This window comes from Rousettus aegyptiacus, unplaced genomic scaffold (genome assembly GCF_014176215.1).
Source record: "Rousettus aegyptiacus isolate mRouAeg1 unplaced genomic scaffold, mRouAeg1.p scaffold_m13_p_2, whole genome shotgun sequence".
Taxonomy (NCBI): Eukaryota; Metazoa; Chordata; class Mammalia; order Chiroptera; family Pteropodidae; genus Rousettus; species Rousettus aegyptiacus.
Window position 1 is genome coordinate 23457167 of NW_023416295.1, and position 144179 is coordinate 23601345.

At 45.3% G+C, this 144179-nt stretch overlaps 1 protein-coding gene across 4 annotated transcripts; it reads right to left on the reverse strand.

The window, feature by feature from the left end:
• Positions 1-2943: 2943 nt before the first annotated feature.
• On the reverse strand, positions 2944-117029 carry NRP2 (neuropilin 2). 4 transcript variants are annotated; one of them, XM_016135087.2, is made up of 17 exons: positions 116091-117028; positions 101767-101944; positions 83275-83456; positions 77345-77575; positions 76143-76298; positions 74261-74430; positions 72217-72372; positions 59448-59592; positions 56586-56935; positions 54536-54680; positions 50161-50277; positions 47049-47189; positions 36399-36661; positions 34488-34584; positions 33280-33315; positions 8347-8397; positions 2944-6229 (listed from the first exon to the last, which is right to left on the reverse strand). In XM_016135087.2, exons 1-17 carry the CDS (start codon positions 116161-116163, stop codon positions 5925-5927), a joined length of 2796 nt encoding a protein of 931 aa, XP_015990573.2. In that variant the 5' UTR covers positions 116164-117028; the 3' UTR covers positions 2944-5924. The 4 variants fall into 4 exon arrangements, with proteins under 4 accessions (XP_015990573.2, XP_015990574.2, XP_015990576.2 ...); XM_016135088.2 differs by having other exon boundaries at positions 33295-33315; positions 116091-117027; XM_016135090.2 differs by lacking the exons at positions 2944-6229; positions 8347-8397 and adding an exon at positions 20681-24222 and having other exon boundaries at positions 33295-33315; positions 116091-117029.
• Between the last annotated feature and the right edge of the window lie 27150 nt (positions 117030-144179).

The following is a 144179-nucleotide window of genomic DNA, read 5'->3' on the forward strand; positions in this document are numbered from 1 at the left end:
CTGTGCTCCAAACCTCAGCAACCTGGCCCTACGGATGGATTCCGAGAGGCCTGGTGGAGGAGGCTGGGGAGGCTGTGGCCTGCACTTGCAAGCCACCGTACCAGTTTCCAGCGGAGGTTGCTTGAATCAGGGTCGAGGAAGGTCCAGGCCCCACCATAGCTGCTGAGGCCCGCTGGTTTGGCGAGGGACACCACAAGAACAGAGCATCCCAAAGCTCCACACCCCAAGTCCCTGGCCCAGGGCTTTACTTCTCTGCTGGTGAAGGGCTTTGCTGGCTGCCTCTGTGTGCCCAGAAGGCGTGGCTGGCCCTCAGGTCGGGGCTTTGCTCCCTGCTTGGGCCTGGGCAGGCTGGATGATCCTGTGTGGAGAGAAGAGCCCTGTAAACTGGGTGCCACCGGGCAGAGGGAGGGGTGGGGAAAGCATCAGACCACTTCAGCCAGGTGGACACAAGCCATCAGCGAAGGGTCTCTTTCTCTTATGGCACCTGAACAGCACTCTTGGACACACCACACGGTTGCCCCATGAGGTTTTCTGGTAGAGGAAGCAGGTGTCATTCTCTGGGTGGGCTCAGGGCTCCCTGGGTGGTCTCTCGCATGTTCTCCTGCCAGGAGCTCTCAGGGTCACCGAGAAAATGAAGGAATGAGGAGAACCAGCCTTGGCGAGAGGAGAGCAAGCTTCGGGGCGTGGGGATTCTGAGAGGTGGTAACTCAGGGGCAAGCGAGCCTCTACCTCATTCCTCAGGCTCCTTAGGACCTTTCGCATTTTGGTGGGAAGGGGCGTTAAGCTGTCACAAAGCCCAGGGGTGGAGGGAAGGATGCTCCGAGGACCCATACAGGTAGCATTTTCTGTTCTGATCGGCACCCCCTCATCTCACACCCTTTCCTCGGGGGAAATACTTTCCCCAGGAGTTTTGTTTAGCTCGGCCTGGGATTAGCGCCTGAAGCCTGTGAGAACTGGACCAGAGACATCTTTCCATTTTTTCTGCAGGCTTCCCCTCCGTGTTCCATCACCACCACCAACGCTGCAGGGGCAAAGGAGCCTCGGCATCCAGCTGGGTCCTGTTCCCCTCAAGGATGGGCCTGTTCCAACTTCATTTCACTGCCTCCCCTGAGGATTGTATAAACATTTCCAGAAAGATACAGATAAGAAAAAAAAAAAATCTTATGTAAACACTAGATGGCGAGAAACCAGGAGATATTATTAGTTTATTAGAGCTTTAAAAATACCCAAACGCTCAACTAAAGGAAAGTAGAAATTTGCTTTTCATTTCATCCTCTATTATTGTTATTAGGGTCAGTACTGTGGTAGAAAGCGAGCATCTCAGGAGACACATGATATTATAAAGATCACAGCGGGGCAGAGAGGGAAGTTGCAGAAATTTGACTGTGACCTTACAGGCCAGTGAGGAATGGGGATGGGGAGTGGGGGAGCTGTATTTTCAATAAACTAAGGAAGGCCAAAGAGTGAGGCAGCTTAGACAGCACCTCCTCACTGTGTCTTAAAGGATCTTACCTGGCTCCCCGGCCTCTCGATACCCCTCCCTGCCGCTGATCATGCTTTCACTGCACTGCTTTGCAAACTCTTTACCACAGCGGCATCTCTGTACGTTGTTCCTTCAATGTGGGAAGCTTTTCCCAGGCATTTTGCTTAGCTGACTCCTCCTTACCTCTTCAGGTTTTAGCTTAAATATCACCTCCTCGGAGATGCCTTTTCCGATTAACTGTTTGGAGGGAGCGACCCTAATAATTCCTCCTTTTTTAAGTTTCAAAGAGATATATCGTATTATATCAGATTCATTAGATTTCATTACGTGTCATATAAAATAAATACATTTTATTTAATGTAATTAACCTAAAGCCTGTAACATCGGGAATAAATAGCTGACTTGCAAATATGAACTCAAGTAACACAAATATTACACTTTTAATATCTAGTAATTCTCCATCGGAGCTACTTTTATTGCATTTACCATAACCAGACTTTACTTTATGTGTTTGGCTAATTGCTTTCCGTTCCCTTCAATGGATTGTGAGCTCCAAGAGCTTACGAAATCAGGAAGTGCTCAAACACACTTCTTGAATGAATGATTTAACCAAATTTCCTTCCCAGGGTGAACAGAGCCCCAGGATGAAGGCAAATTTGGATCTGGTCCACAACTTCAATTCTCTCATTTGCATGTGAGGGGGAAGTTCACAATAAACCTGCTCCTTCCTCCTCCTCCTCCCCTGGGAACTTGTACTATCTAGGAATGTCAACATCTTTTAGCTTTTCCTGGCCAAAGTCTATTTATTTTGAATCCCATCATTCACAGGTGAAAAGATATCTGATTACCTTGTGAGGCCACCCTACCTCTCTTTTCTCCCAAACCAGAGGTTCTTACAGCAAAGTGCATCAGAACCCGTCTGGGGGCTTGTTAAAGCACAGATGCCCAGGCCTTCCTCCCAGACTTTTTGAGTCAGTAGATGTGGGGTGGAGCCCAAGGATATGCACCTCTGCCAAGGTCCCAAGTGATGCTAATGCTGCTGGTCCAGGGACCACACTTTGAGAAGCAGTGTCCTAGACCTTTAAATCACCAAGAGATATCGACAAGCAACTGTTTGAACAAGAAGGAAACAGGAAAGAGTCAAAGTTGCAGGGGACTGGCAATATCTATGGGGGAGGTATGTTTGTAGGGATCACAGTCTCAGAAGTCTACCAGGAAAGTTTTTGAGTTAAAATAGATCATCACCTGGCTAGGCGGCTAATATGAAAAGCCAGCCAGCCAATCAACCTACTAACTCTATATGAAAGTATTGAGAAACATTGTCTCAAGAGAATGACCAACCATCCTGGTTTGGCCAATATTGACACTGGACTTTCATGAAAATCTTGGGCAAACTGGAATGATTTGGTCACCCTAACCCCAAGTCTCTTTGTCTCCAATAAAAAAAATATGCAGCAAAATATCTCTGGTATAATGTTTATTTAAATAGTAATCTTAAAAAGGCTTTATACAAATCATATAAACACAGTTTGACATTGTTGTTTATTTTTTACATTGAAGAATCACAGTAAAAGCTCTCAAGTTCCCGTGATCTGGCTCAGCCAGAGAATGGTTGAATACCTTTAACTGCAAACCCTGGAGAAGTTAACCTTCTGTGTGATCGTTTAACTCTTTCCCTTGTTTTCTCACCATTCATGCTGGTTCCCTGTCAACTCCTCATCCTCACTTAAGAGAGAAAGCAACCCTGTGGCCCTGTTGACTGCCTAGTCTGGGAGAGCGTGGAGGTAATGTGTCATTCAGTACAAGGCAAAAAAGGAGATCAATACTGTGAGTTGGGTTTCCCAAAGGGAATGAATCAAGGAGACGAGTCAGCCAGCCAACTTGGAGATAGAGACAACAGATGCACCAGGGTGTCCCCTGGCCGAGTTCTCATCAGGCCCCACGGTCTTTCTGTCTTACAACGACCAGCCTCCAGCGTTGGTGAGGTATATCTACATGTAGCCCTGGGTAGCCTGCTTTCGTTCAGCATTCAGGGTCCCCTTAGGGCTTCAAATCAGCCCATGGTGAATATGGATATAGAGGGATGCAGGTTGAGTTGTACATAACTTAGAAGTGAATGGCAGGCCGGAGACAGGGCTCGTCTTTGGGGAACTGTAAAGCGGCCCACAGGACCCTCAGAGTAGGCTTTTGAACTTCTCCCGTCTCGCAGGTTACTTCTGGAAATCCCTAGGACTTGCTAGCTTCCTGAACACTGAGCTACATATGAAGGCGAAGAGGAGGGTGGGCTAATTAAAAACTTGCTTCTGCTGTATGCCCAGCTCAGGGGGTGCCTAAAGCTAAGCCCTTGGGCTTGACAGCTTAACTTTTCACCTCTAACTATCACTGTGCCAACGAGTGCCCAGATCCGCAGTTACACTCGGGCCCTAGGTCAAAGTCAAAGTCACAACAACACCACTGAGTCCCACATGGCCATTCACATACACAGTAGATACAGAGAACTCAAAGGCGGCAAAGACACATACACACATATGAATAAATAGCTGTCAGTATGAACTCTCCCTCTCTGCATACAAAACACTGTGACATTACCATTTGAACGAACTAGCATGTCCATAAGTTAACATTTAAAGGAAACTGCCAGTCCCATTCACCCTTCCCCTTTTCACCTGGGTATGAGACAAATGAAATTATGGATGACCGTAGCAGCAAAAATGGTCTGACAGTTTACCACTGATATGTAAAAGGCTGGGCATACTGGTTGGATTTCAAAGGTATATCCAGCACACTGGCAATCCTTAGGCGTCACTACAAAAGCAGATTTGGATCTCGATGCGGACAATCTTATCCTTTACTTAGTCTCATTCTCTTCCTGATGCCTCCGCTTCTAGAGCAGTTGAGAGTCATCTAGGGCTATGACTACACTTGGGGTGGCAGGGCTCATTCCATTAGTGGGATCGGCGGTGAGGTGAGGGAACAGGGAGTGGAGCCAGCGGGGCGAGGGGAGGAGGGATGCCTTAACTTGTATGAGATTCACTGATTTCTACATAGAGGGAAGATACAATTTTTCTTCATTTTTTCAAGGCACTTAATAAAAAACACATAGATTGGTGTGTGTGTGTGTGTGTGTGTGTGTGTGTGTGTGTAAGAACACAGGTCTCTCGGGGGTTGAGGAGTGCTGTTAGCATTTTGGTCCACAGTCCTTGCAGACTTCTGCTTAGACTTGCACGCATCCTGGCTCTGACTCTCCTGGAAGGCTGAGGTGGTGGCTGTAACCCCAAGGAGAAATCAATGTTTACCAGCCTATCGGAGAGATTAATTCATCCAAATGTTTCTGTACTGTCTGCTCAGCCTTGGTCATCACCCGATCACAGAGGTTGGACTTCTTTTTCCCTCTCTACTGTTCTCCTTTCCACCCAACGGTCACCAGTTACATCTTGTTGACAGAAAATAATACACTAGTAGCCTTTATTCCCCTACCCTATCTCTGAGAATATCAAACAATGCTATTTCCTGGGGCTTAGAGACCTGGCAAATTTGTGTGTGTGCATATGTGTGTACGTGTGCATGCATGTGTGTATGTATATGTTTTAGAAGAACAGGAGGAGGGAAAAGAAAAAGCAAAACCACCACCAGAGGCTCCGGGATGTAGCCTCACAGCCACAAGTTCTGGTCTGAATGGCTCCTCTTCACAAAGCATGTTAAGGCTTGTCCGCTTCTAACATGGAGGTGCTTCTATGGATTTTGACGTGTGAAGTTTCCTTTCTGGTTTGTTTTAAATCGCATATAAGAAATAGCTGTTCATGCTGACCCTAAAATGGCAATTTTCCCCTGGATAAAAAAAGTTAAAGGCAACAACATCCTACTTAAATGCTAGGACTGGAAATGGCAGCTTGTAGGGTTGGCTGGCGGAATCTATACCACAGCAAATCCCGTAAGTCATGAGAGGATCAGACGATAGGATAAGCTGGACGGCTTTTTTTTTTTTTTTTAAAGTTTTTTCCTAAAGATGGAAAGTCTGAAAAGATCGTTAGCTTTTCAAGTGATTAGAAAGAAAAGGAGGAGAATAATGATCACCACTCTGCTTCTGTATCAGAAAAGTCATTCTCTTCTGCCTCTTTGAGTTGCTCACAGACCAAAGAAACAAAATATAATAATAACAAACTCACAAACAAAATAGAACTGTGACCCCAAAGAGATGAGCTCCCATCTTTGTCCCACCAATGATGCAGTCACTGCAGCGCTAGGTGGGTAGTAACCCCCTGCTTGACTGTGTTTCCCCTCCTCCCCCGACTCGCCTGTATGTCCTGTCCACACCTTCGGTATTCTGGATCGGTTTGATCGAGATTATGGCATTCAGTTTCCAAAGGAAAAAAAAAAATTGTAATCTTCGCTAGCCCCTCTTGCTGGAATGAAATGTCAGATGTGATTCGGGTGCAATCCGTCATGCCTCTGAGCAGCACTTCTGGTGGTTCATCTTGACCTTGTGCTTGAGGCCGTCGTAGAGCTCGAAGTTGTAGTTCTCCAGCGTTGTGCAGCTGCGGGAGCTCAGGCCCGAGTAGGAGCAGGTGCAGTAGAGCAGGAGCCCGGCACACGTGGCCCCTAGGAGGACGCCCAGCGAGCTCATGGCGATGATGGTGATGAGGATGGGATCCAACGTGTAGAGCCAGCTCTTTTCTTTGTCAGCCGAAGGGGCTCCAGACCCTGAGGTCGGGGAAGAAGAGTTGCTCCAGTCCACCTCGTACTCATCTGCGACACAAAGCACAGGAGAGACTGCAGGCATTGCTTCTTTCGTGGTGAAGTAACCGAGCCTCCCCAGCCCAGTTCAGAGGTTCTGCATACATAGCACAGGGACAAGGAGTAGGACGCCAGAACTTATGTCACCTGGCTTCGAAGCCCAGCCCCGTCGCATCCTAGCTGTGTGATTTTGTGGATACTAATAAAGTCTACCTCACTGGGTTGTTAGGAGGCTTCAATGAACTGACATCTGTAAAGTGCGTGGTGTCCAGCACATGGTAAACACTGTCTAAGTAATTCAGACTATCGCAGAACCTTCAGGGTGCCTTTGGAGCACCAGCAATGTCCCCGTGCTCTGGGCACCCTTCTTTCTTTGCCACTTCATTCCTCATTTCCAACTGCTTCAAATTAAATTAAAGGACAGGCTGAGAATATTTTCATGGAAGAGTTTCTCGAGTTAGCATTCCTGGCCATCCAAGCAGCAGATTTTTTTTTTTTTTTGAGCCATCAGCCCTTACTCGACATATATTTATCCTACTCATGAGTTGAATTATGTCCCCAACATACATTTGTATGTTGGAGTCCTAACCCCCAGGACCTCAGAATGTGGCCATATTTGGAGATAGAATCTCTACAGAAGTAATCAAATTAAGATGAGGTCATTAGGGTGGGCCCTAATTCAATGTTCTTATAAAAAAGGGAAATTTGGAGACAGACACAGATGGGGGAATGCCAGGTGGACATGGAGATGACTGTCTACAAGCCAAGGAGAAAGGCTTGTGACAGATTTTTGCCTCACTGCCCTCAGAAGGAGCCAGTCCCGTTGACATCCTGATCTTGGATTTCCAATCTCCAGAATGGTGAGAAAATTCATTTCTGCTGCTTAAGCCACCCAGGTTATGGTACTTCGTTAGGCAGCCCTAGAAAATTAATGTATTTCTATAGTGTGGCCAAGGCATGACCACAACCATGGCTCATTTTGTGGGATTTCCTAATAATTCCATGAAGAAAGCAGGATGATAATATAATTTTTTTAAATAGATGAGGACATCGAGGTTTTACAATATTAAGTGACTAGGTACTCACTGAAGGTCCCAGAACTAGCAAGCAGTTACACCAGGACTAGGAATCGGGCTTCCCGGAACCCTCATCCCTTGCTCTCTCTGGCCCTGCACAGTACTTCTGCTGCTTGATCCTTGGCAGCCTCTCTGAGGAGGCCGGCTGCGCAGCTTTGCCCATAAAAGGAGTGTGAGACTAGGTTTTGCAGGGAGCGTCTGCATTCAGTTAACAAGGTGCTGTTTGGGTTAGTCACTCTGTTTCTATAACTACACTTGAAGTGTTTGATTAAGGTCAGGTTAAAAGCAGCTGCTCTATAAACTGTTCTTAAATGCCTTCATCTTGGTCTAAAGCTATTCGTGGAGGGGGAACTTTGGTGATCTCTCCTGGAGATCAACTCTGGCACATAGAGAAGAAGCCCAGGGAGACCTGTGTTGCTCTGAGTCCAGGGAAGAAATCACATCTACATGTTTTCTCAGCAGTCCTCCAGTCAGGACTATTTCTTTAGCTTCTTGAAGTATGTGCATTTGGAGTGGGGAAATCGAGCTTGGAATAAATATGAAAATATGAGATGGGCAGTGTGAAAAAGAAACCTAAAACTTTCAGCAAGCCCCAACTTGGAGTCTTGGGTAGTCCGAGAAGGATTCCCATAAGCTAGAGAACCGGAAACCACAGGGGCCTGGGAGAGTTTTCACGTTTATACCCACCACTCAGTCCCTTTTCCAGAAGGAGGGCAATGGGTTCAAGAAGTGATTTGTATGTATAGAGGAGCCTGGCTTTCACTTCTAAAGGGCTTATCCAGATTTGAAGTCCATCAATGTTGAAAGTTCCCTAAAGTAGGGGACCTGTTTCAGATTAGGCAGAGGGAACTCAGTAAACTTTCTAAATCTCTAAATTTGACCTTGACAGAACAACTGATGGTTTCTTCTTTCCTCTCTGGACTCTTTTCACTTATATTTCTGGCCGATGGTTCTAAATTCTGACCCTCTAATACCATGGGCATTATTTTCGTTGATGTCTTTATAACCAAACTTGAATTTCATGATTATCCGCTAAATCATAACAATACTCACCATCAATTTCATCTTCATAGCCCTCTCTCTCGTGTATTTCTGGGATGTCCACTGTAATGAAAAAGAAAACAAACAAATCAAGTTATAATGAGTTCTATCACCACGGCTAAAAGGCAGAGAGATGCGACCTTCCTGTGAGTGACCCCCCAGTGTGGTGGACAGCTAAAGCATTGCATTTGCTTCTAGATCACTTAATAGGCATATTACGGGAGTCTTTCTCCTTCAAATGATTTGTCTCTACTTCCAACAAAAACCAGAAGAACAGAAACAATAAGCAAGGTCTTTAGTGCCAAGTAAATTCTCATTCGTGTTTTATAGTGACTGCTGTTCATTACCAGTACAGGTCTGAGCCTCATCTGAGGCGATTTCAGCGACGCTGTATGCCCAGCATCAGCTGCCATTACTGTGATGTTCATGTCGTATAACATGCTGCCCCTCCTCATATGCATGCATCTAAGTGGACACAAAATGTAAGAGTCTTTCTCCTCTGGAGTTCAAATAAATGTACGGTAATTTAAGGAAGTCTTGTTTCATCATTATATGTTTTAATGTAGACGTAGAACTGGAAAGAATGTTATAATGCCTATTTGCCTTCACAAATCTCTCTCATCTTTCCTTCCCCATCTATTTTTCCTATTGGCTTTCTTCACAGTTTAGAATAGATCAAACATGAGCATCCAACCTGACTAGCCCAGGCTTGCCTAGAGCTAAGTTAATTTACTCTGAATTTTCTCCAGTATTATCACTGTTTATCTTTTTCTTTTTTTATGAGTTTTTTTTTGGGGGGAAGGGGTAATACAGGTATCTCTATTCAATATGCTGTCCATCTTATAGAAATAAGAACCAATGAGAATTACCTGTCTAAAATAGTAAAACATTTAAAAAGAGAGCCAAATATTTAGTGAAGAGCAGGGTCTTATCATTTCTTCAAATCTCACAAGTTAATTATGCCTGTCCCAGCTGTCAGCAGAATGGCACCAACTGAATGTATGTGGCCTTTAAAGAGCTTTATTCAACTCAAAGTCAGGTGGACAACCATGATGTTAGCAGTATAAATTGCTATCCAAAAATCAAGGATTAAAACAAAACCAAGATCTCAAACGGCTATAGTATCAAACAAGAAGGAAAACAAAACAAAACAAAACAAAACAAAAAACTTCAGAACAGCCTGAACTTCTTCCTCATCAGTCCAGCATCTCAGGGAAGATCTACTTGACCATGACCTGAACTGAGGGTTGAGCCATCATGGCCATACATGAAATTTAGTCTTTTCCTGGAGGTATTATTTATAATCGTGTTAGAAGTCTTCCTCATTCCTGGCCAAAGGGCTAAGGCACTTTCTAATTCTCTTGGTTGCTAGGAAGGGATGCACAAAACAACATGCTGAGACCCTATTTGAAAGGACCAATGCCACGTGGCACTGATCTTCCACAAATCCAGCCTGCTCCCAGCATGTTTATAACATAGCAACTGGCAATTGCAGGCCACGCCAGTTTTCCCACCTCAATGCCCATCCCCTGCATTATTCTTCGGGCCCCTACGATGCAGGCTGTTTTCTTGGAATGAAGACGTGAATGTGAATCAGCAAGAGACAGGTGGTGTCTGTCGTAGGGATCAAATCAAGCCTGTGATGGAGCTTCTTTTTTTTTTTTTTTAACCTTATGAAAAAAACTAGCATGGAAGAAAGCCATCGCATTTCCAACAATTAATTGTTTTGATGGGATGCTCATATGTCTCAACACCTTCATGGTTAAAAGATGCAGAACACTGGATAAGAATATCTGAATCAGCTTAGGACGAACACTGTTGGGCTCCTGCCAGTGACTTTTGGGCCAAATCCTGTTCTTACTTTTAGGGATTCGGTCTCTGCCAAAGATGTGACAAATTCTTGCAGGCTAGAATGCCTTCTTGCTCCATCTCACACCCTCAGGGAGGAACTCATAGGACACTATTGATGACAAGCTGGAAAGGGGTGGATGTAGCGTGAATTTTAAAGGAAAAAGGGTAAGAGGATGGTAATGACTATGAGAACATTTTTTTTTTTCCCCCAGGGGATCACAGCCTCTTGTCTCTGGAAGCAGAGGACTAGAAGACACGACCTACCAAGGTCCATTTTTAAGACTCTATGAAACCAATTGTCTAGATGTGGCTGAAATTTCTGCATCTGGAGAATCAAAGACTACTTAAGGTGAAGAAGAACACAATAGAGGCTTGACTTGGCTTTTGACTGCTTTCAGCAGTTTGGGTGAGCGGGAAGGGGTTGAAAAAAGGATAAATTAATCAACATTTTCAAAAGCGCATCTGTTCACCAAGCCTTAAAGAAAGAATAGCACACTGGGGAAAACCCAAATAAAGGGAACATTTGTACAAAAAGCAATTTACTTTGATAGAAATTTTCTCTAGTTCCTTTGCTAATATTCTTGATATCTGTGTTTGATTAAGAGCTTTCTTTCTCAAAAGCTTATTTGCCCTTCATGGGCCACTTTCCTTTTCTGTTGAGCCCGGTAGGTAAACCTCAGCCTATTTCCTTAAGATGCTGGCAGGAAGGCGTATGGTTCTCCCACTGGGTCCCTGTAGTTTTAGCAAAGAAAAGACAAGGGTAGGGAGGAGGGAGGAGTGATGAGCTAGGAGCTCAAGGCAGAGGATGGAGGTAGCACCTTTCTGGGAAGAAAAAATTACAGCCACAGGTCGGGGACCTAGGTCAGGGAATGATAGCAAAACAATGTGGGGACCAGGGACTTGGGATTTTGTTTTAAAATTTTTTTAATGAGAAAAACTTGGAGAAGAACTTCCAGGACTCTGTTTTAGTGGGTGGGTGTGTTTGTGAGTGTGAGATGGATAAGGGAGAGCGGAATGGGCCACACCTCTGGGAGAACGCAGATCAGGAATGGATCTTACCACCCACATGACTTCCTCTCTCAACCCTTTGCACTCGTATGACCCTGTTTCCTTCTAGGCCCCCAGTGTGGATTCAGTCTCAGGCCAATCTGACTGCAAAGCCTGAATTCTGATTTTCGGTACTGTATTACGGCCAGAGGACAGCACCCCCACCCCCAGGTCCAAATCTGCACTTAAGTTCTCTGGGTGTGGGCAGGACACTGTAACACCCTTTTCTAACAGGAAACAAACAAACAAAAAAGACTAGTTTCATACGCTCTGGCTGTTTGCCTGCATTGCTCCCTTACTACTTTGATAGGAACCAGAGAAGATCTCTCATGCATGTGAAGATGTGATGATCTGAAATGTGGGGCTTCATGTTTTCCATGACAGGCATTACTCAAAGAGGGAAAGGCAATTTACCCCTTTCTTCAAAGAGCAGTCTTCATTAACTGACGAACCAATCAACCAATCATCACTTATTAAGAGGGTTTACGAAGTGCCCAGAAACCATCTCGAAGACTTTGGGAAGTGAAGATGTATGGGACCAGGTGTCTACAATGAAGCCCCTTTAGCACAGTTGGGAAACAAAAGACTTGCCCACGCCAGAATAACATAAAACCAAGGGTGCATTGTGGAGGGGACGTTAAGCACTGCTGGAGCCCAGGTCAGGGAACCGGGTACAGGAGGCTGGACCACTGCCAGGAAGGAAACTGGGGAGTGAGGAGGAGGAGGATGCTTTAGAATTGAGGCTGCTGCAAGGCAGGGGTTGGGAGTCCTAGGAATGCTTTCAAGCATGGCACCTGAGCCTTTGAACTCATACACTGAACTCTTGGGTTTGGGCTTGAAATCATTTTTATCAGATCCTCTTGGGTTTGGGCTTGAAATCATTTTTATCAGGATCTGATACAAATCGTCCACCTTGTAGTTCCTGACATGAGAGGCAGGTCCCTGCTCCCCTCTCCCTTCACCAGCTGCTGCAGAGCAGCATAGTGAGAGGACAAGGCACTCGTGAGTGACTGGAAGGGAGTTCAATAGAGTTGGAGTAATCAAGTAAGCAGAGCAGCCACTATTTAAAAAGACAAACAAACAAGATGCCCACTCCGACAAAGCGTGGTCATTTTCATATTGACATTAAACCTCAGGCTGGAAGTTCCCTTGTTTCCTCAGGAGTCTTTTCCCTTAGCATCATCGAGAGGTGGGTTAGGTACGCAGTGAAGAATGATTCAAGGTCTCGCCTATCTCCTATTATTCTGATTTTTTTCAGAGTGAGAGATCTGTAGTGACTAGTTATTAAAACATCCACTGGACTGTTCCAGGCACCCCCTCCAAATATTCTCTAGTGTCCTCATCAGCAGATTGTAGTACTATGGCACAAAGGGTGAACAGCCATACCCAGTTACGAACTGAACCTACTTTAAGGAGATATATTTTCCCCAAGGGGTCTGGAACCCTGCCTGACTGTGTAAGACCACACATGCTACGCAGGGGAAATGCCCCAGACACTCCACCTGCAGCTGGGGGATTCCCTGCTAAGTGTAATTTAGGTCTCAAGAAGTTTCTCTCAGAGTTCTTCCATGTCTGTCTGTCTGTCTGTCTGTCTGTTTCTCTCTCTCTCTCTCTCTCTCTCTCTCTCTCTCTCTCTCTCGTCTTTATCTTCTCTCCCTTGTTTTCTTCCACTTTTTCCTTCTAAATTTAAATCCTTTGAGGTTAGTTTGCACTTACTTTCCTGTTACAGAAAAATCACAACCTTCACTTTTACCACTTCTGCTCTGCTGTGGTCTACTGTGAGTGTATTGGCAGTGACATTGTTCTGTGTACTTTCTGCATTGTAAAGCAAACTTGACAGGATTGCTACGAGAGCGAGAAGTCTGCCCCAAACCCCTGGCTACTTTCAGATCAATGACTTACAATAGTCCATCCCTGGGTCACTTTCATACAGATCATTTCAGGACACTGATGTATACTGGTTCTCTTTGCAGAGTCCCATTCATGCCAACTCTGAGTAGGGGATTCAGAGGCTTGGTTGAAGCTGAGGACAGGTTTGCCATCCAGAATGTGTAACAGAGACACTCTAAGGACCTTCCAGCTTCAGTTACACTCTCTGCCTGAAGCAAGCCCCAGCAGATACAACAGCTGCGAGCAGACTGCCTCCTCATCCGAGTTCCGCTACTCGCTCCAGGTGTGATAGCCTGGATGAATCATTGACCTCCTGAGTTTCTGTTTGCTCCTCTGTAAAGTAATCACTGATGTTCTTTCCTGCTCTAGCATTTTATTTTTATGGGGAGAAAATTAGAATGCCATGAAGCTCCTTCTGGTGAGGGCTCTCTGAAGAGGGCTGTTGGTTGAAGTAGACAAGGTGACTTCTACAGAAGAGGGCTCTATAGCCATACAGTGTTCACTGCCCCTGTCTTCGCCCCAGATCTGTCCTTGCCTGGAAGTGGTCTCTCCCTGAAGGCATCCATCTTAAGGTGTATGTGGAAACAGAAGACCATGAAAAGGACAGATAGAGGGAAGCCATGAGGTTCCATGTTCTTGATACTTGCTTGTTTGGCTTAGGAACCAGTCTTACCAACCGGCCATCCAGGAACTGGCAGAGTGGGTAAATCATGCCCAGAGCTTTAGGCCTCCACTTTAATGGAGGCAAGGCTGATAAAAACCTCATGGCAAGCCTACCTTAATATGTCCACTTAACCCACCAAACCACAACCAGCCTTTAAAGCGAGGCTCGAAGAGACTCTTTCACAGAGGAAATTGTTCCTTTTCATGGGTACCATGAATGGGTACCAGGTGTCACTGCTTTTATTTTAAAGAGGAAGAAATTGAGGAAGGGAGAAAAATGCAATAAGTCATTGAACAAATCAGCGGTAGAACCGAGAGTAAGCCACATGTTTAACACCTCGTTTGGGGCTGTGATCTGTGCTGGATAAGCTCTTGGTCACTTTCAGCCCTTGTTGAATTTGATTCCAAGTTCCTGAATGCCAGTTAAATTACTAGACTGTTTGGATGGGAGTAGCCTTCAGAACGTTCTCTGAGCCATTTTGTTTTGATCCCAGCAGGAGATACAACACTGGGACCAAAATAAATGAGAAATCATGGAGGACTAGGAAATATTTCTTGGCCCTTCAAAGTGTTTAATTTAGTTCACCATTTAGTATTGGCTAAAGGTTCCCCCTCCCCACTACAGTCGATTTTCCTAATTCAGTTTTCCCACCCCCAGTTGCTGTAAGAAGCCAAAAGTTCAAATGTTGCTCTAAACTTTGGCAAAGCTCTTCCATAGAGAGTGTCTACTTGAGAGCTGTTCAGCCCTTGCTGGGTTTGGCTTGAGTTTAAAAACACCACCAGAAGTTCCTTTATCATGGGTTTTCATCTCCTGGGCTATAGCCAAATGTATGCAAAGTCATGGAAAAAATTATTTTTTTGGAGTTTTCAAATGGGTTCAGGCTAAAAAGGTTTGAGATATCAGAAGAGTCTGAACCCGAATTTAGCCATTATTTTCTATTCTTGTTAATTAAATAACTAGGAGGAATCACTAAAAAGGATTGGCCATACCAACTGCAAACGCGAAGGCAGTGAAATGACCTAGTCATACTTTCAAGTGTGGAGGCGGCCGAGCAGCTGAGGCCAGGACAGCTCCACAGAGTCCCGACAATGAGGGAAACTAAGAAAAACACAGCCAGAGAAATGTTTAGCTAGAAAGACAGGCTTACAATTGTGCAGGCTGGGAAAACCCAAGGACGTAGATGGAAGACAATTCTGGAGTCTCTTCCTGACTTTAGGTCTTTGAAAAATAAGAGCTATTCTCCATTGCTGTAAGTAGATATGTCAACGAGGCAGAGATTCTTCACACTTTTGTTGGCTACCTTTTCTTAGGTCATGAAGGTGGGAAAAACAGAGAAAATTTCAGGGAAAAACAAGTGTCTGCCCAGTCTTTGTCCTGAGATGTTAGGGAAAAAATCTACCTTTACATTTTGGGATGTTCCCCCAGTGGGTTTCCTTCAGGCCCCAACAGTCAAGAAATGCTCATATTGGAAACATCATTTAGCTGGAGCTGTTTGGAACATGGATCAAGTGAAAGGATGAAGGCAAAGAAACTGCATCTCCTTCCAATGAGAAGAAGGATGTCTTTTTAAAGATTGTCCCTCATATTTTATAGGTGTTTGGAAAAAACTCTCTATACTCGTGTATCTCACCGGCAGGGCTGGCTATACTTAGAAGCTGGGAGGCTCTTCCGAATACAAGAATGAATGACTCTGTGATGAAATTTTAGGGGTTCCAAAAAGGTACCTCTCTCTACCTATTCAAGAGGTGATTCCCCCCAGAAGCCTGCTGCTGGTGTATAATTATGTAATTATAACATAATAGATGCTTCCGGTTTTAGATTCGGTCCCCTGTCAGAACACAATTAGTAGGAGGAAATGACCAATTGAGCTCTCATGTGAAGGACTCTGACCCCCACTTTTCTGGGAGGAGGTTTTGGTGGCGGCAGGGCAGAGGAGTGGAGACAGGTCCTCCTTGGGGAAAAAGGAGGGGACATTAGCCCTCCAGAAGTCACAGAGCAGACAGTGATGATGGTGCAGTGGGCCCAGGGATTCCCATGATCAGTATTATTGAGATCACACTCTTGGCCTGAGGCTGGCCAAGGCCGATGAGGTCACCCCAGGGCTCCTTTGACACTCTCATGTCAGCCCCCCCTAGGTCCTAATGATTATCTTCCCACCTCAGGACCAGCTGTCAGAACTGCCCTCGAGAAGCGGTGGGGCACCCCACACCGGTCCCTGAGGACTCATGCCCCTTTTCCCAATCCCTTGTGGCAGTAGGGAAACACAAAGGGACAAAATAGTTATTTAACAGCTGTACTAAAATGAAGCCTCCATAACCAGCAGGCCAGCTGAGAATAGGACTTTGGTCAAGGCCACCTCCAGCTCAAAGCTTTCTCTGCACTCCCATCATTACTGGAGCTGGCTGCTCGCTAACAAGTTACAGAGAACTCCAGTCCAGGCAGCCTGTTAATGAGGCCGGCTGCTTGAGAAAGAAACTGCTATGGTCGAAGGCCAAGACATGCTACACTGTCATCCCAGCTCTGGATCAGAGCCTTTGCTTTTTGGTGTTAGTTAATGGCATTAAAAGGGTTCAATTTTGCATAATTATGCACAGAAGACAAAACAAGGCACGTGTGTGTGTGTGTGTGTGTGTGTGTGTGGTGACACGTCTCTACCTCACCCACATCTCAAGCTCGTGTTGCCTTTTATCCTGAGCGATTAGAGTCATCTACCCAAGCCCTCTGGCCTAGAGTCAACAGATCTAGATTTGGAGCAGGTCAGGGAAAGGCCAGAAAGCCGACATACAACCGTAGAAACTATCCATTATGCTTACAAAGTCACATTATCATAACCCCTTTGTCTTAGTGCATGGTAGGCACCAGGGTAGTGCTCTTGGAGGAAATGATGTTTTGAACTAATGGGTCCCTTGTTTTCTCTTCCATTTGCCACTCCTTGTTGGAGCTACTTAGAGCTGTACACATAAACCTTTCACTAGAAAATGACCTTGTCACCTGGTGCGTTTCCTCGGGTCATGTTAGTCCTGAACCTCCTCAGAAGGAAGCTGGACAATGCCTTCTAGCCTGGAAAGCCTGCTCCTCTCAGGGTTGGTGTGGGGGCCTTGGTCACAAGACGCCAAGGATTGGAGAATCTCAGTTAGCATGTAGGCCGACTCATGGCTGTTGGACTATTTTAGTCTGTGGCATAATACTGTGCACTGACCTTAAAGGATGTTTTTTTACATGAATTTTTTAGTAGGAAACATAAATAAATAACAGCAAGGCACAGCACACTCTTTGAAGCAACCAAGTGGAACTCATTAATCATGGAGAACAGGGCTCTGCCAGCTGAACCCAGGGATAGAATTAACTCCTGGGCTACAGCTGCCACAGTTCCGGTGAGCTGCCACTTACAGCGAGGCCCACATTCTCCACATATTGGCAGTTAAAAAAAAGTCCCCAAGATTAAAATACCCTTCAGTTAAAACTGTCCACAAAGTCTTCTTTCGCAAGCACTCTGACCGCTTGAGAGAAAAAGAGATAGTCACAGAGATTATGTGTCTTGTGCAAATGGGGCAGGGGATATCATTCAGGATGTCACTATTTTGTTACCCTCTCAAAAGGGACAAGTTCGTTTAAAAGGAAAACTTCAGCCACTTGAAGCATCTATTAAAATGAAAACAGGCACACCATTGCACCCAGAAATTCTATTGGAAAGAAACATATGCGTAAAGAGGCAACTTTAAGGATGTTCATTGCAGTAGTGTTTATAATAATAATAAGAGAATAAAACTAGATAGGACCTAAATAACCACCAGTAGGGGAGCAGTTAATAAACTACGGTACATCAATACGGTATGTAATGCTACACAATAGCTAAAAAGGATGGGGTAAATCTGTCGGCGTGTACTGAAGCATCCTCAAGACTACCCAATGAAAAGACACCAGTTGTCTGAGAAAGAAAGCAAACACTATGATACCATCCACAGAGAACAAAACCAAACCCCAATCAAACCAAAACAAAAAACTGGACAGGAACACGTACATTTGTAAAGGCATAAGATGACGGCTGGAAGCATATTCCCCCCAACCACCTCTCGCGGTTACTCTCTCTGGGCAAGAAAGTGGGACTGGTTAATAATGAAATGGACTTTTACTTTTTCTGTATTAGTTTCACTTTTTGAGGATGCAGTTGTGTATAACTTGTAGGTTATAAAAGAAAAAGACGAGACATCAGCCAGTTACTATTCTAGAAATTTCCCCAACACCCTTCTCCATGAACCTCTCCCGTCATAAGACTCCGAGAAAAGGTGTTTCCCCACCTGACACCCAGTCCTGTCTCCAGCACATCTGTTGCCGACTCTTCAAATGACCATTCCTATTTCTTGGCCCAGTGCCCATGGGACTTTAGTTTTTTTGGGCTCTTGAAGGTCAGTGACCACAAAGCCCAAGAATAATTACCCAGAAGAGAGGAGAATGATTCTAGATGTCCTGCCCACCAACTGGGCTTGGGGCTAGAAGGGCTTCTGCTGATTTTCCTGAAGCACCTAGACTCTCCATCGTGCCAGATCATGCCGTGAGGGGTTTTACTCTTGGCGATTCCCCACATCTCATATCTCTTCAGGGCTTATGTCTGGGGCCAAATGGAAACTCCTCCACATAAGTTAGTACGAATTTACTCCGGCTGAGGCCTGTGGCCTGACCGACACCTTCTGAGGGTTCAGGCTTCTGATTATATCGAACCTCTACACATACTCCTGTGCTAGACTTCCTTAAAGCCTATGATCTTCCTAGCATTTCACTTATTGATATAAGGTGATTCTTTCGTCTACGGATTGCGAGACCATCAGCTGGTGTTCCCCTCCCCCCTCCTTTTTCTCTGGTTGGATTTGTTTTGTGTTTTCTTTAGGTCGTCACTGAAGGGGATGAAAGGCAAACTACAGCTGTGAGAGCCCCGGCGACGTGCACAATTAAAGAGCGTAAACCAAGCTGCACTGACAGATCTGCAGTTTGGCTCAGATGTGCAGCCCACAACGCAGACAAATCACAGCTTAAAAATAAAGCTCTTTTCATCAAAGATTACAGAAAGGCCACAATGTTTGTGCAAAACAACTGGAGAGTCAGTAAAGAGGGGCGAGGAAAACAAACACCGTACCACAGCAGAATCGCTGGGCCTTGGTTTTCTGGGCTAGGAGGAAAGGGTCTTGTTTCAACAGCGAGAACGCACATTTAAACCATCATAAAGGGCCAGGTAGGAGCCAAAACACACCATACTGGGCCTTGACATCTGGTATTTATGATGCATGGAAACACAATTTCTGTAACATTTATGCTCGAGCTTGGTCTGAAATACCATGCTGATAAGTGCTGTGTTTGATGCCTAAGATTAGTATCCTAACGGTCTGCCTCATGGGGAAGAGAGAGTACCTCTGGAATAAGCTTTGGGATTAGAACCAAGGCAGGAAGAGCAGTGATGAAATTCTCAAAGGCAGTTCCAAAAACAGTAAAGGCTAACGAAACAGAAGTGATGGCTAATTTAATTTAGTCTGGCAAATTTGGCCCCAGGCTACCTCAGGAAAATGTTGACTGAGCCTAGGTCTTTGCCTGAAAGAAATACTTTAGAGATGTTTTCATTTCATCCCTTACTAATGGGAACAAATGGCTTTCAGGAAAGCCAAATGTTATTTAGACAAAATGGGTAATTTTGCTTGTCATTAGAGGAAAGAATACAGCTCTAAGCATGGACATTCTACTGTATTTTCCTGCAGAGGACAAATAGTGACATCTATACTGAATGATCTGCACTAAAAGAGCTTCCTGTAAGATCTGAAAACCAGAAGCCTGTTTCCTTTTAGCACAAGTTGGATAGGTTTCATGGCTGTAAAAGCATTCTTTCCTGGATCTAGGTTTAAAGAAGGGGAAAAAAGTGGGACTCTGGCAAAAATAGGATCTTCTGGACATGCCCCTCTTCTTGAGACCTTCTTGGATCCCTGAGGGTCTCCTGTGTTGATGAAATGCTCCTAATTCATTCCCTGAATAAGGGGTGGTAGAAAATCCTTCTACGACCTCTTTTTGACCACATTCTAGAAACACTGAACAGCTGGAGGTTGTAGTTCCTAGATTTCTTTCTCCTAATCCCCCTCCGATAGAACTATTTCATATAACAAATCACTAACTACCCAAAGAGGAGAACCGAAGAAAAATATTTGTCATTAAGATCTGGCTTATTGAGTAAGTCTCCCAAAGCCTCTCTCCTCAATGAATTGAAGGAATGTTTCTTTTATAAACTTTTCCACCCCGATTGTTCCAGGTTCACAATGATCACATAATTATCTTTACTGTTTGCTCCAAAATGAAGTCTGACATATTTTCGAGCCTTGAACATGCAACAAGTTCCCGTTTTGTCTGGGAAAGTGCTCATAAACTGGAGATGGAGGTTCCCCCGGAAGTAATAATTTGGTAGGCGAAAGGTAAGACATCGCCACTTCTCTTCCCAAGGAAGTAATCTGTCTTCGTAGAGCCGAGTACATTATTCAGCCTCACAGGTCCCATTTCCTTAGAGGACCCTTTAAAAGTAAAGTCCAATCTCCAGGGGTTTGCCATCAAGAGAAATTTTGTGGAAATCACGTTGAACAATTTAGCACTTAGCAACTTTTGCAAAATCCCACACCAATCATAAAAGTTGGCTCCGCTGCATAAATTGGACAAAACTCCTAACAAGCAGTAACAAAAATAAAAATAAAAAATAAAAAAAAAAGGAAAAGCTGGCATTCAGCCTCAAGGAGAAAAACCCACCTACCTCCCACAGAAATGCCCTGTAGCTCAGAAGGCAAAGTGTAAAATTCGAAAACATCAATTTGTTCAAAGCCTACATTTCAACTTTGTTCTCACAGGCAAAGGGGAAAAAAAACCCAGATGTTTGTATAAAAATATCATCATTTTATTACATTCCACACAATACATTTTCAAATAGTTTCCAATGTTCACAAGTTATTTTGACACACAGGCAACTGAGCAATGCAAGAGTTGTCACAGTTATAGGGAGAGGGGATAAGAATAGGAAGTTAAATGTTTAAATTTTTCTTGTTTTGTTGTTCTTTGGTAATTTTTGATTATTTAGGTGTTTGCTTGCCTGCTAGTTCCATTTTCAAGACAGAGTCTTTCTAAAGATGGGGTATTAACCTCGGAAATGTTACTGGTTTTCCTATCCTATTCTGGCTTTAATCCCAAAAGTGTGGGATAAGACAAGAGACAATTTTGTTTTTAGCCTCCTGTTTTGTCAGTGGCAATGCTGTGATCTTTTTTTTTTCTTTTTCTTTTCCTTTTCTGTCTTTATCAGCTATTAGGGGATAGCAATTACTAGCATAATACCAAGGAAAGGATTTTTCACCCTAGCGATAGGGATTCCCTCCTGCGTCTATTGACGTGAAACCTCTACTAAGGCAAAAACTTTACCATCTGGAGCTAGACCTTCAATTCATTCATTCATTCGTTTATATTTTATTAGTTGCTATCACCTCTTTGTCTTCTGAGAAGCAACTCTAAACACATGCATGCATGCATTCACCTGTCCAGTCTATTTTTCTTAGAAGAGAATGACCCTTCCCTCCTATTAAATAAAGAATTTTTCTTTTTAAAGCTGCAAGGCATGATTTTATAGCAGAGCTGCCCTTTCAGCATAGTACCTAGATAATACTATGAAAGTTGCTGGGGCTGAGAGGAGAGATCAAGAGATGAAGGAGAGAGAGAGAGAGAGAGAGAGAGAGAGAGAGAGAGAGAGAGAGAGAGAGAGAGAGAGAGAGAGAGAGAGAGAAAGTGTGACATCCCCAGCTGAAGTGCATCATGGGATTCACGAAGATTTGAGCAGTCTCATGTTCTCAACTACGGCAAGTACATAAAGATGATGCCACATGCGGCATCAGATAAAGATACAGCAAATTCACAAAGTTGTTGTCATCTTCTTTTGAAGAAGGGAAATCCTCAAGGGTATATGGTAACTCAGACAGTTGCTATACTGGCTGGATTTTCCAGGTGTAATTTCCTGACACCACTCCTCCATGGGGCACCTACAAGGATGTCAGTCATATCGAGGGACTACCTGGCCCCAAATGCACAACTGTATGTGGACACCTGAGATAAAAAGCCCTTTGTGACTGGCACGAAAATCATCATGTGGTATCGTGGGCTCCCGCCCTCCTCCCTCTCCCTGCTTCTTTTCCCATCTTCAGCTGGGGTAGGGCATTTCTTGAAATCTCAAGGTAGCTCATACACTAGCCTTTCATCTTTTCTTTTCTTGGCAGGGCTGCCGTGGTTGAGACAGAGTAGTTCTTTGAAATAGAATAAGAGTGGGAGAGCACCATTCTTTCAGGAGGATGAAACAAACCAGATGTGAAAGTATGTGTGCTGGAGAGACCAACTGAATGCTAAAAGTCTCTCCCAAGCAGCCAAAAAAAAAAAAAAAAAAAAAAAAAAAAAAATCAATCATTAGTATTTTGTTCTCCGAAGGTACCTGGAGGCTTTCAGCCTAGGCAACCATCTTTGGAGAGAATCTTATACTTCCCCAGTGGATTTCTAGAAGGAAGGTGTGAAATAAACACCCTCAAGGCTGAGCCCCAGCACACTGAGAATCTCATGAAAACATGCATTTTCTATCAATGACATTGACTTCATTATTGAATCTATCCTTTGTACAATATCTTTAGGCCATTTATCTCCGACATCCCTTTCCTTGTGTTGCTTAGACAGGACAAATGGGCGGTAACGGGTTTATCTTCATTATACCTTCTCCTGACGATGCAGCAACATCTGGAAATGCCATGTCAGCCTATGAGGGTGTATTTGCCAGATGCTATGAATGCTTTAAGGGGTAGCGCATTGGTACATTTTAAAAAAAGATTACTCTTTATTCTCTCATAATATTCAAATAAGTCAGGTGGACAGCCTTACAATTTAGTGGCTAAAGATTCAGGCACACATTAACACCATGAAAGAAAAGCAAATGATCCCTTTTCCCCAATATTTTACAAATGCTATTACGACGACCGATATACCAAAGAATACGGGTAGCCTTCTTACTCAGCTCCATCCCAAACTGGGCACAATGATTCCCCTCGGGTGGGGAGACTTTTAAAAGACGTTTTAGTCCTTCCATCTCCTCTACCTCCTCCTGCTCTCAACTTACACAAGCTACGGCTCTTCCTACATCAGTCTTAGTTTCGTTATTCTCTATGACTTATTCCAAGATTGGACTTAACTGACAAAAGCTAAACATTCATTATGAGCTTCTCTTTTATAAGGCAACATGAGACAGATTTGCTTCAGGGTTGGAAGTAGAGAAGGTTCCAGTTGCACCCAATGGCTGTTATCTTGTTACTTTAAAGACATCAGGAGACCTGGCAAGGGGTCATGTCTGAGTGCTTTGGGGGAACCTTTCTCTTGGGTCAGGTGGGTGAGGAATGAGGATAGGGATGGAAAGGGCCACATTTCATTTCATGTGGCCTCTGGTTTTTTAGGTACCTGGAGATGACAATGGTAGCCAACAGAAACCCAGCCAGAGCTAGATAAGGCAACAAAAAGCTTCAATCTCTTCTCCAAGTAAACAAAACTAGTACAGTATATTATTTTCTTGTAAAATGTACCCCCGGAGAAGTAACACAAGAGTTAAAGGGGCCTTCTCTGAACACACTCACACACTCCCCGCCCCCCACAATGAACCAGGCTCCCTCTCTCACACCCACACACACAGCTATTCACACGCACAAATGTATACTATGTACAAACACACAGGTCCAGGTTTCCCCTCAAGTCTCCTGGCAGACTGCCCACCGAGAGGAGGTACGGGATAAGGCAAGGGGAAGAATCAGGGAACCAGTCTCTGGAAGAAAACCAGCTGAGCCTTGAGTTGTGAAGTACTTAGGGGTGTATCTCTTCTCATAGTCCAAGATGCAGCATTAGAGTTGGGGTTGGTTGGTTTGGAATCAACAAAAGAGAGGGGAAAAAAAAAAAAAAGAACACAAGGAGAATGGTCGGGATGGATAAGAGCGCACAGGGTTTGTGCCCCCAAGAGAGACATGTCTGAGAGTTCACACAGAGACTAGGCGAGGAGAAAAAAGTGCAAAATCGAGGCAACGTGTTTGCAGTCTTTCTCGTTTGTTTTGGGTGCTGTCCTTGCTTCGGCCCTCAGCAGTGCGAGCTGCGGTCTTGCTCTAGCTTAATGGTTAGGGTGGGCTCCACCGCCAGAGGGGCCCCGTTGGTGTAGTGGGAAGTTTTGTAGGTGATGGAGTGATCTGTCTTCTTGGCCGCATAGCGGAACCGGTGGTAGTGGAGCACCAGGGCCAGCGCGACGGAGACCAGCACCAGCACGGCGCCCCCGGCGGCCATAACGTAATACCAGTAGGCTGGGATGGGCTGCACGGGCACCGTGTCCACTGTGGGCTCGGTCCCTGGTAGGAGGGTGCCCCCTGGTGGAGAGACACAGAAGAGTGTTGCTAGGCTGAGCATGCAGGGTAATCAAAAAATTAATTTAAAAAAAGGGGTGGGGGACACATACATGCTTTGGAGTGGATAGGGAAGGGGACAGGGGAATTAGATGCTACTCAGTATTTAGTTTGTGCCAAGAACTTTTAAATGATTGATATTATTTCCTGCTCACAACATTATGAGGTAGGTACTGTCAGACCCATTTTATAGATGAGGAAATAGAGGCTCAAAGAGGTTAAAAGAACGGTGGTTACACAGCAAGTAAGTAGTAAGTGTGGGATTCAGCCGAGTTGTATGATTAAAGCTCTTTTCTTCTGCTAAACCACAATTATCCTGTAACACATAGCAGTGTTATAATTCTCACACACGCACGCACACACACGGGAGTATCCACAAGTAAATGATGTTGAAATGACTTCTGATTCCCTGAATGGGTGGAAATACAGTATTTGGTCTGGCTGGCCAGAATTCTCAAACAATGTATTAATTAGGCTGGCTAAACTTGAAGGTAAATTCCACTCTGGCTTGCCAAGGCTTCCATGCCCATCGAAATCAGCCTGGTCTTGTCTAAGCAGGTCAATTCACTGTCAAGCAATGACTAAAGAATCTCCGGTTTTTTTTTTTTCTTTAATTGGATGGAGGATTTTAAAATCTGATTGGGAGGATGTTACGACAAAAAATGTGGGCACAAAATCATAGTGGGCGTGTGGGAGTGAGAGCGAGTAAAAGCGAAGGGAGGGAGATCACTCTTACCAGCAAGACAGGAGGGAAGAGAAGCTAGCAGAGGATTTAGAAGGCAACCACATTCACTGGCTGGCCTCTGGTTGCCATGGAAATGATATAGTCAATTTAAGCCCAGGGTAACTCTGGGGAAAGACTGGCTGGAGTCCCACTTGATGCAAAACAGTGCTACAACTTGATTCTCCCAAAGATTTACATCAGATGAGAGTCTGGCCCCAAATGGGACTAGGAGCTTTTGAGCTTGCCAACACCAGCCATGATCTTTCCTTCTGAAAAATGATACATGCTTAACCTATGAAAAATTCCTCCCTAGCTGCTTACATCAAGTGCCGGTGGCCACAAGGAAGTACCTTCTCTACCCATGAGCTACCCCAGTGGGGAGCCATGGCCACACTGCTGCCTTCCTAAGGCACTGCTGGTCCTACTCTGTGGGTGTGTCTCTGCTCAAGCTGTAGACCGGGCTTGTTTACATTTTCAGGCCTCCCCCATGAGACCTGGAGCTCCTCAAGCAAAAGAATTCACTCTCATCTTGGTTTCCACCTTAGGGCATGCACAAAGAAGGTGCTCCATAAATGCTTGTGATCAAAGACTGAACCGAGGCAAAGACTTCTAGTTCTGAGCCAGTGTTTGCCCACTCCTTCAGCCTGATCACCAGAACGCCTCTCTTTGATTTGGGTAATAGCTGAGGAGTGGGTCAGACCTTCTGGAGTCTTCCCAGAAGTGGTAGAAAAACGAGAGCATTTTTCTTGAAAAATCTCTTAGAGTCTGCCCACCCTCCCAGATCTTAATCACTACTTCCTCTAGTTTTAAGGATCTGTTATGCTAAGGTGCACGGTTCCTTGATGTTCCTCTGGCCACCAGAAGTGCCACAGTATAAGAGGAGCTTTAATGATGACATGTCACACAGTATACACCCTGGCAGCCACATGCACAACCCCTGGGACGGAAAGGATCTCAGAATCCCAGGACCCCCGCCATGCCCCTGTCTACATTGTCATCTTCCTCACCAGCTACTCTACTTTCTTTATTCCCAAACCATCTCTATCTTTTAATAATTTGATTACTGTTGAAAGTGCTCCTCTCTCTCCTCCCCACGGCCCCAATCTCTCTCCATATTAAAAGCAGTAAGTAGAAACAGAGAAAGGAAAAGCAAGGTGCTGAAAACCGCTTGCTGAAATGACCAGAGTTGTAGTGAACTAGTGTTAACTCATTATTCAGGTCACCGAGACTATCTGCTGCCTGGCAACCATCCTGCTGTTGGATTTTCACGTGGGCTCAGAAGAATGCACGAGAAGCAGCAAAGTGTGCAGGGATGACCCAAAGTTGCTCAGTGCCACCCACCCTCCCCAAAGGCTGTCCTCAGACTTGCCTCTGATTTTGATTTGACTCCACAGTGAGGGCTGCCCACTAACGAAGCTGCAGCTCACTCATGAGAGGAAAGGAAGGTGATAAATTCGCAGAGATTAACTCCCCATCTGAAGCACCTGACCAGACCCCCAAGGCAGGAATACAAATTTTTGTCAAGTAGAAAACGGTTAAAACTGTCCACATTCCCTCGATCACATTCTAGTCTCAATTCAAAAGTTTGCTGTCTCTCAGCCAAAATGCTGGTTTTCAACATTAAATACACCATCCAGGATTCAAAGTGGTGGGGTTGAGGGAGGATGTAGCCTTGATGCTACTCCTCATGTTTCTTATGATAGAGTCAAAGTTGGGGCACAGTAGGGTGGGTCTAGGGGACCGGCTGGAAGAAGGCGAAATCACAGGATGTGGATTACCTATTTGGAACCAGAAATAAACCCCTGGCCTGAGAGTTCTGCTCCACTTCGGGAGACAAACTCCTCTTAAGGGTTAAGGCCCTCTTCCCCTTTCCTAGCAATGATCAACACGTAGAAAATTTTAGTGGCAAAAGCCATTGGGAGACATTATATTGGCTCCTTCAACGTTTTCCTTGGACATCTGTTTGGAGAAATGAGAAAACATACTGCATGAGTTGGTGCTTTTAAAGTTAAGGAAGTTAAAAAAAAAGAGAGGATATACCTAAGAACCCTTCCCTTATCTCCCATAGGCAACTATTGGCGACTGTAGTTGGGGGCCAGTTTCTCAGATGGTTCTCCAGCTAAAGAGACTCAACTCCCACAGGCAGGTGGATCGCTGGCTTGGAATCTGGCTCTGTGGCAGCTTTCATGGGCCACATGCTAATGGGGCTGTGGTTTGCCAGAAAAGAAAGGTAATACATCAGTAGGGGTCAAATCCCTTTTCAAAGCACCTTCCCAGACAATAGCAGCAATCCATCGAATATTGAATGGATGGATGGATGGATGGAGGCATGTTTTAGGGAGCAACATTCATATTCTCTGGCAAAAATTCCCTTTGATTACTCCAACTTCTACCACCTACATATCTCCCCTCCCCACCGCCCACTCCAATTGGAAAATCAACTCCCGAATTATTTTTCATTACTTTCTCCCCACCCCCGGCTCTATTCTCCACAGAGTTTTCTCCTTGTGCGAGATGATGAGAAACAGATATTTAAAGAGCCAATAACAAGTGTATTTGCAAGGATGAACAGGCTTTCATCTGTAAAGGTTCTGAGCCCTCCGGAGAAGGAGCAATGTGAATGCAAATAATTTGAATTTTGAGAAACAAACTCGAAGGAAGATAATAAGGAGAAAAATTACACAGTAGGTAGTTTTCCTTCCATTCTCACTGTACAAATAGGGCTATTGGATTAGTACACGATTGGGAACTGTGGCCAGAAAAACGGCGGCGATGAGTGGGCATTGCCTGTGTGGTGAGCGTTGGGCTACGGGCCTCACGTGAGTTATCTTGTTTATATCCCATGACTCTGAGATGGGAGACCTGAAAACTTGAGAGGGTAGGTGATTTTCTTCCGGTTTGACCTGGAGGGAAATTGAGGAGGAGGGCAGAACAGCACCCAGAGGCCTCCGGAGGAGTTCTACCACTGCTAAGTGGCGGGGTCAGGGCGGAAGCACAAGCCCAGGGCTTGGACCACAACGGCCTGACGGTCAAATGTGGCCCGCAGCCTATTTTGTACATTTTAGAACACGGCCTCCCTCCTTTGTTCACATGCTGCTTATGGCTGCCTTTGTGCTTGCCACACAGAGTCTCATAAAGCCCAACCTGTGTGCTACCTGGCCTTTCGCGGAAAAGTGTGTGACCCTTTCTTGAGTAGGAAGTAGCCCTCTTCCCTTTCCACTGCCCATTTCCGTTGGAACCTGGCTGAGGCCTGTCTCATTCAAGTCCGGTTCTCACTGGATCACGGAAAAGAGAAAGCATCTGCTACAGCTAAGTTTGCCCCATGTCCTCTGGACCTGGAGGGAGTCACCCAGGTTTCCTAAGAAACGTTTGAAAGTCAACAATGGTGAGTCGTCTCTCCAAGAAGAGAAAGGGAAAAAAAAAGGCTCATTACAAATAAGAACGGTCTTAGGCTTGGCCTGTCTATGGAGTCCATTTTGTACAGGTTGAAAATAAAGTGTTGGTGAAGGGGCATTTCAGATAAAAAGGTTTATTTAATTGGTGAGATTAAACAATCCCCCCCCCCCCCGCCCCAAGAAAAGGTTGGCTCCTCTAGAACAGTTTACAGAAGATAGTAGAAGAATGTGGTCTGTTTGGAAAAAGAATGTAGAATGTACAATATATCCCTGAGAAATGATTCTGATTTGCCTACGAGCAGTGGATGGAGGGTCGCTGGAAGGTTTTCACTAGTGTAGCCGAAACTCTGCTAATCCCTCCATCTACCTAAAATGCCTTTTTCTTTTTTCTTTTTCTAACATAAAACATGGACCTATGTAAAAAGAACCTTCTGTGTTAGCGTTCTAACTTTATTCAAATATTTCGAATCCAGGGGATTCTATGCTTGGTGGGTGAATAGAAACAAAACTACAAAATCTGTACAAAGATATAAAGTATTAAAAATATTTTCTTTTTTTTTAAAAAAATCTGAAATTTTACTGCACTGGACTGCACTTGCTTGACTAAAAGTTTTACTTATTACGTTGACTAAAGAAATAAATAAGACGCCTCTAAATTCAGATCGGTGGTTTGCTGGCTGAAGTCTCGGACCCTTCTCATCTTTTTAGTGGCACTTACGTTACTTTCCTTAAACTGAGGCTTGTCTTTTCTGTTCTTGGAGGGAAGAAAGGCCGGTGAGAAAAATGCTCTTCTTTCCTTAGACAAACTGACATTGGCAGACGAATGGTAAACTGCAGGGAGGGGATGTCCCAGGCTTCTGTGACAGGAGAGTCAGTGTGCACAAGCGAACCTCACACAGGATGCCTCAGTGTCCCCCTTAGGCAAGCAACGGCAGCCAAGCAGTTACCCGGTTTACATACATCTGATTTCCAGGCTTCCTTGCTCAGCAACACCAAGTCTTCATCTGGCAGCTGGAGACGTCAGGGGGGCGGGGTGGCAAGGAGAAGGAGTCATACAGCGCAGCTGCCTATCTGGAACCCTGGCAGAGTTTTGGGATACGTCTCTGCCTTTCATCAGAGAATTACGTGCATAAATGCCGCTTAACCCTCACTGCTTCTCAGGAGTGCTTCTAGTGAAGAGAGCCGGAGGAGAAAAAAAGCCAAGGAGAGTGGGAGTTTGAGGCCAATCCCAGGTCCTTTGCCTGGGATGGGGGCCATTACGCTGGTGGATAAAGGCTCTGGGAGGCAGCCAATAGTGAGGGTGGGTATGAGAACGGAGAGATGGGGGTGGGAAGTGACAGAGGAGGGCCAGTTGGCACCAAGTAAACGGAACTCAAAACCTGATGCACAGAGAGCCAAACCCTTGCCAGATCTGTCGCGACCCCAAAATGGGTTTAGGACTGCTCTCCTCTGAGCCCACTAGAAACGCCTCCGATGTTCACTTTCTCCTCGTTTCACCTCGATGGAAACTGTGGAGGACCGCAGAGATCGAACGCACGAGGTGGGCCCCACGCCCCTCAGAACTGGTCTGAGACATAAAATGCACATTCCCGGTCCTTAATAGGAGATACTGATGTTCCTTTTAGCATCCATCTATGGTAGACACAGCAGTTCTGAATTCCTCTAACAACCACCTTCCACAAGTGTACGCATGCCTGGGATGCCCATGGGCCTCCAAAGGGAAGGGTCCCAAACCCAGTCTCTCTGTCCTGTTTGGATCAACGTCCACTAACATGAACGAGAACTCTCGAGTCCACTGTGAGGTGCTAAACTTCCCCACCCTACCCCAGCAACAACTACAGAACTCTGATGATGAACTTTATACATTTTTACTTGCTTATTATTCTTTTTTCTTTTATTGAAAAAAGAAAGTATTGGTTAAGAGGAAATAATCCATCACCTTAATTACACCACTTTTCATTTTATTTTCTTTTCCTCTTACACAGTTTTTCACTTGTTAAAGCTCAAATTCTAGAAAAAGATGCATGACCCTATGATGTTTATAGCCAGTGCTTAAAAAAAGAAAGAAAGAAAGAAAGAAAATGCACACCCAGGCTACATTGTTTAAAATGTGACTCATAACAACAAGAAAAAAGTCTTTTTAAAGATCACATGACAACACAGCTTATTCATTCTCTCTTTTCCTGGTCCCTTCTCGACACAGTTTTTTTTTTTTTTTTTTCTCTATGGCTTGTTTCTCTTCATTAATGACTCACACCTTCGTATACAATCAAAGTCTATACGCTAAGTAGAAAACACAAGGTGATTTGAATAAAAAGAACAGGTTTCATGACAAGAAACGAGCAAGAGGCGGAAAATAAAAGACACTTCAAAATATAAAAGATCAAGAATACCTAATAAGCCCAGATCCAGAGGCCACTTTGATTGCATTTCCCTAAAGATTTACCTCGTACACAGTGTTCTCTTCTAAAGGATGAGAATGCTTCTGTTTCAGGGTTAATTTATAATGAGAAAAAAAACCCTCAAATTCGAAAAACATACTAACAATGTAAATGCCTACTATTAAGTGTTGTACCATCAACTTTCCATATCCTGCCTGTCCAAACCTGATTTCTCTTTGTTTCCCTTTCTGAGTGAAAAGGCTGATTTAATCCCAAGGCACCCACGCCCCCACCGAGAGGACTGCCTCTGCCCTGGCCAGCAGAGGAACCGTATGTCAGTCACTGGGTTAGACAGAGCAAATGGTCCTCATTTCTCTCCCAAATGGAAAGCTTTGCTTGAAACAAAACACAGAGCTGCATGCTGAGGTCAAACGGGCTTCAGCCCAAATGAAGACCGTGTGGCCCTGTGTTCATCTGGCTACCAAGTCAGAGTTGCATGCAAAATTTGCCAGTGTGATTAAAACTGTCCATTCTCAGTTCCAGCCCTACTCTTGACTCCGTGTTCCTTGGCCAAGTCTCTGCTCCCCAAGACTTGGTTTCCAAAGATGCTTGTTATCTCCCAAAGCATCAGCTGTGGGCCAATCCGCGCCACTTACGCTTTGCCTTTGCTTAAGCCCCAAACCAGCCACCGGGAACGCACTGGAAATTCTTACCTTTAAGTCACTAAGCCATGTGTTTATTTTGGCTAACTGAGCACCGCGGCTCCGGTGATATTTTATTTATATATTTTTTTATGAGAGAACATGACTGGACTGTGAAGCCTCATGGTAAACACAGCCTCAAGGAGAGCACGTGTGCCCTGCTTTGTTTATTCTCTTACAGAAGCAGAGCACTCAGCCACCATAGCTGTCAGTCATGGACCCAGGCATGCGTGCTCACACAGAACAGTGTCTGCGGCAGCGGCAGCAAGTCTTTAACCAGCCTCTCCAGGGGCCTTTGAGTCTCAACAACCAATAAGAGTCCAGTGAAAACAACGCAAGCAGGTTCCACTTCCCCAATATCAACATTACCTTGGGTCCTGAAGGATAGAACTTGAATTCAACTGTAATCCAAGTCGGTCAGCTTTCTTTCCAATACTTTAGGTTCACATTAACATAAATCTCACACTCAGAAAGCACCAAGATAGGCACATGGATGCTCTTTAATACTTCGAAATGTGCCATGGGGAGTAGGGATGGGGTGCAGGGAGGCAGCGAAAGGTGAGAAGGAAAGAAAAGCTATTCTACTGGGGTCTGCCATTCTCTATTCTGCTGGGATCTTCCTCACCTATTGTCTTAGAGCTGCGGGTGATGAGTGGCAAATTAGGCGAGACAATTCGGAGTCAGAGATCGCATCTAGGTGACAAGGCAGGAATTCATCTCTTTCTAGCCAGGAACTGGACAGATTAATGAGAGTGAAGATAACAAGTCTAGACTTCAGATATAAAACTGACTTTCCCTTATCTCTGAAATGCTGTCACCTACAAGGTTAAGGCCAGTACAAACAGAGCCCAGCAACCCTCACATTTGTGTGCATAAACTAGGTTATGAAAACCCCGTTGTTAGGTGAGGGTGAGTGTCTCGGAGTGTGCTCTTACACCCAGGCCAACTGAGGTGAAGCATTTCGAGTGGCTTCTAAACACTTGGCGTTGGAACCTGGGTGGAAACTTCAGCAGCAGCTAACTGGATTGCAAAGAGGGCAAAATGTGAAACGCGCTGCATTACAACAGCAAGGCATGACCATCCCCCAAGCTTGGAAGGCTTTTTGTCCCCCTGGATGAGGCAAGCATCTCAAATTCTTCTCTCTTTGCTCTGTTCTTTCTTTACTTTATTAGGGAGAAAATGTCCTTTTCTGTTTGTCAGTCCTCTATTTAAAGTGCTCTAACTGCAGTCGCCAAATGTGCTTCTTTATTCCCTTTATTAGACACCAGCTCCTGAATCTGCAACTTTTCCACTTTAGGATTATCACTTTGTGTCTTTTCTCTAACTTTCTTCTCTTACAAAGCTGCCTGCCACTGTATCTCACTGAGGGTTAATTGAGACTGCTGCCTTGGTACCCTGGAACTGGAAAGAAACCATCTTCAGGCTAAAATAAATCATTGCCACCTCATTTCACTTTTAATTTACTCCTGATTTTTTTTGTGTTCAGTCTCCCCACAGCCTCTCCTTTCTCACCACTCATGCATTTTCAGCCTCATTGCTCCCCATTGGACAATGCAAGGCTGAAAGGTTTATCTGTAACCTATTTGTCTCTATTATAGGTTTCTAAACTTTAATTAAACGAGAGACAGTGAGGATCTCAATCCCCCTTTCCTGGCACCTAAAGGTGTTGTTGGTGCCATCTAGCGGTGGAAAGGAATGGTGTCTATTTTTTCTTGTAAGATTTGCTAAATTGGGAGGTTTATTCCCTCCACCGAATTCACATCATGTGGGGGGAAGGAAAAGGCATGCAAAAAAAAAAAAAAAATTTTTTTTTTTTTTACCTTTAAAATTCTCACCTGCAAAAGCTGAGATGGGTTCTGGAAAAAAAAAAAAGCATTTCAGTTAGATAAGGGGAAGAAGGAATTGGGTGAACATAGGGTATGATGAAGATGACTGACTGCCTTTGAGTTGCTTTTACGATACCCCATAGAAAGTGTCCCATGTCCTCAACATGCTCTAGAGTATGTGTCACACATCATCATCATGGGGCCTGGCGGGTGGGTAGAGATTCTCAAAGTTGCTTTGGAACAAAAAGTCCTTTATAGAGTAATGGGTCCCTGAAGCATTGTAATCAGTCACTTACCACTGATTACTTTCTCAGAGCCTGGATTACTTTTAGATGCCCGGTGCTTGAGAGTTGCCTGAAGGGACTAGGGCGGTCCCAGGTGCTTCTGACATCATCAGGCATGCATACACCCGGGACCCATGTGCCAAAAAAAGCACTCGGTGAGTTATTACAGTCACTCTGCTGACTGAAAGCAGGTCCCATGCCTTCTCAGGATTCCATCTAGCTTTTGGGAATGTCCCTGGCTCTGATGGGAGATGGTCCGGGCACCCTGGGGGTGAGCTGGGTAACATGTGTGCATCTCAGGTGGGCTGGCACTTCTTTCCAAAGGGACAGTTATGGTGTCCTTTCTATACTGGTTGCCTGGCATGCCATATTTATTCTTACGATAACTCTGGGATTTGGGGCATGAGAGGTAATTAGCTTCAAAGCAAAATCTAAGACGCTACTTCATAAGCCATAGTTTGTCCTGCAATTTGTTCATGTTAAAGAACTACTTGGGTAATTATGTTATCACTCTGATGTAACATATGTACTATTTTTGCTCACCAGTGAAGGCTTCCATTAAATCCATCAAACCTTTCTAGCATGTAATTCTGACTGGCAGTTGTTCTTGTCCTCTAGTATTTTTCTTTGCTAAAAGCTGGAGTCTGATGATGCGGTCTTGGCACCCTGAATCTCTATATACTTAGTGCAAGTCTAATTCCGAATGGGAACGGGGCTATAAGACTTCTCCTCGTCTCACACACCTCCCATCCCGAATGCAGCCTAAGACACAGCTACATTCACACCTCACCTGAGATGGTCGCTGCCTTACCCACTGGGTAACCGTTGTGTTTGACAATGGTGTGCTGCCTTCTCTTCAATATCCCAGCCCTTGGGGTCTCATTTGGAAAAGCCACAAAGAAACAGATAGTCACGTACCCATACAGTTCTCCAACGGGACGTCAGTGCTTATCCGAATGTCATCGATGGCAATCTCTCCCGAACGTCCTTTCCCTATAACTCCCTCGAACACAATCTAGAAGCCAGAAGAACAAGAACCATGGTTAACTGAGCTTCCTGGTCCAGACACTGGAAGGATTTCCAATTTTCTGTTAACTGCAGCTTAAAATGAGTGTGTGTGGGGGGTATGTGTGTGGGGGTGTGCATGTGTGTGTTACTGTTCTTGGTACACATCTGTTGGCCACATGGCTATGGTGCTTGAAATCCTAATTTAAAAAGAGTTGGTTCAAATCAAATGCATATTTGAAGGGATTAAAAATATATATATTACAAGGTGATGGATATCGTTGTCCAGTAACCTGAATGTGTTGATTAAAAGGACCACAACCAGAGTGTGTTTAACGGAGGATTAAAATTTCCCTAGTCATTTTATAGGTTCTTTTCTCATAAATCTTTCAAATACCCAATCCAGGTATTTAAAAACTCAGAGGACATGAGAAGGTGGGGGTAAGGTGAGAAATATATTGTTGAGGTTTAGATTGCCTTTGGGGTAACATTGTCTTATGGATCCATTATTACAGCTAAGAGGGAAATAATTTGTTCCTTCACCAACAGTTTACTGAGCACCTACTATGTGCCAGGCACAAGGACAGTTACCAAACCTAATAGACAAGACCCTCTGCCTGGGGAATCTCACTATCTAGGCGTGAGACAAAAATGCTAACAGGTACTTACAACACAATGCATTAAGGTTTGTAAGTAAGGAATCAGGTGGGGGTGGGGAGAAACTCAGGACACTTTATAATAGCGGTCCTCAACCTTTCTGGCACCAGGGACCGGTGCTCTGATGAGAACCTAACACCTGATGATCTGAGGTGGAGCTGAGGCGATGCTGCTAGTGTTGGGGAGCAGCTGCAAATACAGATGAAACTTCGCTCACTTGCCCACTGCTCACCTCCTGCTCTGTGGCCCGGTTCCTAAGAGGCCACACGGCCCAGTACCAGTCCACGGCCCAGGGGTTGGGGACCCCTGCCTTACAACCTCGAGTGACTGCAGGATGCACGCTGACGTCCCTCTGCTCTGTGGTCTTCAATCATTCCTCATTCTCACCCTCCCCAGGTTCTCTCTGCAAACTAGCACATGTCCTCTGGCAAGCAAAGCGAGCAGTTGGCTGCCTCACCAGCCATCTGTTGCTGCTTCTCGTCTGGGGAGGAGCAGGTTAATGCTTTGGCTGGTTCTCAGTCACCTCTTCCACAGGGTGTCTACTCCTACCCAAGTTTCAGCCACAGCTGCACAAACCCATCTGTGCCTCAGTCTCTTGTTCTGTGGGGCAGAGATGGTAGAACTCAACTCCTGGAGCTGCTGGGAGAGAAACCACTCATTTAGAGAGGGGTCTCCCTGGTCTGCTGGCCACTGAGTGCTAACAGCAGTCTTCCCCTTCCTGTGTTCACACTTGCTGGGATGAGTCCGGGAGGTCTGTCTCTTTGCCCCCCTTGGAGTCTGAGAGACTCTACAGGCCTCCTCCCTGTGTGGAGGGTTTGTTTGTGTTTACTTCCCTGGCTTCTGTGTCCTTTTTGTCAGCCTACCTGATAGCAATCTAAAATAAAATGGAGAGAAGAAACATTTGCTGGAGAAGATTTCAGCAATATAAAAGGCAATAGGAGGAACAAAGAACCAAGTCTGGGTGTAGAGATAGGCACATTCTGAATAACAAATAAGAGTGTCATTTAGTTGCCATGGCAACGTGAGAAACACAATGAAAACAGGAGCGCTTAACCACGTTCCCTAATGATGAATGGGCACGGCCCTTTGAAATATTGAAACACAGATCACAATAACTCCCTCCGATCTCCGAACCCGTCTCCTGTCACGCCCCGGTCACCACCCCACCTGATACTCCATGTCGTAGCTGGGCAAGATGATACGCCCGTGTTTCCACTCGCCGCCCTGGTCCTCGCGGATGACCCAGAGGAGTTTGCTCTCCTGGCTGGCTTCGCGCACCACCTGCAGCGCCACCCCGCGGCCGCCCGTGGCCTGGTACTGGAACTCCATGCACACCGGGCTTCGCGGCAAGTGGACGGGTGGGCTGATGAGCCGCGCGTACTGGCCCTCTCTCCGGCCGTCACTCTGCAGCCGCAAGAAATTCTTGTCATCTGGTGGAAACAAACCCAAACAGAGGTTCCTGGTAAATGCTTGGGAAAGACATCGGTGTGCAGCTGTTGCCCCTTCAGCGTAAAGCTGGGGCCATAGTTTGGGCGTCTAGTTTATTCAGGTTCTCGTTCTCCAGGTTGCACATCCCTTTCTTAAGGCTGCTCCAGAGCCTTGATTCCAACGCTGCGGCCTCCTGAAGCCCTTTGGGTCTCTCCCTCAAGTCGGTTCCTCCTGTCCATGTCTCTGCGTCCCTTGCTTTGAGCCTCTTTTACATATGGCACTTGGTGCAGTCGGCCTCATGTCTCGGCTGGCGGTGTCTGTGCTTTCTTTTCTCCCCAGATTCTAAGAGGCCAGACCCACATCTTAGTCATCACCAGTTTACCCAAAGGGCCAATGCAGTCTAACGAACTGAATTACAAGGTGGCTGCTCGATTAGAGGATGATTCTCGCCAGTTGGTTTATGCTTTGATCTTTTGTCATCTCGGCTGGGCACTGTCCAAATGAAAGACATTTAAAACCTCCTCTCTCCACCAGTGTTACTGATGGTACCTGGGTGACTGTAAATCAGAAGCCTAGTGTCAACTTCAAGCAGAATAGGGGGTGGTGGCAGAGTAGGGGTGATTCAGAGGGCCCTACTCCCTTCCCTGCCCAGCCTGGGGAGACCTGAACTTGACCTTTCTCAGACAGCCAGGCAAACACAGCGAAAACAGGCTCTGTCATCATCATTAGCAAGGGCGATGTGTTCAGTAGACAATATACACAAGCTGGGAAATTAAGGCTTCCCTTATTCAAATGTTTGGGGAGTGGGCCTTTTGGCTGATCAGTTTTCAAATATATCAGATACTATGCAGAAGACTGAATTCCTGTTTGTGTTTGCAGACATGGGTGTGGGGAGCTGCACCCGCAAATCCAACTTGTGCAGGAGTGTTCTGGCCACTTGTACAGAGAACAACAAGGTGGCATTTGAGGAGAAAATCTCACTGTCTCTGTTCAGCCCTGAAACATCCTATGCTGAACACTTGTTTGAGATGGCAGGGGCACTCCTCTACCACATACCCAGCACATCAGCTACCTCCAGGTCATGCTAAGCTGAGACGTGTGCACAGAGCTTTCTTACTCAGGAGGATCTGGGAACACCCTGGGCTCATCAGGGGAGAACTCCAGGGCCCTGAAGCAACTGGTGTGCTGTTGTTACCCCTGTTGACATGTTTCCAGTGAGAGTTGAGTGTGTGACAGTCCTCCCATCAATTGCCTAGAAACAGCTCCTTCTGCTCCCTCCTTCCGGCCACCTCTCTCCTCTTCCCTGGCTCCCCAAATCCCTCTGGGTAGCTTCTCTGGGATTCTTGCTCTAGAAGCTGAAGTCAAATTAGACCAGCTTAGGATGCATAGTTGGGATTCCAGTTTGTATCTCTCTAACCATCCAGAGCCATGTCTGTCTAATCCCCACAACGTGAGACCTCTTCAAGGCCAAAGTCAGCACAGATAACTAGGCAGCTGTCCATAGCCGAGAATTTTAATGATGGTGAACTGCTGAGGGAGGAGACCCTGGTGCCACAAGCAGACACGCAATGATCTCCTAAACCTGTGCTTCTCCTATCAGCTCTCATTACTACTGCTATTAATGATAATAATTATAAGTCATATTTGCATAACACTTTACGGGTTACAAAGCACATTCATTTGCATTATTGTATTTAATTCTTGCTATATGCTTGTGAGCTAGGTCTTATTAATTTTACTTTGCACAGGAAGAAGAATATGAGGCTGAGAAAGGTTCTGGTGACTTGTCCAAGGTAGAAAGGCTGGTAAGTAGAGCCAGACTTGCCGTTAGGCTGTTCACTTCAGCTGTGCCCCAGGCACCTTGCCCCAAGCCTGGGCAATCAATCACACTCTATTCAAGGCAAACTGGCTTCCCCACTGGGCCCTGCTCCTTTTTTCTCCTCTTACCTGTAATTTCTGTCCCCGCTCCCTGACCAATCCACCTATTCCAGCCTCTTCTGCTAGTTCTCCATTGTGGCACAATTCAACATTAAATTCTCTCTCCTCTCAACAACTGGAGCTCTTATCGACTGTACTACTGCTTTTAAGGCTATTTTCATGCACACCAGCAGGTTGTACTTGAACTGTTTCCTGTGTGACTTTCTAATTGCCCTAAATAGATGACAAGGTCTTGGTTTGCACATATAAGACTTAATACTGTTTCTTCTCCTGGCCCTTAGATAGTGACATATATATACCACTACTCGAGAAAAACTTGTTTCCACAAATGACTGAATGACAAACACATGGATAAAGAATGAAATGAGGCTATATATTAGAAATAAAAACAGGGGCGAATCAGCTAGTCTCTGGTAATTCCTCGTATTCATGAAATCTCTTCACAACTCCCTCCCATCCTCCTCAGCCAACAGCCCTTTGCAAAGGTGAGGTGAACTAGTAATGACAGGGAGCCGTGTACAAGCACCCACCTACTGAGCCGCCAGTGAGCATCTCCCAAATGCTCCCATGCTCCAGTAATTTCCAAAACCCTCACTGTTTCCACCTCATATATAAAGGAAACCAGATTTCAGACTTATTATTCAGCCTTCTTCCTTCACAATTTCACAAATAAGACCCACTTGCTGCCTGAAAATTGCTTGGCAGAAATACTGTCGCTTGTGTGAATTTACATTCTTAAGCAGCAGGGGAATCACAGCATAATGGTTAGAATTTAGTAAGTAAAATGTGTGCGGAGATGTAAAGAGCTGGGCTGGCTCGATGTTATCTGGGTCTTTTCTATTTACCCATCTTGTCGCTGAAACTTGTGGCACAATTAGACCAAAGGTTTCACAGACTGCCTCTCCCAGGGCCCCGAGCTTGTCTCCTCTCCTCTCGTCTCCTTCCCTCTTCTCTCTCCTCTCTCTCTTACAATAAGATAATCACTATGCATGATTTAAAGGACCCCTGGAAGACCAGGGAGTTAATGCTGGTGGCGTGCTAAGCACGAGCAGCTGAAGGATCATAATTCAGTGCTGACATCCGAGCTAATCCACTAGTTTGCAGAATCTCAAGACAAGCAGGCCTCTGAATTTCACTTAGTTAAATCATTTGTGCCCCACTTGTCTGTTAAGTGCTATGAGCTCGAGGGAAGAAAGATGATATGTAAATTTAAGGAATTAGCAGTAGACATCAGTCAGAGGGACGCTGAGCTGCAAAATGTCCCTGCCTGTCACTGAGAGAGACCTGATTAGAACCAGGACATCATGAAGGAATGGCTCAGATCAAGAAAAGCCCAGGGAGGGAGAGAGGAAAAGCAGGGGCGAGGGAATTGAAGGTTAACAGAGAACCTACTATGTGCCAGGTATTGCAGTGGAGGATTTGTCTGCCTTATCTTATATAATCCACCCTGTATTAATAAGTATTAGTTTCTCAATTTTTACCATAAATAAAAAAGAAACTGAGGCTTAGAGAATTGAAGTGATGTGTCCGAGACCCCAGCTAGAGCGATGGACGTGGGATATGAGTCCCGATCAGACCGAGTAAAATTGTATGGCCTCTTATCTGGTCTGGAGTTCTGGCCTAATACTCATTAATTTTTTTAAAGCCTCAGCCTTCGCATCTGTAAAATGGGTGTAATAACATCATTACTATACAGGGCCATGAGGAAGAGGAAATGCAATGAGCCATGCAAAGTGCTCTGCATAGTAACAGGGACACAGTAGAAACGCAGTTAAAGCTGTGGTCTTTATTACTATTACTATTGCAATCCTCATTGCCTCCTGTGCTTGCCTTTTTGTTTTTTCAGAAAATAAAAAGAGAAGAGCAGCATAATTTGGGAAGGCCAACCCAAGAGGCCAGCCCTGTCACCCAGAGGAACAATGCTGAAAACATCCCCAGAAGAACATGTCCATGCTTTGCTTTAAATTTCTCAGAGAAGAAGTTTTCATAGGCCATGTTGGCAGTGTGTTTTCTAAGTCACAACACTGGCAGGGACTTCTTAAATTCAGTTTTAAGTCCTGCTGTCATTTAGACACACATCCCTGCTGTCATTTAGGCACACATCCTTCTTGTGGTCCTGATGAAGCCCAATCCACTTCTGCCCTCTGACTTAGAAATCCTGCCACTCATGAAGAATGAAGACTCTTCGTCTTCATTACCTCAGGAAACACAACCCTTGCTCCTTTAAATGTCCACTTCCCAAGCCTTTAGTTACAGTGGTAGGTCTCCACTGACTCTCCTTCAAGCTAAGTGCTTCTGCTGTTCTAAGCCAGGGCACTCCTTTATGTGCTATAAATGAATCACATGTGCTATAAGTGAAGTCTGTTCTCTGTACATCCCAATTCATGGCCTATTACTATCAAACACAGAGGGATTTTTAAGCACAGTAGCTGTTGATTACTTGATAGAGCAAAGGGTTGGAAAGGCATGGGTGGGCTCCTTTAATGATTTACTTGGACTTTAAAGAAAAGCCCTTCGGATTATTAAGAGGTTGCCCAAACGTGACAACTGACTAGCTAAGAACCAGCCCTGCCTGCTGTAGGCTTTTTATTCTTGTAGCTGATGGCAGTGATATCAGCAGTGGATAGCTTCCAACAAAAAGACAATGGGAAGGAAATATGTTCAGTTGCTGAAAGAGAAAGAAGAAATAATGTCCCAGAGATACCTGACAGACTTAGGAGGCATTTTGCAAGGGTCCCTGACTCAAAACATCTGTTGTTGCCCATGATACAGGGAAAATAATAACATGGGAATGAACAACAGGGGTTCAAAAGGGCAGAAAGGAAGTGCAGAGGACAGGGTCATTCAGGCATTTTAACCTGATGCTGTCTCTAAAAAGGGTCCCCTGATATTTCACCTGGCGATTTATGGCCACATCTGGCTTCGGCTGCATAAGTGCTTTGTGAACATGTGACAGCATTTGGCCCAAGAGCAATGGAACCAACTGTGTCCACACCTTACCAAACCCTGAAATAAATTACCAGTCTGATCCTACTGGCTATCACGAAGCCAAACGTACCATCTGTCCAATACGTGCATCTTCTGGCTAGTATCTTGCCCTCCTACTAGAGCAACCATCTGAAAGAATATTTAGTGCTGCAGGAGATGCAATCTCTTTGTATAGGTCATGCTTAAAACATGAGTCAGCCCCTCAGCTGGCCTCCAAGGCTAGTCTGTCTCTGCTAAGGTCCTTGAATTAACAGCCAGTTAAGGGAAACACTGACTCTGGATGAATTCAGTAGGATGTTCTCAAGGTTTACGATTGACCATCTTATAGACAATTTGAGGTTTCAGGCCTGCAATTTTGCAGGAGTCTACCTGGAGCTGTGTTTTGGTATGTCAGCTTTCATGAAGGTTAAGCAATTGAGGCAGTTGCGTTATCAAACTGCTCCTTTATTATTCATCCACTCAGTGCTGGGGAACTTAAGCAATCACAACTTTCAGAAAAAGAGGAATATTGGCTTTCCTCTCTACTGCTGTCTTTTCTACAAAGTCAGAGTAGTGTTTCTACTTTCCTGAAAGAAGGTCCTCTGTACTTTTCCAGTTAAAGCTACTGCTTGAATATTGGCTTGCTTTTAGCCAAGCTGTTTCTGGCCTTTAATTATCTATCATGGTCTAAGTCTGAGAAGTCTCAGTATTTGCAGTGGCTGCAGAGCCCCCGCCAAGCCACAGCAACCTCTTTCTGAAGGCACTTCAAATCCATGCCAATCCAGCATCTGGACTGATTGTTGCCATTGGTCCTATCTACAGAGGTCTTTCACTTCAGAGAGTTGCTTTATTACTCAGAGTCACCAGTAGCTCTCTGACAAAAATCAAACCTATCATAAGCGAGTTCACCCATCAATTATTCCCTTTGATTTCTCTGCAGTCATCCACCCACAGACCCACCCTGAATCTTCTCGTGTGTGTATCCCACAATGAATCATAGTTCTGGTCCTCATTCTAATGGAGTTTATTCAATGACCCAATCTACATCAAAATGGGCCCATGTCTACCACTTATATTTGATAGGATGGCCACCAATTGTATCATTCAAATATTTCAGAACATTGTGTTCTTGATTTACTCCCACTTGAGCTTGTCTTTGAACCCAGAGTAAAGGTGCCATCTCTGAATCTAAAAACATAAGTGCTAGGCAGCCTCTCTCCTTTCCAAGTAGGCCTTGCCTGTTTTCCTAATATCACTCCCGTGCTCTGAAGTTATTGACATGAAGTAATACTGTAATCATCCTTCATGAGGTCAACAAGAGAGCACACATTTGTGGAGGTCACACACACTTGAGGATTCTGAAGTGGATCTGGCAAAGTATCCTGTATCTCTAGTCTTCTTATCTCATTCTTGACAATATATAATAACAATAGCAATGAAAACATCTATCATTATTACTATTATTTGTATTACTTAGGATTTACTTCGGAGTCTCTTTTCGATTGAATAAAATAGTTCCTATACTATCCAATGCTATGTTACTATGGTTGTGTGCTGAAGTTAAATGACACAATGACCAAAATACTGGCCGTTGGACACTCCCACCAAGAGACTGTAGAGAAGGCAGTCTTGGCTTATACCGAACGGCATCAGCAAGGATCCCAGAGGTCACTCTCCTGTTACTGCCTAACGGTGCGAGAGCAGTGATAACCAAGATGACATTCTGGCATGAGGAGCATATTCTAGACCTACGCTGTCTGACACAGTGTGGCTACAGAGCCCTTGAAATGGGGCTAATGTGGTTAGTGTGACAGAGGAACTGAAGTTTTCGCTGTCTTTAATTTTAATTAATTCAAATTAATATAGCCACATGTGGCTAATAACTTACCATATTCAACAGTACAAGTCTAGACACAGGGCCATCTCAAGGACTTTTCGCCTCGTTTTTTAAAGACCTAAATCTGATTTTTCTCAAAACTCCCACTAGGGGAGATACTTTCTGTGTCATTGTAGCTACAGAGAAAAGGCAAAGTGGCTTCTCAGAGAACATGGGACCAGCTTCTCTGCAACTGCCAGGGGTCACTGAATTGGGAACAGGTTCCCTAGGGGAGGGTATGAACACACTTCAGGCTGCTAAGCCACAAGCTAAGAGCTAAAAAAAGAAATTCTGAGTGGCTTGAAAGACGATCTTGAAAAACAAAAACAGTGGAATGAAACCAGTGGGTGTCTTGTCAGCCTTAAGCAACCGTTACCGCTAGCCAAAAGAACAGAACTAATTGCTTACTTAAAAGGAAAAGAAAAAAAAAAAAAACCAAGAAAAAACAAAACATGAGAAAAGAACTAAATCAGAAAATATCTAAGGAATGTAAGTCGTTTCCACGGACACTTCTAACCAAATAGCCTGTGTATGTTATTTCAACATGGCTACTTCCTTTTCCCCTTCCTCCCTTCTCTTCCATACCTACTCCCTCTGCACTTGATGGAGACGCCTCCTTTCTTAAATGTAATTACTTTTGTTTACCAATCTAATAAAACATATGGCACACTTCTCTTACAGAGGAGAGTGGCCTCCTCTTTGTGAAATGATGACGTGTGTGTGACACAGAGGCTTTCAGGTTTAACTCAGAAGGTTCAGGGAGTCTGATCCCATTAGCATTTGCCCTGCCCCTAACCAAGCACAGCTGTTTCCTTTCTCCCAACTGTTCCCCTCAGGCCCCCCCCCCCCTTTTTTTTTTTTTAAGAAAAGACCATCCTAAACAGTGATGGCTTTCTATCTTCTCCGGCTTAAAGCCCAGTATAGAGTTTTGAAAGGAGAAGTAATATGGGAAATAGAGCAAATAATTTTTTAAATCATCAGAGGGCAGAAGGAAGAGCTCTGAAAAAATTATTATGATTTTGTTTTCTGGAGGCAGGTTACAAGTGCCACTTTCCCAAACTTCAGGGATTCCTCTGGAAGAGGAAAACAATTATTTTCCTTTTCAGTATCTTAGGCCAGAAACACCATTAAATCTAGCAGTTCCTTATGGCCTTAATTTTCTTTCTGACCTCATTTATCTAGGCAAAGGTTGGAATTCTGCCTGCTTTGTGAGCTTGCTCAGAAAAGCCCTCCCAAACCGCAGGGTGTAATGATGAAGACTAGAATTCCCAACCAGTACCCAGGGTCGGCAGAGGGGGTGTCTGAATGGGTGAGGGCGAGGGCTGGAAGAGAGGGAAGCAGAGGTGAATGGGCAAAAGGGACAGAGGTAAAGGCCAGGCTCAAATGGAGAGTAACTGAAGCACTCTCCGAAGTGTCACTTGCTAATTGGTGGCCTGGTAGCCTCGCACTCAGAAGAGTGCGAGGGAGGAGGCTGAATTATTAGAAATAACCTGAAGATGGATGTTGAGTGAGAGCCAGTAAGTCTCCCTATGCTGTATCATCTACATCCCTTTATTCGAAGTGCCTCTGCCAAGCTTCCCCCTCATACGGACACTCGTGCAGATAAACCACACTCTTAAACACAAACCTACAGACACGCAAACACACACACACAGATTCACATGCAAAACACATGCACACAAACACATGCATATACATACATATAAACACATACATCTACACATAAAAACACATAGCAAAACACACACACGTAAAAAAACCAAACGCCTAGAGAAAGAAGCATGTACACAAACACATACATACACCCATAATCCACAAATACACACATAAAAACACTATTCATGCACACATACACAGACCCTACACATTTTTATGTTCAGATAAAAAGTGGGGGTTGGGAAAACGACCAATTAATTGGGCCAAGTCTCAAAGGAGAGGAAATAAAATGAAAAATCCAGGCTGGGTTATAAAAATAAGTATTTTTTTCCAACGTGCAGGAGGCTCATTATATTAATTAAACATTATTGCAGTGAATGAGAGGAGGGGGGGTGATTAAGCCTGGGAGAGGGTAAGTGTTCTCTCCTGTTGCCTGAGGCTGTGGTGATCTTCAGATATTAATCTCTGTGAGCACTCAAATGCTGAAGAGATAAACACTTGAAATATGAAAATGTTTTTCTCCAGAGCAGACGCTGTGACCCTCTGGGAAAGCGAGTGTAGGCTGCGTCAGGAGGCTGTCCTGCAGTGTTCTCCTAGTGCCTGTCCTACCATCATTCCCTGGGGACAGGGGGCATGGCTAGTCCTGGGTGTGGGGGGCTACAGAGCAGCTCTGGGGAACCCTGCAGACAGAGAGGTCCCTTTCCCCTTTTATTCTCCAATTGAGCAACATTTAATCTATTCATTTCCAGAATTAACCCTTCTCCTCTTGAATGCTTTTTGGGGCTCTAAGGTCCAGGCCAGGGGTGTAGAAAAATTGAAAGCTAATGCATGGTGTGCTGGAGCCAATGTTTGTGAGAGCCGATTGTTATATTTTCTGGAATTTTGCAAGCCAGTTGTTGAACTCAAACGTTATTAAAAATTAAATTATATAAAGTTACAATTAAATTATATTAACAACTAAAGGTAATAAATTCTCCAAACTCGACACTTCCTAATTATTTTAATACATTTTCCAGTACCTATGCTCCCGAAGTTATTTATATCTATTACATCTATATGATGGAAAAAAACTAAGCAATGCCATGTCACTGTGCTTCTCAACTCCACCTCTAACGATGGTTGGCAGATGGAATTTGACCACAGAATTTGACCATAGTAGGAGTATTCACATCACTGAAAGTGGCGAACATTACAAAACAGTTATTTTTTTTCTTTTTAATCCTCGGAAAGCTCCTTGTTAAATCTTTACCAGAATACTGCTGTAAAAGCTTGTGATGATAGAGACAGCAAACTCTTGCTCTCACCTGTTTAGAAGGGATAAAAGTAACCCTCTCCATCAACAGTGCCAGAGAGGTTTCTCAAATCTGACTCTCTGAAAGTAAAAGGGTGGCTTAACTATTTCAAGAACTGGCGGCAATACTCTTCGAGAGCACAAGTATCAGGCAGCTCTGCTAGACCCCATGAGTGCAGCAGCATTTCAGACCCTCAGCTTAGTTTACAACAGAAGCAATAATATTCTAAGAGAAGGATCAGTCAGACTTGAGGTCAATGGTCTCCTAATGAGCCATTTTAAGACCAATACCCAGCTTGAAGTTGACAAGAGGCTCTGTGATGGTGGCAGCGAGTACTGGCTATGGGAACAAGGGGACATTGACTCATCCCATCTCCTAGGACCTCCCGATTGCTCTTTCTTTTTTCTTCTTCTTTTATCTTGGCCTCTCTTGCTCCCTCTCAGCTTCCAGGCCATACTGTAATCATAAGAATGGGTAGGAACCACCAACCCATTATTCTGTGGGGTGACGCTGTAAGCAAAAACTGTGGTGGTTTGTGGGCAAAGAGCAGAGGGTTGCTCTGTGGTGGGAAGTTATGAAGCCTGGCAGGGACTCTGGAGCTGAAAAATGTGGAGCGGGCTAGCCTTAACTCTTTCGGCTCTACATTCACAACAGGCTTACCTGGAAATGTCTGGTCGTTTGGGCTGGAGCTGCTGGTCCAGGTACTCCTGAGCCACTTGGCATGATCATACATCCAACCACAGGGCTCCTCAGGGAAATCAAAGTTGCAGTTGAATCCTGAAGGGAGCTGCAAATCTTTGTCTAAGAGGGGGAAAAAAATAACCCAAAGGAAGGGAAATGAAATAGATTCTGAGAACAACCACAGCGGTGCTATTTAAATGGCTGGCAAGGCCTGAGTGCAGAGCAGAGAAAGAAGTGGCTCCCTTTGCTTATTCATTTAACTCATCTTGGCGATCACTGGGTCTCGGGTCGGCCTTTGGTCTCATCCTTCACAGGCATGAAAGCCAAGTCTGCCAGTGGTTCCCATAGTAAGCAATTATAAATGAGGCCACCAAATGGCTTTGGGCTCTAATCAGCCTCTTCTGTCCACCTTGGGAAGCAGACAAATGTGAAAATTGCTGTTCCCTAAATGCCAGAGAAGAATGTCTCCCCAGTGCCCCAGTGGAAGGCTGGCTCCTGCCAACCTGGCTCTCAGAAGCAATGGGGCAGCCTACTGGCATCCAGAGAGGCTGATGTGCCAGAGAGGTGCTGGCCAGGGAGGGTAAAGTGGCCTCAGGAACAAGGGAGTCTTGTTTGCTACCCTTCACCTCCTTGTGATAGGTCCCCGTTTCAGAAAACCAGGTCATTGCAGCATCCCCGGGGGAGGCACTGCCAGGCGGGAGACTTGGCACGTTAGGGCGAAGTGAGGGGCCCAGGCCAGCGGGCAGCCCAGCTCGGCACTGACCAGGAGGAAGAATAAGTCCGCATGGTGCTAAGTGCTGAAGGGCCTGATCTGAGGGCAGCAGAGAGTACAGTCCTCGTGGAAATCTAAGATGTGACCACATCGCGGCTTGTCTCGTCTGCTCGCTTGTTCACCTGCCTAAGCTAGAAAACCGAACCCGAGCATTTCTTCTGAGGTTCCGCTCAGCTCTAAAGATCCAGTGTGAGCTGGTGCCAAATATATGATTAAGTGAGGGTGGGTCTGTAGAGGTGGAGGAAAGAGAGGAAATGGGAATCCGAATTTGGATGCTTGCTGGCAGTGGCTGTGGAGACAGCAGAAAGTTGCTGGCGAACGCCGGTAGCAGAGAGGAAGTGGGGTCTTTGGCCTCCTCACTCCTCTTCCATGGGTTCCTAGGGAGGGATTTCTGTAAGGAAGGCCTCGAATGTGGCGTAGGAAGTGTAAAGGGAATGGACTGGCGGGAACAAATTGCTCGCACCGCGGAGGTGAGGAAGGCTCACCTCTGAGTGGAAGGGCGCGCTGGTGGCCTCAGAGGCAGAGCGCCACCAGGCCCTGCTGGTGCCTCCCCTTCCCAAGAGGGAATTCTTAATGCTAGCACACGCTCGGCCAAAGTCAGCTTGAGTCAAGAAGAAACACATGGAATCTATTATAGCCGCATCAACCTGTGGCTTGGGAAAAGTAGCCCTCAGTCCTCACCATCTCCTTCTCCCGACAATTTCTGAATTTCTATTTTTCCGTTCGAAAATATGGAGTAATTCAATATACCGTAATTCCTCTCTAATGTTTACATGCATACTATATCTCAGGAACCAAATTCCACAAAGAGATCTTTTGCAAAAAAAGAAAAAAAAAAGGGGGGGGGGGGAGGAACCACCAAAGAAACCTCAAATGAAACAAACCACTATAAACGGGAAAATTATATTAAACTTCTGAACATTTGCAGCAAAACCCTTAAATTTTCTTTGAGACGGCCATTTAGATAGAACTCCCTCCTCCTGCCCTCCACCAAGCTAATGCTGCTAATCTGATACCATATATTAACTCCCTATGCATTCCGCTTTTGGCTCTCGAACTCTTAAACATGTCTTGCAAGATTCTCCAAGTCCCTTTCTCCTCTTCATAAAACAAAAACAAGTTCATTAAAATGTCGGAATTCTGTATTCAACTAACCCTGACCAATAGTGTCCCTCCGCCCACACAAAATACAAAAGCACATTCCTGAAAGCATATGCATTAAATTATCATTTTTCAGTCACACAACTTCAGCATTTATTTTTGGCTTTCCTCCCATTCTTCTTTGCAGCCACTTCTTCTTTTCTTTTTCTTTCTTTTTTTTTTGGAGCCATCCGCTCCGTCAGCGCGGTTCCTCAGACTGTCGAATGGCTGTGGATCTGACAGATTCCACCATCTACCTACCGAGCTGGTGTTACAACTTTATGTCTCCATCACTTTCCAAGTCTCTTCATCCATCTTCCCTCATTTTGTTTAACGAACATTTAATAATGACCAGTAATTTACTGTAAATCGAAGCTGTCGAGCATTCAATTCTAGCCAAAAATGCCAGGTGTTCCAAAATTTGTGGCTTGTCAGGAATGTCCTCGTACTCGGTAACCTCGGCAGTATGATTTAAAATGTGATGCACTTTTGGGCTCTGCCAATTACTGTTTTTATCTAACTTGGATATGTTTAGAAGATGAAATGAAAGTAATGCAGATTTCCCATGTGAAGAAACTGACCTGAAAGGCGGAGGCCCTGAGTTTTGCAGGGCCGGTTGCACTGCCTTTTCCCATTTCTGCCTTCGTCACTGACCTACACTCAGCTCATGGAGGATGGGATGCGCTCCCTTATGAAGTCATAATTATTACACTTTTTTTTTTAATCAGAGGAGGTGAAAAGACATCGGGAAATGCAATTAAGGAATGGTTAACTGCTGTTGCATTGTGCCGACCACGTCACCGCAGAGTTTCATCTGACTGTTCCGTGAAGACACAGCTTAGCAGGAAAAAGGATCACAGCTGTGGATTCCAAAGATTTGAAGTGAGGGCTAGAGGAGGAGACTTCTCGAGGGGGGAGTCCCCTTTAACCGAACCCTTATCTCGGCTGATGACCAGTGGATTCACACCTGTAGGGCTGTACTGGTTGTCCCAGCATCTGAATGCTTCTACCTTGTTTGTAAATAGCCACTGTCCCAAGCCTCTGAATACTCACATCTCCCTGATCGCTGACCCAGGGGACCCCCAGGTCCCTGCCCCAGCCACAGGCCAGCCTCGACTCTGGCTGGTTGTCACCTGCGCCATCCTGGATAAAATATAACTCTGACCCCCCGATCCTCACCATCCTCAAAGCTGCAGCTCTCCCCACACTCGGTGGCCTCCTCATCAATGGGATATAGGGTGGTGGTCTCTTCGCTCTTCACGGTGGGTCCCAGTGTCTCTGCTGTGGGCTTTGCATCTGCATAAAGGCAAAGAAGGGATGTGAACGTTGCATGGCAGCAGCCTGCGTTGAAACCCAGCAGGAAGAAGGTGCCAAAACTGTTTCCTCTCAAAGTATGGGCTATTAGAGAAGGAAAGAGAAAATGAAGATGTACACTCTCTCTCTTCTCTCTCTCTCTCTCTCTCCTGAAGTTACCTCTGTATTCTGTCATTGAAGTCAGGAGCATCATCTGAGTTGAGTGAGAATGGTCCCAAGCTGCAGAAACAGCCCCGACAGAGGCACCAACACAAACCCACCAAACCCATGCTCTTCACTGTACAGCAGAGGTCCTGAGGTGGGCACAAAGGCCGTGTGAGACTGTAATGGATATGGGTGATGTTGATCCCAAGGCAAGGCTAAACTACATTCTGGGTATTCTGTTTAAGACAGAAGTGTGGGTGATGTGCACACGTGCGCACACACACACACACACACACGCACACACAGAAAATGAACGATGCCAATCAAAAACGGTTTGAGGAAATCTTGTGAGCTTAACAACGTGGAAAATGCTTATCTGTGCACTGCCCCTTGGGTGGCAACTGAGGTGCCTTCCCGGCTCACCCTTGCTTTCATGTGGAATAGACTTTCTCTTTTCAGCCTTCTCTGAGTCAGAACTTTTTGAACCAAAGCTAATGTGACCTAGGGGACCCACCTATAACAAGATAATCAGAAGCACAGTCGCCAAAGCCATAGGCGAAGCCAGACGCTTAGGAGGTGTGACCTCAGCTACTGTTGTTCAAGCCTGAGCAAAACTGGATAGAAAGGACTATGGATTCAAAGGGACTCAGTCTCCACTTGGTGGATCTAATTTGGGGCTGTGCCTTTAGGTCTGGGTGCGGCAAATTCAAATGCTTCCTAGATGTAAACAGCTCCTGTACGTGAGGATGGCTGAGGTGAGGGGGAGAGCAAAGTGTAGGACAGAGGCGGCAGAGGGGATCCTACATGCCTGATTTGAAGGAGGCCACCGTGACCGTCTCCAGCAGATTGAGGCCCCAAAGGGGTGGGGTGGGGGGAGGTGACCAGTGTGGCCAGGTCTTGCAAAGAAATTTTTTTTTTTCCCTACATGAATCCAAAAATCTTCATGGAAAATCTCCAGACATGGCAATATTAGCAACTTATCCAAAATATTAAAACAAATGGCAAGCAACAAAACCTGGCTGGGCCAAACCTGGCTGCAGGCAGTCAGTTCCGGCCTAGGTAATTCATTCACCAGTCCATTCATTGTTTATTTGTTCCCGGAAGTCATTCATTCAGCAACCGTTTATGAAATGAATGAAGCTGTGAGTCAGGCTCTTGGGTGGGGCGAAAAGGAGTTCTGGTAACTGGTGCTCAAGTCCGTGTGTTGTGGGGTGAGGTCTTCCTGCCAGAGCTGTGTTGCAACGAGACTCCCGAATAAGCCCGCGCATTGTTCCTTCCATTTCTATACATGTTCTTTTGCACTATTGTGTGTGATTAGGTGTCTTTGTCAGGCCCCTTCAGCATACTATTTAATAAATCCAGGAGCTGAAGGAAATCACTAAATATACTGAATAGCTTTTTCACGGTCGACTTCCCATCTTTCTGCTATTAAATACTGCGCACATAACCTTTCAGACTTCCCTTTGCCGTGTCTGCCTCTTGCTCGCAGTAAACAGCAAATAACCTCGAAGCGTCCTAATTTGTAAGTTCAAATTTGTCACTGTGTCACAGGATCTCAAACTCAATTGTAAAGCAAACTCTGGGCAGCAAGGCAAGAAGTAATCATGTGAAACACAAACCAACTAACAGGTGGAGCAGCCCTGTCAAATTATTTAGCTGCGGCGACTCAGCCCAGCACATTATTTTCCCTGGTGTCCTTCTGGAGTAGGAATGAAGAAGTGAAGCAAGGATAAGTCGCAGAAACGAATGGACACGTGAAAAGTAAGGAAGCCACATGGCCTAGGAGAGCAGTTTCCTGGAAATGCTAGGTAGCAAAATGCGTAAGTTGGTTGGTGGAGATGATGTTCGATCCGGGGGCAAAGAGCGCTGGAGAGGCCACAGGAGGGCAGGGCGTGTGACTGACAGTGGGGAAACAGCAGCCGGCCTCTGTGTCCACTGTGTTTGGGCTGGGCGCTCGAGGTAACTGCCCATTTCACTGCCGCGCTCCCCGCAATTGAAACCAGATGTCCGAGACTTCAAAGGGAAGGAGGCTGGGCAGAGGGTAACAAGTCCCAACTCTGATCTTCTGAGGAATGGTCAGGCAGGGCTTTGAAATGAGAAACCTGCTGCTGACCATGGCCAGTGTAATTTGGGTCAAGAGTAGAAAAGGCCATTAGCGGCTGTCTGCCGGTCACAAAGCAGAGCCAGCCTGGGAGAGGCATGGCACACGGGGGCAGAGGACAGGAGGGAAGTGTGAGCCAGCCTCCGCATCGCTGAGTGACATCTGGCAAGTGACTTCCTCTCTCTAAGACTCGGTTTCTCTGTGTGTGGGAGAGGCACTGGCTTAGAGCTGTGATTTTTTTCCAACCCTGTGTCACACTCATTAGTAGGCGGTGGAATTAGTTTAATGGGTCATGACTATTTAACAAATACGGACTGTAATTATTACAGGGTGCACTCACACGGTACAGATGAGTGCTGCTTTGGGAACCTTTTGTTTTCGTTACATTTACTTATTCTAACAGGCTTATCAGGTGCCAGGCAGCAGTTAAAAGTACTTTTTATTCATTATTTTATTGACTCCTCATAACACCCCTAGGAGGTGTAGCTATGCCATTATCATCCCCGTTTTTCAGCTAAGATAACAGAGATGTTGAGAGGCTAAGCAACTTGTCTGAGGTAACACCAACAATGATCAGCAGAGTCGGGACTCACACTTGGCAATCTGTCCCCAGAGTCCAGGCACTTAGTGATACACTCCTCCCCATAGACACACACGTGTGTGTTCTTAGGTGCGTATGCGCGTGCATGCACACGTGTTCTTATAATTCAAGTAGGTCCTGATGTAAATTTGTTTTAAATTGTGGGTGACGGTTAAAAATGTTTGCGAGCCACTGGCCTAGAAGCTCCTAAGTCCACTGAATCTCTAGCCCTGATTCTGAAGAAGCCATAAATGAAGCCAGCTTGTGTCACTGTTGGAGGGGTGGTTTTCAGCACCTGCAAGTGGACAGGTGACATGCATTCTGCAGGCTGCAAGGGAACGTGGCCTTGCTCCTACCGAACGAGGAGCATAAAGTCTTCTGACTGAATGTGTTCGCTGGGGCTGCCTTTGATCTGAAGGTGAGAGAGGCTAATTTGGGCCCGATTTCAGCCTGCGCGCCTCAACGGGACTCCTTCTCTGTGCCACCGTAGCCAGTGAGCAGGCAGCACTTTTCTCCCTGGGAGTCCAAAGCGTTTCTCTGACATGCCCTTATTAATCCTTCACAATACCCTGCTGGGGGTGCTGGTGACAGGTACAGCACAGACAGGAAAATGGAGACACTCAGGGCCCTGGCGGAGAGGGGAAGGAAGGCTCAGCCCGCCTGCTGCTCCTGCTGGCACCCGGGCTCGTGTGGCTGCCCCAAGCTCCTTTTGGCAGGCGGCGAGTGAGTTCTGGGGGAGACCTAGAGCCAGCTCTGCCAAGGCGCGAGGGCTGGTGCCCAGAGGAAAGGTGGGGCGTGACCCAGAAGGCCAGGGCGCCTCCCTGGAAACACGAGGTGGGCCTTCTCCTCCTTATGGAGAGTTAGAGGCGCTCCCCGGACCTGGGCTGCCTGACAAGGTGAGAATGAGAAGGACTCCCGCCACATACTGGTAAGAAGTCCTGTTCCTGTCAGCTCCCCAGCAACGGAGTCCCTCCGGAGCAAATAAATGCCTTTTACAGATGTGGCTTCGAAAGGAAAATGAAGTCTCTTTGCCACTGACATCTGGAGGCCAGATTCAGACATAAACTGAATACTGTATTATCATGAAGGGTTTTTTTCCCCCCTTCCCTAAATCAACAGCCACAGCTCCCTGGCCTGAAGAGTCAGGGTCTAATTGAATTTGGGTGGGTGATGTGTGGTTATAATTTGTGTTCAAGAGACTTGGGTTGGAGGTGTTTAAAGGAGCTGAAATGATCCTTTACGAATGACAAAGCACATCTCTTGAGAAACTGTCCCAAGGCCAGAGGCTGCAGTGCCTGTGGTTTGAAGCAAGAGAACATGGCAGGGTCCAGGCTGGGCAGATAGGTGTCCCCTCTGCCCCCATCCACCTCATGCTCTGACCTCCTCCCAGGGCATCTGGGACGCCAGGGCCTTACCTGTCCAGTCACAGCCGAGCACCTCCAGCCGCATCCCGATTCCAGCTGGTGACCACCTCTCGGGGTACACCCGCACGTACTGTGCTAGGACGGGGTCGAACCTTCGGATGTCAGGGGTGTCATAGTGCATGTTCCCTTCAAACAGCTGCAGGGGAGACAGGCTGCTCAGCGCTTCTTACAGTGGACCCCCTCCTCCGTCATGCCCTGCTTCCCTTTCCTCCTCCTTCTCCTCCCCACCCCTAACGTCCAGCCAGAAGGCAGCATCATAGCTCATTCGTGGTTGCTGGACAGCGCTGCCTATGGGGGCTCCGTTCAAACCCTAAGGTTCTTATTCATTTGAGGGGGGCTAGAGACCCAGAAACATGGAAAATAGGGAGCAGATGAACGTGGCAATCGCCAGGTCCCATCTTCTAACCTGGGACTAAAACTGAGGGCTCGGAAAAGGATCTGGCCCCGAATGGGTCTTAAGCTGGACTTAGCTAGAGAGAAGAGCGAGGAGTTTAGGCTGCCTTGCTCGTCCTGAAGTTCTCAGTTTATCACAAAAAGAAGTTCTAATCTAGTTCTTTTTCTAATGCTTGAAAGTCCCAGTTGGCTGATTGGTTCAAGTTCACTTAGAGGCTGAAGGGAAAGTAACTGTCCCCTTTCTAGGTCAACAACAACACCCTCCGGTCCCACATTGATAGTCTGGGACTGTGTTCCCCAAACCTTTGCTTAGCGGAGGCAATTCTGTCAGAAGGAAACTCTCCCAGAGCCCCATAAAAGCGATGACAGCAGGGCTGCCCTGGTTGAAGCTAATTGGGGAACCCAACCCAGAGCACACCTGGGAGCCACTGATTTAGGGGAATGTCAGGGTCGGGGAAGCCAGGGCCTGGGGCTGACTGGCATCCACGCATGCTGCACACAGGGCCATCCCGGTTTGCAAGACGCCCTGGGTCTCTGCTTTCCAATGTGGGAGTGCTGTCACAGGGGAGGCAGGCTCTGACCCTGGCTAAGACTGTCTCCTTTCCCAGGCCCCCAGAATGGCTAGGAAGAGCCAGGGTCAGCTCTCCCCAGGGAAGCCTGTGGTTCAACTTCTGCTCCATCCACTGAAGGTTCTGGTTACCAAGCCCTGAGCCTTTCCAAGGCTCTGGAACTGTGATCTGGGAGTTTGCATCAGCATTGCAAAACTTCCAACTCAGCCTTTGCCTCTGCATCAAGAATGAAAACATTTGCTTAGTAAAGGGGCTCAACAGAGACATGTGATACCACCTTCCTTGCTTTTCTGAGGAAAAGGAGGGGTAACTTAGACATGAGGATCGGAAAACCCGGCTAACCATGCAATGAACTTGGAGAGGGACAGAGGCAAAGGCTGATGTCCTCGCCTTCCTGCGGCTCCTCTGTGCCTGGTGGAAGGCTGACCTTCGCTCCCCCGATGGCAGGAGGGGATGCCCTGCCCTGGCCTGCACTTGCGGCCTGGAGCAAGTTCCTCTTGCCTCTCTGCAGCCTTGGGATGAGAGGCGGGAGGGATCTAAGCGTCAAGACTAGGAAACTACAAAGGAGGGCAGTAATGTTTAGTAAAACATAGTTGTTTTTGGAAGTAAATCTCTAGTTTCTATACTTTAGCCTCCAAAAACCACATCTCCTTTGGATGTCTAGCCAAGTCTAAGGAAACTTTATCTGATATAGCGTATAAAGGTCATGGAACTTTATAGAAAGGCAGCGTTGAACAGTGGTCAGTGTTTGGGCTTTGGCCTCAGACTTGTGGAATGTGAATCATGGCTCTACCATAGGTATACTGTGCGGCCTTGGACTTGACATCAAGCCTCAGTTTGTCAACTCTAAAATGAGAGTGACTAAATGATCTACCTTCTAGAAGTGTTGTTAAGAATTAAAATAATAATAAGAATCAAAATAAGGCATTTAACACAGTGCCTGGCACAAAGTAATCTCTCAATTAGTATTTACTTTATTAGATAATAGGAGTTTGGCGATGACTGACTATCTAGACGGGAAGCCAGCATTCCCAACTTAACCTCCCAGTTTAGGGTAAGGCCTACCAGGAGCGACCTACCTTCGGCTGCTGGGTCCTAGGGTCCTGGATGTATTCCCAGTCCTTGCCGTTTAGGCTGTAGGAGACTTTGAACTTGCGTACAAACGCCCTGGCTTCCACCGTAGTGATGCTGTCTCCTCCTCGGGCCCCCTGGATAATGACGCCTTTCACTGTCTTGGGTGCTCCCAGGTCCACCTGAAGCCACTCCTCACCCGGCTGGGCCTGAGGGATCCGAGGGAACCAGCCCGAGCGGCTGCTGACCAGGCGGGCCGAGCTGGGGCTCCAGAGGTACTCACGGGTGGAGGAGGCGGAGATCTGAGAGTCAGCTATGAGGCCAGAGAGCATCCCCAGCATGTCGGAGCAGGGGGCGTCTGCGAAGAGCGGAGAAAAATACGAGAGGTCAGGGCTGACACTCAATAACCGAGACTAACGCTCATGAGTCAGAAGCTATAAAACAACCCAACTGTTACATACTTTAAGTCAGCACTGATTTCTCTATTCAAGGTAGAATAGTGCTGTGTTTTAACAGCCAGGACTGGGAGCCATGGTGCCTGGGTTCATGTTTGCTATGCCACATACTAACTGTACAACCTTGGGCAAATAATGGAATCATTCTGTGGCTTAGTTTCTCCAGATCCGGAGGACTAATAATACCATTTACTTCTTGAGAGTTTTGAGGATTTCATCAGGTATTATATAAAAGCTCACAGCACAGTACCTGGCATGTCTAAGCATCTAATGCAGTTAGCTGAGGACTCTCATATTCTTGTTGGTGACGCCAGTCTCCAGTGACACTCCCAAGGGTGGTGAGCACAGGGAGCTCAGTTGAGCACTGTTTCCTGGGTGATCTTTTTCCCCGGGATGGAAGCTTTCTTGGGGTCAGGCTTTACTTCCACAGGGGTTATCACAGCTCGTTACTGCCCTCCATCCTTCCTACATGCTGTTCCTGCTCCCCAAATGCTTTTCCCTGCAGTTATCACCAGACTAACCTTTGTTCACCGCAAACCTTAAGCGTCACACCCTCGGAAAGGCTGTCCCCGAACTTCCAATCGACAGTCAATTAGGTCCCCTCAGTCACTCTATCTCAAAGCACCCTGTTCTTTTCCTCCTTAGTTTATAATTCTCCAGTACTTGTCTTTATTATCTATCTTGCCCACTAGCCTGAAAGTTCCACGATGTCAGAGATCTCATCTGCTTTGCTCACTTCTCTAGCTCCAGCTCCCAGCATGGGGCCAACACACAGCAGGCCTTCAATAAGTATTTGTGGAGTGAATGAGGGAGTGGAAAATGCATGAATAAATGGTGTCCGGGCAAGGCAGGGTCTATAGTCAGTGTGCATTAAATACTTGGAAACTGAGTTACAGATCAAAAAGACCCTCCAGGTGATCCCAACTCTTAGAAAGAAAGAAAGAAAGAAAGAAAGAAAGAAAGAAAGAAAGAAAGAAAGAAAGAAAGAAAGAAAGAAAGAAAGAAAACGAACGAACGAACGAACGAACGAACCAGTGGTAGTTCTCTTTTTAATTTTCCAGAAAATAAGTCTTAACTAAGTTCTGGCTAGTTAGCCTGTGCTGGCCTGGAACAGTAACATTAAAGGGACAGAAGATGGTCCCTTAGATGGGACTGGTAGGACGAACCACTCCCATAAGAGGGAAGCCGAGGTGCGTTAAAGGGGACCAGAGCAGAGAATTTGTATTGAAGAAATATGGGTTCAGTTCCCAGCTGGGTGACTTTGGTCAAACCGTTAAGCCTCTCTGAGTCTTAGTTTTCTGCCCATAGAGACTGTATAAATGTGAGGTATTTTAACTAGAAGCTTAAAACAGGGTTCCACCACAGAGCACTCCCTCTCAGAGGTGGAATGGCTGGGGGACAGGATGATGGGCAGATGTACACCGAAGACCCTTCCAGGCCAAAGAAGCAACTTGCTTGCTCTGGACCGGGTCCACAAGATGGAGGGTTCGGACCATTCCTTAGTGGCTGGGGCTGGTGCAGCCGCCATCCTCCCTCATCCATACCACGGACTAGCCTCCTACTGCTGTCCCAGCTTCCGCTCTGGTCTCTCCGATCTGTCTTCCACACTGAACCCCTAGGGTCTCAGCCCATATACCATGCCCACCCCTCGCTTTCTCTTTCGGTCCCTCCAATGCCACTGAGTGAGCTGTGACCACTGCCTGGTGCACTTTCCCTCTTCCCTTCACCGGGTGCTTGTGTGCCCTCTGCCCTCAGCTTAATCACCACCTCCTCCAGGAAGTCCCCCATAGCCTCCAGGGCTGGGTCAAGTCCCCTACAACGTTCTTTATCTTAGCTTAGATCTTATATTTGTTTATGGGTTTGTTTGTTTATTATCATGACTCCCCAACTTGTCCAGATGTCCCCACCAAGCTGGATCTGTCGTGCTCATGATCGTATTCACGGAGCCTTGCATAACTCCTGGCCTTCATGTGAGGCAGCAGACAGTGTTAGGAGAGCCGGACTCTGAATTCAGACTGCCTAGGATTCAAACCCTGGCTGTACCACCAGGAGGCTGGGGGCCTTAAGTGTCTAACTCCTGATTTCCTCATCTGTAAAGTGGAGAGAATAATAACACCAACCTTATAGAGTCCTTATGAGGATTATGAAAGATAACACACCTTAAGTGCTTAGAATGGAAACGGGTGCATCATTAGCATTCAATAAACGTTAGCTAGTAGACATTTAATAAGTATAGACTGACTGATTGACTGACTGACTGACTGACTGACTGAATAGATGAACTCTGCTAGGACTTCAGTCCTTGAATCAATCCTTCTGGAAAGGTCATGTGCTGCAATCATGCTCTTTGCAGAGAGCTGAAAGAGGGTGCAGATGCCAGGACATAATCCAGACCCATCTGGAGCCCCACCTCACCTGTGACCCGGCAGCCAAAGAGCTCCAGCCGGAGGGCGATGCCCGAGTGCCAGGTCTGGGGGCGGACCCTGATGAACCTCGTCAGCAGCGGTGTGTGCAGCTTGTTCAAAACCACCTCTGTCGCATCGTTGTTGGCTTGGAATACCTGTAATGTAAGAGGAAGGACCACATTACTCAAATCTCCGTGTGTAGTTTAGCCACTCGTGCAGCCTTCGAAGGGGGTGGGAAAGTTTTTGTTAAATGTTATTTCCCTCAAGTTTAAAAATAATCAGTGGGTTTGTTGTTTGGACTTTTTTAGAAGCACCATGAAAAAAAAATTTAATCTCTCACACAGCTCTAGCTTGAAAACAATAAATGGTCTTCACAAAAACTTTTGGAGGCAAAGAAAAATTTGCCTCTGGGCTGAGAGCTAGCAGAGGAAGGCGCCTTGAAAAGAAAAACATGTCAGAAGCTGAGAGAGAGAGAGAGAGGGGAAAAAAGTAGAATATCCTTTAAAAATGGAGCAGAAATGTCATCTTTCAAGGCTAGTGGACCTCACTCACTAGCTTGAACTTGACCTCTCCCTCTTCATCACGTTGCAGGCATATAGTAATATTTGCAGGGTATTTTATAATAATAAAGTGCCTCACTATTGTTTTTGTTAGTTACTTAGAGTCCTTCCTGTACCACAAACGGGAGGGGGTGGGGGTGGGGCATCATCTACCCCCAGTGTCCTGGTGTCAATCAACACGTTCTCGGTTCTCTCTGGTCTTTGTTGTAGGGTCAGAGCTCCAGACAGTCCCCTCAGAGTCTTGCTCTGGTTTCCTCTCACTGTAGTCTCCACCCTGTAATGAAATCCATCCCTGTCCCCATCTGACCAATGCATCTCTTGTGGGAGGAAAGGCTTGTCGGAACAGCTTCTAATCCAACATGGTGGGAGCAAGTCCTAGCTTACCAGATGGCCCAAATCAATAACTACCATATGGACCTTATGCTTTTCTGTGCTCTCCATTAAAAAAAAAAAAAAGTAGCTGCAGCAAATATATGTGAGTTTCTTTTGTTTTTCCTGGGTAAGGGTAGAGAGAAGACCAACAAACCACCATCGCTTCTAAATCATACCCGTCATAGCTATAACAACTACTGACTGCAAATCTACTCACAGCCAACTCTGCAACACCTAGCAATTTCTCCTGGGTGGGGGACTAGATACTTCAGCTCATGATACCTATAACTTGCCAGGTCCTTGGGCTCTGACAGGGCTGGGACGAGAGGAATGGGGAAACTGCTATATTTGAATATGAATACCTTTGAGCCATCCACTCCGTAAAGACAATTATGTCCACATTACTGTGGAGGTTAAGCATTATTATTTCCACTTTATTGATGAGGAAACTGAGGCTCAGAGATGTCTGTCTGGGTCTAAAGCCCTTGCCATGTTTTTAGGGTTTAGACTATGGTTTCTTAAGTTTGACTCTCATCTCTTTTAAGACATTTGCAGCGTTTACGGTGGTGGCTAGGAGTCATGGAAGCCCTCAGATCCCCAAACATGGACTGAATGGAGGCAGAGCTGCTGCTCAGGGATGTGTCCCCAGTGTGTTTATAATCCCCACTTCGAATGTTCTGGGTAAGAGCAAAGAGCAGCACGGAAGCTCAGAGCTAATGAACAACATGGTCCTTTATCCCCCAGGAACTGTAACTAGGTGCTCTGCCATTTGGCAACCTTGAACCCGCCATATTTCCCACTTGCTAAGGTCCAAAATTAGAGCCGTTTAATAAAAGGCACACCAATGATGGTGGGGTGAAGGATCAGAGGCATTACACCTTTTGCAACCAAATGAGAAGTAGCTTGGTTAAGACAAATAGAGGAAAGGAGAGGAGGGAACAGGTTTTCACCAGTCTACCATATTGTGCTTAAATCTCTTGTTCCCGGTGCTGAGCCCACCAAATCCTGCAGAGCCAGCCACCTGCCCTGGTCCTAAGGCCATCGGTTTCCTTCTCTGCTGCCTCATTAACCGAAGGGAGCACAGAGACAGGACCACTTGACTACTCATCTCTCTCAGGTTCAAACTGGCTGCTTCCTGCATGTTGACTGAGGATGAAGAGGGGAAGAAGACAAAGTGAGGAAAGAAGAAGAGCCATGAAACAGACAGAAAGAGGGCGAGAGTTGGATATCTGCGAGAAGGTCAATGGAGAGAGGAAGAGAGGTGCCCGAGGCTCTGTGATCTCAATCTCAGGGAGGGACGATCCGGAAGGAGGGAACAGGGCCCAGGAAGGCCCTGGCCTTGCTGTGCCTATACTTTGGCTTCCTGGGTGCTTATGAAGAAATCTGCAGCTCTCAGGAAGAGGATGGAGGAACTAAATCCATTTAGGGAAGAAAAGTAATCTGTTTTCCTAGAATTCAGCATGAGGCAGAGGCGTTGCATTTGTTTTTTGTTTTGTTTTGGCAAGGAAGAAACAAGTATAGCACTTTGCTTATTTTGGACAGGTGCTGTGAGCAGTGGGGGACCACCACTGGCCAGCTCCCTGAGGATGGTGACAGTGACTGTGTGTGGCCTCCATCAGGAGATGTTAAGGAGTGTGTGTGTGTGTGTGTGTGTGTGTCTTGATTTGCTATGTGAATACATAATTGGAGTGGTGAGTGGATTTGAACTTTAACACAGCTGTAATCCACAGAACACACACCATGCTGGTACTGTTTAGAAACACAGCACGTCTTATGTGTTTTTAATATCCAATTTTATCTTATCTGACCCCTTCATTTTTCAGTGTCGGCAGATAATAATACCAAGAAAATTTTTCTCCCCCCCCCCCCCATCTCAGTAAGAAAATGACTGCATCCTTGGACTGCCTTTGGGAAGCTGCTGTGTGAATGTAGCTGCATGTGGGTGTATGTGGGCACATGCCCGTTTGTACATGCCCAGTGAGAGGGTTGGTCTTCCCATGCATGGATGGGGTCACAGGGTTTGGGGGAGGCCCCTGGTCTTTGCCTACAGTGACATCAGTCAGAAGGGAGGCACATACTCAGTTTACTTGCCCGACACCATCAACCTGGCCGCTCAAATTGAACTTCAGTTTCCACTTTGTTCTGGTCACTCTTCTCCCACCCTTGGAACAAAATGAAGGCTCTTTCAATGTGGCCTCAAATGACCCTTCCTATTTCTGAGGCCAGTCTCTTCTTGTTTCTCGTTTGCTCTTGACGTTGTGCTCATATCTACCCTCTACCCTTTGGACCCCTTACTGAAGGAATGCCATCTTACTTTATTTATTTATTTGGTGACATTGGTTAATGAAATCCAGTAAGTTTCAGGTGTACAATTTAACAGTAAGGCACATATATACATATACATATACACATATATATGTGTGTATGTGTATGTATACATATATATGTGTGTATGTGTGTGTGTGTGTATATATATATGTGTATTTTATATATATTGCAATGTGTGTTCCCTTTCCATCTTATTCTATTAAACTATTTATACACTGTTCATTCTGAGTGTGACATAGGAAAAAAAAAAAAACCAACCAGACTCTGCTGCTAATTAGCTCAAAAGTGTGGGCAAATATCCGCCTCCCGTGGACCTCAACTTCCTCCTGTATTAAATGAGGGAATTGTTTGAGTAAGGTCCTGTCTCCCAGATTCTAAGGCTTTCTTCATAAGAGTTTCAAATCTAGAACTGCCCTAGGAATGTCTACTTTGTAACAGGGCATTTTAGTTACCCACCGTCCCTTACAGCCTAAGTGTTTTTGTGGACAAGTGCTGTGAATTTTAATATACTTCAAGTGGTGTCCAGGACACACGGTGATTGCCCCACTCGGAGGGAGAGTATATGCTGTTGATGTTTTGGTTCAATAACAGTTCAAATTAAGAATAATGAAGAGTAATAAATAACAACACCTTAGTCCTTATATACTGTTTTTTCACCCAAAGATATCAAAGTGCAATTTATAAAAATCTATTTTTAATAAAATATTAAGCCCTTTCTATTTTTCCTGACCTGATGCATTTACGAGGTCTCTATTTTTCTCCCTGCACTTCCCTATTTATAGCTGGTAAATGCTATCATATATTATACATCTTTATGACTTTCTCAATGCTTTTGTGGTTTCAGAATCACCCTTCATATGTTTTCTGATCAAATTCTCTGTGATAGATTCTTGGCTTCTAGTCTAGCCATTGCAAGGTAAGAAAGGGGTTGTGTGCATGGGAAATGATGCCAGGAAATTGGTTTTATTCCCTATTCCCTGCCGACTCACTGAATCACTACAGGCAAATCAATAAACCTTAGATACTTTGGTTTCTCCTTCAGGAAAACAAAGTCGATAACAGGCTTGCAGATAGACACTAAAGTCTACCAGCCTTCCCTGCTGGCTTCAATGCCTGCGCAACACCCAGGACAGATGTTAGAGTGAACGCTACATCACAAGTAACAAATGGGCCTTTGTTAAACTGGGAGAGTTCAAGTTCTGAAAGCCATTGATTCTGAAGTCAAACCTCGAGGCCAAAGAATTTCAGGCTATAACTTGGCAGTGAGATGTCCATAATGCTGAGAAAACTCAGTGGCTTGTCAGCATGTGGTATGTCCAGATTGGCATATATCAAATGTGATGATCGAATTATAACATTTGCTTTGAAAGCTGATGTCACAGATGGTATACATTTTTGCTAATTTTAAAATGCTAATATGGCTGCTTCACCAACCAAAGGAAAACCGGAAGTATGTTCAAGGTGAGCCTAGTTTTCTTAAAAAGTGGGGATAAAAAATGTATAATAAATAAGTAAATATGTGTGTATGTGTATATATATGTACACATATATAAGGTATGTTGATCGTAAAGCTTTCTTCGAGTATATCTCTACAAACCAGGTTAAAAAACAATTCAGGGCACAAAGTTGTTTGAATTATCCGTTTGGTGCCTCACTGAATTCTGAACATAATCCAACACTTTCCAATTGATTCTTGAGACCTTTGGTTTATTTTCAGTAAAACAGAATCTTAAACCAGCAGTACTTCACGGATTTTCTGATTTGCACCTCTGGCAGAGGAGTGGGGATCGGGGGGGGTGGGGGCACCTCCCAATTAAATTGGCCGGTATCCAACATCCCAGTCTAGTTATTATCTATACCCCCCGCCTCAACCAAGCAAAGAAAATCGACATGTTCTGACCATGCCCGAGAACTCATAAGGCATGGACTATAATACTATGTAAAATAAAAGCATATATATATGCCGTTATATAAATGCATCTAAAATATATTTGTATGTAAATATATTTATAAATAAGTAAATAAATAAATGCACATATATATGTTTATTTATATATATAATATCTATCCAGAAAGCATAACTGATGGGTTCTAAGGTCAACTTTTCTCTGCTTGTCACATGCCACGTCTAGTCATAGCCACCTCTCTTTGATCACTCCTCCTGAAGTCTCATTGAAGAATATGCGGCGACTTTGGCACTGCTGAGAACAAACAGCGAGTGTTTCAGATTGCCCACCGTGGAGGTTTCTAGGCCAGGGGATGTTCTGCTAGGCCTGAGTCCCTCTCCTATACTGCATAACTTCTGCCATCAACATCCAGGTGCTCAGGACAGTGTAGATGCTCCGTGTCCATCAAAGCCCTTGAACTCCTTGGCAGAGAGAGGCAGTGTAGGCTCTTGGTGTTACCTGGCTATGACACCTTCCTCACTGAGGCAGACCCTTGGTGGACAGATACAGGCTTTCCGTATGGGCACTGCCTCCAATTTGGGTAGGGCTTCGGTATTCAGTCTGCACACACCTGTCTCTTCTTTACCTATGGTGGGACCTACAGTTTATTTCTATTTTGCTGTAAATATCTGAACACAGCCAGCTCCAGGGACTGAAAGAAAGCAGGAAATTTTTCAAAGACAGCACAGTGCTGGAGCCCTCGGGTAGAATCTATACCAGAGATATTCTCCCTCTTCTTCTTCTTCTTCTTTTTTTTTTAAATAAATAAATATTTCTCTTCACTAATAAATGTTTCATTGCACTCAAAGTTCTCCTTTTCAATCTACTTGGCACAGACACTCAGGGAGGAGAACAAAGCAGGCAAAAGACAGAGGTGGCATGAACGCAGGGCAGAAACTGGTGAAACCCAGAGCAGCACATTTAAAAAATTCGGCTCAGAAACAATCGCACCCACCGTGGCCTTGACTCCTCCTCACTGCAGAGCCAAGAGCCTGGCCTCCCTCTCCCGCCCACCTCCCTTGCACGTCTCCAAAACCAGCCGTTGGACCTACACGTAAAACTGAATTGTTAATCAATGAATGCCATCCTGTTTAATTAATTTGTTGCGCCAAACATTCAAAGGATGGTGGTGGGGGCGGCTGTTACACTCAGGGAAAATGATGTTAAGGTAATGGACATTTTTTTTTTTCCTTTTTGTAAATCATGGTCTTGACATTTCTCTCTTAAAACTCCTCCTTAAAGACGAGAAAAAAAAATTTTTTTTTGAAGCTGCTTTCATTCTAGTAGATGTGGGAATTTAGCCAGGCACAGACTCAGAAAGGATGTGCCTCTCTCATACATATACGAGAGGGAGAGAGACTTTAAGGGAGGGTAAAGATGGGGGTAGGGCAGAGAAAGTTCCCTAACCGCCAAGTGCTCATTTACGACCACGATGCCCTCCTGTCTCCTTCTCCTTTACTTTAGGGCTGTTTTTGTCATCAAGCAGTTTTGCTGAGGTGAAGGAGGAGACTGAGAAGCAGGAGCACATCGTGGGGTGTAGTGCTGGGGAGGCTGGTAGATTTCTCTCTGGGGGTGGCGGCGGGGTGGTGTGGGATGGAAGCATCCCCATCTGTGTGTGTCTTGTGGGGCCGTTAGATTTACTGCAGGATTATGTTACCCCCATCGAGACGCTGGGCCCTGGAACATAGCGTATTAACGGGATTAGAGTTTCAAGATTTGAGACAGGAAAGCATCAGGGAGGAGAGGAGAGGAGGGCCACTCAGGGATTTGGGGCTGCAGGAGAGACGGGGTGGGGGAGAGTACAGCATCAGAGCAATGAGGGGCTGCAGGGAATGGCCAGCGCCCTCCCATAAAGGTGGAGGGAGAAACAGACATTCTAACTGGGTGGGAAGGGCCCTCCACACTGAGAACCACCTAAAACAGACACTGCCACATTTTTAAAGGTGGTGCCTTTGACTTGCAGGTGGGCAGAAGAGAAAGCGAAAGGATACAGGGAGTGATGTTCCTGAGCCTATCTGCTACCTGCATTCAGTCTCTTTCAGGGGAATCTGAGCAAACCTGAACCGGGAAATGCAGACGGCAAATGACCTGACTATCTACCAGAGGAGGCGTTGGCTCCAACGCTCATCTAGAGGCTCTAGGTTAGGGCAAAGAGAATGTTTTCCCAGCCCAAGCAAAATCACATCGTCTTTCCATGTCCCCTGCTTCTTTGATCTGTCCCCCTGGGTCCTGCGCACAACAGTGGCCTGGGAAGCACGGGGAATTCTGCATCAAGGCTGAAAGCGCCCAGGGAGGCTAGCCTCGGCTCCTGGAGACAATTCAGCACCCAAGGGAGTTGGGTGAAGCCAGCCATGGGAGACTGATAGAGAAAAGGTTCCAAGCTTATGTATAATGAAATTTTCCCTAGAGCTTCCTAAGTGGAGAGTTTAAAGGTCTGAGCTCATCCCATGGCAAATGGATAAGGGACAAACTTAATTACCTAGGGCCCTGGATTCTTCTCAGTTATAATTGAGGGGAGCAGATAAATTGGGGGACTTGAATTTGGAAACAGTATTGGCCCTCTTCTGAACACAAATAACCCTGGTTAGATGATGTAATCATGTTTATGACTTTTAAAGTCTGATGTCCATTACTAGCTTACAGTTTGAGTCACTGTCTTAATCATATACATAGTAAACAAAATTACGATAATAAAAAGGATAAGGGGAAGCCGGTCATCCACCAAAAGGTTTTAAAAAAGGTATTAATGGAAAAAGCAAAATGATTAATTGGAGAAATGACTATACTCCTAAGAGAAGAATGAGGCTAAGAGGGGTAATGTTTACCTGAGGTACCTCAGGTGCAAGCCCCATCAGATGCAGGGAGAGGTCTGGATGACTTATCAGGTCCCTCCCAGACCTCTGACTTTAAAAGAGGCAAATAAATATCCCACGAGGCCTTGTTACTTTTTAAATTGATAACTTGCTTCTACTCAAGAAGAGCTTTGTGGGTCTAATACATTAATTATATATGCAGAGGGCCTTCCATCTACAGATCCCCATGTGCTTTGCCAACAGGAGCTACAGCACCATTCCATGTGGGCAGACAGAAATACTGAGGCACAGAGCTGTTCAGAGACATTTCCAAGGTCACACAGTACGTCATCTAAGAATAAATGTCACGTGGTTCAAACTGTGAGCCAACTGATTTGGGGGTCTGCTTTTCTGACACCATTCTCTCTCCTCCTCAGTCTCTGATATTTTCGCAGAGGTTATAAAATTCCCAAATGGCTTTCAAAATGATTTGTTTTCATTTAGAAAATAAATACAGAGCAGAGGATTTTTGAAGCGGGGTGTTTGTTTTGAAGGGATGTAGCCAAATCAAATGCAAAGCAACTTCTTTCAACTCTGCATCCTCAGGATTCTAAGAGGGAGCCCAGACTCCAAAACAATAAGCCCGGAGCTCCAAGCCATGCTGCCCAAGTGTGACTTGCTTTCAGATCTCCGCTATAACAGAGGCTCTCCAGGAAAATACACACCTCTTGACCCCTAGACTGAACATCTAGGAAGTCAGTTTCCCTCTGGAGGCAAGATGATGAGCAAGGTGTGGATCAGATTGTTGAGAACACCCTCCTCGAAATCAAAGTCTGGCAACCAGGTGCCTTCTGCAAGCACTCCACCGAGCCCCATGTCCGTGGGGCAAATTGCTTGTCTCCGAGAGCTTCGATTCCACGGTCTTTGAAACATAGTTAAGTTCAGAAGCTGATAAGCTGGTGCCTGAGGGTTCGCTGAGTCTTTTGGAGATTGTCATTACATTACATATTGAGCTTAGTGCATTTCTGCCACTCGTTATCGGGTAATTCTAAAAACTCAGACCCAAACCTTTCCTCATTCCTGTCCTCACCGTCCCATCCTCAATGTGGTCATCGGGATATAGTGAGCACCCTCCTAGACTTTCTCTTTCGGCCCGAATTCCTTCCAAATGCATCAGAACAGCCCAGCAGCCACCGTGACTAAGAGAAAGGTAACCAGAGCTGTGTCAACAAGGGAGACAGACACCCACGTTTACCAAATAAAGGAGAACTCAAGGCAAAGGCTGTTACTTCGACATATAAGGGCAATGGCCTCTGTCCCCCTGTCCTGACACGAGTCTCGTCTCTTTCCCTCCAGCGCAGCATCCCAGAGGTGAGCAGGAACCTGGCCGAGGCTTCACTCCCTCCAATGCCTCCATCCTGCTCCACGCCTCAACCCGGGTTTGTGTGTACATAATTGTGCCTATAATTACAGACACATCCACGAGCCTTCTACTATTGTATTTACAACACTCTGTCTATGTTTGGGGTGTTATTAATACAGCTGGGGAAACCAAAAGCAGTAGTTTGCTGCTTGTGGTTTCTGAGGAAATCTATGTGAAGCAATTTGTATAAATCCAAGGGAGCACATGGCTGGATATGGGCTCCATTAGGCAAACGAGCTCTCTGCTTTGTGGTTACACCATAAATACGCATGAGGAGGACCCGCCCTATAGGAAAATCATAGGTTCCATATTTATAGCATGTGGAAGTGGATAAGGATTTGGGAATGTGCTGTACATATGGCCTGCGTAACTGGGCTGCATTTTGCCGGGAGGATGCTTGCAATGTCCCCAGCAACAGCGGGGTGCCTTTCTCAGAGGCAACCTCGCCACTACCTGTGGATTGGAAAGAGACCAAGTAGAGGCTGCTCCCAGCCTGGGAGAGGCTGGGAAAGGGTTCTTAGTCTTCCTCGCTTCGGGGCAACAAGAAGAAAGCCGTTTCCCCATAGGCCCAGTGCTCACGTTAGCCCAGCCTGGGTCCAAGTTGTGCACAGTGTTTCACAAGGAAATAGCATGGCCATCTCCCACCACCTTGAGTACTTATTAATCTTGCTTTTTTGCCAATTTCCCCAATTACCTGGTCTTTGGTATACTGCATTAGTGTTGACTGTGACCGGGGAATAAAATCATATTTCCGCCCCAAACATCACCACCCGCTCTCCATACCCTGTGCACTGGTTCGCATTGGCAAACCCCTCCCTCTGTACCACGGAGCGGAGCTGCCTGCTGCCTCCATCTCAACTATGCTTTGCTCGCAGGTTCTGTTGTCTGGATTTCGCTTTCAAGCCCACCACTTAGCACCAGTGAGCTTGGCACAGTGCCCGCCATCCAGCGGCTACAAAGAAAGACTCAGCGGTATCGCCCGGCATAGACATAGAGAAAACTCTCCCCTCCCTGCCTCCCAGTCCCCTCCTTAGCCTGACTCCCCTTCGTGGCATCAAATCAAACTGCAGCAGACTTGACAAATCTATTTGGCACGGTTCACTTAACTATTTCAACCTGAAGCGTTCAGAGGGCTGTGCTGGGGCACACGCACGGTGTGGCCATCGGGGAGGTGGATTTGCTAATAAGGGGGAGGCAGAGATGGCCCTTGGCGGGGAGGACCGGCAGGTCTCCCCTGCGGCTGCCACACCTCAGTGAGTCCCTGGGGTGAGGCGTGTTGGGAGGGGGCAGTGCCTAATTGGCAGGCTTTGCGTTCTCTTGCTTCCTTCTAGGTACTAGAGGAAAGGGCTTTTCCTCTGCTCCAGTGCCCTTTATGTGGGCAGTAATGATTCACTAAAAGAAAACAAACAACAAAAACAACAACAAAACTACCCGTTGGCTTCTGGGGAAAGAAATTTAGCTAAGGGTGGGAAGAGGAGGCAAAAGAGAGAGAGAAAGAGTAAATGATGTATCCAATATGAAAAGGTTGAAAAGAATAATTCTAAAGGAGCTCAGAAAGTAGAATTCAATTCTCAGGAATATCTTCTCTGCAGAATGAATAAAAGGGATAAATCCGGGAAGGACAGTATTCTATCAAAATGTGCAGTGCTAAGGTATTTCCAAAAGCAGATTTCCTACAAATGGTGTTTTAAATAGCATCCCGGTCCATCTGTGTGCTTTTAAAACCAGCTTATGCTACAGTATCCCTCTGGCCTGTGCTGCTTAGTCATTGAGCCTGGACAGGGAGGCAGCCAGGTGAACCTCCTTCTCCTCCCCCAGGATACCCCTACCCAGCTGCTGGCCCTCACCTGCCTGGCTGATCTTCTGGGTTCTCCTAGTTCCTTACTGGGTGGGTAAAGAAGGCATAAAAACGATTGGGGGTGGGATAAGGACTCAGTCCACAGTGCTCCCAGCACCTAGCCCGCTCGGGCTTGCCATCTCCAAGTGACATGTGGTAACTCTTCCCGAAACAAACAAAGTCAGTGAGAAACTAAACCTGGCTTCACATGTCAGAATGGGAAGACTTTCACTCGCTTTCTTTGTCCAGTGAAAACGGGGAATTTATGTATATGTGTGTATTGATACCTAGTAATATCTAGAAGCCACGATTTTCAGATGAATGGTGTCATGTTACTATGGCAATTTTAATTAAAAAAAAAAACCCACTTCTTAAAAACTCATATTTCCTGAGTGAAATAGTGCCAACATGGTAGTTCAGGATTTTCTGGGTCCAAAGTTTCCGGTTGCACGAGCAAGAGTAAGCGGCAGTGGGTCACTGACGGAAGCTGAGGAGACTGGAAAAGAGTTTAACCTCTCCAGATCTGGCCACATCTGGTCCCGTTTTGATCATTCACAACCCACAGACCAGGGGTCTGGTAGAACTGTAGCACTAAAGAGGAGAGATCCTTTTCCTCTGTCCCCAAGGCCCTTCAAGGGAGGATGAGCACCCTCCTTCCAGACCGGAGAGCTGGTCCATGACAAACAGAATGCTCCCCCTGCCCAGGTGAGCCCATCAGCCATTTCCGAAAAGCGCCCCACACGCTGAGTGTACCTTACAACCACGACACCACCGTGCCAGCTGCAGTCCTGTTCACGGCCTGAATGCCATGTGTCTTAAGAAAGCTCAGTGTCAGACATTCATCCCTATGTACAACAAAAGCCTCATATCACCCACCCGGACACACCTCTGGGAGCCAGAGACACTGAAGGCGCCAGCTGAGAGAGTTCAATGCTTTGCTGCCAAGCGTGATTGCCAGTTCAGATCCCATCCCTGACAAGCTGAATTTCTCCTCATTATTTATTGTCCTCTTTCTTCTTTGGGACATTGTAATTCCCTCTCAGGATTTGTGCCCTTTCATTTCCAGACCTTGGTAACTCCTGAACTGCAGTTTCATGTGGTTTTGTGATTGTTAACCCAGCATGTGGAAGGGACTCAGACCGTAAATGCTCAATGAATCCTGTGTGGGGAGACATGGGCTGGGAGCACATTTTCTCCTTCATTTGCAGTCAAAGAGCACCCTGCAAGTGCTGTCTGTCTGTCCATCCATCCCTCCATGTCTCTCTCTCTCTCTCTCTCTCTCTCTGCTCTGCAAGATGCAATAGCAACCAGCAGCTAGCTAGGCTGTCAGAGAAACAGTGTTTTCCAATCATTTTAGCATAAGAAAGAATATTTTCTGGGCCAGCATCTCCCGTGCCTCCATCAGTTATTAGAGCCTCGCTGAACATGGCCCCCTCTCCCACGTAGGGCCGACTTGGAGCTCCTCTGTCCCGCCCCCCTTACACCGTCTCAGCTTGCCTTTGAGGTGGGAAATGAGTTTACCTTGTGGTTTTTGCCATGCCGGTACACCATCCAGTCTTCACCATTAGTGCTGACTTCCAGCTTATAGGATTTGACATAATAGCCATTCTGGGTTTCTCTGGAAATTGCTCCTTGTGTTGCAATGGCTGTGAGCATGGTTAGAAAGCGTAGGTCCACCTGAGGAAGAGGGGTGCAGAAGTAAGGGGGCCATGACTCCCTGACACAAGGCAGCACCTGGCTTTTTCTTCAAGGGACACAGTTGTAATACTTAGCTCGCAATTCATGTCTGTGATTCACCCAGATGTCCTGGTAATTAAGGACCAGTTTGTAATTCTGCTGGACAGTTGAACTCTACTTATTTGACACTGAATTGGACACTTTTGAAATTGTAACTTGATTATTTTTTCTTTTTTTCTCTATTTGAAAATGTGAATGGACAGTGTAAGTTTATCTTGAAGGAATCATTGAAAATCTAGAAGTACAACCCCTTCTTACTAAAAAATGGGCTGCCTTAGATAGCAAAAGCAGATGCTATTTTAAAGGGACAATGGCTAAATCCAATCCAATCCAATCCAATCCAATCCAATCCAATCCAATCCACCCCACTCTAATCCAGTCCAATTCAATCCAATTCACTTACGATGCCCTAGTTGCAAAAGTCTCAGCTCAGAGCTGTCTCCCTTCCTTTCAGTCCCTCACTCCATTGTGTATTTAGTTGCTGGGGTCACTTAGGGGTCAAAGGACATGCAGAGTCTGCCCAAGCAATTAGGCTTATGCACCACATCCTGACCTTTTGCTCAGTGAGGAGGATGGCCGACATTTTGAAGCTCCTCCCCTCCCACGGCACCAAATCCATTTGAAAATTGCAGGATGTCATTCCTTTGCCGGCCACAGTGTTTCTTAATGGCAACCTCTGTGTGATCAAAATTTAGCCAGCATACACTGGTAAAATTTGATTCAGCAAGCACTAAATGGCTATTTAATATGTGCTCAGCATTATTAAGTCTTCGACAGAAGTACCTAGCGCCGTATATGTGCATGATAAACAGGTGGATAGCAATAAGAGAAAGAACGTGATTAAGAGCTTCAAATAGGGTATAATCAATAGAATGCTCATCGCAAGGGAGAACTTTCTGGAAGCTTTGCAGGGATGAGAAGAATTTTTGGAGAAACAGTGACAAATGGCCTTCGGGCTGTGCCGTGAGAACCTCTGTGGACACCCTGGAAGTTTCTGAGTGATCTCCTTTCCTTTCCCTTTGTCTGCTCTGCAATGTCCTTCTCAGAGCAGAGGTCACCATGTCACATCAGAGCTAGGACAGGCTCGTCAATGGGTCATAAGGCTGTCTGCCATGTGTCATCAAAGTCTCTGCTCTAGCATGGAGCTAGCAGCTTGCTCTTCCCTGGGGATGAGGACTGGACCAGTCTGTCATGCGATGGAGGATTACTCAACATAAGCTACAAGGCAGTCTTATTCAGAAGGAAAGAAACAATAGTCTGAAAAGATGCTGCAGAGCTTCTGGGGGACTAGAGTTTCATTCCCATTAGTGACATTTTCCCATGTGTTTTTCTGATAGCTATGTGCATAACCTTCCTGGCAGGGTTCTCTCCGAATATAAAGATCATGAGATGCTGCCATGCTCAGCTAGCAACTCAACAAGCCTGCCCTTAGAAAAATGTACTCTCCTCCACCCCATCAAGTCTCTGAAGCTGCCCTGTTCCAAGAATGAGGAAGATCTGAAACTCTTCATAGACTGTTTCATGGAGATCTATAGCGATAGGGCAAGCAGCATCATGGCCAAACAACTTCTTCGAGGCCCGGTAATCTTCAAAAGGGCAGAGGAAGTGTCCACCTTCCTTGTCATTTTATCCCAGCACCTGGCCCAGTGCCTTGCACAGCCTGTTTGTGCCTGGAACATGTACTTGTTTGGACGGATGAAGCGATGGAGTTCTCAAGCGTGCTGTGTTTATATTCTTTGTGTCCTTTGTTCACTCTAGCTGAGGAGCCACCTGTCTTGCCCACCAATACATACACACTCTGAATACTCTCTGGTATCTGAGTAAGTACCTGGAGATACTCCTTACTGGAATCCAAGTTGGGCGTCCAGCCATTGTCATCACCATGGAGCCGGCTTTGTTGAGGTCTCCACCTCCCATCAGAGTAGGTAGATGAGGCACTGATCTGTTCATTAGAAATCCTGCCAGACTCCATTCCCAGAGGGACATTGCACTGAAAGTCTGGGGAATGGAGACGGTCAAGGGCAGAGTTAGGTATCTCAACCTCATACCCCTGGGACCCTCAAAACACTGCTCCCTTCTAGGGACAAGTCCTTGCAGGCACTTTCTCATCTTAAAGACCTAATAATACACTCATATTTTATAAACAACTATGCCAAGTCATAGAGCCTGACAACCCCTCTGGGTCTGAAAGAAAGTAAATTGGACCTAAAAGAGATAAGGCTATGGATAAATAAGAATCATCATACAAATTAAAGTACAATCTAAAGCACCGGAACTGTTAATGCTGCAGGCTGCAGATGCTTGCAGATGCCAGATGCACTATTATTGAAATACAGGTACATGCGCGATAGACTTGTGGCAGTTTGGGTGGGCTGATACATCGTGGGAAGCCTGCCTTATTAACAAACACCCAGAAGGCATTTTTGCTTCTTTCTTCCTTTAACTCTAGTGTCTCATGAGTTCTGGCACAGAAAACAGACATTACAAAGCAATAAATACCTGTCCTTGGGGGACCCCTCTACGAGCACTTGCATGTCACTCTACATTGCCTTGCACCACCTGTTTGGGCAAATGTCCCCAGAAATCACTTACTCTGACCTTGTGCTATCAGTTTAACTGCTGTCCTTTCCATGGATAGCATGGATACTGGTCAATATCTGTGTGTGCATGTGTCTGATAAGGACCAGCAATCTTTTCAGGCATCAAACCTATTAACCCTGTGACTACATTGGCCATTTGCAGAACTTGGTGCAATTTGCAATACTATTTTCTTGTCACTCAATATTCGCGAGCTCTTTGAAGAGAAAAAAGAAAAAAACAACAAAATCAAAACCCAGAACAAAACCCATCGACTTTACAGCAGGCCAGGCTGCCACGTCTGTAGGTAAGCATAGTACACTGTCTACAACCATGGCAGGATTTTCCCAGCTCTAATCATCCTTAAAGTGTTTCTTTAGTTCTTAGTGGCTTCTGAGTTGAAATGGCAGCACATATGAACCACACGTCCAAGAGGAGCTGATTTGAAAAGGTAGCTCAGAGCAAGAGATTGATGGCCTAGATGGCAAGTTCCATGACCACAGTGGTGAGAGTTACACTTTTAATGCTTTGCACAGTGCCTGGCACACAGTAGAAGCTCAAAAAGCTGTTTATTGGAAATATGCAGTGAAAGTCCAAGCAATGTACCAGTGCAGTAAGAGAAACTTACTTTTTCTTTTAGGTCCAATTTACTTTCTTTCAGACCCAGGGCCAGAGATGTCTAATGTCAAAATATATAGAAAGAGAGACTTAAAATTGCTCAGTTTTCTGACAATGGCCACTGAGGCTTGGAGAGGGATAAAAATGGTCCCTGACTCAAAAAAATATTAGCACAGGAGGGGACTCTATATAGATATTTAAACTAACCTTCTTTCTCTTCACAGATGAGAAAATGGAGGCTTAAGATGGTCCCGTGACTTTCCCTTGAAATCACTAATTCTCGCTATGTATACTTTTTTCCTTTAAAGAAGTGAGCACGCAGATCAACATTTGTTCTATTTTCATTAATCTTTGCCTGGCAAGAGGATACAGCTCCCATTCCCTGAACTCAGATGCCATGGCAAATTCTGTAGAATCCCCAAATCCTCCTCTTGAAGAGGCAGGCCTCTCTTTACTGCACACCCTCAGGGCTCTGATGGAAAGACAGGAGGGATGCTCCCAGCCAGCCAACTCACTCTCGATCGGCTCTTGGTGGACCAGGTAGTAACGTGCAGAGAAACCATCCTTGGCCACCGCCATGTCCGTGTGAAAGGTCAGAGAGAGGATCCCAGTTGACGAACGGAGTTCAGAGGGTGTTTTGGTCCCACAGTACTTGCCAATCAGGGGGCCAACTGGATAAAGAGAAGTCAGGAAGTATGGAAATGTCAAACTCCATTTTCAACAATTCTCCCTTCCCTTGACAATTGGAAGTAATTCGACAAAGCATCACTTTGCATGCCCCGACATAAAAGAACAACCAAAGGTGTGTTTTAAGAACAATGTCTCATATTTTTTCTGCACATTAGAAAATACTTTCGTAGGCCTTCCCTTATTCTGTTCTCACAGCCCTGGGAGATAGGCTGGAAGGTAGTATTCTAATGCCTGTTCTACAGAAAAGTAAATTGAGGTTTGGAGAAGTCACATGACTTTTTAGACAGCTAGGAAATAATAGAGCTGGGACTCAAACCCAAGTTTTATGACTAAATTTTATGCTTTTCTCAGGAAATGAAATTGCTTAGCTATCGAGTCTCCTTCCCTTATCATGCAAAATACTTAGAATGGCTACCAAAGTAAAAGATCAGTTTCTTTGCCAATATTGACTATATCCAAGACTCATGTTGGCTACATGTGGGAAGTACAGGTTCCTAGTTCCTCTTGGCCTTGGGTGATGCACCTTTTGACATCTATGACTATATTAAGAATAATGAAATTATAGTAATAATAATGATAATGACAACAGCTTATTTATTCAGATAAGACAGACAGGTCGAGTAACTTGCCCAAGACTGCAGAGCTGCAAAAAGTCAGGATTCGAACCTCATCTATTGGGCTCTAGAGTCCTATTTGGGCACAGAAGGTGGTCACTGAGTCATTTTCTACGGAAATTCTGACAACTTGGAGCAAAAAAGAACATTACCTATAGGTTTTTTCATGCTTATTCAATTATCTAGCCAGTCTCCTCCTGTCCTCCAAAGAAATATCTCTGAGAAAGGAAACTGCCTTTCTATAATTTCTCTGAAATCACCTCTGGTGAAGGATACGAAGAGAAAGTCATCGTGGGTCACATACAAACCCTAGGAGTTCTGAAGTCTTGATTCTCTTTTCTTACTGTTACTAAAGCGATTAGCAGGCAAAGGTGAAGCACTGAGAAGTGCCTTGTGAGAGCGACATCACTCACCGTGCGGAATGCCATCCCAGATGTCCAGCCAATCATATTTGCAGTCTCCCTCTCCCACCTGCAAGGGGTCATGCTCCAAGTCAAAGGTCAGAAACTGCAGGATGATCTCCATCTTGGGTTTAGCCAGGATGGTAAAGGTGCAATCTAAGTTGTGCGGGTACTTCTCAGGGAACCCAGGGGATTCGATGGTCCCATTGGGGCTTGTGAAGTTTTTTGAACAATCTTCAGAGCCTGTGTGTAAAAAAGAAATGTAGCATTAAGACAGTAGAAGATAGCTTGGCTGCCTCTATTGCATGGGTTACTTACATGTTTGGGCCCAAATACCCCTACTCCCGAGGTTTTGTTTCCACTCGAGTGGCCCTTGAAACAACATACTCTTCACATTCACATTTCAAGCCTTTAAGCCAGACCCTCTTAAAGAGATAAATTAGGGAGATGAGCTGACTTGCTCTACATATTAGAGTAAGAACAGCAATTGAGGAATTGGGGGGTTTAGAAAAAAGTGTGTGTGTGTGTGTGTGTGTGTGTGTGTGTGTGTGTGTGAGAGAGAGAGAGAGAGAGAGAGAGAGAGAGAGAGAGAGGGAGAGAGAGAGAGATTGAGAGAGAGAGAGAGATAGACAGAGAGAGACAGAGAGAGAGAGAGAGAGAGAGAGAGAGAGAGAGAGAGAGAGAGAGAGATGGAAAGAAAGGGAGGGAGAGGGAGAGAGAGATTGATTCTCTTGAAAAGAGGAACAGAGTCTTCTTTCTCAATTACTCAGCTGCTTGCTCCAGAAATGTAAGTTATTTCAATCCTTAAGGAAGGCTTGCTGATTGCCAGCAGGGCAAACAATGTTACCCCTTATTTATTGCTGACCTCAACACAGACTCTATTGTACCAGAGCCAACTAAGTGCCCCCTTCTCCCTCCGAGATCCAAGGTGCCTCAGGGGAGGGGCAAAGGGGAGCTCGGGTCTCATTCATGTCATGACTATATTAAAACGAGCTGCTCTGTAGTGGCCAGACAATTAACAATCGACGTTTGTAGCCGGTGGATCACAGCAGGACGTTGGGGATGTTAAAGGCCGCTCCAGCAGCAAGTTTAGAAAAATGCAGCAGCAGTGTATTGACATTTGGAAGGCTTCTGGTTCCTTTCTAGTGGGGATGGCCTTGTTTCTCTTCTAAGCTCTGGTCTGCTTTCTTGGGACTCATGGAGGAATCCTTATTAAACGCCATATACACTTGCATCCTGGTGCGGGCTTGGAGGGCAGCAGAAGCTATAAAGGATTACAGCCACTATATCTCCTAACACCTCTAGGTGGAGTCACATTAAAAGGGCCCTCATGTGCTTTAACCCAGACACTATTCGCCAGGGGAGGCCCAGGGATGGTCCCAGAACACTGCAGCACAGACCGTGGGCCCACAGCAATGCACAGAGCAAGCAGTGACGGGAGTTAACGTTGTGCGTGTAAATGCTGGACAATTAGAATTGATTTCACGATGTTCTGATTTTAAAATTAAGAAAGGTAGCAGGATTTATGAGGAGGATAATAGGTACTCTATGCATGAAGAAAAAAACACAGAAATACTCGATAAACCAGGTGTTTACTGGCAGGAAGTGTCCTCTGGGGATCCCACTGAAATATAACTATGTGATGTCAATACGCTGATCTTAGCCTGCAGCGATGTCTTTATCCGAGGCTCCCGCAGAGGCCCCTCTGTGAGTTTCTTTATTGATGATGGCTTTTTGGAAAGTGGCAAATGTCTGACTCAGGAAAGGTGCCATGCAAATGAGCGGGGGAGGGGGAACACAACTTTCTTGAGCATCAGGCAAAAAATTCCAATGTCCCTACCTACCCATCCATCACCTCCGCCCTTCTACCCAGTACTATGCTTTGGCAAGGTGCGGATCCCGGATACCTGGGGCGAGAGTCAACCTTTCCAGAATTCATTAGAGGCTCTGTAAGTGCCGTATCTCGGCAGCTCTGCACTCCATCATTCAGGGGCAGGGCCGTCCAGTGGGCAGCCAGGCCTGGAGGGGTGAGCTGGATGGCCTCCCTCATTGTTAACCATAGAGTCTCCAGTTTTATTTACCCATCTCCTCAATGATCCAGGATGAGGCATTTTGGCAAGGCTTAGCCAGCTGGCAGGTCTTGGTGGAGGAGTTGGGGGAGGCGAAAGGAATTTTGAAAAGATTAGTGTTTGGGGCTGCTGTGAAGCCTTCTTCATGTGGGCTACTTAGCCAGAGGAAATTAACTCTATTTGCAACTTGCTTCCAGTGCTAGAAGAGGCATCCTGACATTCTTTCCTGGAGTTTGCTCTATTGTCTTTCCCTGCTCAGGCAAGGGGAATCCCAATCCCCCAGGGAGTGGGGAATTTATGGCAGAATCTTTCTTCAGTCCCTCCCATCCATGTGGCGAAAGGGCTTCCACAATGGATACCTAGTAAACCCGAGAGAGGTCTGGGGAATTCATCCGTAATCACACCATCTCACTGTTTGGACTGTGGTCCAAGTGTCAGAAAACAGGCAGCTGAACATCCAACATGGAGAAGAGATCTCAGGAAAAGGTGACCATCCTTGAGACAAAAGTTGACTCTTGCAGATATTTACCGAATCTAAGATCTTTTCTGCAATGTGTTCAAAGGATTAAAAGTTCTAAAAAATGGCTCAGTCAACAAATACTCAAGTTCACTCATTGCTAAAATGGTCCATAGATGCTGGGGAATTTTGGCTGCAGTGAATGAATGATTTCGTACCAAAGGATTCTGGTATGAAAAATGCCCACTTTGTGTTATTCCACTGCAAATTTTATAGTAACTCTGCAAGAGAAAGAAGAATCTGTATGCATAAAGCTATTTAAAATATGGTGGATTTAAGGAAAGCTGAGCTTGACCGGACCACAAAATGTGAATTTGGTTCTTTGATTCAGAGAGTTGGGAGAAGGGGCACTCCAGAGTTTCTCTATCTGTGAATGACCCCAAAGATTTCAGTTCCCAAAATGTCACTGAGCACCAGGAAAGAAAACTTGATCTTGAACTTTGGTCCAAAGAGCAACAGAAAACAAACAAACAAACCACATTTTTCCAGTGATTCAGTCTCCAATGTTACATTTCAAGTTACTTTAAAATTTCTTTCTCTGTTTTGCGCATGATTTGGTGATTCGAGATCCTTTAAGTTTGCAAGTTGTTTTGGTTCACCCTTTTACATGTGGACAATATGGTACGATACAGACTCTTTTATAAACCGCTTCATTCGGGGCAAACATGAACCTTCCTCTCCAGCCACATGTCCCTGTCTGTACCCGGGTAGTGGGTTTGTGCCTGTCATTTTAATTCTGCAGCAGAGTCTTGCCAGGGTGTGCGGTGTCAAAGACTTCCAGATCCCTCCGTATGGTTATCTGTGTATCTGAGTTTACGGTCCCTTCTTCTTTCTCTTTATGACTCTGACCAGCAGACATAGCTGTTTGTTTGGATTACTTCAGCATGTTCATGAGTTTCTTTCATGTTTTGCAGATGATGTAAACTTGGTGTATTTTCTCTCAAGACTCTGACAGTGGGTATAGGGCATGAGACCTGGAAGAATGCTCATCTTCCTAAATTTCTCAGTTTTGAAATTCGCACTCCCGCACGTGTATGTTTTATATAGGGTTGACTTTTGTGCTAAAAGTTGCTCTTTTATTAAGTGGGCATGAGTGGCTCTGAGAAAACCACTGGGCTCTCATCTTCTTATATTTCCCAGAAGTCTGGCTATTGTTGGCGGAGATAACTCCCACTGCAGTAATCTCCTTCCTCGCATGGGCAATCCCAGTCCACAAAGTAGGCTGCCCCATTTCCCCCACATCTGAGCCACTTCCCTTGGTTAGCACTACTGGTCCTAGGAAGTCCACAGTTTTGCCGCCTCATTCAAAATCCTACTTCAGTCTGTCCTCAAGACAGCAGTGCTGAGTTACAATACCCTCTGGTATATTTTATCTTTTAACATTGTCCCTTCGAATTTGCATGATGGCTACAGTTAACATGCACTTTTTCTGTGGCTTTCGGAAGAATGTGGTATCATCTTTCATCAGGAGGCATGAAACGGAGATGAGTTTGCTCACCTTGGTCTGACTTTCTGTGACCAGTTCCCTGGAAGACCTTGCTCGGAGCTGTTTTCCTTTCACGGTCAGCACAGTGGAGCTGAGTGACAGCTTTAGTGCTAGAGACCTTGCTATCTAATAGACTTTCCAGATTCTCCGCTTGCCAAGCCACTCAATGGAGCCCTCGTTTCCATACCCGTAGCACGTCAGTCACACCTGTACTTGGTGCTCACTCATTCTGCCTCATATTATAGTTTCCCTTTCGGTTCGCGTATTTTCATTCAGCAACATCTATTGTGCTTCTGTTACGTGCTGAGGATTTACACACCTGTCTTCCCCACTAAAAGAGGTTTTATTTCTTTCTCTCTTCTCTCCCCCCGCTGCTCCCCAACAGAAGATAGTACAATGAATGTGCCATCAGAGCTGGTGGCACTGACTGATCTGAATTTTGCACAGCACTCAGAGGAATGTGGATCAAGCTACTGGAATTCCCCGAGCTACTGAACACAGATCGTCAGTCTCCATGACCTCATGTAGTCAGGAGCATGATGACCCGCAGTTAATGGACCTTCTTGGGACTTGTGCCCTGAGACAGTCAGAGCTCCTGTTCTGGCTTGACACAGTTCCCTCCGCCCCAGCCCTTCCCCGGACTCTACATTCTTGTTCCCAGGCAGACAAATCCGACAAATATTTAGACAGAGTGGATATAAAAAGTGCTTTCAGCAGCTACCACTTCCTTTCAAGAACAGTTTAGTGAATATATATATATGTATATGAATAGTTTCCCTCACACTGAACTCAACAGGCGCCGGACTTGGGCCTCTCGATGACAAGGCCGACAGCTTCCCCTTTCACCAGACCCCATCCACATGCTGCGAAACTTAGGCTGCTGGAGAGGGCAACACACTCGTTAGATGGGGCAAGAGATTCTTAGGTGGCAGAGCAGGCCGAGAGAGGGGAAGACTGGAGGATAAGCTTCACTTAGCCTCAAGATAATAAACTCGTATTGGAGGAAAGGGCGTGCTGCTTGGAGTGCTTACGTGTAGATGCTGAACCAGTATCCTGTGGATGGAAGTTGGCCTACTCAGTTACGGAAATAAGCGCTGGCCTATATTCTCAGGGCCTGAAGTAATCTAAGAGGGAACTAATGAAAAGTAAGTAGTCAACTTGATGTGCAGCGTTCTCGGCTTCTTTTTTTGCTATCTTTTTTATTGCTTTTCAGAGGGTCGGCTTCATTGGCCTTTAGAAAGTGGGGGTTTAATGGGTAGAAGTAGTAAAATGGATCAGCGAGGGGAATTTCTAGGAGTCATATTCAAATTTAAAAGCTACTGCATGACCCTAATGGGAAGGGGGCAGGTCATAGTGAGATCTTTATAGACTCTGAACACTGAAGAGATTATCTTCTTCTGCTTCATGCAATTCCAAATAAAGGCGACGTTAAGCCATGAAAGTAATTAAGAGGAAGTTCAACCAAGTCTTGCTTTTTCCCATAAAGATGACTGTGATTTTTAAGTACACACAAACATTAAGTTCTTTCCAAAAGTGTTTTTCTATTTAATTGGTGCCCCTAGTCTTTTGGTGCCACAAACAATGTTGTCTGCCCACTGGGCAGCACCCAGCACTAACCCTGCAACTCATCCTCCCAAGCTAGATGATGACCTAAACTGGCTTTTCACCGAGGGCTCTCTCCAGGTTCACCTTGAACCTCTCTCTTCCCTCCGTCAACTGGCTCAGGCTGGATAAAACTGTAACCCTTACCACCTGTCTCCATCTATAAGCACGTAACTATGACCCAGTCCCCACGGCCAGACACGGGTGGTAGTGTCCCATCTCCTCCAAGATGCCCAGCTCCTGGCTTTCCACCCATGACCACACTGACCTGTCTTGAAGATCTCATAGCGCAGGGAGAAGCCTGCCCCCTGTCGGGCGTAGTCTGAGGTGAACTTGATGTAGAGCACAGAGCCGGAGGAGATGATGGTGGGCGGAGCGATGTTCCCACAGTGCTTCCCCAGGAGGTCGGCGGATTCACTGTCTCCATCCCGAATCTCAATGAAGTCATACCTAGGTGAGGATGGCGCAAAGGGGCACATAGAGAAAAGATCACTTTGAAAAGACGAAAAGGACCATTGTCTCACTCCAGTTCATATGATCGCCATTCATTTCTGGACACTCATGAGTTTCAGATCGATAAACCAAGGTCACCTATGTTGCTGGTAGACCGTTAAAATAGATATAGGAAGCTGCATCAGTTTACTAAAGCCACAGAGGGGAATGAGCACCCTGGCGGATGGCTAGATTTTAATGCCTTATCTCTTGCCTACATAAGAGCAATAGCATTTTTTCTATCAAATATCTCAAAAACAAACAACAAACAAAAAACCCCCCAAAACCATGTTCCTTCCTTCCGTAGCACCATTTAAATTTCCATTATCATCTCTCTGAATCTTAGTTGTTTCTTATTAGCTTTGTGTCACTCCAAGTTACTTAGCCCTTTTGAGCATCAATTTCTTCATCTGCAAGATTAGGATAAAAATATCTACTTCAGAAGGTAGGGATGGAGATGGAATAAAAAAAAAAAAAACAACAAAAAAAACATATGTAAGGTGCTAGGCTTTGAGCCAGGCACACGGGGGATGTTTCAGAGATATTTTTATTTTGCTGCCTCCTCCCCCACATTTCGGTTTTCTCCTGGGTCATTCCCTCTTCTCTTATCTCTAATCGTTAATGACAAAAACCACCCAAACATGGGCTCCCTCCCTCCCTGCGATGACTCTGAGAAGTTCACATCAGCAGTGTCTAGTCGACAACACATTTTTTAAAACGGAATCGGCATCATATTAGAGAAGGCCATAAAAACCTTTCTCCAAAAGCAGGGGGCAAATCCCCAGGGCCCAGCGTCCATGAGCACAGCACATACCTCCCAGCCTCAGCGGGAGGCACAGTGGGCGGCTGTCTCTAGGCTGCCAAGGCCTGAGCTCATCTCAAACATAATCACACTGGCCTGGGGTGGGGGAAGACACCTCAAAGACATCCTTGGCTGGGTTCGTGGGATGGTGCACACATACTGTGCCATTTTATCTGTACAGACACATATTTTCAGCCTTCGTATGAGCTCCGGCAGTCTTCACGGTGCTCTGTTTGGGCTCCTTTTCTGGGGTTCCAGTGAAGACTCCTGTCACAGCTGCTGAGGTGGGGAATTTCACCTCTCCAGTTCCCTTCTAATTGCTGACGTGGTACCATTATTTACTGAAAACCATCTAGCACCCTCTCCCTCCCTGTTTATTTATTTTGCATCGACCTGTTAAAACAACAGGTAAGACATCTCTTTTGGGTAAAAACAGGGACTGGAAGGCTACCCTCCCTGGGATGTGCCTGCTGGCTCCTGCCACACACACACACACACACACACACACACACACACACACACAGAGTCTGTGGGAACTCGCTGCCTGCAGAAGTGGCTTCTCAAGCCAGAATGGCCTGAGGCCTCACTCCAGCCCCCGGGAACCATATTTCAGATTGCTCAGCCACTTCCAAATAAATAGGCCTGTGAAGGAAGTATAAGGAGCAGACCAGGATTAGTTTATTCTTCTACCCCAGAGAGCCGAAATCCTACAGTCAAAAGAATCGCAGAAGCTAGTTAAAGTCTGGGGAAGACGCGATGGCAGGGTTCTCCCAGGAGCTCTGGAGAGACGGCCACAGATTGAGAAAGGCAGTGGGGGTGGGGCATCTGTTTAGGTCTGTGATTTCAGTGTGGGAGATGGTGCTGACTTTGAAAACATGCTTTCTCACTTGCAAAACAAAAGTGGAAAGACACTTAGTTTGTTCTCAGAGGAAATTCCCCAAACCTTCTGGAAAATCTCTCCTTGCTATTTCCATAGCGCGGTAAGCCCGGTGGGACAGTCATGGCCAGCTGAGTAATGGTGATGTCCCACCAGTATGCACAGTAGGGAAGCTGCTTGGATTCTTTAAGCAGATATTACCTGGTTTACATGGAGTAAGTGCAGGCCCTGTAGGAAAGACTCTCCCTTTCCTCTCAACCAGGAAATAGACACAAATGGGTTTGTGCCTGATTAGCTGGGTCCCCTCAGGCAAGTTACTTAACCTTTCTGAGCCTCAGAAATGGAGTAAATAAGAGTAAAACAGGGATATTAGAACCTTTCTTCCAGGGTTGTTACATAGACTATTTTGGTCATTTAAATCTCACAAGTGTCACTACATAGCCTGGCGGTTAGTATATGCTTAATAAATGTTACCGTGGTCTGTTGGATCCTCATGCCCATTTCAGAGGTGAGACAGAGCCTTGAGCAGAAGCGACTTTCTTGGAGACACAGAGCACAGAAGGAGAGGTGCAGTATAAGCAGGAATGTACATATGTTCAAACGCTTTGGAGGTCGTTTTGGCAAAAATGTGACAAAAGTTAAAATGCACATACCCTTTAATCTAGCAATCCCACTGCTAGGAATTTTTCCTAAGGAAAGAATCAGACGATTGTGCAAAGATGTATATGCATCTTTGTGTGTGTACATATAAAAAGAAGCATGTGAAAAGTGAAAGGATGCTTTGTTTATAAACAGCATCATGTGTAAACGTCCAAAAACAGAGGGCGGGTAAACAATTTGGGTATATGGATAAAATAAAATGGTCCACTGCTATAGTAAATAGTGCTATAGATCTATATTTTTTGTTTGTACGGGAAAAAAGACCATGGAATATTGTTGGGATGAAAAAAACATAATAGGTATTTTTAAAAGTATGTTTTAAAACATACATGTATGTGTGTGTGTATGTAATTCCTAGCACATACATACATACAGAAGAAAGCCTGGAAGACTATATACTAAAATATTAGAGGTGAGATATATGGTTGGTAAAATAATTGGTAATTTTTACTTTCTTCTTTGTTCTCTTCTATTACCTGAATTATTTACAATAAGCCTACATTTCTCTAATAAGCCATAAATCCATAAAATAAACTGCTCCCATTAAGAAATTTTTTCAAAGTAGAAGAGTTGAGGAAAAAACCCAGCTTTCATAATTTAACAAATGAAAAAGCAAATATCATCATCATCATCACCATCACCATCCATCTCACAGATTGGAAGTGAGGACTAAATAAGACACAGCCTGTGGGAGCACCTGGAAGAAATCCAGGAACATGGCCCGCACTCAAAAAATACTTTAACAAATATTTTTTAAAGATCTCCAGATAGCTCCAGTCTTAGTGATGCTGATTTCTCTAGGAAGGACAACGAGAGGCCCAGACATCCCACTGGCTCCTCATTCGTCAGAACGGGGGTTTTTCTTTATCATGTTGTCTAATCACCCATGGAGTAATTTAGGGGATTAAGTGAATCAATGATGAAGCAAGGTTACCCAACAAATGCCACAGCTACAGACTTGCCTCAATAGATATACTTCCCCAGATCCTTTTTTTAATGTAGCTACAAATACATCGTGACACATCTAAATACACATAGAGTAAAGGGATGCATTTTTGAAAAATGTTTTCATATAAATCAATCGTATTATAAATGTTCTCCCTGATCCCTCTGGTGAGTCCTTTTGTGAAGCAAATAACCAGCCCTTCCTTGAACTTCTTAGAAAAACTGGTTTTTCCTATCAAGTTTGCTTGAGGGGAGAGAGTTGTAATTTGGTGGCTACAATCTCCCTTCCCTCCAGGTCCCGGTTCTGCCCTGTGGACAAGCCCCAGTTAACTACCAGCTCTCTGGCTGGGCTTTTTGTATACCGGGCACACTCCAAACGACATGCTGACTTCACAAAGAATGTCTCATTTACCTCCTGTGTGACTGACTCATTTGGGGAAATTTTTTATTATTAGAGATTTGCCACAGCTGGAATAAATCTCCTCAGAAATTTCAGTGTTGTCAGGTTCATTTGTGAATGCTCGCAGAAGCTGAGGAAGTTTGTGGTCTCGGAATAAATATGGCTTTGCATCTAGCATCTAACGTCCAGCATTTGTTTGGTGAAGGAATCTGGGGCACAAACTCAGGGCTCACCCCCACAATCTGATAACCTGAAAAGCCATTCTTCTTAGAATGCATTATTAATTTTCTAGAAGGAAATATAAACCAGCTAACAGACATATTAACCATTGTGTTTGCATTTCATTATTCATAATCTCCCTCAAATGAAAAAATTCCTTTCAGAGCTCTACACTACCTTTCAGTATTCTATATCTATCTATCTATCTATCTATCTATCTATCTATCTATCTATCTATCTATCTATCATCTATTTGCTTTCCTAAGGTGAAGTAGACATCTCTACTCCCATTTCTTTTCTCCCCTTCTCTAAAATGATTCCCCAAGAGCTGTTTTACTTTTCTCCTCACAGATTCTGACATCTGCAGGTTGAGCATTTGTCTAGAGAATGCTTTCTGTCCTCTCTTGACTTGAAAGTCTTAATTTCTCTCTCAAACCCACCTTTGGGGAGTGGGAACCTTGACAATGGAATTAATTTTAAGAGTCCACGGGAGAGATATGAAAAAGCAACAGTCTCATCTCTTCCTCTCATCACTAGGCAAACATGAAAAGAGGCTTTCTCGTTTCCTTAACTCTATCCTGGCAGTCCACCAAAGGCTGGGTTAGTCAACCGAGCCTGCGCTGGGAGGTCTACCACGCTGAGGCCCTTCTGGTGGGGCAGGATGAATGCCTAGCCCCTTCCAGAGTGTGAACGCCCCAAAGAACTGCTTGTGACGGAATGTCTATGTCACAGGTGGGTACTCGGGTGCTCCGAGGAAGAATGCTGTGCCCATCCCGCGGCATTCAGGTTTACACACCAAAGCACCTGCGTCCACCCGCGTCCTGAAGCCGTCATCTTTGCCAACCAGGCGAGGTCTCCTTTCATGCTTCTTATATCATAAAACGTTGAAGACATCACATCGTGTGTATGACACGCTCTTTCCAGCCTCTGGGCCTTGGTTTTTGCTCTTGCCTCTGCCTATAATAAATGTTAGTTTTTCTACTGGCTGATACTGTCTCATTCTTCTAAGTGCAAATGTCACCTCCTCAAAGAAACCAGTCCTGATCACCCTATTTCAGATAGCACCCCCGTATCCTCGACCTCACCACCCTCTTATTGCCTTTATAGCTGTTATCATAATCTGTAAAGGTCTCGTCAATATACTTGTTTACTTGTTTAGAATCTGTGTCCTGTACTTGTCGATAAGCACCATGAGAGCAAGGACCTTGCCTTGTCACTGCTGAATTTATAATATTTGGTACCTGGCAATAACTTTTTGTTGAGCGAGCAAATGAACGAGGGTCTTGAGGTTAGTTAGCGTTACCAGTTCAGAAGAACGCACTCTGCGATGACACTTTCTGAGGAACTTAATATGTCGGGTCCGTTTTATGCTCTCTGCCTTTGTGTTCCGACACATTCACTGAGCTATTCTGGTTGCATCTGGAAACCAAAATGTTGCCTCGTGACTCAAAAACACGAAATGTAACATTTTGAGTGGAAGAAACATCTCAAATCATGCTGACAGCATTTTCACTATTAGCGGCAAACAAATCAACTATAATTAAAATGCTGTCAAAGTGATTTGAGATTTTTCTCACACTTTCAAAGTACCATATTTCATGCGTAGATTATCCAGGCCAGAGAATTTATCACCTCCTGGAGTGCCTTTCTTCCAGGAAGCTCAAAGACATCTACAAATACTATCTTATTAATCCTTACATGAAAACCTGCAGGGAAAATAGGAAGAAAAAACAACGCTGCCATGTACAGCTTCCCAATGAAGGAAGTGCCCAAGATACAAAGAGGCTGCAGGATGCTGAAGTCTCTGGTCACTTCAGGCCCAAAGCCTCAGGCTCAGTAAGGACATGAGGCCTTTATGGAGGAATCAGTTCGCAGTGAGGGGGTGGGGGTTTAGGAAGCACATTTCATTTCCTTAAATTTCTCCCTTTCATTGGTACCACCCACTTAATGAGAAGCTACTGTATCAGTGGGAAGAACTCCTTTACTGAACACTTACTATGGGTTAGGCCCTCCGTTTAGATGTTCTTTCATTCAACCTTCATTTAATATACACCAGGCCCTGTTGCAATCATCATCCATTTGCAGATGCAGAAACTGAGGCTCAGATTGGTTAAGTGACATGTCCGTAGTCAAATGATGAAGAAAGGCCAGAGGCAGGCTCTGAACCCAGACAGCCTCACTCCAGGGTACACAGACCTCACCTCTGTCCATTTGTCTCATTGTTGCATGAAGATTTGAGAGACTGGGATGTCAGATTGCCACCGCACGGGAATATCGGGAGCTAACAGGTTTAGTAAAGAAACTGCTTGGTCTCAGTTAACAGAGACTTAACAGAATCTTGATCTTTTTACTTAGCTGTTTTGTTTAAACAAAGCCTATAGGACTTGCCAAAATTAATAGACAAATCACCAACAGAAGCAGTGAGCAGATTTGGAATTCATGTTTTCAAGACTCATCCAATAGAAACCTAGCTTGTAAGTGTTCAGATGGTATGACATATTAGCTTTTGTAAGTGAAGTATTTTTATAAGCATAAAAACATATACACTTAAATGTGAACATATGGCCCATTGAGGGAGAAAATAGTATCTTGTATATTTATAAGCTCTTAAAGTACCATCTAGCATATATTTTTAAGCCTATAGATTTTCAATAGGGGTTACAGATGAGTTTCAGTAGGTTGGGAAATAGCTATGATCACACACAGAAATTTTGTGAGTTTGTTTGTATGCACATTTTCCTAGAGAAGGGATCTGTGACAAAAATCTTAAATTACTTTTACACAGAAACATAGCTGTCTATAAGGGAATGCGTACTCTGAGATGTGTAGTGCATGGGATTTGTAGACAAACCCATATTGTTTCTGGCCCGGACTAGTGGTGTGACTGTAGGCAAGACATTTATCCTCGGAGTCTCAGTTTCTTCAGCTACAAAATGGAAATAATAATTCCTACCTTTAGGGACTGTAGGAAGGATTGTGAAGGTACATTCAGGCTTAGCACAGCGCTGGATGCCTTGGAATATTGCCTGGGAGACACTGGCTATTTTTATTATTACCTGTATTCTAAAAAGCAGGATGGTGGACTTGGGGGAGGGGAGAGTTACACAAACATGACACTTCGGAACCCAAACATGTGATAATTAAATGACAAGTCAGACCATTAGAGAGAGTCTCAATGCCTGCCCCCTGCACCCCGCACCCCACCCCCACACACACCTCGGTGCTAGGGAGGGTGGTTTCTAAAAATCCTCCTCCTGTACAAATCTATCAACAGTGTTTCAGTCACTTGAGTTTTGGGGATTTCATTTCAATCTCATGTTTCTGAGCTCAGGCTCTGGAAACAGGCTGCCAAGCTGGGTTCAAAACCACTCACTCCTTCATCGGTTCTGAACAGCAAGATACTTAACCTCCCTCAATTCGGTGATTTAATTAACATTGACAGCTCAGCACAGTGCCTAGCACACAGTAGATGCTCAATAAGTAGCTGTTATCGCTGCTGCTGTTATTATTATTAGTTATCTAACTTATTTGTTATCTAACTTCAAGGATTCAAACAGCGCCAAGACTGCATTTGTTTGTGTATTTGCACTGGTGCCAGGTGTATTTTTAATAGTGTTTGTTTGCAGTTCCATTTTCTTCCTTCATTTCTTCTCACCACGTATCTCTGATCTTTTGAGCTTATTCACAACCCCCTTATAGCCAGGGTCACCACGGCTCTTGAGAAAGGAGGAAATCTGACCACTCAGCAAAGGAAGTATGCGAAGAGAATAACCCAAAACAAAGTGAAGGAATTAGTCTTAAAAATCTTGAAGGCAAGAATATGGAAACTACAAGTAACATATATTTATAATTGCTAATTGTTTTTCCTCAGAAGCCCTGGGATGATGGAAAGAGCCTCGCCGATCTCATTGTTCCCCACAGAGCAGCCTGCCAAGAAGGCCTCGCAATGCGAGGAAGGAGGCCGGTCCAGACAGGGAGTCTGATACGTGTCACAGCAGATGAACTTTCAGAGAATTAAGGGCACACAACAAAGCCTCCACCACCTCTCCCCTGACCCTCTGGCCGAACGCTGCTTCCCCCACTGACCTGGCTCCCCCAGCAAGTCACATTCCTGAGACCGGGTGGCCACAGATCCGCTCAACTCCTGAACCGGGGAGCACTCTGGAGGCATGCGTGGACCGTGTTTGCTTACATAAGAAATGATTTTCGGTGCCAATGGGAAGTTTAATGTTTCGGGGTAGGCTGTTTTCAGGGTGACTGTCGGATTTTTTTTCTGTCTGCCGTACACGTCTCTAAAGTCCTCACCCTCTGCTTAACCGGTGAGCTTAACCAGCCCCTTGCTAGCATTCTGTAATGACACCAGCGTAGAAAGTAGGTAAGAGCAGCCCACACTCATGTCCACTCGCCAGCAGGCTGGCGCTTGGATTCAAAGGTGTGCTCCAGGAGGACAGAGACTCCCTAAATTATCCTCGCTGCCCTGGGTCAATCAAGCTCGCACGCTTCACTTCACCTCACCTTGTAAGTGGGAACAGGGATCTTGTCTCTGTGCCTCTCAGGGCTGATTGGAAGGGGCACAGAGTAACTGGTACCCCCTGAGGGCAAATCAGAGCACACGTCCCCAGGCCTGCTGTCCTGGCAGCGTCCCTGCCCTTGGCTGTGTGAACAGTCCCCTCCGGCACAGGCACTCACTAACCCCGGCTCCCAGAGGGTCTAATTGTGAGAGCAAATCAGAACTTCTCCATCTGTCCAAAAAACGGGAGCCTGCTGGGAACGAGGTGTGCTGGGCACCGGGGAATCAATCACAGCATCGGAAAAGTTCTTTGTTTTTCCATGGACTTAGGCTCCCAATCATTCTTCTATCCCCCTTTGATGGCATCCAGCCTCCTTAACAAAACTTGGAAAATATAAAACTTGTCTGAAAAATGTGCTACGCAGAAATCTAAGCAGGAGACAATTTGGGAGTAGGTGGCAGGTGTAATGGACCCTGTCCTTGGATTTCATTCACTCGGAGCTTCAGGTTACAGCGCTCAGAGCTTTTCCTGGCTCCAGGGGCAAAGTTGTCATGACTGTGCAAAAACCACCATGGTGTAGAAATGATGGGCCTGCGCTCACGTCAAGCAGGAAGGGGCTGCTGCCACGCCAGGGTGAAATGTCTGAACACAGCGCTCAGTGGCCAGTCAGCTGGCACTGCCTCCACCCCTCAACCAGCAACTCGGCCACTGTGATTTCCTCAACGGCTGTGTTCTGAAGACACCGGGGAGCAACAGCGGTCCGATCCATGCGATGCATGTTAAAGCACTTGCTTCTCCCCATCGCAGAATTAAATTGTCTCTGCTCTAAAAGAACCGGCTAGTGTTTGTTGAGGGTGGAAGCCGTAAATGTTCTGGAACATTGGCTGCTCTTGGCTGAAGGCTCAAGAAGACCAGGAGGAAATACGTCCAAAAAAGACATCAGCTTCTACGAGGAAGGGAACCAGATTGCAGGAAGTCTCCTAGCAGGATGGGAGCGGTGTGAGTCAGACCTTAAAGACTTTTGTTTATCCCACAGCTATAGTGGGACTGTTTGCTTTGTACACGGAGCTGTTGGCTGGCTGGCTGGCTGGCTGGCCCCCACGTTGCAGTGGCCAGCAGGGTCCTCACAGGGTGGGAGGAAACGTTAGTGGCAGGGATCAGCTGTGGGAGTCACATGAGGATAAGGTGCCCTGGTGGACAGTAGGGAAAAGAGACCCCGGAAGATGAGTCAGTACCCCAACACAACCCATCAGCTTCTCCTGAGTCTTGGCCTAAATCCTGTATCTGCGTGGACCTCAGTTTCTCAGCAGATAAAATGAAAAAAATAATAATACTTTCTTACCCTTCTACTACTCTCAAAAGGATGACACATAGACAAATCACTTTGAACTTTTAGATGAAAGGTGCTCTATAAACCTGAGGTCTCATCAACTGTAATTGTTACGGTAATTATTTTAATGATAATAATGATGATAATGGGAGAAGGGGGGTGGGGTGGAGACAAATCTCCTACCTTGAGACAAAGAAAAACTCTTCCGTTAAAACATGCACCGTGATTCCTTCTGCTCCCAGCTCTCAACCATCTCTTTCAAACTGCCAATTCTTGGGCTGAAATATTATTTACTCCTTTCTTTTCCAATAAAACAATTATTTGTTCCACCGTTTTCCCTCTCGCTCACTCTCTGGTGTAGAGTCTGGCTTCGCCCTGACAGCTCAGCCATGGACTGTTTACATGTCTCGCTCACCCTCCAAGACTCCGGTTCAGCTCCATTGACACTAAAGGCAGGAGAATTCTCTCTGTGTGAGGAATCAATTACTTCCGCTGACACTCTATTACTAGCCCTCACATCTTCGGACTCCAGATGGAGACTGAGGTGCTGGGGGGATGGCAGGGAATTTGAAGAGGATGGTGAGGGGGGCTGCAGGGGATCAGCGGGGCAGGAGGTGAATGCAGGGAGGCAGACAGAGACTATTGACCGAGAGTCAGGCCTCCAGCTTGTATTTAAAGACAGAAAAATTTCTCTCTCCTTGACTGCCCTGCCGGCATCCGGACAGGGCAGGAAGAAGCAAAGAAAAGGAATAAAAGAAGAAAAGGAAAAGAAAAGACTTGTCAAGGCTATCTAAGGAAATCAGAGAGGCTCCAAATACCTGAGCACTGGGATAGCAGGTGACAGCTCTAGGTACGTGGACACAGGTCACAAAGGCGGCTTTGAGGGCTGGGCTTCAAATCCCAGCCCTCCCCTTACTACCTATGTGATCGCTCAGGGCCTCAGTGTCCCCATCTGTTAAATGGGAATAACAGTAGTCCCAACCCCACAGGGTTGTTTGTTGTGGGAGTAACAGGGAAAGTTCCTGGTGCAGCACTGACGGATGCCTGAGAGCCCAGCAAATGTGTGCTGTTCCTGTCTAACTGACGGCCCCCGACACCGCCAATAAAAACATGCAGTCGAGTCCCTAAGGAGGCAGAGGAGAAAAATATAGAGACTGCCAAGATTGTCGGCTACAAAGCTAGGGAAATAAAGCATAGAAAAATCATGCAGATTTTCCTTTATCGTGCTTTGCTGCCCTCCCACACCTAAGCTCACCTCACACTTTTTTTCTTTCTTCTTTCTTTTCCCCCAAATTTTATTTTGACCCAGCTAACATTTTTTCAAGGATTTTTCTTCTAGGAAAATTTTGATTATGTAAATTAAATACATCTCCGCAATCAACTGAGATGAGTTGTAAGGCGCGAGGCCTCATAATGAAGGACGATTATGGAATCTCTTTTCTAGAAGGAAAGACAAGGGCAGCTAATATTTTTTTTTTTCCCGGGATGATTTATCCAGGCAGAAGCAGAAAAATGGAATTAAATTATCTGTTTAGTTTCTCTTAATCCAAAGGTTTCATTCCCCCTTGCCAGTAAAAAGGACAAAGCAAAGAGAATATTTTCTCCCCACCCCCCCCCCCGCCCCCAACGGGAAAACACACAAATCCCTTTTTAGTAAAATTGAATTTCTTTTCTTGGTCTATTTCCTCTTCCTCTTTATCCCCTCCACACCCAGAGTTCCCACTGAATTTCTGAAGACAGACTCTCACCCAGTGTAATTAGATGGGAGAATTACATGGAGTTACATGGGGTGAGATGCAGGCCTTTTGGGACCTCTGGGTTCAGAGAAGGTGCCCGTGCTGAGAAGCAGAACAAGCAGGATTGTGTATTAGAAAATCTCAAGTGATTTTCTCAATCAGAAGATAAAGTGCATTGTTAAGAAGGGCATCCACGCCGAAGCTTGCATTTGGAGAGTTGCGATTGCAACATCGCCTATTTAAAAACAAACTGCCAAAAATAACCGTTGCCCCAACCGTTCTTTAACCTTGGTAGAAAGCGCATAATCTGTGGTGTTTTTTCTCACTTCTTCAGTGAGCTAAGTTGCTGGGTGGAGTCCTTGGTCAAGGTTGGTGAGTGTGGGGTCAGCTGCCAGCTGAGCTCTAGTCAGCAGGGCTGTTCCTATTTATTGCTTCACGTACCTGGAGAGGGATCTGGTTCTGTCATTAGCAGAGTTGTCGCAATACAGAAAAGTATTGCTGCTCATTGGTTCCCTGAGGGAATCGGAATATTTCTGTGGATGGGCAGGCAGTAAATCTGGGACAACATTATGAGTAATCTACTCGAGGGTCTCTCCTGAGTACAAGACACCCTCTTGAACCACAGAGAACTCTCGTTCTGCTTTGATTTCTAGAGACTAGGGCAGACACCAGCTGAAGCCACACCTCTAATTGGACAATGTGGCCTCTGGCCCTCTATTCACAGGACAGAGACCAGTGTTCAGAGATAGTCCTGAGTAGGAGTAAGACTGACCAGCAGAGCCTAATCCAAAGTGTTACCTGGACTTTCCCAGGCCAGCCCACTTTCAGGCATTAAACTGGGGCTCCTGACATAGGAAATGAGACCGAGAGATCCTGGCTTAGGAGAGTGGAGGGGCAGCAGAGAGACCCCATAATCTCAGTCTTTCCTGCTTCCTGACCACAGCCTCTCTCCAAGATGCTGGAAGTTGCTTAGCCAGGAAATAAAATTAAATAGCTTTGCTCAGGCACCTCTTTGTCTAGAAGAGGGTTTGAATCAGCAAGTCACAGGACAGATCTTCAATTACTGTAGTTCCTGAAGACATTACATTCTCTCCCCTTCTTGTCTTTGACATGCTGCTCTCTGCCTGGACCACCAGCCATACATACTCTCCCTATGCCTGGCTAACTTCTTCAGGATCCGTTCAGGCATCACCTCCTCAAAGAAGCTTTCTATGATCTCCCCAGCCGAGGCTGGGTCCAGTGCCGTGGGTTCATATAACATGCCCATATCATGTTCACCATCAGAATGCGAAGTGCTGGGGGAGGCAGTGGAGCGTAGAAGTTCACAGATTACAAAGTAAGGTATTGTGGCTTCAAACCTCTTCTCTGCCACCTCCAAGAGTGGGACTTCGGGCCAGGTGCTTAATTTGTTTGAGCCTAAGTTTCTACATCTGTGAAATGGTCAGAGTACTAATGGCTTCACAGGTTTTTGTTGCAAGAGGCTAATGAAATGATACACGTAGAGTGCTTGGCAAAGTGCCAAGATCACAGGTGATGCTCCAGATGTGGTAGCTTCATCATTAGTAACCGTACGTTTTTACTTGCTTCCTCCTCCCAAACTCTAAGTTCCATGAGGGCAAAGAGTACAATTTACTTATCTCTGTGTTCCTAGTGCTATCATCTGCTTGGTACACAGCAGGTGTTTAATGACTGTTTCTGGATGAATGAATGAATGGTCTATTGCCATTTTGTGGATGAGAGACCAAGTCACAGAGAGCTTAGTGATATCCACAGCCTGTGTTTTATCCTCCCGCTGTCATTATGGCACATCACAAAATGGACAAAGAGGGGAGACAGCTCTGTCAGCCTTCCCATGCAGGTTCATGCCACACTGACCTTCTTTCCTGGCATCTCAAATGTAAAACATCACTAAAACAATCACCTGTGCGCACCTGCTGAGCGCTCTCCAGGACTAGGTGCCATAGGGGTATAGACATGAAATATGTGGTCCGTGTCCTCCGAGAATATACATACTCAGAACACGAAGTGACCACACATGAACTAAAGCAATGCAGTGGTCTGAGTCCAGAGTCAGGATCCATAATAGAGGCCTGGAGGGATCAAGGAAACCAAGGGGAAGAGGAGGAAAGCATGCAGCTGGACCCTGTGGAGGGATGGGAGAGGCCAGTCTGAGTACCGGGCCTGCACAGATGTAAGGTTGTGTTGGTTGTTTGACTGGAGTAGAGGGTATTTAGGGAGCAAAGGAAATCATTGTTGGCTGGGTGGGGAGTGGTCAGATTATTCAGGTCTGGTTTGTTTCCTCTGGTTATTGTAGTCATTTTATCAACCAGGGAAACTGCTACCTTTCTAAGATATCATCCTCAACTCTGGAAGAAAGAGACACATCTTCTAAGATTTTGAGGGCTCCTCTGGCCGTAAATAAACACAAGAACACCTTGTTTATCTAGCACACTTAGCTAGAGGCCAGATATCCCCAAAGCTTAAATATCCAGGACATGGGGGGTAGGGGTCAGGGGATGGTCTCAGATGAAAAAATCATGAGTAGCTTAATTCATGCCAAGGGCTCCATGCACTTAGGCAGTGTCCCTGTCTTCACTCTGCTGTGAGCTTTGCTGACTGAGGCAAACCAGACAGGCTGGTCCTGAACTGGCTTGGGGCAAAGCTCAGACCCCAGGCCCAAAACTTTCCAGGAGACAGCAAGATTTCCTGAAGCAAAATCCATACTCATCATAAAGGAGCAAAAAAAGGTCAGAAGAGGGAGGCTCCAGGAGGCAGGCATACTCATGACAGGAAGTGACGTCAAGAGTATCGACAGAAAAAAGTCTGAAACTCTTCCATGACAAAGCATAAAGATACTAACACGGTTGCTAATTTATTGTACATCTACAGAAAAAGATGCTGCTGATTTTGCAAAGTAGTTATTACCATCACAGTTTTGCAGATGAGGAAACTGAGGCCTGGGAAGTTTAAAAGGTCAACAGAACCTCAGCTCTAAATCTACCCAGCCTGTCACAAAAAGCGAAGTTTAGAATTAGAAGCCTGAAGCATCATCAAAAAAAAAAGTTGACTTTCCTTAATTTTGGTTTTAAGAAGACAGAGAAGTGTGTCACATGTTTCTGAATGTCTTTTATCAGATAACCTTTTTAAAAAGAACTTTTGGAACTTTAAAGGGATACGTTTTAGTACCTGGAAATTTCACCTCGATGGCAAACCAGATACTGTGCTGAACACACACATAAAATCATTAGCGCAGACTTCTGTGTGGGTTTTTAGCCTAAAACTAATACATTCTTTCAAGTCTTCTTAGTGGTTTTTTGCACTTTGTGAAACACATTCTTCAAGATACCCATCTGGGAATGCCCAATTCTTAAAAAGACCCAGGCTCTTGATTTTGGTTTTATTGGGTGGAGCCTCCAGGCTGGCCTGGAAAGCCAGGCCTATGTGAGGACTCATGAATAACCCGTGTATCATATGCAGGTGGGTGTTTTTCAAAATGCATATATTTTAGATTTCAGAAGTGGAAAAAAATATTCACGTTCGTGTGCATATGTTTCTAAAACCCTAACATTCAGCCCGTTGCCTGGTGGTGACTCAAGTGAAAGGCAGCAGAATCCTCTTCCCACCACAAGGAATGAAATGGCTTCTCTCTGTTTGCTCAGATGGCCCTGAGTCCTGTCTTTTTGTTCCTCTGCCATACCAACCTGGCAGGGCCACAGGGGCCTCTGGTTGCTGCCCATAACTGGTGACTAGGCCCCAGGTCAGCCTGTGGGTGCTGCTGGGGTTCGGTTTCCTGAGGACGGCCAGCGGGAGGAGTCGGGGAGCTCACCACAGACTGCGGCCCTGGGTGGTACTGACTCAGGCAAAGCTGAGGCTTATGAGTGAAAGTTTCCAACCAAACAGTGATCGTAAATGGAATAAAATCAACGAGTGATGGTTAGGGGAAAAGGTCTCTGTCTGGGGTTTACTCAGTTATGGCCTCGACCTTTGGGATGTGGACTTCAAGGCACAGAGAGCCAATGGCACTGGCCAGGATAACCCTCCCCATCAGGGCGTGTTCCTGGGTCACGGGGCAACCTTTGCAGTGAATCCTGCAGAGGGAGAAGAGGGGAAAACACGAGAGTGGACATGCTGACCGCTGCCCTTTCTCCACAGCGGGACTGCCTATTTCTCTGACTTTTTTACTTTTCTCATTTCCCTTTTTGCAGGGATGTTACTGCTGTGTCGTTTTCTCATCAGAACCGAACAATTTAGGCTGTCTTCCCTTGGCAAGCATCTGCCTTATGGGCTTTAAGAGCCAAATACAATTGGAAACCTGCACCTGAAATGAAAGGAGAAAGGAGGCTAATCTCCTTTGAGAGTGGGTGCTGTCCAAACCCAGGGGCTCCCATGGACCGAAAATGAGAGAGGGAAGGAATGAGAGGAAGAACAAGGCAGAACTTCTAAGACTTCAGTTAGGTTAATTGTTCCTTTTACAAGAAAGTGAAACAAGGAAGCGGAGGACGAGAAACCTTAAATGCAGATGGCCCGAGAAGGTTAAAAATACCTTGCAGTATGAGAGGTTGAGAGAACTAGATGTGTCTTTCTAAATACAAAAATTATTTGAGATGTGAGAGAAATGGGAAGCGGAAGGGAAATGAGGGAGGGAGAGAGGTTATAGTGGAGGCTTGACCCTAACAGAGACTTTCTGACAATTTGGCACTGGGGGAAAGAGACCCCAGGAAGTTTTTTTCTGACCTCCCTGACCTTTCCAGCTCAAGCCAGAAGCACAGAATGGAGGAGTGGGGAGAAAAACAGGAAGCTACTTAGTGAGGATGATAAGCCAGAAGATAACCTGTCACTGGCTTGCTTCGCCTGCTCGATTCCAGCAAGAAACCACTTTGTCCCTCCTCCACCAGAGGCTTTGGCAGCCTGGAGTTCTCTGAATCTCCGGGACTGAGTCCTGTAGGGGGAAGGGTAACCCCAAAGCCCCAAGCAGGGTGGGGGCTTTTCATATTTTCCAATATGTTTAAAGCCATGCTCACTAGCTCCTGAGTTTTTCCTTCCAAAGCCATGTCTTCTCCCTCTGCCACTATGAATATATAAGATGACCTCTTAGCAATTTCCCTGGGAGATATGCTGGCATAAGCAGAACAGAATTTGGCCCTCAGTCGAGAGAGGTGCTTAGTCAAATTTCTCTGGGCTCCTATCTGAGCTCTCTGTGCATTACGCTTCAGTTTGTGCCAATGTTCTGAGCCCCGGCAGAAGCACCAAGAGCAAAAACACCTTATAAAGAAGCTCTTCTAAGAGAAATTCTTGGTAAAGTTCACTGGCAGGAAACGGGCAGCTTGAGATGCTGTGCAAATGTATCCAGGATGTGCATTTAACTTAGACAAAGAGGAACTGATGAGTTACCCTATGTCATCCATTGAGTCAAGAGTAGATCTGGGATTAGAAACTCTGTCTTGTGACTCTTTGTCACATGAGGCATCCAGCTGAGGAAACCCTTTGCTTTTCAACAAAGACTACCTCTTGTTAGGAGAAAGCCATTAGGTAGGTGCAAAGTAGTCCTTGGAGGATGATAATGACATCAGTTCACCGCCTCACAGTCCAGCACTGGGTACAGAGGGGCCTATTTCCTCCACGAGGAAGTGCTGGCTGCGCCTAAGGCTGCTCCCTGCACCTTTCCCGCCAGCTGGCCCCTTTAGCGATTTTGCAATACATGCAATGCCTTGGTCACAAGACACGATCAGACAATTTATCAATCACAAGGGGGCACTGAACAGTGGCACGGCGCAGGTGTGTGTCTAAACCAGGACACGATCTCAGCATATTCTGTCCTGCACAAAAAACTTTCACTTTTGTTTCAATGAGGGGAGACTGTCAGATAGAATCCACTAGACGGTACAAAGCCCAGTCACGTACTTAACATTTCAACGCTCCTGCTCCCTCACCTTAACTTATAGGGACCTCAGTGTTAACACGGCATTTTTAAAGCACTCACAGATGTCTAAGTGCCCACTTGGTGTCTCCTAAGCCACACATTTCCGCAGTGACAGAACCGATGTTGCGAGACCTGCTGAGTGACCTCAGGTGACTGACAGAAGGTCTCTGAGTTTTCTCATTCACAAAATGAAGGTCATAATGACCCCAATCTCCCAGGGCTGTAGTGAGAATTGAAGAGATTGGTATTTATAAGCAATTGGAAGAGTGTTAAATAAACCGAGCTTTGAGACTCTAACCTGTGCAACACAGATACCGAGAATCAACACAAATTTTAGCTCTACCGGTGGAGACCCAGATTTAACTCTCTGTAAGGAAACCAGCTGCCGCTTCATAAAACAACAGCCTGATCCTCCACGGCTGGATGCAGAGGAAGTCCCCACTTGGGGATTTGGCTACTGTTTTATTAAGGAAGCTGGTGGGGTTCCTCAGTGTGGTAGCAGCAGTGGAACTGGGGAGATCTCCAAGGGGAAAGTAAATCTCGAAGTCAAGAGCTGGAGTTTTTCAATCCGCCCTCAACCCCACAAAGAATTCTCCTTCTCTGCCATCAGCTTTTGAAGATGGGGTGCTATTCTTTACACTCTCACTCCAGAAGGCTCTTTCTTCCATACTATGGGACAGCAAGGCCTTCATTTCCCCCTGAAGGAGAATGCCACCTTGAGGTTTCCCTCTGGGGTCAGGATCCAGCACTGTTCAGCAGCAGGTCCTGGGGTCAGGGGTGTGGCCATTAGGTGGTGGCAATGGCAGGAGCCCAGGTTGGTGGGTGGGAATGTACCTCCTGGAGGTACAGCGGACAGGATAGTGCTTACTTGCAGTCGTGCTTCTCGATTTCAAAGTGAGGGTTGAAGTTGAGAACAATCTTCTGGTTGGGTTCGGGGGCATAAACAATCCATTCGCAGTTCTGGTGGGAGGGGTAGTCCTGGGGGTAACCTGGGGAGGTGATGTAGCCAGCATCTTTGGAATTCAAACGACCTCCACAGGGTGGGTCTGAAAGAGAAGGCAAACAAACCAAAGAACTTCAACTATGTTACAGCATTTTTTTCCCTCTCCCTGTTTCTCTTCTCTACCAGTGGCTGATTAACACTGTTTTACAGACCTTGTATGGCAGTGGAGAAGACTAACCTACTTACTCATTCACTGGAAGAGATTATTTCAACTCATCCTCCCCTCCACTCACCCAGCTAAACACACACACACACACACACACACACACACACACACACACACACACTTCCCAAGTGTGAAAATGTTCTAGAAAATGGTCGTAAATATTCCCAATTACATGCCGAGATTAAAACAAACAAACAAAAAGAAAACGAAAAAATTGCAAACTTAACATGCCTCCCTGCCTTTTCCTGTCTCGCCTCCTTGGCCCATCTTCTTGCTCATTCAAACCTCTCATCTCTATCTTTACCTCATAAATCCTTCATGTTCTCCGGTGTCTCCCAGCCCAGCCCAACCCAGGCAGCCAGAAGTAACGGCTCCGAGAATTGACAATAGTGGTTTTGTGGTGCCGACCCACAAGCAAGCCTGTTAACAATTACATGTGATGCAGTGGAAGCATTTTCAGCTTTGGGCCAGAACAGACCCTGGAGGGTGATTTCAGCTTTTTTTTTTTTTTTTTAAGAAAGAAAAATCAAAACCCCCAAACACTTAATTCCACATACACCACAAATTTGATTTATTATTTCATTATACACCAAGTGGAAAAATCTGCATTGGAGAATCCACTGGCTCTGACCTCAGAGTTTTGACAAAAAGCGCTTTGTGCTGAGTGGACGGCTGTGTTTTTTCCATGCTTTCTGCCCGAAGTCCCTCCTGCGTGGTCACCACCACCAGAGTGTGCTGCTGCTTTGTCTCGTGGTAACCAGCCACTGGAAAGGCGGCCGCAGGGGAGCAGCTGGCCGACCCCTTCCCAGCAGTGCCTGGCTGGAGGTAAACAGCTTCGGGCATATGCCAGGAAGGAAGGGGGTGATCTTCAAAGGCAGATAAGGTGGGTGATGACATTTAAAGAATCTCATATATTTGGGAGTGAAGTTTTTCAATCCCCAGGAGATGGTTCCTGGGACATGGGGGGTTTTGCTTCCTTCCTCAGTAGGACAGAGGATGGAAAGGCACGAGAGACCTAGAGATGTGCAGAAGCCTCTGGGAGACCTTCCGGAGAGGTGTGCCTCTCTTAGCATCAATCACGATTTAATATCGCCATCTGCATGGAGCAGCATGGGCCCGTGAATTATGTATTAGGGCTCAGCAGCCACCAGACAGGACAGGGCCTTTCTCCTGTGTTCACTCTTTGAGGGAAAGGGTCATGCATTTTTTAACTCTACAGGTGCACTTCACTATTCTCCCCGCCTGTTGGCATTACTGTCTTCCAGACCTCTGCTTTAGATTACCAGCCTGACAGGCTTTAAATGCATAAAAGATGGGTACACTGCACAATGATGGTTGGGACACACAAATCCACACAAGTAGCCTTTTAGGCATCGTGCCTCTAAGAGCTCAAACTGTGCTGTGTTGAACTGCCCAGAATCTAATGGATTCAGGTTCCATTTCCTACTGGGTGGAAAACAAAAGCGGGCCATTTCCTCTGGCTAGCAGAGACCACATCATCCTCTGACTAATGACCCTGCACCCTCCCCAGTCCAGGAGGACAATGGGCCCAGCCCTCCCAGGCAGATGAGGATGAGGCCAGCAGTGAGGCCTGGTGCCACCAGTTCCTCTGCAGCCAATCTGGAAGGCTTTCCAGGTGCCCACACCGCTCACCCATGCTGGGCACCCAACATTTTAGCAGGTCAAATGGTGGTCTTTTGGTCTTGGCTCGTTTGCATGAAATAGGACTGAGAGTGGCCCTCTGAGAAGGAGGTGTGAGGACTTGGACCACCTGCTGTCTTACCGAGCTAGCAGGAGAGGAGATTTTCTACTAAACTTTTAAGAATACAAGAAGTTCTTCCCCTCAGTCTCACCCTGCCCCCACCCAAGTTTAAGCTTTTGATAACTAGAGCAGGCACATGTAATCAGCAAGAAAGACAGGAAAGTTCCTCATTAGAAGGTTTCATTTCTGATCCACACCAAGAGCCATCATTTGCCAACTTAAGAAAAAATTTAAACTATATGTATCTCACAGCTGATAGTCTGCATTTTCTGCTGGTAAAACTTACTTCGCTCCAAGAAAAAGGAGTCGCCCATTTCTTTTCTTCCCCCCGACCCCCCGTCCTTTCTTTATTGAAGAAAATCAAGGCACTTATTAAGATATTTGAGAACTCATTAAAACATCTGCTTTGCTTGCATGCAGTTAGCCTTTTCAATATCCAAACATTTATAAACGCGCATTCTTGTTTGGATGGCACTCACACTCAAAAACACACACAAACATAGATACCGAACATACATCGGGCACACACACATATTAGAAATTCACACTTTAGTCCTGTACACACTTTCACACTCTCTCACAAAATATCACACATCATTTGTGCAGACATACATCCACCAGGATAAATGGGAATTTCAGTCTCTATATTCCTTGGAGAAAACCGAATTCTAGAAAAATATCAGTACAATTTGTAAAGAAAACACACTCAATCATTCTACACCTCCTCTTGATAATTGATCTTTCCTTTCCAGGTTTTGGAACCTTCCATTTCTTAAATACAAACACGCCCCCACGAGAAAGGAGCTGGGCTGTGTCTTCTGAGGATCTATACCACCCATTCCTTTGGAGGCCTTTAGTGTTCCAAAAGGAACAGCAAAAACGCTCCGTGTCCTGTTTCAGAGGGGTCCAGCCCAGCTAAAAGAGGGTTGAACTCAAGGGCAAACCCCTTTAGGCCAATGTGCATTTACCCAAGGGAAACTGACCCTGTTGAAGTTTGAACTATGGAGCCTGTTTGGTGGATTGACAGGGGACTTCTTTCTCTAATGCTTTTGTGAACACTTTCACCTGGGGCAAATTCACTTCCCAAAGAGAAGCAGGCAAACCCAGGCCTGGACTGGGAAGGAAGCCAAAGAGATGGGCCAGGTTGGGACAGATAAAGACCTCAAACAACAGCTTGGTGGTTACCAGAGGGGATGGGAGGACGAAGTGGGTAAAGGGGGTCAAATATTTGGTGATGGAAGGATGCCAGACTTTGGGTGGTGAGTATACAATGCAATATACAAACGAGTATTATGAAATTGTACACATGAAACTTATATAATGATATTAACCAATGTTGCCCCAATAAATCTAATTTTTAAAAAAATAATTTGAGATAGAGAATATTAAGTTCTAAAGCCAAAAAGTTATGATCGCCTCCCCCCCACCATAGTAACTACTTAGATGTTTTTATTTGACATATAAAATGTCACATTTCTGACATTTCTCTCTCTCTATTCTCTTTCTGTCTCTCTGTCTCTGTCTCTGTCTCTCTCTCACTCGATCGTGGTGTATAACCTTTTTAATGTCTGTCTGTGTCTCTGTCTCTGATTCTATCTCTTTCTCAATTTTTCCTCAGGTGCCTTGATTTGCTTGTGGACTAAGCACCATCTGATGCTGCCTAGGGGTAACCTGGCTTTGGATCAGGTAGAGATATTTTGTACTCACAATTCTAAAGCACTCTGCCAGCCTCAGAAGAAACTTGCCCTCCTACGGAACATAGTTTCAGACAACACACTGGTTCCTTACAATATTTGATTTTTAGGAAGTACTAAGAAGGAGTAAGAGAAGATCTTCTAAAAAATCTGGTCTGCCTTCTAGGAAACGAAAGTGGAGTAGTTTTAAAGGAACACTGTATGGCCTGGACTTGACAATAATTTTCATGAAGAACTGAAGCCTGACTGTACTGAGGATTTAAATGATGAGAATCACAACAGCCAGAGATACCAGGCAACAGCCTGCTGGCAGTCCCACAATAACAGAACAATCAGATCACTTAGGGTGTTTTTAAATGTGGGTGTGGGTCTGGGGTCATGGGACAAGGTCACTAGGAAGGGGAGAAGGTGCTGATATTAGCAAGGAGAGAGGCATAGCACCTGGATCTTTGGTGACTTTCCTGGGTCTCAACATCCTAAACCAAAAACCAGTGAGTGGATTGTATGAAGTGTGTAGTTTTCAAAATTCTTTTTAGAGATGTTTGTTCATTTGTCCCCCGCCGCGCCCCCCCCCGCCCTTGAACAAAACTCTACCCAGAACAAAGCAAAGCGGCTAAAAGTGGAGCTCTAAGTCTTGGGGATGGAGGGTGGCCAGATCTGTGACAAGTCTGGGCCTCGAAGTCCCGCCCCTCATCTCTGAGTCTCTTTTCCTCTTTTCTGTAAGAACATCAGGGCTTCCTGAAACAGGGTTTGAAACCCACTGAACCAGACCTTAGCTCCCTTGTAACTTTAAAAGGCCATGGAAAAGAAGAAGAGTAGAAGGATTCGAAGATAATCTATTTTTTATATATACCTGAGGGCACTTGGTGGAGAAAAGTAGTTTGCCTCGTTTCCTCTAAAAATAGTACATTTTATTTACTTTATAGTTTACCCTTTATCCACAGCATAATCCCATCCTATTCTTATTTCCACAAAACTGTTTTCATTTAATTATTAGTAGCAAGGCAATAAAGAAGCTCTTTCTCCCACCTAAAAAGAGAAAGGTGGTCACTTTGCCACTTAACTAGTAAGAAGCCTTGTATTCAAGTATGTCTCACCACTGACGAGCTGTGTGCCCTTGGGTAAGTTAGTAAGTGACGCTGAGCCTTTGTTTTGTCATCAATAAAATGAGGAGAGAGATTCTAAAGGTCAGTTCCAGTTTTAAAATGTAAAGTCTATATAATGAGGTGGGGGAAAAGATCCTATTACCTATAAGTGAATCAAAAATTAAAGATTCTCTACCCTCCTAGACAACCGGACATTTATTCAGATGTTATTCCTGTTTCATCCGCTTTAGGTAAGCCTAAAACAAAACCCCAGGATTCTTCAGATGAACGTGTCTGTCTTGCATTATGGAGAGTTCAAATGTCTCTTTTAATCACATTAGCTCTATTGATGTGAGTTTCTTTTCCTAACTGAGTCTGTGGCTGCGTATTTATAAATATTATGGATACACAGTTCTGAGTGTGAGTATGTCAACAACAGCGATGCATGAAAGACCAAAAAGAGTTTCTTCAAATCCCTCACCCAAATCATTACAGACCTCTGCCCAGAGTTTAAACTAAATTTTGCTCAATAATGCTGCTTTTTAAGAGAGAGAGAGAGAGAGAGAGAGAGAGAGAGAGAGAGAGAGAGAGAGAGTGTGTGTGTGTGTGTGTGTGTGTGTGTGAGAGAGAGAGAGAGCTGACGCTGGATTTTGTTTTATTCAAAGCGACTTCGGCCTGTCACAAGACAGTCTCATAAAATCTGTATCTTGGCTTATGTTGGGAAGAAATGAGCCAATCCATCAGCCCAGGAATGTGGCTGTTTGACCACTTCCTAAGGCAACTGGGAAGGGATGCAATCTATTCAATTTATGGGGCCGAGTGGCAGTGAATGATGCACTCTTGAAGGCACAGCAAATGGGACTCTCTGTGAACTTCTGCAGTGATGAAGTTCAAAAATCTGAATAAAAGAATCTCTGGGAGGGCAGGAAGGAGGAGATCAGAGAGCAGGGGGCAGGAAGCCAGACATGAGCATGGAAAAAGGAACGAGGCGCGCTCTCACTTCTAGAACACCTCCAAGGAGAGAACTGAGAATTGGGTATGGAAATAGAGCCATTGGAAAGTCTCTTCCCCTCAATCTAGATTCTAAAAACAAACCTTCATTGAATCGTTAAAATGTAAGTTTGATGTGATTACCTCCCCTGACCTCGAATCATGCCACCTGTGGTAACCTTGTTATTTGTCATCTTATATCATAAACAAATGCAATTCCAATAGGGCAGCCAATATAATATCATTAGCTTGTATTTATGTCCACTCTTTTCCAGCCCTCGTTGCAAATGCAATTTTGATGCCATTGATGAGAGATCTGGGATTACAATTCCTGACCATTTCGACAGACATTTGGGGAAGGAAATAGAAGAATAATAATTTTGAGGTCTCTCCAAAAACCAAAGAAAGGGGAAAAAAAAGGTAACATAATATTTTTTTCATTTATTTTGATTAACTGAAGGCTTATGTTGAAACGTCAATGGCTCCCCATTGGTTAGTAAATGAAATTGAAACCCCTTGCCCTAGCAATTTGGGCCTTACATTTAGCCCAAGCTACTATTTCCAACCTTATTTACAATTATTTCCCTCAACACATTCTAAACTGCAGCTTCTGAGTGTTCCTCACACAAATCCGATGTCCACTTCTCGGCTCCCACCATCCCCTTTCCCTGGTATGCTTTTCCCAGCTCTAAATCCCATCTAGCCTCAGCTGCCACCTCTGCCTTCCCTGATGACCTGCACTAGTCATACTGTTTCTCCTCTCCCTATCTCAAACCTCGGAGACCGAAGCTCTTCAGTATCTTCTAAGGTGTGTGAGAACTCTGGATGCCCTTATTCATTTGGCTGGACCACAGCAACATGAGGGCATGACCCCTTTCTGATTCATCTTCAGGGAGCCCTACAGGATCAGACCCAGAGCCTTTCCCAAGAATCAGACTCACTGAGGTTTGAGGAACTGATGAATTACTTACTAATTGGGTAAAATAACACCAAAAGTATCAGTACATATCATAAATTCTAAGAAAGCTTTATCACAAATTATTCTGCTTCTCCTGCTACGACTCTTCCTTCTCAGCCCACAGCTGCTATTAAGTGGGATTTTTTTTTTTTTTTTTAGTGGTGAACTAAGTGTTTAAACAACTTGTTTAGGATAACATTACCTAGTCATGATTCAAGGCAGAGTTAGTATGAACTATGTCTCCCAAGAAAGCCTAACCTCAGATAATAATGATGAAGTTCAAAGGATACTTATATTTTAATTCTAGTAATGGTAAAATGATTTATTGGAGAGTTTTCTTGCCCCCTCTCTCCAGCCCCTACCTTCCCAAAGGTAAGTTCTAGATATTTGTTGTCACTAGCACCAGAACGATGCAAACTATTACTTGATCACTAAACTGTTGGCTGGTAATGAACCGTCTCTTGCTGGGTTTTTAGTGTACTTTTCTCTACCCATTCTACATTTATTTTGAAGATTAAGTGACTTCAGAATAGGCTTGAAAGGTACTAGATACCCTTCTCCTTTCCCCCTGGTCCCCAAGATATGCCTTTTGGGCACATATGTTTCATTTTCTCCCTTTATCAAAAGAATTATTATTACCACTCGGTCCAGTAATTTTAATTCCCTTTATCTTCTTCACTGAAAGACTGGCCAGAACAGAATGACTAGATATCAAGGGATCTTTGGACGCAGTGATGTAGGGTCACATTGGACATGCGCATTAGGCAAAAAGCAGCCTCAACCATGGCACACCACCAGGAGAGCTTTCTTTGTCAGTCCCGGAGTCCCTCCCTTTTTTTCTGGATTAGATCATGACTCTTTTATGAAGACCCAGAGGGAAATGGGATTATTAAGAGTCTTGCTGGGTAAAAGCTATTTTGTCTTTATGACGACTTTTTTGAGTTCAGCTGCTGAGAGGCCTTAATGCCACAGTAGAAGTTATTACACGTTCGTGGGGTGAGGGGAGGGAGAGCACCCTCAACACTGGGCTCCCCACTGAGCACACTTTCCTGATGAAAGATAGCAGAGGAGAAATGGAAAGGAGAGGGATTTAAAACAAAACAACAACAACAACAACAAAACGCAAAGAGCTGTAAATCTGAGATGAGAACCCAGCAGAGAATATCCATCTCTGAAGAACTGTGTTGAGAGATAATCTGACGCTTATAAAACACAGGAAAAAGTTTAGTAGGGTAAGAGCTGTGAATGATAATTATTTACTTATTAAAAAAAAAACTCATAAAAATAACATAAACTTACCACAATGGTTATAGGGTACTTTCAGTGATTATGAGATACAGTTAATCCCATGGAAGCTGTTTTGAAGATTAAATGACTTCAGAATAGGCTTAAAAGGTACTAGCCAGTATTCTATGTCATCTGTCCTAGCACGACTCTGTGAGGTAGGTATGATTGTCAAAGACATTTATAGATAAGGAAACTGAGGTACAAGGAGATGAAGTATTCTGGACCACAGAGCTGGCAAGTGGCTGAGCTGGATTTTTAAGCCAGGCAGTCTGGCTCCCATGCTTCAGAAGCTGGAAAGCCCAATGAAGGTTTCCCAAGAACTTATATGTGACTCACTTATTTTGTGGCATTTAGGAAAAGACAAATGTTTTGCCTGTTTGAAAACTCCTTTTTCTCTTCCTGTGCCAGTAATCCGTCTGTGTGGACAATGAGAAATGTGTTCAAGGCTGGAGTGTGAGAGAGCTGGAAGCACTTAACACCTTCTCCACTCCCCGAATCCACAGGCACCCTGCTCCTTGTCATCCTGGCCCTCTTTCCTGTGGACTGAAAACCGAGGTGTGTGTTTGGGGGTGTGGTGAGGTGGATAGGATGCTCAGGTATGAAATGCTGTGTCACAACATCGGAGCGTTTTCTGTTGACAACTCCCATTTTTCTCCTTTCTTCTCAACCCCACTCTTAGTCTATGCTAAATGCCACGCTGTTATTGTTCTACTGGATAGGAGCAGCATTTTCAGAAATGGGGGATTTATTTTTATAGCACAGCTGGTCTGCCAAAGGTCACATAATTTGGCAATGTTCCCAGTGGTTAAAAATTAATTTCTCCTTATTAATACAACCAAGGTCCCATAGGATCGGAGCTCAGCCTTATCTAAACTTGACAGCTTCCTAAACCTTTAGAAGATGCTTTCTCCTGGAGGGCCAGCCACACTGCAAGGCCACTGTGTCTAGGAATCCAACTCCAAAGAATCCTGTTAGGTAAGGAAACCATTAAGCCTCTAGGCTATTTCTCACCAAAACAGATAAAGCTCTGAAAAATGCTGCAGGCTCTCCAGGACAAACTTCCACAGTATTTCCCAGGAACGGGTTAATGAAAAAACAAAAAAGTGAATTTCTTACCTGGAAGGAACAGTACAAAGACTAATTACTAGGGATCAAACACATGTCTGCCACTCAAGGAGGGTGCCTCAAAGATTGTCCAGTGGCAAGTGATGGGTCAGATGATATAATACCTCAAATATGTTAATGATATTACAAACTACTTCCCAGATGTCACTTTTCAAGTCCCTTCTTGTCAGTGCAAAAAATTAAAAAGGTATTATGCTTCTGCGTTACCCTTAAAAAAAAAAAAAAGAAAAAGAAAGAAAGAAAATCACATCTCTATTTCCTAAAGTCTTTCCAAACTGGACTTTCAGGGAATATATTCCGAAAACTCTTTACCAATGAACCTGGCTCTAAATTCTGTCAAATCAGAATTGTGCCACACTTGGGTCAAGAAAAGTCAGCTCATTCTCTTGCTTTAATGAGCAGTTGAGTGAAATGAAAAAGACCAGGCAGGGTACTCAGAATCATCTAGTCCATGGTGTCTCTCCCCACTGACAGCCTGCCGCCCCCTGCAACTGTTGTTTGCATTCATGCCTCTCAATTCAATGCATATGAACTGGCATTTGGGCTCTTAGCCTTTTCTATACCGTGAAGATAGGAACTGACTTGTCATTGCCAGTGTGAACTTCACATTCAATAGCAGGGGTGGAAAGCCATTCGGCAGATAGCAGGAATCCTGTCTGGATAGCCTAGGGTTCCAGTCACTGCATGCAGCCTTCCTGCCTTTCATTTCGCTAGGTGGGTGCTCTGTGGCTTCATCTGAAGGCTCCACAGAATGCCATGAAAGTCCAAACCGGTGGTGCTGCCTGGGCATTCACAATTCTACCAGCCACATCTTGGACAAGAAGGGGCTTGCCCTGCAGCCCTCATGCAGAGCTTTCCTCTTCCCACTGTTTTGCACTGTGTGCTGTGTTGGCAACAGTTTCACTACCTCCAGTGGCAGTTTATGGGGTAAAGTTTACTGGGCACCCAATGAATGTGGGCATGAGACCAGTCCCCAGAGCCTAGAGCAAACTGTCTGCGTAGCATCTAGGAATTTATAGTTTTGCAAATTATTGTGCCTGCTCATAATTATACCGTATTTGGGGGGAGACAAGCTAAAAGAGAACCCCTCTTCAAACTCTTATCCGGCGCCTAGACCGTCATCGCTTCTCTTTCAGGATTTGTTTGAACCGAGACCTGTCTCCCACAGCCAATTTACACCTCTTATCTGATCATCCAGTTCAGACAGAAGGTTGAATTGACCGCGTCTGCCGTGTCCATGGCAATGGTGTTAAAACCTAAGCACAGATCAAAGCTCTCCAGGCGGAGGCGAGGGTGGGGGGGGGGATGGGTAGGGTTGGTTAAGGGTCCGACTTCTTTTGGCCTCAGGCGATGTGGACGTTGGGGCTGGGAGTTGCTATCATCTGGAGAAATCCATTGTCAGGGCCTGAATGATTTCCTGAGCATAACGTAAGTACCCCGTGAACCACGGTTAACTGTAGCAAAGGCGAGTTTCGTGGCCAGGCGCTACCAGGGAATGGCTAGCGCCAGGGGGCTCTCTCAGTCTGAAACCGAAAGGAAGGGAGCACGAGGGAGGGAGGAAGGGAGGCGAGCAGTGAGCACACGCCAATAAACCGGAGCGTCAATCCCCTCCCCTTGCAAATTCAACCGGAGCCGCAGAAGTGGCGACAAGGATGAGCCGGCTCTCCTAAGCTTGGCCTGGAAAGCTGATTCGCACTCCCACACCCCCTTGATTCCCAGGGAGTCGACCAGTTCTTTCTGCAACCATCCCCTGCCAGCCCCGAGATATTTGGTCTGCAGGTGCCCACTCCCCCCCCCCCGCCCCCTCACCAGTAGCCGGGCGTCCAGGAACCTGGTGGGAAAAACTGCGTAGCAGTCAGCCCTTGGCGAAGGGTGGGGACAACCGCTTAATCACAGCTCGCCTCTCCTCCATTAACTTGTGTTGATATTAAAAAGAAATCAGTCAATGAAAATGAAGCATTGGCCGTGAATGTTTCTTTTTCTCAGGTGGGAAAGCAAAGAGTGAGGTGGCGGAGGAGGGGAGACAGAAGTCGCCGGCGACTGCAGAGGTTTCTTCCAAGCAGGGAACTGCAGCCGCGACTTAACTTTCTGGCAACGGGCGGTGTCGAGGAAATGCCGCAAGCTTCTCCTTGGGGGTGTCCTAAGTCAGGAGGAGGCGGAGGGGACCAGGCTGGAGGAGTCAGAGGCGGCCAACTTTGCGCAGGCTTGAGCCTTGCTTTGGCTTTCGCTGGGAATATTTTTGCCTAATAGAATGTTTATGGATCGCTCGGCTCTGTTTCTGCTGCGTAGCCCAAACAAATCGATGCGGCGTTAGAGATGGCGCTAGGGGGTGGGGTGAGGTGGGGTTGGCTAGGGGCCACCACGTCCCCGAACACGTGGATGCCCGCGAGCCGCGCGCACTTCACCTGTTCCAGCGCACCGGAGGGCGCTTGGCGCGCAGCGCTACTAGAGGCCGTGCAAGTTGCTCGCCTTCTCGCGGCTCCAGCTGATTCATTTCCGTCTCTCTCCGCCCTCGGCTCCGAAATCCCACCCCAGCTTCCCGCCACCGAGCTCGGCCAGTGCTCACATCCCCAGCCCCGCGGGTCCCGGGCCTCAGCCCTTCAGAGCCGGCTCTCCAGCGGCGGCGGGGGGCAGGGAGGATGCAGTAGAGTGGAAAGCGGGAGGCAGGAGGGGGAGCTCCAGGCAGCGCCCGCAAAGCGGTCCCGAGTCCCTGAGCCCCAGCAGGAGGAAGGCAGAAAGGCAGCGGCGCTGCAATCTGGCCATGCGGCGTGGCAAAGAGTAGGGGAGCCTAGGGCGCTACGCCCACGCGGCCTCCCCGCCGCCAGCCAGTCCCAGAGGCCGCGCACCGCAAGGTTATTTGCTCTATTGCTCTTCTGCTTGCACCTTCCGCCCTCCCTTTGCCTTGACTCCTCGGGATGGGTTCCCGCCGCCGCTGCCGCCGGCTGGGCCGGGACTCTTCCTGGCCGGCGCGCACCGGGTGAGTCAGAGGTCTCGCTGGGCCTCACCCTTTGCCACCCGCCGCCAGCTGCCCGTGTGCCAGTCGGCTGCTCCGACGGAAAGCCCTAGCAGCCCGCGACTTGCCATCGCCTTTTCGGGAGGCTGGAGATTATCTGCCCCGGGTGGTGTTAGCTCCGCGTCCCACCAGGAGGTCCCACCCCGCATCCGAGGCAGCCTGCGGCCTCGTAGTGGGTGACCTGCCCTGCGCCCCGCGCCTCTGGGCTTCTTTTGAAGTGACGCAGCGCGGCCTGGGGCTAGGATGGGAGGGGGCTCTGCAGAGAGCGCGGGAGGCAGGTGGCGGAGCCGGAGTGGGTCCGAGCGGGTGTCGCACACACACGTACACACTTAACTCAGCGCTCAGAGACAGATGTGCGAACATCTGGGGTAGGAGATGGCCCCTGAGTGTTCACGACCCCTCCCACTCTGCACAGCACACTGAACCTTAAGTTGTGTGTGTGTGTGTGTGTGTGTGTGTGTGTATCTGTGTGTGTGCCGGTGTGTGCGCGCACTCGCGCACCAGGGCCTACCAAATACCGTGCCTGAATACATAACATTCCGTGGGCATCCTCACCGCGCTCTCTAGCGCATGCACACACACACACATACACTGAGCAAATCCTATAAAACATATATAATTTATGCAGCCTCCAGGTCTGCGGGAGGTAATCTAATTTCGCTTCAAACTGGGAACTTAAAATTAAGGCAGGATGGAATGGGGAGACACGGGAAATCTGCCCAAATGGGACCTACACCCATCTCCAATAGGATTTGCCCTTGCTCTAAAGACCAGTTGTGACAGAGAAGGTGCAGCAAACGTGTGGATTTGGATAAGCAAGGGCATTCGTGAATCTTCCTCCCGCTCGAATAAACACCCAAGCTTAAAGTGGAGTATGTGTGCATGAGTTGGGAGGTGAGAACCAGGCTCAAAGCTTACCCTTTAGTCAAAACAGGCTCCCACTGGACCTAGGGCTGGTTGTGATGGGGGAGGTGTCCAGGAGGCTGCAAGAGGTTAGCCCTACCACTGCCGCCATAGCCTTGGAAGTGCCTCCGGGTGAGGGCTTTTTCTCCTCTCTTCCCTCCTTCCTCCATAGATGGCTTCCCATTCTCAATCACCTGTAGCAGCTTCTAAGAGTTCTGTCAGATTCCAGACACTGTTCTCAGAGGGGAGAGAGGCCACCCTGGAGAGTGGTGTGGCAAAGGAAGGACAAGCCCCACTGGGTTCCCTGAAACCAGGGGTCCGTCAGTAGCCAGACCCCACATCCCAAACACAGGCAAATAAATACTGGCCCCAAACGTTCTGGGCCTTGCAGTGCTTATCTCTGTATTCAGTCCACATACCCTTTTTGGCAGTGGTTGAGAACAAATTCCACTCAAAAGTTTCTAACCACTTCATAAGAATGAGAGACCTTGGAGGGCCAGGCAGTTTGTTTTATCTAATAATAATTTTTAAAAGAACACATGATTTACTTTCCCAGAAAACACATGGATGCATGAAAGAGAGCAGGGACGATTAACCGCTTCAGTTGCCAGCAGCGCCCAGCCCCAAGCCCCAAGCCTCAAGCCCCAAGCTCAGTCACAAGCCAACTTGCTCCATTAGCCCAAACCCTGTGATTTTGAGGAGTATCCACACATTCTGCAAAGATTCTACAGCACTGGAAAACCAGAACTAGGCTCTTGTCTTTCCCAAGCCCTTCAGTTAACATTGCTCAATGTAGCTAAGCGGAGGGAATGCAAATGATTTATATTTCGCTGGCTAGGTTGAAGAAACTCAAGGGAGATGTGCTCTGCTTCAAGACAGGGAAAAAAATTCCCAAAAACTGTAATGCAAAGGCTTTGTAGTATTTTTAAACCTTTGATTCAGTCCATATGTGACATCTGAACACCGCCAAATTCTATGTTTCAAAACACACACACACACACACCCACACACTCCTAGCAGGAGAGAAAAGTTGGGTTTTAGCTGCAGCGATGGTGTAGGGAGGGCCGGCTGGGACCTCTCTAAATTATTCAGTATTGAGGGACCCTCCTATGACATTACGTTTGCACCACCCCCCCCCCCCTGCATTAGCAGTTGCTTTTAAAGGGAGCACGTTGAAATGAATAGAAAAAACTTTCAGGGGCTTACCTGGTTGGCCTCTCACTTCGTGTCCTGAAAAGTAGAGAGCTAAGAAAACCCAGGTGAGAGGAAACATATCCATTTTGGAGAAAGCTCTCTCCAGAGGTGGATGTGTAGATTTCTTGTATAATTGTAAGTCTGTGTTTTTCTTGCTCTTATGTTCTTCCTTACAGTGTCTTCCGCAAAGGTTTCTAATGGTCAGTGTTTCCCTCCTCGGTCCCGGCGGCCCGTCTTCACCTTTATTCTTGCTGGATCCCCACCTCACCAGGAGGTGGGTCGCTCTTGAAATCAGCAAAAAAGGGAGCAAGCGGGAAGAGGGGACGGGTTTCCTCTCTTAAAAACAAAACACGGATTTATGTTCTCCAGTTCCTCAAAGTATCATTTCCTTTATCCTACAACATCACGAATATTTCCCGAAAGCCAAGGGTAAAAAATATATATAGATATATAATAAAAATAAAAGCCAAGACTTGCCTTGGGCATCACACGGCCCCCAGGCAGCTGTGTGATTTCAAAGGCGTAAACTGACACACATCTCCCAGAATCTGGGACCAACGCGCGGGCGGAGGCACCCACCGCCGGACGGCCGGAGTGGGAGGCGGCCGCCCGGCTCTTGCCCTCGCCGGGTTCCCCTAGCGGGAGCCTCCCCAAACGGCTACACCCGCTTGGCCAGCTTCACAAGGGGAGTCTGAGGAAGGAAGCTGCTGCTGCTGCTGCTGCTGTTGCTGTTGCTGCTGGTGGTGCGGCGGAGACTGGGATCGCCTAGGAGTGAGCGAGCCCCTCTCCGAGTTCGCTCGCGCCCGCCTTCACCTCCACCTCGCCCAGCGCCTCGCCGAGTGTCTGCGCGTCTGAGGATGTGCTAGGGGCGGGCTGCGGGCTGCTGCCTCGCTCGCGTTCTCTGCTTCCCCTCCGGCTCCCCCCTGCCTTTTCAGGCCGAGCAGCATGTGGATGTCAGAGCCGCGGCAGAGCTATCCGATTACGCGCCAGCTCAGGGCCCGCCCCTTCTGTGTTCCTGATTAAAGAGGCAGCCGCGGAGACGCGCGGCGCAGAGCCGAGCGCCGCGGCACCCAGCTCGGGCGGGGCGGCGGCGGCTTCCCTCCGGCGGCGGCCGGATCAAAGTTAAAGCAGCTCCCACCCAGCAGCCCCTCTCCACCCAGCACCTCCCGCCCACCGTGGGCTCCTCTGCGCCTAGCTGCGCGGAGCCGCCTGTGCGTAATGCCCCAGAGAGGGAGAGCCCCCGGGAATCTCCAGGGCGCGCTGCCCTTGGCCGCGTCGCCCCCGCCGGAGGGAGACAGCGCGCGAAGCGGGGGGAATTCCTCGTCCCCACCAAATTCCCTGACTTCGATGCCACACATGGAGAACCCAACACAATGCCACGCGCAATGGCGTTACAAGAGGAGTTGGGTGGCGTAAGGTGTTTGGAGTGGGGAGCCAGGCGGCAGCTCGGCCATGCGTTCGCACAAGGCAGCAGTGCGTGGCGGCGGCACACACGCTCAGCTCCAGCTGAATAAAACCCTAAACACCCTGCGTTTACTACTCAGATCCTTTGTTGTGTCCCAAACAAATCCCCCTCCTCTCTAGGTGATCATTTAGTTCTCCCTGCGTCCGTAACTTATGACTATTAGAAGAGGACTTTCTTCAAAAAATTTGTTCAGGTAATTAAATTGTATCCCCCCCCCCACCCCTCCAAAAAAGTACAGAGATACATGAAGCCTTCTCGAAATGGTACTGTAACTACTTTTGTTCACATTTTCCCCATGGAAATATGGCCACAACGTGGGGAGGGGAAAAAAACACAGCATTATGCTAACTATTTTAAAATGGAGGGTGAAAACTGTTTAGAGGGAGCTGCAAGCTAACAGTTGGGGAAACACTTGTATCTTTGTTTCTGAGGATGCTTCGTGGATTTCAAACTGCCTTGCTTCACTAGGCACCTATTACTACATTATCATAAAGACTCTAACAGGAACTATCTAAACAACACCCTGCATATACCTTTTCAGCTACTTTGCAGATTAAGAAAAATAAAGTTTTGGTGACAAGAAACACACGCATCTGACTATCCCATTTATTTTTTTGCTTGTACTTGTGGATTCTTCTGGGTGGTTTTTCTTCTTATCTGGACTTGCCATTAGCTTTGTTTATCACTTTTAGTGTTTGAAAAATCTGTAACTCCCACTTAACTGTTATTTACACTGAGATAACCAAAACAAAATTGAATCAGAAGTGATTTGCAAACAGTGGAGCCAAGCCGTGGAGGAGTTTTACAGCACTGTGTAAATCCACAGGCTGCATATCACACTGTGAATCTTAGATGCCTGGTTTGAAAGGGCATTTAACACAGGCCTGGTGAGTTCCTACAGCAAGCATATGGCCGGTACTAAAGGTTACCTTTCATTTTTTTCCCCCTCCTTCCCATATTTCCCTTCTTCCTTCCTTGGCTTGAGAGCACATCCACAATATTAAAAACTCCAGATTTACTCTTTTTTCCTGTTTAAATGTCAATTGTAAAGAAAGACTGCCACTCCCTAGTATTTAATGGAGTAAAGAGGCAGTTTGGATTTTGAAATTTAAGCAGAGATCCCTGCTTCTATTATGGCCAAGATGCTAACCTAAGGACAAATAACACTATCTACACTGACAGTGCCTGAGTGGAGAGGGTCATTTAGTATCACCTCCCCTTATTACTTACCGGGCTTGCCAAACCATTCTACAAGTGCCCAGCATGGAAGAATCCTGTTTCTGAGAACACTGTAGCCAGAGTTTTAGGGGAAGGGCACAGGGAATAGGAGAGAGAGAACAAATAAACTGAATCCCACTGGGAAACCACAAGAATGACAACTCTGGGCTTCTGGTCTTGGGGTCTGAGGGTTGAGGGTCTCCTCAGGCTGCTTCCAGATTTCTTGGTCTGGTAAAGAGGTGCATCAGTTTCCGAGGTCTGTTCCTGGATTTGATCCCCAGCATTATGGATTTTCATTTTTCTGAGGTATCCTAAAGAGGGATCTAATTTACTACCTGGGGGTCTGAACCACTGCTACAAGACTTCTCATCAGTTCACTTGAGTAAATTAGGCCTGATTTTCTACAGTTGGGTAGAGAGGTCCGTTGTCTGGTTCAGAACCCTCAGGACTCCATTTTTTAATCCTCTAGGGGGCAGCACTCAATAAATAATGGTAATACTACTTGTGGTAGCCCTTCTGGTGTGGCTTTTACTTCTAGGAGCTCAAAGCCCTTTATCAGACCAGGGAAAATTCAAGGGGAGACTGGTTCTCCCCAGCCTGCTCTGAACAAGACCCCATGGGCCCAAGAAGGACTTACAATTGCTTTAATCCAGGACTTCCAAGGACTCTTGGGAACTAAACCCAAATCTCACACATGCCTGATGTAAAATGAATCTTTAGGGAGATTCTCCAGACTGGGGCTGGCTCAGACCTGCTAAGCCCAGATTTTGTCTAGACTGGAATCTCAGGGGTTTGGCTGCAATTGGTTTGGTTTCCACCAGAGGTGCAGGGGTGAGGAGCCAGGAACTATACTATTCATTATTCGGAGTCCACATCCTTGACCCATAAAGAAGCTTGTCTACTAGAGGCTAGTAGCATTGACAGAAACAATGAGCTTGTGAACACAAACACTGAACTAACTAGAAAACAGCTAACTTGTAAAGCTGAGATTCCTGGCAGCATCACTGACTCACCTAGGACATTTCACATCATTATCCTTAATTGTGAAATAATAATAGATAATCCCACCCTACATTCCATTCCTTTGACAGGAAGGGATGTGGGAAACATGAAACAAATTTGTAAGAGATGCTAGGAGAAAGCTGTAACCTAGCCATGCCCCACTGATAAGATGGGCGTTCCAGCCAGGTAGGCTCAAACCAAGGAGTACATTAGAGTCACCTAGGGTGAGTGTGCCATCGTCCTGCAGGTTGGATTCCTTGCTTCTGGCGTGGTGTCTGAAAATCTGTATTTTAACACACATTTTAGGTGATTCGGATGCAGATGCTTAACAGGCCGGGAATTTGGGAACCTCTGTCCTGAGGTATTATATTTACACACTGTCCTCGATATTTGCACTTCCACTGAAGGACACCTGGATGAGCCTTTTTTTCACATTTCTCCTCCAGGCGACTTTTTAGATAGGAGGGGGATGTCTCAAGTTTCTGGGAAAAGCCACCAAGAACATGGCCGTTAAAAAGCTGTAGTGAGGGAGATTCCCAGCTTTTTACCTCACGACCTTTATTTAGCAGCCAAGGAAAGACCCTATTTGAGAACATCAAACAGCTTACCTCACAGGAGTGGGAAGTTTGCAGGAACATGTTCTGAGCCCCAGTTGATGCAGTTTAGGGAACTGGATCCAGCTCTTTAGCCACCAACCCGTTCAACCATTAGTTATTACTAGAGGCTCGTTTCAGGTACGGTTCTCCATCTGTGTTCATCATATCGTACTTATTAACTGCTCACGGAAGCATGACTATGCAGGAGGTATGCAAGCAAGTAAGACACTGGGTCTCGTCTCCCGGGAACACAGGATTTAAAAGCGCCAGAAGTTTCATGCTCCCACACTAGATGCCACCTGTCACATGATGCTTCCCCTTATCTGAGCCCTAACATCAACAAGCTCTCATCCTGAAAGGGGGAGATATGAGGCATAATTATGTCTTAATCTGTAATTTACTTCCTGACCCTCGTTAATATTTAGCTGCATCTCTCTCAGAGGCAAAGCTTCAGTCAAAACGTAATAGCTCCTCATTTTTCATTCTTTTGTTTGCAGCTGAAGTCCAGGTTTCTGGTCAATAGGGGTTTTCCCACTCACCCTTTAAACAATCAACATTTTTCTTTCTTTTCAACACATTTGAACTCTGCCTAGTAGTTTCTATTTGATATTAGCTTTGGTGGGTTCCCAGGATCCTTATAGATTTCCACCAAGTATTGAAATCTTTTTCACTCTAAACCGTTTGTGTCTTTCATCTCTTTCTCAGACACAGACATTGGATCAGATAGGAGAGAACTTTATGAATGAAAAAAAGAAAAAAGGAGCGAAATGTGCAAAATCCATTCAAACACCCCTGAATCCTTGCAAAAGGAACTAAAGAAGTCATATGGTGGCTTCTACTCTGCTTGGCCTAGGCATGAGGCTCATCTCCCTCTGCTACACTAATTTACACGTGCTTCAAAAAGAGCCCAGTCAAACCCTCCCTTTAGAGCAGGATTCTCCAACACAACTTACTGCAATATAGGAGAAATCTGTGCTTTTCATGTGGCTACTGGGTATTTGAGATGTGCCTGGTATGACTGAGTAACTGAATATAATTTTATTAAACACAATTTCCTAGCACCTCGAAAATATACAGATTCTATATATGTTCAACGGAAATCATATTGGGCGGCTCGACTTTAGGTAATCCTAAGACCAGAGCTAGAAATTTCCCACAGAAGCCCAGAGAAATTTGGACCCTTATAAATCTCTGAGACTACTTCACCCATTCACCAAAAAGGTAACCGCAATATCAACAAAGGCGTCATTTGAAAATGTTTGGAAGAGAAGAGCTGGGTTATATTATTGTGTCATCCTATCGCTCTTCCGTGCCCTCTTGGATGACTTTCCTGAGCACTCACCAGGAATCAAGGACTTCACAGTGCTCCCCAGGCTCTTGGCCTCAGCTCCTGTCCCCAGTGGAGACAAGCAGGTTGGGGCAGCAGACACCTGAAGTCAGGGCAGATGGATCTTAGGTCTCCATTGTCCTTGGGTGTCCTTGAAAAGTATATTAACCTAGTAAGGACCAGTTTACTCACCTGTAGAAGGAAGGTGTTGATTTGAATGACTACTACTCCTTTCTAGTTTTGAATTTTGGCTAGGCCTTTTCCTGACTCCAACTTCATTAATAAATTTAAAACTGGTTTCAGTCCTAATTTCATAGCTACCTTAAGTAGTTGAAATTAATAATCATTTATCCTTCAAGAAGATGTTAATGCATGAATGGGGCTTACCGGTATATTCCACTATCACTATCTTTACATCAGGTACCTTTTCTCTCAGAGTGCTTATGTTAGGCATCTTGGCAGGGCTTTCTGAGAAGATATTTTCAGACACAACCCTTTCCTAGTTCCTCAAAATGAAATGCAGATTCAACCTGACGATAATAGAGACCAAGAAATTATTTGTAACCTCATAGTATTTATAGGTGTTATGATTGAAAATTTTTAGAGTTACAGTTTAAAAATTTTTGCCACTCAGGAAAATCTTATTTTGAATTTAAAATTCCCATTCTCTCACTAAATTCATAGACTAATTTTCTTGGAAACTTGAATCTTCTATAGATGAGCACTCATTGCTTTTTTTCTTTGTTCACAAGCATACATGCCTTATCAAGCCCCACGGATTTATAAGGTATTTATTTTATTTTTTGGTTATTTCTGTTTTCACATCTGTAACCTATGACTTATGGTACCTTGATTAGACATCTACATGTCAGGTGATTGTTACATTATGATGCCAATAGCTGCTAATTTGAGCATGAAAGTCATGATGGAAAGGCAAGAGTCAGGGAGCTGACCTTTTGCTATTGAAGATACTCCAGGGTGGGTTAATTCACACCCACCATAGTCATTAGTTCCCACATTCCTTTTTCATATGTACTCCTACGCAGTTTACTGAGCTGCCAATCAACCCTTAGAATCCCAGTGAGTCCCGATGGGGAGGGGGTTCTGAATGATGCTTGCTTTCTGCAGGGACCATAAAACCATTTGTAGAGGCAGTCTCCTTTTCCATATCCAGACATGGATTCTACTTACTTTTTAATGAGAGAGAGAGAGAGAGAGAGAGAGAGAGAGAGAGAAAGAGAGAGAGAGAGAGAGAGAGAGAGAGAGAGAGAGAGAGAGAGAGAGAGAGAGAGAGAGAGAGAGAGATGGGTATCATTAAAAAATTCAAAAACACAAAAAAAAGTTTCATTGAAGACAGACTTCCCTCCTACCCTGTCCCCTAGTTTTGTAGTTCAGCTCTCCAGTTTACCTCTCCATCCATGCAGATTTTGGGTATTCTTCCAGAGAGACTGAGACTGTATTGTTCTAAATTAAAAGCTAAAACACATTTTATGTTCTTCTCCCAGCTTTCTTTCTCCAGCTCCCCCTGACTCTTTCCTCTAGCCCTAATCAGTAATTATCTTGAAAACCATTAGGGGGCACCTGTGACCAGAAAAGGAAACTACAGTAAAAAATGCAGGTCTAAAATCCAAAAGGAAGAGGTGTGAAAGAGAATGAAAGGAATGCTAGAAGTCAGCAAAAGGGATAAATGAAAAAGAAAGCAGAAATAAACAAATGCAAAGCATTAAAAAATAGAAAGGGATGGAGAATGAAGTAATAATATTAAGACGCTAAAGGAAGTATATGTGTTAAGGAAGGAGGAATTTACAAATGTCAGATTATTTGAGTTTGTTTTTTCCTGTTTGTTTTGCCTTATTTTAGGCAAACTTGTAGAACTCCAGTTGGCTCCATGTTTAGCAGAAAGTGGGAGGTTATCTTTTTCTTAACGAGAAGGTTTTTATCATGCTGGACTTTACATTCTTAGGACCTATTTTACACTGAAGGGTTCAGAGTATACTCTGTCCGTCTGGGCTTGATGTAGGGGGTGGGAATGGAGAGGAACAGCACCCTTCCCTTACATCTTTAGAATGCTTAAGCATGCTTTCAGCCCTCAGCAAGGCAGCGAAATTAGCCTGAGTATAAAGGTGCAATTCTATTTCTCAATGCAGCAGAGCTCAGAAATGAGGGACCGGGTTTCTTTTGAAGCTGATGCCATAATCAAAGTACTTTCAGGTGTAGTTCAGGCAAAGCTCCCCTGGTTTCAGCAGGTTAATTTTATTAAAGCTCGTAGCTACTGCTTTAATGTTTTCTAGTCCCTACCCCCCTGGGTACATTAGGCAGAAACAAGGCCTAATGGGAGCCTGTGTACCCTGATGTTTGGCATTGTGAATGGAATGCAGGGCAACATTGATGCTGGGATAATAGGAAATGGAAAATTGCTTCTAGAGCACAATAAATACGATCACTTTTAGTTTAGTCTTCTTTTCTCTTTCTAATCCAAACTCTCCTTTCTCAACTTTAAAATAGACAACGAAAGCTTGAGGAACCCTGGTCTAGGGTCACCAGATAAAACATGAAATGCCTACATATCCTGCATTTATTAATTGCTAAATCTGATTTAGAAGACACAATACTCCCAGGCCGTCCTAAACTCTATACCTAAGGTCATTCATCATAATCCAGTAAAAACTTTCATTTTAAGATCAAAGGCTCTTGCTCTCAATCACCCATCACAGTCATTAGACTCATTTTATTTACTGAAGACCCAGGATGGGAAGGGAACACTTTGGGCATGTGAAGATTTTTTTTTTTAAAAAAAAGCTTGAGGTGCACTCGAGTCAGGTGAAGCTGGGCTTTTTCAGGTGGGTGTTGGAGTTTTGAAGAATTGGGATAAGTTGCGACATGAGCTATTCCAGTAGTCTTCTTGCAGAATTTGGGGTTTTCCCTGTAGTCTCAAGTCAGAAGATCTCTTCGGTCTTCACCCCCAACCCCCATTCTCTTTTTCTTTGACATGGAGTCCTGGAATTTAGTTACTAAGAAGTTTAAAAATTCCTACTGAAAACTTGGCCAAAGAAAAACTTCTCTGACTAGAAGCAATTTGCTTCCCTTTAAACAAATCCCCTGAAGTTAAAAGACAAAGCATGTTTGTTGGAATTTATTGGGTCTAGGGTATAAAAACACTTCCCATTTGATTTGATCAAGATTTAGAAGTAAATGTAATTTTTGACATTTCAACACATCTGGAAGTGTGTTTTCCTGTTGCTATACCAGACTGACCATATTATCACAAAGACTGTGGCATCTCCAATACTGAGGCCCTCTAGCCCTTAGAAAATGGAGAGGTTGCACTTTGGGGATGAGGAGTGTTCTAGGGCAAGTCAGACTAATAACATTAATGATTAAGTTAACAATGTAAGACAACAGATATGTCAGAGGGAACTCAAGGTCCTGAACCAGAGTCAGGAGACTTAGTTTCTGGTTCTAGTTTCTTGTAAAGGCTGTGTGTGCCTTAGGCTAAACCCTTTCATTTCTCTGTGATTCTGTTTCCTCATTCATAAAAGGCTTGTTGTTATTCCAAAGCAATGGCCCTACCAAACTATTCAGACCAAGAACCTATACTTGATATAAAGCAGTGTCCAGTTTAGATCTTTCACTAATTTAAAAGTATTGACTGAGCACGTGCTATACGCCAAGCTCTGCTTAGGTGGAATTATAGTGCCTACATCAGTAAAAACAGCTATTCTCAGGAGGTTTGCTTCATAGTGAGAGAGACAGATAACACCCAAATCAACAATGAGCTGGGTCGTTTCAGATGGTGATAGTGAGTTCTAAGAAGAAAACAAAATAAGATAATGTGATAGAGATCAGTAAACCAGCAGACAGGAAATCTGAGTTAGCCTTCCTACTAACCAAGGCTCTGCTATAAGCAGGTAATGTCTTTCATCTTTGAGACAAAGGGCTGTGTCTCACTGGTGTTTTTCAAAGTTCAGGTTGAGATCTATTAGTAGGTTATTAAGTCATCTTAGAAGTTTGTAACTAACACTTAAATGCAATAGATCAGAATAAGAGTGTATATTGTTTCATGAAACTTGTTTCTATTTATATTATATATATACCAATACATAGAAACACACAGAAGTATTCTGGATCACATGGAAAATATATTTCTTTCTTTGGATTACAGTGAGTTCAGTGATCTCTAAAATATTTTTAAGCTCTCAAATTCCATGATTCTATTATATTTTTATAGCAGGGGCCCGATGGAACATAGTTCTTGCTTGATTCTACTTATTATTGAGCAAATAGTAGCATAGCTCATCAGATAATCCCAGTGTTTAACCTAGTTTCAGGCACATGATCGATGCGTGATAAATTTTTTGGAATTAATGGAAACATGAGATTTATGCACTAGGTCTTAAAATAAATACAGCAACCTAATATGAATTACCAATTATTGACATAATTTATTATATTTTCCCAAATGTCAGCCTTAAAAACCAAATTCAAAATTATATTGCCCTTGTGATGCTAGAAACTGCCTTTTCTCAGAATTCTCAAAAACTCTACTAAGATTTAAAAAGACAGAGACAGAGACAGAGAGAGAAAGAGAAAAAGAGAGGGAGAAAGAGAGAGAGGGCGCTTAATATGTTCTTCTCCCAAGCAAGGCAAACTGCTTCTTCCCACTTATAAGAATATTCAATAAACCTTTAGAATGTCTAAAAAAAAGAAAAGAATTAGTGGGGAAATATTTCTGTTTTTTTTTTTGTCCTTGGGGATCCAGATAATTCTGCCTTCCTAAAACTGGCCTTGTGAGTTTTCATTTGTTAAGTCACCTTTTTCAAAGCAGCAGCAATCTCACTTTAACAAAGATTTTTTTCCCCCCTGGTTATGGCTTAAGTAGTAGGCTTCTCAGTCTCTGAATCATTTTTAAAATTATACATTTGGTTAGAAATAGATGACCCAAGTCTTCAATCTTTTCTTGCCTGCAACCCTTGTTGACGTACCTAGAGATGACAGAACCGGACCGAAGTGATCTCATTGAGGAATCCATGACACATCATCCTTAAGAAAGGCAAGAGTCAATGGACTCCACTCGGGGCCCAATGCACATGGCCACGAGTTAATTTTCAAGTCCATTTCCTTAATTGCCTGGAAATCCATGGCCAGCAAATTGACTCAGAGTTTAGGATTGCCCCACCCAACCTTCTGTCTCCATGTCCTCCCACCTTGCCCAAGGTAGAGCAGAGACACAGACACTAAGAAGGAACCTCAGCACCCCAGTCGCATCACAACTGCTTATCCAATGCAGGCCAGCACAATGGCCGCGGTTATGTTCTGGTTACAGGGCACCTTGGTTCATACAAAGAGGGGCTCTTGACATAGGAAATCACATTTTTGTGAATCAAAGTATGCTATAAATAATCTTTAAAAAGTCACTGTTTGAAGGAAGCCCATATTTTTAAAGCAAATAAGGATGTCAGAGCTGATCAGTACAATAAATTTAGACTGACCCGGAACAAACTAAAGCATATTCACTCAGAATTAACTGTAAAACTACTGTTGAGACCAAAATGTGTAAAAATCATGAAAAGCTGTTGGTTCATTTTACAGTCTTTATTTATATTACTAATTCTGTTATAATTACTTTTTTTTTTTTTTACTAATGATGAATTTGCCCAGGTCAGAGAAGTTCAATGTATTCACTTTTTTTCCTCTTTTTTTTTTTTTGCCAAATATAAGTCATATAAAATACAAACTCATCCCATGTATTTCTCTAAGTCATTCCAGTTTTTGTAGGTTTTCTCATTGCAGAATCTCTTGTAGAGTCATTTTAACAATGATGCTCTGGTGAAAATATGCTAAGATTCATAATTTTTTTCTCGTAGCTGAAGTTAACTGTGCTCATCATTTCAAAACACGACACCCGACCGACACCAAAATGGCAGCTTTCAGTTAAACAAATGCAAAGCTGTATTTAGGCTCTTTTTCAACATTGTGATAGGAAGAACTCAAAGCCTCTTCCGCTGCTATTTTTAAAATACTCACCAACACAATTCCATCAGAAATACTGTAACGATAGCTTTTGTATTTTGATTCTTTCTGTTCAAGGGTAACATTATTGGAGAAACCTCAGATCCAATGAAAAAGATTTTAAAAAGTCAATTTGGACAGATGCTGCTATGATATTTATTAGAGTTAATAATAAAAAAAAAATTCTCAGACTCTCTTAAAATGTGATGATGAGAAAGCTGTTTTTAAAGAGGAGGGAGCCGCATACAGTCTGTGGCAGGAGTGGCAAGTCTGGGACCCTCACTAAATGTTTCAGAGGAGACCCTTTACCTTTTGCTAATTGCAAAATAAACAGACCTCCCTGCTCCAGAGTCTTGTAGACAGCCTTTCTGCCCACGGGGGCAGCGATGTCAGTTTATTTATTGCACAAAAGGTTGTTGGCTGAGCAGGAAATTAAACTCCAAACTTCTGACACCAAGTCTGTACTTTCACCACAGGGCAATGTTCAGACTCCAAACTCCAGCTCTCCACATGGTCTGTTTACTCACGCGCCAGCAAAAGAACGTGGCAATAGATTCCAAAAGAAGTCTTGCAACACACTGAAAATCAACATCAGCTGGCCAAACTGAGGTCTGTCACCAGGATGTTGATTTAAAAAAAAAAAAAAATAGTTATCACCACCGTAGTAAAAACATGTCACCTTACAATAGCATTTACTAAGCACCTAAGTGCTCCTGGGGTGTAGATGGGGCCATGCAAAGAAGATAGCTCCTCCTTCAGCAGATCTATGAGCACAGATCCCAGAGTTAGATGGTCCCGTGAGCGAGAGGGAAAGACCCAGGCATGACGCGCGTGGATAGTAAGGTCACACTCCTGAGTGAGAACTTGTCCAGTGTGGATGTAGCAGATCTCTCCAGAAACAAGCAAGTAGGGTGTACCTGGGTGGGGAGAACAACCGAATGTGATTTCTACTAATTCTAATGGGAACTAAATTAAATAAACCGATTCCTATCTACATGGGGACAAGTTGCCATTATTTGTCATGTAACAGTATCAGAAATAGAAATATCTCAAATATCTTCCTGTTGGTTTGCTGTGGCTGAAAAAAATTGCAATGTTTCACTCTTGGAGGAGGCATGGTGAAACAGAGCATTATTTAAGGGATAAGAAATCTCCTTTTCGTCATTACCGGCTTTGCGAGCAAGTTACACTCAACAATCTAGGCTTCTGTTTCTTCCTCTATAAAATGAAGGGATTGGAATAGATCGGTATCCAACAAGATCAGTTAGCCTTTTACCCCTCAGTTCTGTGAAGTGGGAGCTCACCGGCCAGTTGTATCAACAGCCCTCTCCTGATGTGTGTTCTTTCACAAGGCGGCTGGCTTTACATGGTTTCAAATGGTCACCCATACTTGAAAAGAAAGAGCCTGGCAATTTATAGGTTAGCACCCTTTGTCCCAAAGCAGTAGGATTAGGCACAGGGGCGGAATACAAACATCACTAGGGTCAGAGGTCGTGACCTTTCTGGGTGGAAACCAAGGCAACTGCATACCTGAGTGGCACTAGAGTCTTGATCTGGGCCAGTCTCAAGGTCCCCTTTTGCTGGAATACCCTGTGGGTCACATGCCCTGGGTTGAGGGGTTCTTCAGGGGAGATTGGGGGGTGTAAACAGAGTTTAGGCTAGAGTTCTTTAAGTGACTATAGAGAGACACTATGACAAACTGAAAAGTGATAGTCCTGGTGCACATAAGCATTGTTTCGAAGATGATTTAGAAGTGTCCGTGTGTGGCTACGGCCTCGGGCTATTTCCCTGAGATACATGGGAGGTTAAACAATGATGAGATCATGGATTGATCATAAGGGGCAGTGCAATGCTGGGAGAAGCCCCCGTGGGCATAGGGCCTTGAAATGGCTCATCTGTACCTGGCACCTTCTGGGCAGGAGGAAGCTCCTGCAGAGTATGAAGAAACATGGTACCTTTGGCAGAGAGGAGAAAATGTGGAGGCAGTGGAGGCATGAGACAGTTCAACAGGTGCAGATGGCACCCTGCAGTGGGCTCCCATCTGATGCAGTGGCAGGATTGATTTCACTTACCTCTGAAAACAAATAAACAACCCCCCCCCCCAAAAAAAACCCCCAAAACAATTGATTTCACTTACCGCTGAAAACAAATAAACAACCTCCCCCCCTCCAAAAAAAAAACCCAAAACACAAACAAACAAAAAAACAGAACACACACATGCCCACACACACTGAGAAATGTTTAAAGTGCAACCACTGGGTATGCCTCTCAAGGATAAGTTGACAGGAAAGTAATTTGTAACCAAAGGTTGTGAAGGAGACAGATATCCTTTCAGCCTAAGAAGGTACAAAAGCTTTGCTAGCAGAGAGAATATGAGTCTCATCTATAAACTCAGGGAAGCCCATTCATAGGAGATAAACTCTTGCAGTGTGAAATATCTGAATTATTTAAAATGTGACCATGACTAAAGAGAGGAGAGAGGAGAGAGGAGAGAGGAGAGAGGGAGAGAGAATAAATGATAGCATCTGTCTCCTAAAGTCAAGTCCTGGTCATGCCTTTCATTCTCTCACCATAAGGACTGGAGGCTTTTTCCCTACCTAACCCAAAAGAGAAAATCCAACCAGGCGAGACTATCTGTGCCTCCTACCCGTAAAGATTTCCAGGGCAGAAGCGGAGGCTTTGGGGAGGACTACAGCCTGGAAGTGACGGGAAAACAGGGAATGTGGGAGAGTAAAGAAGATGCAGGTGTGTGTGTGTGGGGGGGGGACGGAGGAGAGAGGAAGTGAAAAGTGGAGCATAAGGAAAGCACAAGAAATTCCGTGGAGGACACTCAACGCCGCCTAAAGAATGGCAGTGAGCCGATGCCTCCCAAATCCAGGCAGTGAAACTCCATGATCCTTTATAGTTGGAATAAACAAGTTAGCTTCTCTGTGGGAGCTTTCCCTAAACTTTAATGTCACCAACTGAAATAGATATTGTTGGTCTTAGTTATCCACCTCATTGTTGCAAAAGGATGACACCTCCCTCCTCCGCACTGTGTGCAGTACCTCCTCTAAGATATAGTGTACATCTCTGCCCCTTTGACATCAGACTCGGCCATATAATGTGCTTTGGCCATTGGAATGTAAGTGGAAGTGACATATATCACCTGCCTGCACCTAGAGAGCCATCCTGAGGTTTGGCCATTACCCTTTGCCTCTGCCGGAATGGCATGTATCCACCAGGGGCTGTCCATCAGCCTGAATTCTAGCATGAAGAGGACACAGGGAGCTGAGCCGAGCTGCAGGTGAGCCATGCTGATGTGTGCTGTGAGTGAGATGCAGACCTTTGTGCTTGGAATCACTGGGATCTTGAGTTACAACAGCATAATCTGGTGAACATGGAATATGCAAACCCACTTTACGTCGTATGGATGCTCCCTCTGATCCTGGAACAATGTGACAGGTGGGATGGGACTTACTACAATTCTGAGGGAGGGTGTATCCTTGCCAGAAAGAGGTGTCCCTGGCTCCCACAGAGTGGGTAGGGAAATCAGGAGAAGTCCCTGGCAAATAGCTGACCAGCAAAGCTGTCAGATCGGTGTCCCTGCCTATGTTTTCTATGCTTTGAAAGAGAGTTATAGTCATCCCCAAGGCCCTAAGAGAAGGACCTAGTGCCTTATTCATAGCTACAAAGTCTTTAAAGCAGAAATAACTAGGGGAACTGACTCAGAAAAGGGGAAGTTTGGGGAAGGGGGATTCTGTGGACAGAGTCCTGGAAATTCCACTGAATCAGAGTGTGAGTGACAATAAGATGAGCAGTTTTCAACTGGAGGAAGGGTAGGGGGGAGGGTGGAGCTGGGGTTCAGAGAGTAAAGGCTCTTGCTTTACCAGGAAACTTAAAAAGGAAAAAAGAAAGAAAGAAAGAGAGAGAGAGAGAGAGAGAGAGAGAGAGAGAGAGAGAGAGAGAGAGAGAGAGAAAGGCTAGAAATGCCTCACATGCCTCACGTATTGCTATTGAGAGAAAATCTCTAGTGTCTGATAATGGCAGTGAGAAATGATTTGCTTTATTTGGGACAGATCTGTCCCAGAAAAACTCAAACTTTTCTTCACTCACTGGGGAATGCACCAAGCTTCATGTCACAAATGAAGGCTTCTCATGAACTATTTCATGAGAAGGGTTTTGTACAGTTTCCTAGTCATCTGCTGTGGAGCTGAGGATAGATGTCACTGGACAGGAGACAGTAGCTATATTGGGTGAGAGGTAGGACTAGATGACCTCTCAAACTCTTTCAGCTCAAACAGATTTCTATTTAATTTTTTCATGCTATAACTTAAGACATTAAAATGTCAAAATCGACTTAATTCGGGCACACAAGTAGAATTAAATCTGAAATTCAAACATACCGTTTTATCGTCTTTATCCCTGTAAGCCATATCAAATTATTTATAGGAATGAAGTGGGGTATAAATAAGTGAATAGATGAATAAAATGTTATGTTGCAGCCTACTGCCATATTCAGACTAATACGAGTGAGCAGTGTGGCAAGTTTTGGAGGTTCAAGAACATGGGAATGGAACATTCAGTCATGAGGAAAATTTTAATAAATTTGGGTGAGGAGGGAAAAGGACTGACAAGCGTATACGAGGTTCACAAGTTGCAACATTTCTATAAAATGCTGGAAACGTTTCAAAGGAAAAGTGAACCATTAGGTGGTTCCCAGCAGGCACTGGTGCATTCCAAGGAGACTCGTGCCATGGCTGTGGCTTTACATTAATTTCTTTCTCATCCCAAATGTTCATTTTAGTTTCCTGAGAGGATTCCACCCCACACACCCTGCAGTGTGATAAACTTTCCGATTTTGTAATGGAAGCCAAGAGAAAATGGAATTTTCTTTATAGAAATCCATTTTGTAGCCAACTTTCTTGAGATGCATCTATCCCTGAAAGCAATTTCCCTCACCCGGTAGAGGTAGCTGAGGTGTTTAGGTCCAGTTAAGTGGATCGCTGACAATTTGTTCCTAGAGCTTATGGGAAATTTAACAGCAAGGCCTTGTGGGGAAATGCAGTAAGGGCTGTCCTCTTCATGCCCTTCGCTAGTTGCACTGACTTCTGTTTTCAGAGCAGAGATTTCACAAGGGCGTAGGCAGGATATGGGGTGGTAGAGCTGGGCATCACGTCAATACCTGAAGGCACTCTGTCAGTTACCCTTTCTGTATCACCAGCATGATCTAGAATCTGGCTGGTAAACTGCACCCCTCACCAGTGAGGTAAACAGAAGACAAGTCAACAAATAAGAGTGGCATTAGAGTATGTCCCTGTCGCAAATCAGAATAGCCACTGAGGATTTGTAGGTATGTGGATGGAGTTTGCTAAAGAAGACGAGAACTCATGTCTGGCTGGCTCCTTGCCCTGGCTTATGTTCCAATACAGCCTCTTTGGGGGCACATTTGTGATTATGTAATGGCAAAACAAAGCGTTTGGTAGTAAATTAAATCATTTTTATACTATGTGGGTGACTTGCATGCAGTGTATATCGCCAGGCTTTGATGCATTCCGATGTGGGAAATGTACTTGAAGCATGACAACTGGCTCTTCTCCATCTGTTCATGTTCCCCGTTTGACTCATCCCTGCTCTGTAAGTACTCTCCGACTTGTTAGTAAGTTGAACAAATTTCAAAGCTTTGTGAACAAAGTGCATGTAGGTCAGAAGTTACCTTGTGGGAGGCCTCAGAGGACATATAAGCTTGCCTTAGCATGAGAGTCATTTCATCTGCTTGACACTCGTGAACAACTACATTTCTTACGCAAACAAGGAGATGCAAATGAAGATCAGAGGAGGGCAAGTGGGGAGGGAAATGGGCGAAAAGGTAGAAGTTTATGTCCCAAAATCCTGAGTGAAAACCCACCACTGGGATGTGATAAAGAGAAATAAATGTTCACAAGGGTAACAAGCCAGAAAAAAAAAAAAAAAAAAAAAAAAAAACATTGACAGGCACAAAACAAATATTCTTGTCTAAATTAACTGATTTTTAACTAAAGCTTATTGGGTGTTTTCGGTCCCCTCTCACTGGCTTCCATAACGATGTCTCAGGATGCTCGCTATCTGTGACTGCCATGGTGGTGACACATCACTGGAGGCTTTCACGAGCGTGCCACCTGCTGTCCAACCCCACAGGACAGCGATTCATTGTGGAGAAACAAGCACTCGATTTCACAGGCAAAACAATCAGGGAAAACAAAGTGTGCCTTGTGTCACAGAGAAGGGCTGGTCAATTCTATATTTATACAAGCACAGGTGAATGAGTGCTATAGGCCAGTTTCAATCTTTATAATGACGCAGGTTACATTTATTGAGTATTTGCTACAATCTAAGCAATGTTCTAATTGCTCTGCTGGTGCAAGTCAATTTAATTTTCACAATGATGAGATAGGTTTATTTTTTGCTCCCTCTTACAGAGAAGGAGGATGAGACACAGAGAAACAATAATTAACCCAAAGTCACACAGTTTGTCAAAATTTAAACTCAGGCTATCTTGACCAGAGATGGAGCTTGTAACCACAAACTCCAGTATAAATGTATCTTAATCCAGTCAACAAAAACACTTTGAGTGAGTTAAAACACACATACACACACACACACACACGCACACACACACACAAATATTTTGATTAGTTTAACCAATCGGATTGAGCTCAGAATTTTTAAAAAATCATCCTTTTTGTCCTTTAGCTTTCCCTTAAATCTAGTGAGCAGTATGTCATAGCCAATACCACTTTAGTAAACACAAGCTCCCACTACGTGCCAGGCAGTGTGCTCTACTTTCAGGGGCTCCAAACTTGACCTCATAGAGCTTTCAATCTACTCACAGGATAGCACCTAACCTTATTGAGAATAATAATATGATGCAAACGGCAGAACAATGAGATGAGAATGAAGACTTCCAGTGGGGTAGCAGTAGAAGAGAAGGGGAAGTCCAAACAGAGGAACGAATATCAGAAGAGTTGCAAGTTGACAACATGGATTAAATGATAAGGGTTAGGCAGAGAGAATGGAGTCCAAACTTCTAAAGGTGTCCAGATGACTTGTGAAGAAGCCAACCACATATTTTTTTTTTTTTAAAGAATAGGTTATTTCAAGTCCCCTTTTCTATCTACTTTATAGGTACTGTGAAAAGAGTCACAAAGCAACTGCTTTATCCAATCATGGAGGTTAGACTTACATGGCTCACCTTCCCCCCAAGATGAACTGATCCATCTTGTCTATTCTTTATTGGTAAGGTTATGCCTGAGTTAATCTAACCTTTTACTATTACAAGAAACATATATTCAGCCCAAATAAGCTCAAGCAAAATGGGAATTCATTGGCTCATATAATCAGGGAATCAGGAATCTAGGCACAGTTAGATTCAGAAACCCAAATCATGTTGTGAAGTCATTGTCCCATGGTACACATGTGCCCCCAATTAACCATCTTTCTTTTGCCTCAGCTTGTCTCTGCTTGGTGACAGTCCTAAGCAGGCTTCGTTCAAGTGGCGGGGAACCCACATCCTCCCAGCTTCAGCAACTTCGATGGAAATTGAACTTCTCTCTTCCAACGTGTGAATATCAGTCATTGCAAAGAATCCAGTTGGCCACGCTTAAGTTGATTTCATTCTTAGGCCAGAGGATGGTGCCAACCTGGGTTATGTCCCCTCTACCCACAGAGGGATGTGGATAAGACACCACTGAAAGTCCCACCACAATTACACAGCGTTTGGGAGGGATCCTCGGCTACTTGGAGATGGGGGGGTCTAGTGGGGGAATGGGAAAGAAGCTAGAGCAACAGAACCATAACTGCTACAATCCATCTGATAATGCCTGGGAATGTCAAAGTTTTAGGGCTCTTCGATTTCCCTATCGTTGCTACTTAGTATGAAAAATAAGTATGCCACAGCTAGAGATGGCTACCTCAGTGTGATTTATGACTATGAACAAATTTGTCTTCCTATAGCTGTAGGGTTCTCATGATGACCTGCCCCCTGCTTTTAGCAGCCACTTACACTTGTATAGCTTTCACGGTTTACCAAGCATTCCCGGAGAAAAACGATCTTATCCCATCTATACAACAACACGAAAAGTGCCCAGGGAGGCCATCATTATTCCCATTTTATAGATGAGAAAATGGGGTCTCAGAGAGATTAATGGTTTGCCCTGGGTGACATGATTGGTAAGTGGTCAGCCCAACTGGGAACCTGGGTCTTCCAGCTCCAAGAGGAGCACAAGAGAGATTGGAAGGTTTGTGTGAGCTTGGGGAATGTTTCTGAGGTCGCACAGTAACTCAACTGCTGAGATAGGATTAGAGTTGGAAATCACGATTTTTTCCTCCCAGGTTTTCATGACTAGAATGTTGGCCTCCTACAGAAATTCCTTTCTTAAAACCTGTTCAGAACCAATGCCAAAAAGTTCTGTTTCAAATGCATTTGGTGAGGACTCTGCAGGGCTGATTTGTCTCTAGCACACACTGGAATGCTACACGTGCTCACTTGATTTCCAGGTTCTTTTTAAAAGGAGCCAAGACAAGAGATTTGGGCTTATGAGTTACTGCACTTGTAATGAAAAAAGAATCGCAATACATGCTCAAGATGCTCATATGTTGGATGAGCATGTAGTTTCTAGATTGCTAACATGGCATCTAACTACCCATCCTGTTAATGATTCCATTAAAATTTTCGCAAAATGTAAGCCAGTACCTTTTGGGATGTGTGTGGTGAGAGAGGGGCGCAACCTGTTTCTGGAATTACAGCAGCTAAGGAATAGGATTAGAAGGTGGAGTCAGAACACTGTAACTCATTACAGCAGCTAATTGGGCTCTCATCTGACAAGCACCTTGTTGCTTTGCAGGGGAGGGAGAAAAATAAAAAAAGCATCCCAGGCAATTAGGGACCAGGCAAAATTAAACAAGTCCTTATGGCCATAGGTATCGGGCATAGTGCTTTGCCTTGCACTGTTAGCAACTCATGTATTATGAAGCACTTAGGAATGCTCACTAATGGGGCCTCTCTCCCTCCTGGAGGGCGACTTGAGCATTAGACTCTGTGACTCAGGTGCAGAAACTCTGCTGTATTAGTGAGGGCAGAATGATGCTTTTTTTCCCTCACAGGGGTGTAGTGAGGCTTAATTAATTGTTGGGGAAGCATTCTGAGATTCTGGGATGAAAGGCACTATAGAATGATAATAATTGGCATCAACAAGGTACATTTCTTCTGTGGAATTCCGAGCACTACGCAAACATTAATTAATCCTCATAACACCCTGGCGAGGCAGGTAAGTTTTCCCAGGATACATTAAACAAACCTACCATGTTATGAGTAGGAGGGAGGCTACTGCTATGAGCTCCCTTTATTATTTATTCTTGGTGGGAACTTCCAGAAAGGCTGATGCAGACCCTGCTTCCCATTAGTCCCAACCGTTTGCCATTCGCTTTTGATTACCCACAAATATCGTATTCTGCTGGAGCGCTAATCATTCTACTTGGGGGACACGTGTCCTGAGCAAAGCGAGTCATAAACAGCTGTCATTCCAATGGATATTAATGCCTATTGTCTCCCATTCTGGAGCTCTGTGCCTCCCTTGTGCAAAGAGAATGGCGGAAGAGCGGGTGACATCTGTTTCAAAGACAGACTGCAGCCATATTACTGGAGAGAATGCACCTGGCTTCCACTTTCAAACCCATGTACCCAGTGGCTTCCTGGCCTTTCTTTGTCACTAGCACATTTTATGTTTTACATTCTGGTTTTTCATCTCTGTGAAGCACGGGGAAATGAAATTGAGAGAGTGGGTGCGGGGTGGGGGTGGGGGGAGTTCTGAGTTGCATGTAGACAGGGCAACCCGTGTTTCCGGAATCAAGGGTCTGGTATAAATCAGCAGTGCAGAAGCAGCTCAAGTGTCAGGACCCAAACAGCTCCCCCAAACCTCAACCATTCTGCAACTGAAATAAACCTAAAAGGAGAACACAATCCTCGAGCCAGACAAATGACTTCAACATGCTGAGTGGTTGACTTAGTCTTGAGTGGCTCTCTGATTGTACCTCCGTGCCCCGACTCCTGGCTTCAATTCTGCACATATCCGTTGACTGCAGGGTTTCAGATTGAAAAGGAAAAGAAACAAAGAAACTTGTCTGCTGTTATTCCACACAGGCACCCTCACTTTAAGACAGCTGTCTCTCAGTCGGCCTCCTGGGCTGCAAGAAGATGCTGGGCCTGGGTAGTCAGCGTGCCATCCAGGGAGACGTAAGTGAGATCGTCTGACGAGAGATGGAAGCACTGTTCCCAGGCTGCTCTCTGATCAAAGGAAGCATAAGTACCTCCCGCTCGGGGATTTGATTTTGACCAAAGGCAACCCCTGACACCGATCTGGCACATTCTTTGAGTGAGTCACCCCATATCTCTAGCTTCGGTTTCCTCCTCTGTGCAATGAAAGAGTTAAAACAGACCATTGTCTAAGATCTCCCTTGACCTCTGATAGTCTATGGTGGGATCCCCCATAGTTCATAACTATTTACCCATGAGGTACATTCAATTATCACTATCCCCATTTTATAGATGAGGAGACTGAAACACAGCCAAATTAAGTCAGTGCTCAAGGTCACACAGATAGAAGTGGTGGTACCACATGAGTTGACGTGATCTTGAACGGTAGAACCCTTGCTTTCCACTAAACTTGAGCACTCTCCACTCAGGGCTTCATGTGTCCTTGAATCCACAGTTCTTAGTTATCCCATAGGGGTGGCTTTTTGTTTAGCTGATAAGCTCAAACATGGGGAGAAGTAGTTTTCACCTACGGAATATCTTTGTCTCACATCTGAAACGAATGAAGACTCGAGGAAAGAAAGGAGGAGGTACTTTTAGAATCCAAGAGCTGGAACAGAACTTAATGGTCATCCTGATTACCAATGTTTCCCAAATTTCTAACCTTGAGGGCAAAGCAAAGTCGCCAAGCTGGTCTAGGGGGGTCCAAGTGCTTTGCACGAATCTCCTGCCTCAGGTAAGAAAATATCTTTCAAGGTTCAAGTTCTAGCTTAAAAATTCATGTAACATTTTGCATTCTAAAACCTGTAATGTCTCTGTTAGTGAACTGTTTTTACAAAAAATAAATCTTTGAATAAAATTATCAAAACATTGTGCAATGTATACCTGGTGATTCTGAGTGTTCCTCTGAGCTGACCACCCAATTCCCACACTTAAGAATGTAGACGCTAGCCTTGCTCATTCATACATCTCAGCACCAAACTTACCAAATGATGGTTTAGACCTGGCCTGGACACACCCCACTGAGAAGTAGGAAGAGACCGACTGCTAGCTCATGAAATGCACACGGCACTGTTGTCAATCCAAGTCTTATAGCTAAGGGCTGATTTCTTAGTCTTGCTTCTTACTCTGATGTGAGAGAAGAAGCAATGGTGGTAGATGGGGACATTGGGACCCTCCCTTTACCTTAGGCCTGGCTGGGCTACTGGGGACAGAATGGCTTCCCGTAATGGAGAAGCACCAATGGTCGATGCCATGGGTAGAGAGCAATAGTGCTGAATTCTCGCAGGGTTTGAGGTGGTTTTTGTTTTGTTTTGTTTTAAGCTTGTATTAGAATCAAATAGCAACCGTTGTATGGCAAAGGAGAGCCACATACTTCAGTTTAAGTTCAGTGGGTTTCCCAAGCAGGTGTTGTAATGGCTAGAACTGGGGTGGTGGTGGGGAAGGGTGGGACAAATACATCAAATAAGGCAAGAGTCTTTGTTCCAACCTCCGGGTGGCCCATGAGACAAATGATAAGTTCCTCCTAGTGATTGGCTACCTTCGAGTCTCAGTTTATCAAACAGGTAAGAAATCTTTTGCTTAAGTTTCCAGCAGGCCTAAGGTCATTCAGTGAACAGCTTGCATACACATTCTCAAAGCTTCACAAGACTTTTCATTAATGCTTGGTCTAGGCAGATGGCAGGTTAAGAATGTATTTCTGTCCAGAGATAGTGCCTGACTTGGGCATCTGTCACTCAAGGAAACAAGATGGTGATGAGGAGGAAGGATGAAAGGTTCATATTTGGTTCGGATAGGACTTGTGGACCACACACAAACATTCAAAGAGCCATAAACTATGAAAGTTTAGCCTAACATCAATTTAAAAGCCAAACCAAAAAATAAAAAGATCAGATGGCTTTAGCATGAGCGTTAAGGTGAGGGGCCAATGGCCACTTTGCCATTTTACTCACTACTTGGAGCCCCACTTTAAATCTTTTAGAAATATGGTTCTAATCAGGAATGAAATCATAGGAGGAAGAGGATGAGATGGAGAAATCTGGGAGCTGTGCCAGGGGCCTCTTTGTTTCAAGACCCAACCTTCTGGGAGCTCCAAGACAGAGAACATTCAGCTTGTGCTGCTCACAGGGGCTTCTTCACAGAGCAAAGGGACGGTTCAGAGCTGTGGGTGAGTCTTCCTCTGAAGCCTTTGTTTCTCTAATAGACCCAGTAATGGAAGAATCCAGAAAGTGAAGGAACACGGCAGACTGGTTGTTACTATGGATAGATGACAACTCGGTGGGTAGAGGTAGAACCTGAGGATGGTGGCTCTACATTTCCTTCCTGCCTCCCCTTGCTCTTGCCAGAGAGCTGCTGCCATGGACTGGAAATCGAACTCCTTAGTGAGGTTCCGTCTGAGGTTTTGGTGGAGGGCTAATGAGTTGATGAAAGGCCTTTTGAGCCGGGGCTGTGAACAGCTAGTTCCAGATGAATGGGCACTAGCAACACAGGGCTGCCTGTGAGGCCCAGTCAAGAGCAGGGACAGGAACAGAGCAGGCCTTTGGACACTGCCTGCCCCAAGCGCTAGCCCTGGAAACAATTAGTGAGGGGAGGGGAGCAGAGAGGAAGCAAGGACAGAAGGACAGTCCTCCCAGACTGGGTGACTCACTTGGCTTCTGAGTTTGCCTCTTCTTAGGCCTTTGAATAAACTGAGAACAGTAGAGGGTGTGGGCTTGGAGAACAAGGCAGATTCTGGCAGGAATATCCTTTTTCCTAGATGGGAGGCTTTTCATCTTACTATATTTATGGATCAAGTGTTATAATCCCCCATTTGGGACCACAGAATAATCTCTCCGACCCTCTGGTCTGGGAGTCCCTGTAAGATCCTGTCTTCTCACCCCAGGGCCCTGAGTTCCTCCTAGTTTATTGTTGAGGAAATCTCCCTCTCTCTTTTCTACTGCTCTTACCTGATATAGCAAATACCTTCCGGCTTGGATTTTCATTATCCCTGAAATCCATCCCTTCCCAAGCCATTACTTGGTTACTATAAAATAGGCCACAAGCTGGCAGCCCTCAGTTGGGCTGTGTGAGGCTGAATTCTGTGTCATCATTTAACGAGCAGGAAATTTCACCGTTCAAAAGGAATCCTAATTCAGAAGCTCAGCCAGCACCTGGCCCTACAATTGGCTGGAGTTGAGTAGAGGCTGCCACTTTTGGAATGGGTGTGGGTGCTCATGTTTCCTAAGCACAACCTCTGTCTCTATCCCATCTTCTCCCAGACCTGACATCTGCCTGCTGTTGCTCTTGACCTTCTTATACTTTTGTGTGCTTCACATACCCACACTATCATTCCATTAGCATTTGAGTTTGTGAGCCCAGATGAGGCTGGTGGGAGAGAACTTCAGCTCCCCACTTTTGTGTGTCTATATGGAGAAAGTTTCAGGTAACACTGCTGGTCTCTCTCTTTCCCATAACTTGGTAAGTTTGGAAGGACGTAGGCATGCCCAGCTCAGCTTCTCCATCTTCAAACTTGCCTGCCTACAGGAGCATTCCTAACAGCTCTGCTCTCACCAGAGGGATGGGCTCTCTCCGTAGGTGACCACCAAGGTTGTCCATCACTGCCTGCCCCGAGTAGGGCACATAGGACTATTCGACTAATTTGAGGGTTAAATGTTAGCAAGCTGACTTGGCTGCCATTTTAAGCCATATTCTTCAGTTGTCTCTATCAGTGATCAAGCTGACATATCCATCAGGCATCCTGATATTTGGTTCAAAACAGGTGAGAGCTGTGGTTTAGATGGTGAAGGCTACAGATTATAGGCAGTTTATGTGCTGAGGTGTGTGTCTAACTAGGGAACAGCAAACCTCGTGTTACCTGAGATTGCCCATGCCTCCTGGGTGCATGTATACCCTTGGGCCACAGGATTTAATCACTCAGTTTCACTGACCTTGGCTCCTTTACCTGTACGGTGAGGACCTCAGCCCTGTGCAAAATCCCCCTCTCTGAAAGTCCGAGAGGCCACAAGAGGTGTCTTTCTCACTCTCACCCATGGCCCGTGCACATACAGCTTCTGCCTATCTGATGACATCCCTGCTTATGTAGCTCCTCAGTGCCACCCAAACTGGTGTCCTCCCTGGAAAGCTGATATCTATCCTGGTGGTACAGGGTATCCCTCAAGTCCCCCTCCTTGTGGTGTCCAGGATCTGTTAGTTTCTCTTCAGACCTCACTGTGCAAGAGAAATTTTTATGTTCTATGCACAAGTGTCAGGATCTAGCCCCAAAGTAGCTCTGTGTGTGACCTGACATTCCATTGCTGGTATATCCTCTGTCTCCACTGGCCTCTGTAGGGTTGACTGAGAGCCTGTAACATGGACACATGGCTGTGCTCTCCACCCCGGAGTCTTCCTCCCATCCATTTCGGGCTCCCTCAAACCTCTTCTCTCCACCAAAATGTCTCATGAACCTTTCTACTTATGCAAGTTGACATCTCAATGGCCATTTCAATAGTCTTGTCCAAACTGAATGACAAAAGCCAACATTTACTGAGCCAGACAGTATTCTAACTAATGTACATGAACTAAGCCACTGAATCCTTCCTTCACCTTTGTGAGATAGTGTTTCTATTATCATTACATTTTATGGGCATGGAAACTCGTTCAAAGAATGTGCTCCAGGTCACACACCTGGTCAGTTACAGAGCCACTCTTCAGACATGGGTTGTCTAGGTTCAAAGGCAACCCTCTTAGCCCTCCTTGGACTGAATCTGTGATGTAGGTCAGGGATGAGGAAAAAAAAAGATTTAAGAAAAATTGGAAATGGGAAAAGAAGTAAAATGAAAAGGAAGAAAAAAATAAGCAGGTACCCCAGCTCCCAACATATGCAAGAGAAATTATTCCATCACAATCTATTATAAAGAGCTTGAAGAGATCTCAGAGAATCTTCCTGATTTCATCAAAGAGAACACTAATGCCCAAAGTGGAGAGGAACTTGCCTAAGATAAAAATGAGTATTTTGAGAGGATAAGGAAAGGCAAAATAAAAACATAGGGAGCTTCTAAAATGGAGATGGTATAAATCTTTGTTTTGCTTTCAAAATGGAAATCCTAGTCCAGGAGGATGGAATGATTTGCTCAAGATTAAAATATGTGTTTCCAAGAGGACAAGGGACAAGAAACAAACAAAAACAAAAGCAAAATCAACAGGAACTAGCCTGAATGAACTGCTAAAAGGGCGATTATTCCATTTTTGTGTTATTCATTAAAAGAAAATTTACTTTCTATTAAATAAGAGTATGTATTAAATGTATTCCTTATATTGCTATTGAGTAGTTATGGAAATGAAAGTTTTGCCTATTGATCCCTTTGAGTGTCATGAAAAATCAAGCAATTTTCTGGCTAAAATCTACTGGACTTGGGGGCCGGATGCTCTCACATTTCATTAGTTAAAAGGGCTTCATTGGGTAGCTCACATGTACTCAGAACCATGTTTGAGGGGCACAGTCTTTAGAGTCACATAAATTCACGGCAGTTTGAGAGGCACGATGACAAAGGTGTGCCTGGTGCTGAGCTTGTGCAAGATTCATCTGTGTTTAGGCATCAGGATAGATCAATGATGAGGAAACACTAAGCATTGCAAACATTAGGCACATGTTTAAACATGAATCACTGCAAAAAGGCTGAGGTTAATGTGAGCGCCTTTCAATTCCCTAATAGAAAATCGAGCCAACCTGTGCTTCTACCCACAGACTCAGCGATGCCTGTGTGGTTTCCGTGTGGTCAGAAGCATTAGTTAGGGTCTTGTCCATATCTATTAGGAGGGAGGAAGCCCATTTAGCAAATTAAAATTGTTTTTATTTCCCAAGCTAATTGTTTTCTAATTGTTTAAGTAAAAGGTTTTGGTCTTGATTAGAGGCTTTTAGTAAATTAAATGTGTTCACATTTTACAAGTCTAATATTTAGATCATAGAGAGGCAGTAATGGTTAGTGAGGTTTGCTATGGCAAGGATTTTGAAATATAAATGCTGATGCTGAACAGGCCTCAGAGATGATCTGCTTCAACACTCTCATCCTACTACTGATGGAATGGAGGCCCAGAGAGGCTAATGGATTTGTCAAAGGTCACACAGCTTGAGAGAGGGAGAAGCTAGGCCAGAACTGCCAAAGTCTGTATCCTAGGCTGAGGAAATATTTTAAAAACAAACACCTCTGATCACTACAAAGGCTTTAATTAAAAAGTAACT

Coding starts and splice junctions, on each gene's coding strand:
- NRP2 (XM_016135087.2), bottom strand. CDS start 116,163: ATGGATATGTTTCCTCTCACCTGGGTTTTCTTAGCTCTCTACTTTTCA. Junction 72,373..74,260: donor CCAGTAAGGAGTATCTCCAG/GTACTTACTCAG, acceptor CCTCTTCCTCAG/GTGGACCTACGCTTTCTAAC. Junction 54,681..56,585: donor CTAGGACCCAGCAGCCGAAG/GTAGGTCGCTCC, acceptor TCTCCCCTGCAG/CTGTTTGAAGGGAACATGCA.